The following is a 144,179-nucleotide window of genomic DNA, read 5'->3' as shown; positions in this document are numbered from 1 at the left end:
AGTTGCTGTGTAACCTTCGGTAAGTCACTGTGGTGTGTTGCCTTTGGAGTGCAGCCACTCTCTCACTGCCCCACCATAGCAGGAGAGAACACAGGATGAGAAAGATCATAAGTCAAGGTGGGGAAAAGGAGATCACTTAACTGCTGTCTTGAGCCAAATGTTTTCGACTTGCAGAAAGTTAAAGTCAGAGTAGGATGGTGAGAAACGAGAAATAGAGACAAATGTTAAAACCATATCTTCCCTTAACATCTTTACCAGGGTCAGCTTTACTCCTCTCTTTTCCCCATGATCCAGTCCAGGCAGACGAGTGGGTGTTGCTTTCCGTATATAAAAACTCCTGTCTGCCACTGCTTTGTTCTCACACCTTTCCCCTGCTCCAGCATGTGTTTTTCCCATGGAATACAGTCATTTGTGAACTGCTATAGCATGGGTTCCTCTCCATGGGATGAAGAGTGTATATCTGCCCTGCCATGGGGCACCTCCTCCTGCCTCTCCACCTCATACCTCAGTGTCCACGATCCTATTTTACATACCTTTTTGTTTTCCTCTCCCCTTCTCTCTTCTAGTGTTTTTGCCCTTTCTTAAATATCCTAACTGCACAATTTGGACACCTGCACCTGACACAGTCGTGTATCTGCTTTTACTTTGCTTCATTCTTCCTCATCCATTTATGATTCCATTCTTTTCTAAAATATATGCAAAGCCCAAGCAGCCCCAGGTCAGTGTTCTTTTATTCTATGACTGTTGCAATTGAAATTGAATGGCAGTATTAAATTCATTAATTTATTTATTTAATTTTATTGACATACACAGGTACTTCCATCTCTCTTAATGGAAATCTTCTAATTTTAGAAAGAAGTTGTTGAAAGTTGCAAAGTCTCTTTTTGTTAGAAATACATCTGGTGATTTTAAAAAACAATACTGAATGTGCTGCACATGTTATTTGTCACACATATACTTGCAGCTACAGCTTCCCCTTCACCAGAGCAAATGGTAATGGTATTTCATGAGTGACTCAAGCTGCAAAACTAATTTAGTGTAGAAATATTAACACATACAGTATTACAGCCAAGTGTACAATACTGATGGGTCATTCCCTAGACACACTACCAGTGTCTGCAACCAACTTGTAGGTATCTAATCTGGATATCTGGTGTAGCAGACACCTAATCAAAATGCAACTTCTTTAAAACTTACAACTTCTAGGAAGTATTAGGGACATTGAAATCATGTTACTGCTGGAATTTGACTCATGGATAGGACAGAGAGATCCTTAAAACTAAAACAATCGGAGACAATAGAAGTATTCAAATATCATGATTTTATCTGAACTACTAAAATTTATCCAGAATTTGTAAGTTAATATTTATTACAGCAACAACTTAGGCTTTTCTCCCAGTGGAGAGATAAAGACTTTCCCCTGTAGGGTAGAGGTGAGCTGGAAACAAATGCATTTCCTTCTATTGCAATTCTTGGCATTTTTTTACTACCTTGAAAATGTGGTAACTGGCACCAAAATGATGTGTTGGCTCACTGCTGGAAGCAAATGACTATTAAGTGCTGCAGCTGATGAAAATTAAAATTATGGTGGAGTAAAGACCTGTCATTTAAACATACTTTTAACATTATTTAGACTAAAGGATATTTCGCTTTCACCAGAGTTCTTGCTGCTGCTGGCTCAGAAAAATGCAATAGCAAAAATGCTCTAGCAAGGAAATTTCATTACTGTGTAAACAGGCACTCTTAAGAGGAATGTCAGGCCTCCAGGCACTGAATTTCATATCGTTCTTATCTCAGTGTCAAAACTTTCATTGACATCACAGAATCCCATATACCTGTGTCGAAACCTGCTGACTTTACTACAGATGTCTCTTTGGAGAAATTATTCCCTGTGCTTCTTGTCCGGGGAGTGATCTTGTTCTCTTTATTTCTAATTTGATAGCTTTCACATCTGTGTGGTGAATTTCAAATCACTTTCCATGTTCCTCCTTTGTTCTGTCTCAATCAGTCACTTATTAGTTTTCCAGGTCTCCTTTTGACAAAACATTCTTCTTCTATTGTAACCACAACTTTCTCTACTTTTTGCTGTCCTTAGCAATGGCATGGGTATGTGAAAAGCTTTCTTGTAGGCTCAGGGTGTTATTTTACCTAGTGTTGGCTAGGTAAAATAGTGTTGGCTAGCGTTGTTAGTTTACCTAGTTGGCTGAATGGAGTGGCAAATTTGGCAGAAAAGTTGAAAATGCCTATGATATTTAATCATTGAGGTGCAGGTGAAATGACGTTGGAAATGAAATGATCTGAAGAAAGTGCAGGGGAAAGTAAAAAACTTCACTGAGATACTTGGCAGATCTTTTGATTTTAGGTCTTGGCATATAGGGGGCACCACTGCCACAGATAACAAATCTCAGCCCTGATACATTTATATTATTTTACACAACCATCTTTGAAAGAAACCCAGAAAATGTATTTATTGTCACACTGGGGGACATTGCATTAAGCAATCATTAGTGAGGCTGACAAGTGCTTTTCAGAAAGTTGTATCATTAGCAATTTTCTGACCTCTCTCTCTACACAGAGAGTATTTTCAATATTCAGTTTTCAGACATTCATCTGAGCTGTATGTTGTTGGTTTCAATGTCCTCTGCAGAAGCTTCCAGAACTACAGCACTGTATACCCAGCATTTCTCATAAACTTATTTCATAAAAGTCTCAGTTGCAGAAAAGGAGGAAAGACAACATATCTCCCTCTGTCCTTAGTCTTGTAATTTTTTCTCTGAGGGAATGCCATTGGAGAACCAAGTCTCTAAGAAGTAACTTCTGAATGGCTAAACTAAAGTTAAGTCTGAAATTATTTTTGATAGTCTTCTTAATGGCACATCTGAATATAACTGGGAAGATTTATCTACTCCCTAGAGCTGTGTTCTTCAAACATCTAGTGTCAAAAATGAAATAAAGTGTTTATCCCTACACTTTTTGTTAATGTGGGTATTCAGGGGTCTTCTCTGGATGGAGAAAGGATTGTCCCTGTGGCAGCCCTAGGTGACAGCCCTAAACAGTGTGAGCCTATCATGGTAGAATCTGAGGGCATCCTGGAACCAAAATCACTTGGTATTCTTCTGGACTTGTACTGACAGATAAGATAAAGTTTCCATTGAGTTTTGTTTTGCAACTTATCTTCCTGGTTTATTATGAGGTATAAATGATGAATATGGTCCCAATCTGTGCACTGGCTTCAATTAAATGTATTGTGTCATTAGCAGAACTAGTGCTGATTAGAATCTCTCTGATTTGCTGAAGTCTGAAGAGGCATCTTTTCCCCATTCCCAGCACTTTTCATATTCCTTCCTTTAGCAGTGGCTGGGTATGTTTGTCAGTAAGATATTTTCTGTTAAAGTGCTTGCTCTCTAAATAAGAAGTCTGATTGGCATTTATACAGATGAGTTTACTTCATTCATATAGTGGGGTTTTTTGTTTGGTTTTCATTATTTGGTTGGGTTTTGAGGATTTTTGTTAGTTTTGTTTGTTGCTTGGTTGGTTTTGTTTGGTTTGGGTTTGGGTTTGTTTTGTTTTTTGTTTAAGAACAGTTCCCTTCTTGAAAAAAGGGAGATACATCCTTGAGGCAATTAAAATAACAGAAATTGGTATTTCAGGATGAACCCAAATATAAATCATTTTCATGGATGGAGTTTGCCAAAACTAAGATGATAGAATGTATGATGATCTTTAGTGTATTTTGTTCAGGAGTCTCTCTTCTGGTGTGTCAGACCTTCTCTTCCCAGTGATCATAAGCTTGCTGCCTTTCATTTTTGGTTACTAATTGATGATCCAGCTGCATCATGTGTCTTGATTAACAGCACAGGGAGCTATTTCACATGCAGCACTGGTCAAGCTGAATGCCTGACACCACAAAAGAAAAGACTGTGATAAAGGCTTGGTGGCGACCAATAAAAGATGTACTAAAAAGTAATCAACTAGAGAGAAGCAAAAGTGTGTGGAAAGTTATGCTACTTGAGGATAACAGTGAGGTTTCTGACTTCATAGGTTTGTTTGTAACTTAGGACAGGACAGCGTTGGGCCCTGCATATCCCAGGGGAACTGTACTCCCATCTCCAGAGTAGGACATTTTTAATTTTGCAATAAGGGTGAAGAAGCATGATCCTCTCATTTGTCTCTGCATTTCAAACAAGAAAATAGTGTAGGCTTTCCTTTTTGCAAAACATTATTCAGCTCTTTGAATACAGTTGGAAATTATGAATTATCAAACACCTACATCTATCTTTGTAAGGCTTCACCATCAACAGATACACAAATTTCTGCCTGCATGCACAGCACTAGAAGTGTTTTTAATTAAAATTAGTATCTTTCTATATTAAAAATGATAATCATGTAATCTTCTGTGTATACATGCTGCTAAAATAGCATGTTGCAAATCTTCCACAGAAACTAGAGAAGCTTTTAACATAAGCATCCACTGTTGTATTGCATAGTATAGTACACCTCTATCTGGGGAGCTGTCGTGGTTTTAATCTAGGCCTTCCCTGGTTACCAGTTTGTAACCAAGGAAGGGGCAGTGTTATGTATTTTTACATAAATCGAGGTATAAATAGGAAGGGAGGAGCGGCCTTCGTTCTCTTCCGCCAAAGTTTGGGAACAGTGGGTCCCTGCATTGGTCTCGCTTATCTAAGGCTGAGGCCTGCAGCATCCACTGACCTGCCACATGGAGCCTTGGAGAGTGCTGGCCGTGTCTGCCAATCCTGCTTTCTAAGGACGTGGTGGGATTTGTTTTACTAGTTATTTTACTAGTTCTTGGGTTTGATTGCACGTATCTATTCGGTGTCCCTTCTTGTTTCCTTTTGTCCCTTTTTCCCCCTTTCCCTATCCCTTCCAGGGGTGTTTGGATTCCCATTTGCTGTGTACATAGCATCTTAACTGTAATATACATAAAATATATTTTTTATATAATTAGCTTGGTTTTTGGGTTCTTCAATTTGCATAGTTTTTTTCCTTTGCCCTGGGGGAAGTAGAAAGGGGGAAGAGAGGGGCTGCTACTGGGGGGTTGGACATTTGGCAGGGAACCAAGTTCGAACCATCACAGGAACTTACTAGAAAGTAAGAGTGAAGGAGATTTACTGATCCACATAGTCTAATCTGCTGCACTCACAGAGAGGTATTTTTGATCAAGCTCCATCTCTGAACTGGCTAGAAATAATGATAACAGCAACCATTGGGATGTTTTCAACTTCCATCTCCGTTTTTAGCTGCAAGTCTTTTTCTTATTTACAGTCTAAATGTATTCACAGTCAGTTTATCCTATCCGTCCCCTCTCTGCCCTTGTGGTTTGGGCAAAACAGTAGTCTGAGTTGTTCAATGATAATGTTAATTTCCTGTAACCTTTCCATCCTTCAGTGTTACTGCTACCTGTGTAGTTGCAAGGACAATTTTCCTTCTGTAAGGAATCTCCGTTAATGAGTTGGGTTTTAAAATTTCTGAGTACTTTCAAGAGGAACAGAAAATTGCTTAAAGTCAAAGAAAACATTATCAGTGCTATAGTTATGCCATCAGAGTTGCACTTGTTTGCTGTCATGTTACACCTCAGCTGTATCTATACTAACAAGTAGTGTGACCCGTTAGAAGCTGGTAGGGTTAGTGCTATGGTACTGGTGTCACTCTGACATTTTTTGGAGGTGGAGGTGTATAATGGCCAGTCTCGTCGTGAATGAAGAACCGGGGAAGGTCTTTACACCTTCCAGCCTGCGCATTGGATTTTTTACGTGAGACACAGTGTGCGCGGAACTGAGCCCACCCTTTAATCCTGAGGTTTATCTGCCGGGGCCAAGCACGCTTGGACGGTGGCAGCGAGGTCCTCAGGACGTAGATGGATTGCCTTACAGGGCTAGCGAGCTCCATCTGCCCGGGGAGTGGCCCTGACCGGGAATCGAACCCAGATCTCAGCGTTGACAACGCTGTGGTTTAGCCACTGCACCACCAGGGACACTCATAGGTGGAGGTGTAGTTGTTTAAAGAAAGTGCTATTCTGATCTCTGACCTGAATGCCCACTAGCAGTTGGAGTGCACTAGTTAAGTTTGTAGAAAGCATTTAACTTCCCAGTGTCATCCAGAAAGAATATAACTGTTGTGGTCTGAGCCTGCTCCATGGCATGAACCAATGTGTGTGAAGGCAATTGGGAAATTCTCTACAAAAGCATACTCCCCACCTGGCCTGCAATGTTAGTATCTGTGTTCTCATTCCTTTCTATTATGGAAGACTGACAGGAGTGTTTCAAGACTGGAACTCCTCTGCTGCAGGCTTGAGGTGATGGCTCTGTATTTCTGCAAGTGAAATCTCCAGACATATAAGGCTTAAATGCAATAAATTTGGAGATATGATAGTATTTCCTTCAGCATAAAATGAAACTGTGAAATTATGTCTTGCTGGTTGCTCCCTCAGCCTCTAGTTTGTACTTGATATTTTTAATGAGACTATTGATACCTTTGTCTCTCTGAGGATTTTCCCTTTTTCATTTTGTTTTTTTTGTGTGTGGGGGGTTTTTTGTTTGTTTTTGTTTTGTTTTGTTTTGTTTTGTTTTGTTTTGTTTTGTTTTGTTTTGTTTGGGTTTTTTTTGTGGTTTTTCTTCTCAGCCTCTCAGGCTGTGTTGTAACCTACTGAGTTTATAACTGGAGGCAAACCTAAGTAGCACCACCAGACAGTGCAGCAATGATCTTATTAAAAAGTCAGCATTTGCTAATACAGAAAATCTGATGTTGAAAATGTCTTTAGGTGGAAATACTTAACACGTCTAGTTCACTTTAATGATCACTTATATACCTATTAAGGCAGAGGTTTTTTTCAAGAATTCATCAGTTTACTGTAGAAATGCTAAATGAAGATGTCATTTGTTTTCTGATATGTTATTTGGGAGTGGACTAAGGTGCCATTATCTGACATGCAAACAGAAAAACAAAGGGCTGTAAGTCCTGACTCTTTTTGATACCACAATTTAACCATCTTTTGATACCAGAGTTTAACCATCTACTGGCCACAGAAACAGAAAAATGAAAGGCTTGTAAATCCTGACATTTTTTTCATGCCACAATTAGTATTGCTGCAGATTAACTGTCTAAAAGCTATTTCATGTTTATTATTGGTCATCCTGCTTTGGATAAATGGAAAAAAAAATCAATTAAAACAGGGACAAATAACCACCTTATGAAGGTTTCGTGAAGACTTACTGTCTTCAGAGGTCCTTTCCAGCCCATCTGATTCTATGATTCTATGATTCTATTTCAAGTATTTGCAAAAAAGGAGGAAAGAGTTCTGTTTTGCTTCATATTCCACTGCAGATTTCAAGGCACCTGAAAGCTTTTAGATGAGAATGATAAGCTGTAATATCCAGCTTCATCAGGTAGTTGGTTCAAGGAACTGCTCTTAACTACCAGTCTGCAGTGAGCAGAATGGGTGATGAAATAACTTTAAAACCCACTCAGAATTTCTTATTAGGGTTATCAAAAGTTAAGAAACTCTCATAAGTTGTTTGTGGTTTCCATGAAGGATGGACACAAGTCTTCAAGGGACTCACTGCCATTGTCAGATCCAACAAGGTCTTTTAATTTAAGTGTATTATCAGTGTATACATTCATACAGACTGAACTGAACTGTGTTTATCATGCCCCAAGCTGGACATGCAAGCTGAGAACTTTGTGGGACAGAGTTTTAATGGAGCAGGGGAGAAATATTGCAAGTGATCAAGGTTACCAGGAAAAGGCAGTGAAATAAGGGGTGGAATGAAAGACCAGGAGAAGAACAGGGTTGCAGAGAAGAAATGACATTTGAGACAGCCTTGGAATAGAAGCTCTTTTGAGATAACACAGAAGGATTGGAAGTACCAGGGCTGAGGAGATATGGGTTGGAGAGTAAATGGATGTGGAATGAGATGCACAATCTCGGCTCTCACCTCTTTGAATCCTCAAGCAGAATGATCTGTGTAGGAAAGCAATATGTTGTTGTATGAATTAAATCTATCAGTAAGAAGTAATAGAGTCACAGAATGATTTGACTTTTAAAACCCATGTCATCCAAACTTCCTGCCATAGGCAGGGACATCCCTTACTAGACTGGGTTGCTCAATGCCTTATTCAACCTGACCTTGAACACTTCCAGGCACGGGGCATCCACAGTTTCTCTGTGTAATCTGTTCCAATGCTTCACCACACTCATCACAAAAAGCATACCATATATCCTATCTAAGTCTACCCTCTTTTAGTGGAAAACCATTGCCCCTTGTCCTGCCTCTACAGGCCATGATAAAAGATCTCTTTCTACCTTTCCTTTAAGCCCTCTTGAAAGGCAGCAATATAAGGTTTTCCCTGGAGCCCTGTCTTCTCCAGGATGAACAGCTTCACTCTCAGCCTAGCAAGAGTGTTTCAGCCCTCTGATCATTTTTGTGGCCCTCCTCTGGACCTGACCTGACAGGTGCAGGTTTTTCCTGTGCTGAGGATCCCAGCACTGGACAGCATTCCATGCGGGGGTGTCACTGGAGGAAAGTAGAGAGTCAGAATGTCAGAATGCCCTCCTTCGACCTGCTGGCTGCGTTTCTTTTGATACAGCCCAGGATATGGTTGGCTTTCTGGGATGTGCATGTTGCCAGCTCATGTCCAGTTTTTCATTCCAAGTCCTTCTCTGATCTCAATTCATCCATCTCCCAGGTTGTATGGACACTGGAGATGCAGGTGTTGCCTGGACACAGGTGAAGGACCTTGCACTTGGTCTAATGAAAGTAGAATACCATCATAATAAAAGGTTTTATGTAGAATTATTTTTTCTCAGTTTTAAGGTATACTATCGCATTATTTGCTTCCTTATCAGAAAATAAAGAAACAGATTGCATGAGAGTTTAAGGGGAAAGGGGATCATCTTAGCAAAGACAATCTTCTTGAGGTAGATAAAGTCTTTTTCTATATTTATAAATGATCCTCTGAAAATACATTTCTGAAATAGATTAAAAGAAAAATATTGGCTGTAATTAAGAAAAAAAAGTAACTCTGAAAAAAACAGAAAAAGGGGGAAGTATTTAACATGGAGAATTATTTCACAAAGATGGGATTTGATTTTGGTAGAACCAAATACATTTCAGACCTTGGAGCAGTAGTTTGACTGGGTGTTCAAATATGAATTTCAAAATGATAGTGAATGAAATAGTTTCCATAATGTTTTACTTGCCAAAGTCCTCCTTGCATCAGGAAGTCCAGGATTTTATTTATTGTGTTTACTTCTGTACTGATGTTTAGGCATTCAGCTACAAATAAGCAAAGAAATAACTTCTTACATTCCTTTTACTTTCCTGCTTCAGAACAGACCTTCGATATTAACACGGTTGCAGTTTTGCAGGAAGATGAAGTTATTCATCAATAGTTCAAAACTCTTAAATGGATGCCCTCTAGATATCATGGGTGAGGCAAGATTTTCCATGTAGGAAAGAGATGACCAGAACCTTCAGTTATCACTGCACCTGAGTGAGTGGAACAAAGAAAGGTTAACTTATAGAAAATAAAAACAAATTTCTGAAACAGAAATGCTGTGAAAACATCTGTCATACCACAGCAGGAGAAAGTAAGTAAAGGTAAAGCTTTTCTTTTATCCAAAATGGGTTTATTTGTTTTCTTGTGTCAAAAAATATCCATTATAATTCACTTAAGAGGAATAATAGAAATTCTTTGATAACTAACTAGTTAGCTAACTAGCTAGCTAGCTAGAAATGCTTTTCTTTCTGATTAAGAAAACATTCTTGATATAAAGGATAGATAACTTAAATATACAGGAAGACAGTCTTAGGAATATGAAAAGATAGTTTTAGATGACTGAAGAAGTGACGTAGTGGCATACAGATATGAAATATAGTTCACTTCTTAAATTAACACTTCACTCCACAGTGCCTGGTCCAGGGACCATGATCTGGGAGCCTGGTGTGGAGCTGCCTCTACTTGGACCTGTGCTCTCAATTGCTGTTAGAATGCTTCCAAACCAAATTATTTCTCTCTCTGCTATTACTCCCATTAGACCTGGCAGAATGGACTAGCTGTGGTCTGTATATCACATATAGGCTCTTCTCTCCCTTCTTCTGAAGGTGCTAAGTGGGAAAACTCGTGTCAGTTTCAGCTCCTCTGCAAAGCCCACAAGTGCTAACTTCCAGTACTGCAAACCCTTCAGCTTGGCATATAAAGGGTGCAAAATCAGAAGGTGTGGTAGGAGGACAACTCTGTTAACACTTTCTCCTTAGGTTATTAGAAAGATCCTCTCCTCCTGCTGTAATTTCTGAGATAAAATACCTCTGAAGTAGGCTGCAAGGGCTAATGGGGATGAAAGGGACATTGCACGTCTTGACATCACTGTGAATGAGTCATTGCTCTCCATCAGAGGTATCATAAGGCCCAGAGGGTGTTTGTGACAACTAGGTGTACAGAGGGCATGTGATACAGCAGAACACCTGGGCACTCTGGCTGGGGCAGTGGTATGGCCGTGGGTGGCAATGTGCTGCTTCCAACACCCCAGGGGCCTCTCCACTGCTGCCAGCAACCCTCCAGCCTGCACCGAGTCCTGATGTTACTGCCCAGTGTTACCCAGATTTGATTTTGGTGCAGTGGAATTAGAGAATTGCATTGGTGTAATTGGAAGAATAAGTTAAAATTGTCTAGGCAAAACATCAGAAAAATGCATAATCCCAAAGGCAGAACTAACATAGGTGACTGAGCAATGCATATGAACTCAATGCCAAACATAGAAAATGTTCAATAAATTAGAAATTGACACTGTCTTTTGGCTATTAGGATTTCTTCTCTTCCTATCATTGTAAGACACTTTAATAACAAAAATAGGTCACACTGGTAACATTGTATATGAAAAGGGATAATATTGCAAAGTCTGACAGTGATCTTAAAAGGATAGAGTTCCTTGCAAGGCCTTTCTTCCTTCTTTCCTCCAGTGATTCCACTTTATTTTCTCCTTATCTGAAACCCTAAAGTGCAAGCATAATCTAGAATCTCCAAAAAATTTTGCTTTAGAAACCTTGTTATAAATTTTTACAAATCAAAGTCCAAAGAAAAAGTTTTAAAAATTAGGTTTTTACTGTTTACTGAAGTCATAACTGCTGTTTCACCTACATATTCTTTCAAAGTCATTAATTTTTTGTGAATATACCAAGTAAATTGCCAATCTTAGCATCTGTTGGCATACTTGAAAGTGAAGTAAAGGAAGATAAGATCTGTTGGACATGCTGTGGCAATAAAAATTTATTTGAGAAGCTTGCATGCATCAGCATTTCAATAACTATTTCCATGACGTACCATTGCATTCTATAAATCCACTGTTCTCACTGATAATCATTTATTAGGTGATTTCCATTTCAAAGAGTTGTTGTTAAATTTTCATCTCCCTCTTATTCCACCCCTGTATCCTTCACAGAAAAAAGTTAAAGGACATTCATTTTGAAAGAAAAGATGAAACCAATCAGTGTTATCCTGTATAAGAGGTTTCCATACACAAGTAGTCAGATGGACAAAAATTTACTCCACATAATTCTTAAAATACATAGTTTCATCTTTTAAAAAAATAACTTTATTTTCCTATGTTCAGAGTTCTAGAAGCAACTGAATGTTTTGCTACAATATGTTACATAATGTGCCAAAGAGTGTCCAGTCTTCACAGCATCTCTGCTTATGGGACAGATTTTGGTCTCATTTATTTTTACATTAGTGCATTCTGCTTTTCTTTGTGGAGTTTTCACTGATTTAAGTTTTGTGCCACATACCAGAAGTAAACCCTAAAACCTCCACAGAACCTCACAATGTCCAGTAGTGATGCTTTTTTCCACAAGGAAAACCATGTTTAAAAAAAAGCTGTATGTTCTTGGCTTTTTTTAGAAGAAAATATTCAGAAGCTCTCTGCTCAGTTTCACCTTAGTCTGCAGGCTCTGAAACTTTATCAGTCTTCAGCCACCAGACTTCTGTGCAGACAACATTCATCAGTGTGGATCCCTCCTTTGCTTAAACATCTTTGGGTGCTTTTTGCATCAGTCTCCTCAAAAGTAACCAGAAAAGAAACAGGTGGACTTCTTTTCTCATCAAGCAGTTCGGTATGAATAATCTTTCTTTTACCCATGAAGTGATTTGATTCCATACCTCACACCACTTTGCTTTGCATTCTAAGTAACAGTGTACCCCCTAGTAGAACTGTTCTGGTCATTCCTATGAAGCTGTTCCTTCTAATGCCCAGTCTACAGCAGATACTCCATTTGCTGTAGAGTATCTCCAGAGTAACTGTTGCACAGCAGCTCTGTGTATGCGAGTGCACAGACATGAACTCACTAGGCTTGGACAGGGTGCTGAGAACCTTCGAAAGGGTGTGTTTAAATCTCAACTAATCCCTGGTATTACTGCTTGTACTCTGCTTAAATCATGGTAGTTTCAGTCTTTCCTGCCTGAAGCTTTATTAGTGACTTATTCCACATAATATTTACTAATTTCCACTTACCAGAGTTGTTTAGCCATAAGGTTCTTTGTTACTCTTCTTCTTGTTTTTAGACATGTCTCTGAGAAACTGAGAGTGAGGCTTTGTTATGCTGGGTCTGATCAATAAGTAATCAAAATACTCAAATCCTCCAAAGAATGGGGAAAGAGAGGCAGCTCTCAATCAGAGTTTGTGTCTTGGCTGGAGAAAACTTGGGTAGCTTTGCAGTGCTTTCTCTTGGTTAGGTTTGCCATCTGGCATCTCCCTCCTCTTCCTACATTTGTCAGGAAGTACCATCTAATCTTGGCTCCGAATGTGTGGGATACCCATGCCGATGTGCTCTGGCTTACAACAGTGATCCTTTACTTTGTTCCTCAGAGGGCAGCTGTTGCTGCTGTAGCTGCTTCTGTCATTTCTCACTCACCTTACTATTGTGCTGCCACTACGAAACTTTTCCCCTTGAACTTATTGCCCCTTAATGGGTCAATGTAACAACACTCTGCAAGGTCAGATATGTGGATGGGACAATCTCCAAGCTGCAGTGCCAGAGGACTGAAGTACTTCGTAGTCTATTCACGGTCTAGTAATGTCACAGCATGTACCTCAGCAGACACAGGATAATTCCACTTACACATTCAGCTCATTTGATCCAGAAATTTAAGAAAAGTTTATATTTTAAATAACGACAGAGACTCGGTCCTTTTCTTTATTTAGTGTGTAGAGATGGAATACCTGATCCCTACAACAGCAATTCTTCGTGATGGTGTGATGTAGTTGACACACAGACCATAGAGCAGAAAAATGAGGTTCTACAGGTTGAGGTGTCCAGTAGGAAAGCGTAGTGCAAATACTGATCACAGCTGATGTGTTGGGGTTTTTTGTTTGAGTGCTTGTTTGTTTTTAAGCAAATGAATTGCATTAAGACTAAGAAAAAGGAAGCAGCTGCTCTTTGTGTACCAATTCTTAAATTGCATTGACAAGTAACAGTAAAAGAGAGCTGAAGAATAGAGGGACATTTCAAAAAGTCATGGTTTGTTTTTTCAGAAATATTTTACTTAGGAAAAACTGTTTAATCCAGAAATTATTTGCTGATTTTTACTGTTTGGACAGAGTATTGTGGTGTTAATACCTAGTACACACTACTTGTTTTCTGTGAGTTCAGTTCTGTCAATTCAAAGACAGTCTGTTTAGTCAAGGGATGGAGTTGCCTCCAGTTAGGTGTCTGGGATGAGTTTTTCTGTTCATTTGAACCTACTTTCACATCAGTTTCACTAGAATGATAGAGAGTTCTTAGAACTATAAAGATGAGAATAGTTAGAGATGAGACTAGCATTTTCACTAGAATGATAGACATGAGGCTTAGTGGACTTCTATTATCTATTCACCTAAATAGTGAATCAGGATCAAATACTGAAATGCGTGTTTGTGGCTCCTCAGTACCACTTCCTACTACTTGCACCATTGAGAGGATTGTCAACAGTTTTCCTGGCTTTGCCCATGTCCTTTCCCCTTTTTTTTCCTCCTGAGGAAAGCTATCTTTCAGTCTATTTCTGCTGCTTCTTAGACACCTTTTTCTGAAATCCACCAAGTGAAGTGTGCTTTTTTGTCTGCTGAGTCTCTTAGCCAGGCAAAAAATACACCTCAAGTGACTGAAGACAGCAAATGGCACCAAAACCTTGTTTAGTGTTTAGCCCTAGGGGTGCAGCCATCCTATGTTGGGCAGCGTCAACACACAACATAGAAATCACCCTGGCCCACGAGAATTATTCAAGTATAACCTGAGAAAACGAGCTGATGCAACAAGTAGGAGAAAGGATATAAAAAACCAGTGTAATAAAATTGGTTGGTAAAATAAACATGGTCAAAGAACACCAGCTGCTTTTTTGCAGAGCCTATAAATCACTGAACAATGGCTGGAATGAGTTTAAAAGCATTTGAGGAAAAATAATTACTGTTGCTGTGGTTTCTGAGCATGTGTAAAAGAATGGATTCCAGTTGTATCTACATCTACTTCAGTAATTCACAGGCTATTACAGTTCATGACTATTTTATTTAAAAGTGTTATTATTTTTGAACCAAATTCCTGATGGCCAAAGCAGCTATGTTTACAATTCAGAGGCATAGCTCTGATGTCAAAGCTCCAGTAAAAGCATCTGTATTGTAAAACTTTCTGTGAGCTAATGGTGATTTCTTTTTTTTCTGAAAGAGGCATAACTCAAAACTGCTGTGACTTCTGATTTTGTCACGCTTTCTCAAAACATATGGAAAAATCACTACCTTCAAAAAGGTGGTCCTATGTTAAATGAAAAAAGTGTTCACTCAGGAGCACATCATTGGAAATTTACCCTCATGAGAATAATGGGCCTCTGCTTCTTCTGGCACCTTCACTGAGAGCGGACTTTGGATAGGATAAAGAATCAATGCTGTCCTTTGCCAATGGAATTTTTTTTTTTTTAATAGCAAGTATGATAATATAAGAGGTACTATGAAGCACCGTCTTCCACCTCAAATATGCTAATAGTTCAGGACTTGGATGCAGAATACAACTCTCTAATTCTGCATCCCATACTTCAATAAAATTGTCACTATGTTTACTGAGATCTGCCACAATATCAAGATGATGCCAAAATTTACTGTATACACCGTGTGTTTGATGTAATCAGTTCTCTCTGAACTGTGAGTCTAGGGGCAGATACAATTCCTATCCCTCACTCCATCTGGGATTTTTATACCATGAATATTAGAAAACTGTAGTCCTGCCAATTTGCTACTGTCACTAAGGACAAGACAATATTACTGGTCTTTTATTTTTAAAATAGAACTGGTTTTTATCATTGGTAAATTGCTTTTATCGTACATTACTCTTCAATTACAAACAGTAGAAACTAGAACTCAAAGTAAAAGTATGATTTCCTGCTGTTTCCCTCCTGACACTTCATGTTCAGGTACCTCTGAGCTTAAATGGCTCTGTTATCTCCACCACTTCTCTCATACCCTCCTGTAGGTGCATTTCATCAGTTATGTGGAAAAAAAACCCTCTCATTTGATTATTTTTTTTCCTAAATGAAAGATTATAATAATCAAAATACTTGAAAGCTACTATATATCCCATGGACAGAATTGTAATATAGGAAGGTAGAGGTATGTAGAAATGTTGAGGAATTACGTCTTTCAGCCTGAGGCTAAGTTTTATTAACTAATCTCTATCAAGCCTTAAATCTTCAGGCCAGATTTTAATAGATATTGCAGCTGATAATCACCAAGGGAACAGTTTAAATTCTTACCCTCCTGCTTTTGCAGCGTATGAACTAATATTTGGTTTTCAATAATCTTTTGTGGGTTTCCTTATCTTTAGTTTGGTACGTTTTACTGTCAAATTCAGTCTCAAGGGATCTCGTGCTTATCAGTTTCCAAGATGGTAGCAGGTGTAGTCTGTGGAGGATCTGCTATTATGCAGATCCTGTATTTTAAGAACCCTGCATTTTTTTGTTAGTAATGTAGTAATGTAAGGACACACAAGAGTCTTACTTTTCTGTGACAACAATTAATCATTTTTCAGAGAGTGTGAAGCTAAAACAAGTATATCTTTTCTTACACATGTATACCTCACAAGGGTCACGTTCCCACCCTTTACTAGTATGTTTTATTGCAGACCTCAGAGTATGACTTGAGACTTACGTGGGGAGTTAAAAAACATCATTTATAGGGAGGCTGTTGCAGATATTATAACAATTTTTAAGCAATAAAAGGTTAATAAAATTTCCAGTGATTCTTTTCCTCTAGGATTCCTAAAATCTATGACATACATGAAGTATAAACATAGTAGTGTTGTTGATTTTAGAATCATAGAATCATAGAATCATAGAATTATCTGGGTTGGAAGAGACCACTGAGATCATCAAGTTCATACAGGGAGTCTGAAACATTGATTTTAATATATAGCTTTGTTTATATATTTGATTAGATATTATATATAATTATATTTTAATTATATACACAGATATTTAATATATATTTATTTTTGCTAACTGTATGAGAGAGGAGAAAGGGGAATGGCTTATTGAAAAATATTGAACATTGTCAATCTCTTTGTTAGTGAATTGGAAAAAACTGAAAAAAATGCTTCCCGAGTACTGGCTCATTTTTTTCCTTCTAGAAATATATGGGACATTTTACTCTCTGAGCAATTTGGAAAAAAACCCTGAATTTGTACATAAAAGTGCACTTAGACTGGGAAGAAATCAAAGCCTTTTCATTACACCCTCCTGTTTCTACCACAGTTGTGTGGCACAGCTCAGTAGGGTAGGTAACTTGATAGAAAGAGAAACTCCTAGCAACTAAATTTAACTCTGGTTCAGGTGCAGTCTCTACCAACTGCCACCAAGTCCTGGAGATTTTCCAGTGTTGCAGACAAATGCCATAACTTCTCCAGATGAATGTATATGTGTTCTGATATAAAATTAATCCTGGATCTACATGAGTTTTTATTGTTCTCTGATGCAATTCATGAGAAGACTTTAATTTACCTTATTTTTGAAAGTAAACTGAGAGTTCTTGGTCAGTAAGAAGAGAAAAACTCCATTCTTTCCACAGGAAATAATAGCTATTGGAAATTTTCCATATCTAGGCTAATTAGGCACCAGACTAGGCACTATGGCTATTACAGCCTTGCAGGGGCTGTAATGATTTGCAAATTTAATTGCTCTGTGACTCTTTCAGGCTGTTGGAATTACAAGTCTAACCAAATTTCCTCAGAAAATACTGCAGACTGATTTAATGTGTTACTATAGAAAAAACACAAAACAAAAACCAGCCAACCAACAAACAAAAAACTCCCCCAACAAAAAAAAACCCCCAAACCCCTACAACACATTTTACTTGCTGCAGTAAGTTCATTTCTAGTAAACTGAATGCTTCTTTCCCTGAAAATCAGGTAGCCCTGAAACAAAATCACCAAAAAACTTATTTAAGTGCAAAGTGAGATAGATAAATAAAATGTGTGACTAACCAAGAAATCAGTTCCTGTAGTAATGTTAACCTCTTGACAACCTTTACACTTAGCATCCTACAGTATCTGTAAAGATGATGATAATGATGACTATTACTGTTATGTTTTTGAAGCACTAAACTATCCTAGACCAAGATAGGAGCTCCACTGTACTCATCACTTGAATATATATCTAGTTCTTCAGTAAAGATACAGCTTTCTGAACTGAAGAAAAGACAAAGCGAGTTTGATGAGCAATAGCAGGATTTCTTAGGTATTAACACGCACAATGTTATAAGCATTTATCTGAACTTTTTTTCTCTCTCTGTCAAGTCATAACTTCCTGTTCTCTCTTAGAATGTCTTTCAGCTCACACTGTGGCTGCAAGGGATCTACTTCTAAATTTTGACTCTGTCTTTCTCTCTTATGTGTTTTGCTACTGAAACTTGGTGATTTTTAAAATACAAATAAAAATCCAGACAGTTGTCTTGCAATTATCTTGGAAAAAGGCTTCTTTCCACAGGGTGCCTTCAGCCATCTTTGTGGTCTTGGTAGCTGATGTGCTGCCTGACAGGCTATGGCAGGCTTTGGGCTCTACCACAGCTTTGCCATCCTGGAAATAAAGCTCTAAGTAAAAAAACAACTCGTACAAAATGAACAAACAGAAAACCTACCAGGCCTTTTTGAATAGTCACATTTCTGCGTACTTGTTGCTAAAATAACCCCCTCAAAAAACCAAACAAACCAAAAAATCCTACCAAACAAAAAAAGCCAAATCCAGAGCTTAAACAAATATAGGCTCAAATATATCTGTAATCAGATAAAGCCAGACATCATATCAACTTGGATTCTTTCCTGTTTATAGGAAAAAAAGTCAGTAGACTTTTGCTAGCTACTGAATACACATATTGCTACTATTTTGAGTTGATTAGTTGATTAGACTGGATGGTCTTTTTTCTTATTTACTTAATTTTCACAATTAAAGAAGTCTATGTTTTAGGATCATCTTGGAATGAAAACCATAACAAAAAAATTAAAAGCCAAATATAAAGCATGTTAACCTACTACTTGAGAATGGATATATATTTAAAACTGCTCAAAAGCCGTGCAATTGCTCTCTAAGGTTTGATAATTTCCTCCTTCTTGGGTATTTCAAAAGGAAGCTTAAAGGATAACACTGGTGTCAAATTAGGAGTTGAGATTAGGGTTCCTTGTGTACAGAGTATTTTCCATAGTCCTTCAGCACTCTCTAGGGCACTATAGGAAGTGGATGTCTGTACACTGTTGTGCTGTTTCACCTAAACACCTTAATTAAAGAGGATAAAATCTCCTTATCCCCATTCTCTGCTACACTGCTGGAGAGCAGCATCTGGGAAGTGGGTTTACCTTGCTGGTTCTCCCCTTCTGTAAAATCAAGTAGTACAGAGCTACTGGTAAGAGCTCAGAGTAATGAAAAATTATAAGGGATATAAGCTGTGCACGTCACTGCCATGTGCCCCTAGAAAACATTAAACATCCTCTTATATGTAACAAGTACAGAAGGTGGTTGTATGGCTTTTTAGCTTTAGGCTGCCAAAGACTGCTGTTATTTGTTCAATTAATCTTCAGATCCAGACTTCTGGCTATTTCAAACCCATTGTTTAATGTTCACTGAAGAAAGCAGTTTGTACACTGGAAAGTTTGGTCTTGAGTCTTATTTGTAGTTAATGCAATATCTTTCAGCACTTATGTTAAGCACAACCTTGTGTGCATGTGCATGGCTTCACAACAGTCTGTGGGGAAAAAGGAAAAGCAAAGGAATTAGTCTGAAACATGTTTCACTATTATGCTGCTGAAAGTTCCTCTAGGTGTTTGTGTTTTCATGATTTGGATGGTAGAATTAAAACAGCTAAAAATTTATCAAGTCTAACTTAGATGTTCACTTCAGAAATGCAGTGGATCAAAAAACTGTTTTCCTTGGATTGTTTGCTACAGTCTCATCTCCAGAACATAAAACAAATGGATGGAAACAACCTTTCCAGTGTTCATCATTATGCTTAGGAAAATGAGAACCATATCAACATTGCCAAGTTGCTGAACTGTCTCTGAGTAGAAGGCAAAGCATGATTCCCACAGGTTCTGGATTAGGAACTGAACAATCACTTTCGGCAATATGATTTTATATCATTGCAGCAACTAACTCAGTAAGCATCTGTCTCCAGGTACCATCCTGCTTTGATAGAAGCATGAGAAAAGGCTGAAAGATTTTTCCAAGCTGTTATTCAGATATTGATTTTGATAAATTGGTAAATGGTTTTCAGGTCTACAAGCCTAATTTTCCCTCTGTATGCAATAACAGCAATCACCAAAATAAAAAAAAAATATTTTGCTTGGACTAAGAATGTCCTAGCAATCCTTTATAATTTGCATGTTTTCAGAATTTTCCCTCTGAAGCTTTTGAGGGAGCTTTCCCCTCTGTGGGAAACATCAACATTTTGTGATCTGATTTGGAGCAGATGTTAATTTGAAAATGCCAGTAAAACAGGGTGACTTCCTGCTAGCTCTGCTGAACACAGACTTATAATGAATCATAAAATGATTTGGGTTGAAAAGGACCTTAAGGAACATTTAGTTTCAACCCCCCTGCCAAGAGCAGGGAGACATTTCACGTGACCAGTTTCCCTCATCTAACCTGGCCTTAAACAACTCCAGGGATGGGAGAACCACAAGTTCTCTGGACAACCTGTTGCAGGGCCTCATCACCCTCACAGTAAAGAAATTCATCCTAATATAAAATCTTTACCCTGATGTTTCTTTCTCCATTCTTTAAACTTGTTTGAATTAGATGCAGTTGTTTGTCAGGCCAGATTTGGAATGAAAACATGAGTGATATGTAAGTAGGCTCTTGCTTGTAAGATTCAGATGTGTTGTCAATTTTAGGAATCCTCTAAACATGGAAAGAGTTAAAGTGTAGAAAGGAGACACTGGTTATTCTGCACAGGGTGCAAGGAGGAAGTTTTCCACAAATTAAGCACACTAAGGAGTAAAAAGCAAGAGAATTTACGCATTGAATTCTACACAACCACCCCAATCTAACATATAGTTACAACCTACCTATTGCATAATTGTTTAGCTTGTAATGGCCAGTCTTCATGAACAAAGAACCGGGGAAGGTCTTTACACCTTCCAGCCTGCGCATTGGATTTTTTAGGTGAGACACAGTGTGCGCGGAACTGAGCCCACCCTTTAATCCTGAGGTTCATCTGCCGGGGCCAAGCGAGCTTGGACGGTGGCAGTGAGGTCCTCAGGACGTAGATGGATTGCCTTACAGGGCTAACGAGCTCCATCTGCCCGGGGAGGGGCCCTGACCGGGAATCGAACCCGGGTCTCTGCAGTGACAGTGCAGCACCTTTTCCCCTAGACCACTGGGGGCTCCCTGTTTAGCTTGAGCAGCCTGATGTAAAACATGTCACTGCGCCCATAGGGGCCTCTTTGAGGGTCTCTGGTGGTCATCTAGGGAGGTGCTCCCTGCTCAGCTTTGAGCAAAGTTAAACTCAGGACACTCATTGCCCAGGGCTGAGTGGCAAATAGGATGTGATCTGTAGCTCTGGCTTAAACAATTGCCAAGAAGGACATAAAATTCAAAAGCTTTAGGTAAGCACTGAACAACACCTGCTCTAACACACCTGATTACACCTTTTAATATTCAAAAGAGGGGTAAAGGTCAGAAGGGACAGGGATGTTGAATTCTGCTGAAAGACTCAGAGCTTAAAGATACAGAGCATTCTGCTTAAAATGCAGAGAATTCTGCTTAAAGACATCACATGTATCAGTTATTCGTTTTACAACATGCACCGGTTCTGTTTTAAGAGCAATATCTGCAGTGCACCATGTTCAGATTGTTTTGTGACCATGACACTATATGAGGTTCGTGTTTTATATTAAGTTGTAAAGTGCTGGGGTAATACCATATGACTGTTGCCAAAAATGAAGAGATATTGCTTTATAGCAAATTGGATGGAAGGCTAATCTGGTGCTCTGACATGGATCTGCTCAGGCGTTCTCCTTACGGTGAACTCCCACTGGAAGAACAAAAGATTTTTATAATCCAAAAAACATGCTTTTCACTGAAAACACTAGAAATGTCATTCTTTTGAAAAAAAGAAAACACAAACCATAAAATTAGGGAAAAACAGAAGTAAAAAGGGTTGGTATAAGACTTACATTCTGCTATTGTCTTACCAGCCAAATGCTTTTGTTGCTGGAACATCTCCCTCCTGAGATGGCACATGAGTTTGAGCTGGGCCTGGTAGAAGACAAAGCCTTGTATTTTGCCCCCTGCTCTTGGGAGTTCTCCCTGCCTCAGTCTTCTTAAAAGAACATACAGATCTAAGGCAAGAGCACAACCAATACTCTTTGTGATATACAAAATGATCACACAGTTTTCTTGGGCTTTCCTTCTAATTTTGGGTGTGGAGAGGGCCTATGGCTGAAGGTGTTTTTTCCAGAATAGTAGTAAAAGATCAAGCACTTGGCTCTTATGAAGAAAAGCTGCAACTGCTGATTGTTTTTATATGGAATTTCTTTTATAAGATATGAAGATATACTGACATTTCAATATCTACGGTGGTTGCAGACTGATGTAGGAAATAATTAATTTAAATATTCTAATTACTGAAAAGATGGTATCATAGAATCTCAGAACGCTTTGGGTTGGAAGATACCTTAAAGATCATCTAGTTCCAACCCTCCAGCTGTGAATAGGGACACCTTTCACTAGACTGGATTGCTCAAAGCTCCATCCAACCTGGTCTTAAACATTTCCAGGGATCGGACATCTGCAACATCTCTGGGCAACCTGATTCAGAACCTCACCACCCTCACAGTAAAGAATTTCTCCCTAAAGTCTTATCTAAACCTACTCTTAGTGTGAAACCCTTCCTCCTTTTCCTGTCATTACATGCTCTTGTATAAAATCCCTCTCCATCTTGCAGGTTCTCTTCAGGTACTGGAAGGCTACTTTGGTAAAAAAGAAAAAAAAAAAGAAAAGGAAGAGAGGAATTGTAATCCAAAAGCAACTGTGCCTCCTGCTCATTACAAAGAGGAAGTATTTCCAAGGCAGCAAAAATGTCATTCAAGGACTCAAGGGTGTAGAAAACTAATGAAGAAAAGTTTTGGCAGAGAGATTTCAATTCTTGCTTTAAACTGCTCAAGTGAGACATCAGTATACAAAAAGACCAACTGTGAACAAAATTAATGCTTTGCAGCTATGCAAATTTTTACCACGCATAGGAGGATAATAATATGATAAAGTAGTTACTCTGCATTGTAATACTGCCAGTGACTGTTGGATCAAAGACAATGAAAAAATCTGATGATGTGTATCACGTTGTGATAAGAATCTATTAATTATCATACACTTTTGTGTGCCAACATGTTCATAGATTATGCAGCTTGCAGGAGTCACAAAAGGTCTGGAACACTGGCGTATATTGAGGACTTTGTGTCAAATTACTGAATAAGTGGTTACCCAGAGTGTTAACATATACTAGAATCTTTCTAAAGCAATTGTCATCCAAGCAATACCGTAGCAAACTGGATTTAGAGGTCAAGAATGTCTGGTGCAAGGAGTTTTTATCTTTTCTTCAATGCTTGTGCAGAACAACCTACCTGAGAGAAAGACCCCATAGCAGGTCTGTTTCTTTTCTCCTTCTGTGGTTATGATCAGGAGACCCCGTGGGAAGAGTGAGCTGATCTCTTCTAGATATGCAACCCATGAGTACCTCAAAGGGAAATATTTTTCTCTCTGCTTCTCACTTGCTTCACCTGTGAGCTTTGCCTCACTTCAGAAATATGCAGGGGTCTTAGAGAACTCCTGGAGAGGGTTGTGCTTCCAGAGCAAATATATCTTTGAAAATCTGCAGTGAAAACAAACTAGAGTCTCATATGGACAATTTGAAACAGATTTTGACATGTCATATGATAACTAAACTATCTCCACATTTTTATAAATTCATAGATGTATATGCTTTTCACATATGAGAGATACACCACAGTCCTGGATGGAGAAAATACATACCAGGGTTGCTACAACCAGGACCTCCTCTTTGGGCAGCTGCAGTTTCTAGTGAGCTGGAGGTATAAAGGGACAGTTATGCCATTAGTACCACCCCATCATCTTGATTTAGGGATCTGTTAAGTTTCTTTCATTTGGTAAATTAGGACAATTTGGGATGTGCATGTAAGATCATGATCCACTCAGATTTCTTGAGGTAATGTGTCCTCTGACATCTGTTACTTCAGACTTGATGAAGCATCTCCATGTTGAAGGCTGACTTCAGATGTGTGAATTTAATTTTCTTTATTTTTTAATGCTTTTCTAAAGAAGTAAGATTTTATATTCAGAAGTAACTGGAGAATTTTCTGTATCTGGTATTGCTATGAAATTCAGAGAGGACAACAAGCCTGAGATTTGAGAGAAGTTTGCCAGTAGTGAGCAGTAGCATTCCCTCAACCAAAGTATGGATCATTCTTGTAAACTGGGACCAGAACTTCCTATGGAGGAGGACAAAAAAAAAAAGTGTTAATGAAGATAATTTTGTGATGATAGAAGGGAGAGAGGAGAATTTAAGTGTTTTTTTTAATCCAATTGATTTCCTACATCATATTTAAAGTATTTGCAACTTTAAGCTTTTCTGCAGGACTAGCAGAGAAGAAAGGATGAATACACAGCTTTGTTTTCTGTGGGTAGCAGTCCAACTCTATTACCAGAACTAAGTATAGTTGAAATAAACAAAAATTACTTGTTACTTTAAATTAGAAACATCAAAAAGAAAGAACTCTATTGTTCTGAGACATTGATGCATTTGGCTCAAGGAATTATAGCCATCAGCAGACAATAGCTGAAACATGGCATTGTGCTGCACTGCACGTTGTGCTCCAATAGGCATGTGAACACAATGTTGCTCACATCTGCATCACATGGCATTGGCAAAACTCCAGTCCCAAAACACTGGGTACAGAGAACGATATGTCTTTGTGTTCCTGTAAATGGAACTTAAAACTGTGTCACATGTGCCGTTAAATGGAACTTTCAATTATGTTTCTCCCACAGGGCAGCTGATGAAAAAAACCCATGGCTGGAAGAGTACTGGATCTTTATATTTTTTGAATAAATCTTAATTAAAAGACAAACAATTATGGGTTTGCAGAAGGAATCTTCCCTCCAGTAATGTGTCAGGGAGACAAACACAAGGTAGGTTAGAAAACATAAGGGTTTTTATAGTGAAACTAGACAGGTCAGCGAGAGAGAGCAGTATTGACTATGGTAAGAATGACATGCATTATGTAGATGAGGTCCACAGCAGGAAATGAATGATCTAAGCTGACGAGCCATTATGTACGGGTGACTAAGAATATGTCATGAGCTTTTCTAAAACTAGTTCAGAGCAGGAGATGAAAGCTGAGCTCTCATAGACAGAACAACAAATAATATGGCTAGGAGGGACCTTTTGAGAATATTTAGTTCATCCCCAATCTCAGGAACTCTTCTTGAAAGGTTCCTGGGGAAAGTCTTTTATTCCAGAAGATGCTACATTCTTTCTTACATAATACATTTTAATGTTAACCATCCACATCAGCAAAGACATCTAACCTATGTGTAATTGAGGACTATTGTTTTTCTCCTAAATCCAGGAGATACAAGGAAATATCTACTAATTTTCTCATTGAAGTGTAGTCCCAAAAATAAGTATATACCCCTGTCATCTCTAACCCCCCCAACCACCCTGTAGTTTTTGTTTGCATTTGTTGTTAGTCTCCACTGAAAGGTTTCCACTAATATAATAGTTTCTAAAGTGTGGAGCTTGGAGCAGAGTATTCCCATTAGTAAGACTTTTATTCATGTGGGTTCCTTAGTCAGTTTGACTACTGATGGTCCTATTAATACCTCAGATGATACCATATTTAAAAAGTATGAGTTGTTAGAACCTCTTTGATCTATGAGTCATTTTTTCCCCAGCTCCTTTCCTGCAAAGATGCTGCATAGATGTTCTTCAAGTTGAACTTCTGCTGTTGATTATTCCCACAGAAAAGTAATATTGTGCACAGATTATTTCCTTGACTTGTCAAGATAATTTTTCGTGCTTTCTTTCTGCCAAAGTGAATGCAATCTTTTCCAGTTCCAATACATGCAAACATATTAACTCAAGGGTTCGGAATCACTCGTGAAAACACATTTGATATATTTTTACAGTTTGATGGTGAAACTAAGAACTGACTATGACTTTTCAAATCAGTTCTGTATTTGGTTCATGGCAGCTCCAACCTGAACTGCATTTCTGCAATACATTTATGGAAAGATCAGGAGATATTCAATACCTAAAGTAAGAGATTTTGCATGTACTGTATTATGCCTATCTACAAAGCATTTTAAGACTTTTTTAGCCCTCGAGGAGATTGCCTTAAGAGGGCAATGTATTTTCCCTTACTTTTAGCTTTTAGGTGAGAGAAACTGGTGTCAGGAATGCCAGAAGGGAACTGACTAAGAGAATTTACTATATAACATCTTGAAGTCTATTTCATCCTAATTTTCTGTGATAGAAAGACAGTGTTGAAGAATGTTCTTTGTCACTATGCTATATAAACCTGATGAATACAGCCTCCAGAGACTTATCGCATAAAACTCAATTAGATGTGCTCCAAGAAAGACTTGGAACAAAGAGATATACTGGGTTGTTGGAGAAAAATATATTTTGGGAAATGGAAAGAGGTTATTCAGGTATACATCTCATCCTAAAGTAAGGATTGGTCCTATAATAAAATCTCAGTGGAGTGTCTGCTTTCCTGTCTTCTTGGTAGTTGTATTACTTTATGCTTTACCAATATAAATAACTTGTCAGTATGCACTGGACTCCCTTGGTGCCTGTCTGCTCTGCTATCATTTTCCTACTTGAAAGCCACCAACAAGTTTCAACGGCTTGGACACTGAAGCTTTGAAACCAATGCAGTTCAAAGCAAACTCCATGGAGTTGCAGAAGGTACTTGCATGTCCTTGCTTCAGGCCCACCTGTCCCTTTGCAGAGCACTGTTGTGACAGAACTGCACCAGAAGGAACAATGGGCAGAACAGGAGAATTGCGAGTCAGGATTTAAAGACAAGTGCTTCAATATGCATTGAAAAGAGATGTAATAACTGCTTTTCTTTGTAGCTGTCAGGTTAAAGAAATACTAGGAAAGGAGTAGAGAGGGGATAAACAGTTTTTGTTTTCCATTTTAACTACATATGATAACTTGTGTTCTGGCTGTGTGCTAGGGCTGGAGTTTCTCTAGGAGACTGCTAACAGATAGGAGCATTGAGATATCATTGGTTAAAGAAGCACAGGAAAACAGATTTCTGAATAAATCAATTTCTTCATCTTGAGCTTGACGAGGGCATGCCAGAAAATGTAGAAGACAGAAACAATATCTGAAAGACAACAAAGTTACCTTTTCTCAGTCAAAAACATATATAGAAGAGAAATTTCACCTCACTGATATCTGTCTTAATGTCTAGCAAAATTTCTCTAGCCAAATTACTTCAATGTAACAGCCATTTTCATGCATTGTGAATGTCTGCATTTCTAGCCTTTGTTATGCAGCTTTATTAACCTGTACTGTAATTTGTTTCTTCCAAATTCTTCCTTCTTCTTTTATACGCAAAATATCTAGCTGATGTTGCAACTTTTTACATACTTCCCTCTGTTCATCAAGCTTCACTAAGTAAACATTTTCTGTGGCTTTCACATACTTATACACATCTAGCTGTAGTCGTGGCAAATCTACGACTAAACAGCAGAAGACACCAAAACTATACAGAAAAGAAAACAGGAAACAGACTTTAACAATTTGGTAATGATAATAAAAATCAACTATTACCAACAGGGAAAAAAGTGATTTCTACAGCTGATAATTTAGTGTATATGTATAGTAAGCTTCAGTAATTGTTAATATATGTATTCAAGTTGGTATTATTATTTACTGAAAATTTTAAATGCATTTTCTATAATTGTTCTATAGAAACAAACAAACTAACAAACAACATCACAAAATTCTCAACTTGTTCTGGTCCAGTGAACTTTGTTTTCCCTAGAAACTGTGGCCTAGCTATTGTGATTGGAAGACAATGCTGGACTGAAACATAAGCCTTGGAGAGCAGTGAGACCCAGGGCATTTTAGCACTAACAGGGCCAGACAGTCTTGGGCTTGCTTCTTGCACCTTGAGACCATAAGTACAAGAAACAATGCTGTAGGACATATTTGAACTCACTGGACAAGCAATTTGTACTTCCTAGGTCAAAACAATGCGCTCTCAACAATTTTGCTTATCCTATTTGTATCTATCACATTAACAGATCTAGAGCTCTCACAACTCTCATAAGGAAAAAAAAAAAGCAGTTAGAAGGATGAATATAGCCAAATACATATAAACATTTCAAATTCAGCCCTGGGGATATCACATGAACAAAGACAGATCATTGCTGCTGTTAGCCATCTCATCTGAGTCCAATAAACACATTTTTACAAAACCCTAAAGCTTTTATTAATGAATCAAAAATAAGAGACCTCAAATGAAGATTTTTATAACCCCTCTTCTCCTTGTCCATGATATTTTGCCATAAACAAAATACAAGCATTCCCAAACAGTAAGTTTCATCTGGGAGTCCTCTAGGCATCTGTTCAGTGCTAATCTACAGGCCTTAACCCACAATCAGCTTTTGCTGATTTTGCTAAACTTGCTTTAGCTTTTGCCTCTAAAACTTTCCTACACCAGAAAACATTGGTCTTGTCTTTGCCAAGCATTCAATAATCAATCACAGAATATACTGAGTTGGAAGGGACCCACAAAGATCAACAAGTCCAGCTCTTAAGTGAATGGCACATACAGGGATCAAACTCACAATTTTGTGTTATTAGCACTATGCTCTAACCAACTAAACTAATCTCAGGGTCAATTAGACACAGAAATTAGATGTTACATCAGCTTCTTTGAGACAAAGGCCTGGTAAGCTTTCATACAACACACACTGTGCAAATTCTACAGATCTGGAGTTTTCATGAAATGTAACCACAGACATTGCTTTCCTTCAGTGCATAGGTGGAAGAGAAGATGAAGATGATGTTCTGGATGGTATAGGACAAGTATAAGAGTCTTGGACAGCAGGAATCCCTGCCTCACTGAATCCTGCATAGGTTGTATAGTCATGCTCCTCATCATTTCCTTTCTCAAAGACTTTTGTCAGTGCTTTGACAGGACAGAAATATAGACAGTAAAACATTAGTTCGGGAAGGTTTCCAAAATGTAGGAGATGAATTTCTAATCCCAAAAGTATGATGTAGAAGGGAAGATGATGTTCTTGTTTCTGGCTAGCTTCTATACTGGCATGTGTTCAGGAAAGGTTTCAGGCTCTGAACTGGAGAGAGATTCTTGTCTTTGCTTACTAACTTGGGGAGTAGGATGCATATAAGGTATATTTTTACACTTGTGTTTACCTATTAGCTAATTCTTCTGGATCCTATTTGGAAAACAGGATCTACACAGGGAGCCTAAATACTTAAGACTGGTTCCCTTACCTGAAAGTTATGTTTTTGCAACCCTCAGAACTGTGGCATCAGAGTGGCATCATGGTGTAGTATTCTAAATAACAGAGGATAGTTCTTTAGAATTTTAAGTAACAGAGAGGGTAGAGTAGTGGGTATCACATTACACAGAGGTTTGATTCGGGATATATTGAAATTAGTATCTTTACTTACTCTCATGTGCATATGATTCTACTAAATATTTGATTTTCAGTAGAAATTAGGCCGACACAATTCAGAGAACTAAAAAGTAGGCTCAAACCTGATTCTGATAGGAGTATTATAGAGGAATTAATATTTCTCCTTGCATCTGCTGCAGTTAGATAGGACAGTTAGTAAGCTCAAGGCTTTTGCAAGCCTGAAATGACTTTGGAACCACTACTTTTGGTGATCACATACATTTTCAAGGCACGGTACTTGAGACTGGATTCTCAGTGTCTTCTGAAGTTCAAGAGTCTTTTTAGAGTGGTAACTATATGTGTCAAGAATTAAGACAGCCGAATTTTAAAGTCATTTCTAAAAAAAAAAAAAATAGTTACTGCTTTAAAAGTTACAGAAAAAAATTGGGTTCTTTAGCAAGGCACTTACAAGGAAGCATACTGATAAATTAAGCAAATGAACAAAAAGTATGCATATACCCCCACCATATTCTGTTATCCAGATCTAAATTCAATTTATGAAGAAGAGATCTAGAAGAATTATTCAGCTCTCTGACAACTCAGTAGTTCTCAGTTACTCTCTCCCAACTTAAAATCAAAGCTTTTGTAAGTCATTTGCAAAGTACAAATATCGTGGGAAGCAGTTTTGAAGTAGAAAGATGTCTTTTTCACAATACTGCATAGTGCAAAAGCTGTAATAAATCTAAAATAGATTTTTTTTTCCTCTTTGGCCACGTGAGGGAGTACAATAAAACAAAGGGAGTACAAAACAATGTCCTATATATTTACAGATTGATATAAATAGTCCAGCTGCAAATACTGAAGTTCAGTTTCTAGAGTTCCCCTTTATTATTCTTACATTTCCAAGGCTATAAGGTAAGCACAGCTATTTTTATGTAGATTGCTAATGCTACTCCTGTTGGATGAAAAAGAATTCAAAGGAGAAATTAATATGCAAAGAGGATTTGACTTGTCTTTCATTAAGTGAGTATCTCCACTACAGAGGTGTTTCTCCTTTCATAAGATCAGCATTTCTCAACACTGTTCCTTTTTTCTTCTCTTTCAATAATCCTTCTATATCTTCTCCTTTCATATAACTGAAATCAATATTGCCAGCTAAAACTGCTTCCTAAATTCAGTTCAATGAAGAACAGAGATAGAGTGCAATGTAATGGTAATTAAACCCTAAAATCTGAAACTATTTTTTTTCTCCTTGTGACAGAAGAATGTTAGGCACCTTGTGTAGGTTGAAGAAAAATGTTGCATGAAAATTACTGACCAGCTGTCAATTAAAAAGTGGCTCAAGGACCCTACTCACTCCACCTCCACTGCGTTGTTTTTTAATTAAGGCACTCTGTAATTGCATATAGTTATACATAAAACTCAAGCTACTATAGGCACACAGGGTGGCAGGAAAAGGACTTAAAATTACACTGTACTAAAGAAGAGGAGAAACTTTTCTGTGTATCATGCCTGATGAAATTACTACTTTCGATAAAAACCTATTTATGTTTCACTTCGAAATCTATTTGCTCTGATTATCCATCTCACTCAGTCATGTGAATATTTGGCCTCTAAAGTCAAAGCAAAAAAAGCTTTTTAAGTATTTAGTTCTCTGGAAGGTTTGCTGGGTGAGTCTCTTCTTTGCCCACTGACAGGTCAACTAGCCATCTAGCAGTGGTATTTCTGCCACATGCCTCACACCCTTACAATAGGCAAAAGAAAAATGTGTTGCATTTTATAAAGTGTGTTCATATTCAGCTACCCTTTTGCTTCATTTTATTTATTTACAGTAGGGCCTTGACTGAATAGCAGTAAGATTTGTTTCATACATGATCGTATGCATCCTCTTAGTACTTACAAATATAATCTGAAAGTGTATATGTAGAGAGAAAAAAACAACCCACTGTTATAATTAATGGGTTTGAAATACTTTGATGAAATTACTTTCTATTTTGCCTCAGTAAATGATTTAGTAAATTTTACTTTTATGCTCTTGCCATAAAAAATTCTATTTTAATGCTCAAGAAAAATTACATGGCTGGTTAAAACCCAGTAATGATTATTTACTGCACAACTAACTTTATTTCAGGGTCTTGTACATTTCTATATTCTGAAACTCCAAGTGTATTAAATGGTTCTCCCTTACTAACACCATTGTATTGACCTCTTCAAGGAAATCCATTGAATTTAGATGGGGTCCCTCTTGAAGAGGGAAAAAAAACCTCTGACTCTTTCCCAGAATCATATAAATCCAAGTGTGCATTAATTCTATCTTTTATGATAGTTCTAACTCAGTTTTGCAGACCTAATGTCAGGTTTACTGGTCTGTGGTGTCACTTATCTTCCCAGGGACCTTTGTACCAAATAGGCCATTTGCCAGCTGTCTGACATTGATGTAGTCTTAAGTAATAGGTTATGTATTCTGCAGTTAGTAATTGAGCAATTTCATCTTGAAACGCATGTATAAATATTGGTGGATGTTTCCTCCTTTAGTTGTTTTTCCCATATCCTCTTCTATTGCAATATCAATATAGAATATGTATTCAAATTGTCCATCTGGATTTCTTCGTTATGGAGGACTTGGTGAAAGATGTAAGACCAGGACTGAAAGCTTTGAGGCCCCCCCATCATATCTACTACTTGGTTATAAAGATGCTTTCCCTTTAATTAGCCAAATTCTCAAGTCACTTGGTTTTGGGGATACCCAGGACTAAAATCTTACTTGTAATGATCAGCTAAGTACCCAGCTCATATCTATGTCTGCCCAGAACCGATCTTAAGTATTTTTTCTACCTCTCTCTCACAGCCAAGTCCACTGGACATTTTTGCAACTTGTTATGCATTTCCTCTCCTTCCCTCACTGCTCTTTTCAAAACAGAAGTGTTGCTACCTGTTCCAACGAATTTGCTTATTAAATAATCTTAAGAGTTAAAAGGGTTGCCTAGCCTGTGAGAGACCGTGCTACAGATCTGCATGATAAAATTTTAAATCCCACAGAGCAGGACTCTAATTGCTAGAATATAGGGTAAGGTTTTTTCAATTACTCTTACTGTTGAACAGAATAATTAAATAGCCACTGCAAAGCTTTGCAGACTAATGGCTGAGGAAGTCATCTGGGACTTGGAAATCTGGATTCCAGACCCTGTACTAATGAGTGTTTAAAGTTTGTTCTATTAAGACTTTTATTTCAGAAAACCCTCTAGGTTAGTGACTCAAGCATTGAGCTAAGACATGCACATTAAAGCTCATCAAGCAGAGGAAGATACAATTACTAGATTATTTACTTCCATGATGGACTGGAAATAGTATTGCAATAAATGTTATTTTTACATGCAAGAGCTGCATGGAAAAAATGCAAGCAGCCAATTAATGTTTCCGCATTGTTATTAAATGCTTATTTAGAGTTAAATGTCTATTGTTGTCATAACTGTTTGAATTCATCAGTGATCTCCTTCTTTCATATTCTTTCAGTTTTCAAAATGAACAGGATTCTCTTCAGTGAAGTAGACATAAAAAGATTACTTTAGCAAAGGAAATTTCTAGAATTATACAAAACATTGTTATAAAGTAGGTCTATTCTTGGAGATTCCTAGAGGGCTGTATTGCCAGGCAACTATACAAAGCTAAATTAAAGATTTGCTTTGTGTAAGAAGTAGACATAGTCTTATGCTTTCAATCTCCTTGCTTATTTCATTCATGAACGTCATGCAATAAATGTATTTATGCAACCTCTTTACACAGAAATACAAGAGTACTACAGCAGCTAGAAAAATTCAGTATTATTAAGCAGTTCTTCAAATTTGTCCTTGAAAGTTCTTCTCCTCTAACATGTCTTGCTTGTGTTCCCTGTCATATTGTTACTGAGAAAGTACTCTCCAGTTTTCCAGTGCATCTGATTTTATAATCAAATGTCTGTTTTCATATATTTTTCTTCTTCCTGAATTAGCATTATTCCAGTAATCTACTGTTAATATATCGTTTATATTATTTTAGAAAAAGAAATGCTCTTTATACACAGAGGAATCACCTGAGTTTGCTTGCACTGCCACTATGACACTATATTCCTTAAGCCTGGAATACTTGCACCTTTCTTCTGCTTGGTATGGAAAAATAAAAGCTTGTACTAGAATTAAGAAGGAGTACAAAATATGCTAGCATAACAGTAATTGACTTAGTTTTCAGAATTGCTAAGCACTTGTTCTAATTGTCAGTTTGGCAAAGTATATCAGCCAAAAAGTTCCAAAAGATCTGTCACACCGCCTCCAAGCTTTTGACATAACTTGCTGGGTGCCTGAGTCATATTCTTCACAGGTATAGAAGAAACAGATCTGTCTCCTTGACTACATTGCTTTGTGACAAGTACATTTAGAAAAACTTGAACATTCATAAGCCTTTTGAAGAGTAAACTGGGTTAATCTTGCGCATGGTATTTGCACATGTCTTAACAGGATAAAGGATGTTGGAGTGAGTTCACCATTACTAATAATTAGATTCTTTGTATGGACTTTATAGATAAACTTGACAGCAAATAACATAAAAACTAGAAACCTTAGGAAACTTCTGCTTTAATGTAGCAATAAATGAACAAATTTTAATCTTCTTTTACAAAGTCACCTGACATAGAAATATTACGTATCACTGCAGGTATCTCAGTGAACAGCTTCAGAACGCTGTCACAAATAAAATGCATAAAAAAGTAATAGGATGACGAATAACAAGAATAATGCAGTAACTCTGAAAACACTGCAATAGCTGCCTTCTCTCAAATCCTGTGCTGGACATTCCCTTTCAAGAAGGGTGCTTCAGTTCTAAATATAGGTAAGAAAGGGATAATTTTGATTGGCCAAGCACAGAAAACACTTATGAAAAGAAAAACTACATGCACTTCTTATCTTTGCTTTTTTGAGTGGTGTTCTCTTGTAAAACACAATGTTATAAGAATAGTCCTTTTTAAATGAGAGGGCCTAAAAATAAAATACAACAGGAACAAAAGAAGCAGGACTTGTGTTTTCTTTCTCTTACCAGAAAAGTTAGCAGCAAATAAATGAAATATTGTAAATGAGATTATTCAAAATAACAGGATTCTTTTTTTCCTAAAATGTGAAGCTTTGCAGATTACTATCTTAGTAAGTCTAAGCTCTGAATAAGGGAGATAAGAAGGCAGATGAGGTATCAATTTAGATTTATAACTATTGTTTCACATAAGAGACATTGGAAGAGAGATCCAACCTATTGTATCATAGCCATCACTGCCAAAACTACTGCAGGGCACAGCTGAGACCACAAAAGCTCTGCTCAGCCTGTCAGCCTGCTGGAAAGGGGCTCCTACCAGCAGCAGAGCTATGCTGGTTCCTAGCTGGACTGATACAGCCACAATTATCAGCCTTCTGTTCCCCTCATCATTTAAAGTTAGAGTGAACGCATTTCCTTGTTTCCTACCCTTGTAAACACTTGCAGCAGGGAGGGATTATCTCTGTATCTATTGCCAAGTCCTGAGCACTCTCCATATATGAAATCTCTTATTAGCTCCCATCAGGGATGGGATAGTTGCCTAAAACTGGAGCCCGGGCACTCCTTTTCCCCCACAGATTACAGGGAGGGGAAGTCCTGATGCTTACTGGCCTTATTTGCTTTCTGTATCTGAACATGAGAGGAAGGACATGTCAACCATCTCCTCCATGTGCTGAGGACCTAGATCAAGTCTGTAAAAATTACAAGATCTTCTCACTAGTAAGACTGTTCTTAAAAGAGCAAGTAACCTTAGACCAGTAAGACTGTTTTTGTTGTTCAGGACTTAGGCCAAAATGGTATTTGTATTCCACATGGAGAAAATCTGTTCCCAGAATTTATCACTGGCATTTAATTACTGATATTCTTGCATTTTAAGAAATTCAGTGATGGTAACACATGAAACATAGACAATTTCTTTTGTATGCAAATTTTATTTCTGGTCAAAACATCACATCTTCTTGTAATTACACTTTTCAATCCCCGTGTCTCAGATATTTTTTTTTTAACATCTGCTGTCACATCTATTTTGGAATTGCAGCTTTTTTTTATCCTTGATTACCATTCTTTCCACCTTTCTGCCATAGTTCCAGTACTCCTTCACAGTGACTGCTGTCTAGTTTCCATTTCTAGCTCTGCTGTCATGAGTTGCTTTTATATTGCAGATCAGAGACCAATAAGCAATACTGATCCACTTGAGTGGCTTTTAGCTGCTTATAAACAAATCGTTTATGAGCATACTAGTGGGTATTTTCATGCAAGGTCACACTTTGCCTCTTAATAAACAAAAGTGACACTCTTCCCTCCAGTGTGCAACCACTTTCAGTGTTTTAGCACCTAACTTCCCAGTCTGCTTGCAGCCCTGATGTCACATAAGTACACATGTAGGTGCAAACATACTGACCAAGTTTGTGCCTAACAGCCAGCAGCCACCTTTCTGCAAATGTAAATCACATTTCATTAGAAAATTACATCTATAATTACGTGTCTTTTTATTCTTGCTTCCAGTACCTGATGTAGATTTATCATCCTCACCTAGAATCTGCAATTACATCTTTGACTGCCTCCTAGGACAGTTTTCAAGAGTAAACATTTGGACTATGTCTACAAAATATATGTTTACACCTGCAAAGATATACTTTTGTAGAAAGACATAAGCAAACATTTGCTGGTGTACACAATTGGTCTGTACAAATACTTGCCTGTAGAAATTACAGCATTACACTCGAAATAGTTGAACAAGGTTGCAAGGGGTAAAATGTGAGTGATTTATTTTTCAAGAGAGTAATTAGATAATTTAGGTTCATTTTAAAACAGATTTAGGAATTCTTCTTTATCTCTGATGAAACCAGAAACTGTAAATATCATGTCACTATATTTAAAAAAAAAAAAAAAAGAAGAGTGGTTTAGTTTTTGCAATAAAGGGAAAATACATAAACACAAAATTTCATAGTAAGTGCCATTATTTTCTCCCTTATTCAGTAATGGTATTGCTAGACTAAGTCACCCAGTACATTGCAAACTTTCAATCTTCTGGACCTATCTGGGAGATCTAGTTCCACAGGACAGCACAAAGTGTGTTGAGCCGTCATTCTTTTGCCACCCTTTTGGTATTTTTCTGCATTGGATAGATAGCTATTCATCAATGAAGGAGCAGAAAGGATTCACCTTCAAGGCTTGGCTGCCAGACTTCAAGGGCATAAATGCATTACGTGATTTTTTGGGGTTTTTTTGTCTGTTTAACATTAAATTTAACGACCTCAGAAGGAGATATGCAAAACCTTCTGTTCTAATCCCCTTATGCACAGAAGGGAACATGAAAAGGGTGTGAAATGGGAGCATTGATTAATAGTTGATTGTCTGAGAAAGAAGAAATGGGCTTTATTGATTTATTATCTTGAATAAACATAGCCAAACCTTTTATAATGTGGCTTTTTTTTTTTAATTAATGTCACATTTCACATATTATAAATAAAACTGTGGATATTTGCATCAAAAATAAAGTCTTTTTTCTTTTTCTGTTATGCAAAACATGCTCATGTAGCATAAATAATAAAAATCTTGGTGAAGTTGAGAGAGAAATTGCCAAAGCTGAAGTGGCTTTCCACAGTTAGTAAAGATCACATGCAGATACTTAAGATCATTTTAAACTAGCAGCCATGTAGCAGCTTCACTCCTTGGAATGACAGTCCTATCAGTTACGTAGCATGTGCATGTGAAGGGCAGCAGGACAAAAACTTATAAAAACTGACAGATGTATTTAAGCTGAATGACGAGTATGACGACACTGGCTTGTAGTGAAACCTCCTTTTCTTACATATATAACAAGAGAGATGAAATGCTGAATTTGCTAGGCAAGACTAACAGCGACTACAGATTGGTGTAAAGTATAAGCAGTTCTTGAGTGTCAGAATAAACTTGGAGATTGTCAGATATTTCTGGCAAATACTATATGAGCCTTAAGACTTCAGGGCACTTCTGAAAGTAGCTTTAGGATCTGTGGTTCAAAGTGTGCGCTCCTCTGAGTATTCAAATGTTGTTACTGCACTGAAGCAGACGTAGAAGTCTGATCATGAGAGTCTGTAGATGGCTAACTGACTCCTGTGGCTTCTCCAAAGTGGACAGCACTAGATTTTGCAGGGGTTCAGTGAGTATTTGCACACTGCTCTTGGAGATGGGACTCTTAAAGGGCCTCACTGCACCTCCTAGGAGGGTATTCTGTTCCTACGCTGATGAGAATGACTAATTTTTTGGACTAAATTTATGTATCTTGTGTACTCTCCTCCTTAACAACCCAATGAATCATCTCAAGTTGCATGGGTAGGCAATTGTAAGGGGAGGGATTGGTTGTTCCTTACCTCAGCTACAATTCAACTTTATTTTTAGGACCTGCTTTCTGAGATGGAATACATGTGTGAGTTCATCCAGGATGGCAGAAAAGAAAATCACTTTTTCTTCCTTAATGTGTTTATGTGAAGAAATAAACACCCACCCAGACACATTTAGCTTACATTTAAGAGGAGAACACAACGACTGATGGTATTCAAAGGAAAACGCTTATGCTGCTACCCCATCAGGAGAGCATTCTGAATTGGTTAAGTGTTGGGCTTCCTCAGTTCATACTCCTGACTAGCTCACGCTCTGCACACTGGGTTGCCATGTAATCCACATGCTTGAACTCTGCAGTGGGGATCAAGTGCCTAGAAATGAGGGGTATAGAGGTGCAGGTAGATGTTGCCTCTCCAACCTTCAGAAAATATGGCTTGCTGAATATTGGAATTCTGTCCTTTAAAAGAATTTTCATAGCCAAGTAGTATATGACAATTTGATGACTTTTTGCTCTCAACACTGTCACCTGTATTACTCTTTCCTGAGACAGTACAGGAAGATCTCTTACCTATGTGCCTTGATCATTCCGCAGTAATGATCATAAATGGGAAAATGTATTCCTACTATGTATTCCTACTATGTCCTGTGGGAGGCTCTCTTCTCCAGAGGATAGGCTTTTGTAGGTCAGAAAAACTAGTTTTATGCAGACCAGCTTGAAAACTGATAAATTTTCAGTATTATTAAAATTATTCTGAGAAAGAACTTTCTCAACATACTTTATAACAGTTACAGCAGAGATTTCATATTTAAAGTGAGAAGATCTTTTCAATTTCAAACTTAGTTTTGATCTTCTGAAAATGTAAAGAATCTAAAATGCTGGTCAGGGTAAAAAAAACAAAGTCCATATATTTCCCATTGTTGCTTGAGGCTACTCTAATGTAGAATATATTCTGAATGTGTGAAGATGTGGAGAATAATAATTTTTTTTTTACAGTAATTTCTCTGTTGAGAAATGGTCTGGTTATCCTAAATGTTTAAAGTAGTCTACAGTGTTATACATATTTTAGATGACACTTTGCTAAAGCAAGAGCTACAAATCTCATAAATTAGGTTGCAGAGACATCTTTTACCCATCTGGAAGGAATGAATTTTAATTATAAATAGAAAAGTTTCTGAATAGGGTAAGACTTTATGGGCTATGTGGAAAGTCTTGAGCCTTTTCTCCTTACAGAGTTTTGATAATTAAAACTGCCTAGTCTTTTCCTCCAACACACAGCTAACTTTTGGTTGAGTAGTATGGAAATATAAAGGATGATATAGAGAAGAATTACACTTCAGAGAATGAAAATTTTATAACCCCTCCCAGCACTTCCTGGAATATCACTTGAAATTGTTTGGTTTCTGAGCTGCAACCTGAAGCACAAGTTGTTGAGCAACTCCCTACTTTGATAAATTCTTCCCTGTCTTCTACCATCTGTCCCAGAGGTGGTGTCAGGTAACAGTAAGTGTATTGTTTCCTCTGCAGCAGGGAGGGGTGAGAAGGAGGGGTAACGTGAAGGGGAGAAAGAGAAGGTACTACAAACAGGCCTAGCTGGATGGGAAGGAGTGAGATGGTCTGTCAGTACTTTCCCTATTCCTCTTCCCACACTTGTTTCTTCAGTCAACCACCTCATAAACTAGAAAAATAACCATACAAATACAATTCACTGTATACTGAGTAGGAAGTGGGACAGCAGGTAACACAAAACTGAACATTGTTTTTTGTATTTTCCCTGTTTCCATTTGTTCTGCACGTGCATAAACTTTCCAGACTTCTTAGGGAGGTCCTGCAAGCAGGACCACAACATACATTGACATTTGTGTGCATTAAGAATGCATCCAAAAAGCTTTAGGTATGATGATGACAGCAACAAACAAACAAACAGACTTCTGTGACATGAGATTTGAATGTGCTGTGGAAATTGTAGTGTCTTTCTGGGCATCAGGACTGCAGAAACAAACAAAAAAGCTCCCGGTAAACAAACTAAAGAAGTAACTTTACATTTTATAACGTTTCCAATTGGGAGGGCTGCTGACTGGAAAAATCTACAAAGCATTTAAGATTTGAAAGCATGATACACACTAAATACTTGTCAACTGATAAAAGCAAAGTCTATCTTTCACATTTTGCCTAGTAAGAGACCTTGTTACTAAGTAATCAAGACTGAATTTTCCAAATACAACAATGGTAGTGCAAATCTATAGTAACTCTGTTCTCATGATAAAATGAAAGCATTGATGATAAAGTACCAATGAAAAAAAACCTTATTTTTTAAAACATGGGTAAATGAAATTTAATTATTTAGAATCAATTGGTACATAAATCACAAATGACATATTTTATTGAGAGAAAAGCACTGCTAACATCTTCAATTTGTGCACTACTAACTTTTCAAGATGTCCAAAGTAATCTTTTTTCAATGTAAGCACTGTCTCACTGAATGCAATAAGTCAAAGTTCTTCAAATACTGCATTCTGCAGTTAAAAGTACATTCTCACTCTTGATAATCCTCCACATACTCAAAGTCACTCTGTGCTCTTGTGTTGGCTGAAACAAAAAAAACTGCATGGTGTTAGCATCTCAGTAGTTGTACTGAGTTTAAGTTCTGTTGCAAAACTGCACAAATATGTGAGAATAATAAAAAGCAGTCTGATTAAACATAATGTAAGAGTCACCTGTGGAGCAGGTGTATCAGCTGGGCATAGCAGTATCAATATTGATGTAATTAGTTAGCTAAGAAATTCTTTGTAGGTGGCAATATCCCTTGACAATGACAAAAAAGCAAAGGCAAGAAAGGAAGTCATTAGGTTTGTGTGACCTCCAAGTACAATAAAAATATCCAGAAAAAATGAAAAAGTAAATTAAGTGTAGAAATACTTTTACTAGTTATTTTGTGGACTGCATTCAGTATTTTCAACGTGTATAATAATAATAATATAAATATAATAATTATTTTTAGCAAAAAAACCCACAAAACTTCTCATTCCTTAATGCCCCTTGATTGGAGGAAATGCAGGTGGCAATTCTAGATATTTCTGAAGCTGCACCTCTATGAATGAAGAGATCCTCACTTTTGAAAAGTTTGGTTACTGTTTTAGAGCTGTCATCAATCCAGTGTCCTTATGTTTCATATCCTACACATCCCAGATAATAGACGAAGGTTTTGAGTTGGAGCGAACCTGCATTTTCATAGGTGTTATTTCTGGAAAAGCTGACAAAAGTGCAGATTAGTCAAACTGTAAAAAATCAAAAGTAGAAGCAGTAAAGCATGCATCTTCCTGACATGTACCTGTACCATCTGCATGGAGTCGCAGTATTTATTCCCCTTTCCCCACTACGGCGGAACATTATCAAAAGGTCTTTGAAATGAGCACAGGTCCAGCACGGGCAGGATTCCAGTTAGAGTATATAATTACACAACACCAGAAATTGCTGGGCTGAATGTCAGAGGAATCTGGAGTGTATAAGGCCTGTTAGATGGTATGGAAAAGGTAGTTTACACGTGTGCCTCCTATGGTTAGTTTCCATCCCCAGCCTCTTGGCAGCTGTACCGCAGTCATTTGGTGTGGTCTCACTGTGCATTTTTATTGCTGCATGGATACCCTTGAATGATCTTATGTTACCCTTTTGCTGCTGGTTTTACCACTGTTTTTAATAATGCGACTCTGCTTTAACTGAATGGCATCTTTCAGTGTATACACTGAGCTGTGTACCTGATAGCTTTTTCTTGAAACAGACAAGGCTTTTTCCTTTAATGTTATCTAAAAACTCCTAGGTCTTGTGCAGCATATGCTTTGAGAATAGAATTTCCCTGGCATTTTTTCCCTATTCCTTTTTTTCCCTATCTTTCTATATTTTTTGACCTTTTTATGAGTGAAGAATTCTCAGTTATTTTAACAGGAGCCTGGCATCAGTAGGGGCAACAGGATAACAGCAAAAGTAGCTTTCTACTACCTTTTACTGCAGCCTGTAGGTCTTGTATCTCCATTACATGTTTCTATGTGAGTTTTTCAAATGACAGCCAATAGCTGTCACTTAAATATTTCATAGTGATTTTTTTACTCTCAAAAATACTGTTTTTCTTGTGTTTCTGTTGTGTTTGCTGTCCCATTGTTGGTACGGTTTTGCTCAGTACTGCTCAACAGTATTTATCTTGTTCTTGCAGTTAAAGAGTTTAGGAAAAAAAAAATCTGTTTTTCAAATATCTCCAATGAGCATAAGTATCAAGTGAGATCTGCATTAAGTGTCTCTCCCTTACTTTATATTAAGGTGTGTGAGCACATGCGTGTAGACACACAAACACTTATGTGCAAAACCAACCTTTTTGGCAAAGCAGAAGCAGGACCTATAGTAATCACTAAGGGCAGTTCCATCCAGCGGAAACAAAAGCAAAGCTCCCAACCCCAACCAGATAATGTTTCTTCCACGGGTGTTCACTGTTACCAGTTTAGCATGATTTAGCAGTTCTGAGTTGCCACGCTAATTAATTTGTGGTACAAAAGACTGTAACAATGCAGTTCACATGAAAAATAGATTTTATTTCTGAAAACACACTCATTTTTTAGAGGGAACTTCAGAATTATTTTACAAGGGAGATGTTAGAATAAATAGCATTTTTCTATTCTGTCCCATTAATCAGTGTCACAGAGAGGAAGGTTTACCTCTTTAGCTCTGAAAATGCAAACTCTCAACAATTCTTAATTTATACCTTGAAATTGTGATGAGATATCCCAGGCTGCACAATGGAACTGAAGCAAAATCCTAGCTGATCAGTTTTATAACAAGCTGTGTGATGAGTATGACCTCTTGTGTTAAACATGGGAATATTCATTTGTTTATTCACAGAATGAAACAACTAAGCAAGAAGATTAAATATCTAAAGGGTAGTAACAGCACTGTCCTTGCATTTCTACAAATAAGCAGGACAGCAGCAGTAGAGGTATTAAAATTGGGACTTGTGACTTCTACATATGAATGAGAAAAATAAATGTAATGATATCCTCATATAGAACTAAGCTATCTGATATTTTAGTGTAACAATACCTTTAATAAGATATTTTTTTCCTTCTTCACAATTCTAGTATAAGATTGAATGATCGGAATTGATGATGTTACAGGACAGAGCCTTGGTGACTTCTAAATAAAACATGGAGATTTAGAAATTTCTTAAAAAGCTTTCCACAGTAAACTAGGTCAAGAGGACTTTATCTTCTGGTAAAGAGAAAGCTTAAAGGAAAGTATTTTTAAGTAAACATTAAGGACACAGCACAAACAGAAAAGGAAAAACGAAACTTAGGCCTATCTAATCTCTATGAGTTCACAAAACTCATATTTTGAAAGCATACTTCAGCATGGCTTTTATGTAGAGTGATAAAAGCCCAGGTTCCCTGAGATTTTAATTTCCTAAAATCCATGCATTTCATGTGTGCTTGAAAACACAGGCAAAATCTAACCAATGAGATGGAATAACAGTACGGTGTTTTTTCAAACAAACAATGCAGTATCTGTAGCTGTACTAAACAGCATGGTCATTCCTAAAAATAAAAGCACTTTTTTTGCTAGGTCATTGGTACTCAGGGGAACTGAGGACAACCATGAGCATCCAAATACACTTCTTGTAATTTCAAAATGAAAGTGTTTTGTCATTCATGCAATAAAGTGTGCGCAGATTTTTATTCAAAACTTTGTTATTAGACAAATTTTGAATTATCACAAGTTTAAATTTTGGTCAGTCTCTAAATAATCTATCTGCATTGTAAAACCATGATATTCACTGCATTAGTGAGGGTGGTGTGATTGTGTAGGTGCTATGTGCGCTTGCTTTAAAAAAAAAGGTACACCTTGATTAGGAATTAAGTCATCTAAGTTTCATAATACAGCATAGTTAAAACTTTGTTAATGGCAGTTCCTCACTCATATTTCTACAAGTCACTTAAGGGCTTCAAAGGAAATTGAATATCATGGGAGAACAGAAAGATCTTAGAAAAGCTTAGTGGATTTAAACTTGAACATTACTGAGAAGTTAAAGATGTAAGGAAACCTTCCACGCTATCAAATTTTGCCGCTGATTTTCCAAGCTGCAAAAGTAGTGCTGCCCAACTGAGTGCGTCGGGAAACAAACAAAAATAACAGAAACAAAACAAACAAAACCCAAAACAAAATAACACACAAAAAAACCCCAAACACCACCCTGTTATAATCTCGCCTAGGTGACAGCTGTTAACAAGGTAAATCGCTTACCGTTATCCTCATTCTTCCCTTAAAAAAAATCCTCCCTTAAATAAATGCAGGGAAGAGACATTACCTGGTGCAGACATCGCTCTGCCAAAGGGAGTTGTAAGAATGGATTATTCAGTGAGAATCTAGGACGAAAAGGAAGGGAAGAGGCAAAATGGACTGCATCCCGGGCCTGCATGCCCAGGAACTGGAGCCGGAGGGCAACGCACACAATTCGTGACCCCGATCCCGTTCCAAGGGAGAGCTCCTACCGACCCGCCGGCGCGGCTCTACAGCCTCAAACCACCCCCGGCCCCTCCCGGGCGCTCACACTCCGGCTGCGGCTCTCCCTTCTCCCGCGAAGGGGAGAAGCAGCCGGCCGAAGCCGTGCGTCCTCTGGGACCGGCTCGGGATGTGCCGGGAAAGGTTTCTCGCTGCCCGGCGGGGCCGCGGACCGTTCCAGCCGCGACAGCGGCCGGAGCGGGGCGAGCCTGGCGCTGTGTTTTGCAGGGCGGCGGCGGCGGCGCTGCTGGACAGCTCCGGAGCGCGGAGCGGCGCCCATGTTCCGGAGGCGGCGCAGATGTGAGCGGAGAGCCGGGCAGAGCTGCGGCCGGGCCCCTTTCCCGACGGGCGGGGGCGATCCCGGCAGCGAGCGCGCTCCCCAGCCCAGGAAGCCCCGTGTTCCCGCGGCGCGGGGGGAGGCAGCCCTTACCCACGGGAAGCGGGATCCCCGCGGGCGGGGGGCGGGCAGCCCTTACCTACGGGAGGGAGGGAGGGATCCCATCGGGCGGGAAGCGGGCAGCCCTTACCCTCGGGAAGCGGGATCCCCGCGGGTGGGGGGCGCAGGCAGCCCTTACCTGTGGGAGGGAGGGAGGGAGGAAGGGAGGGAGGGAGGGAGGGATCCCATCGGGCGGGGGCGCGGGAAGCCCTCACCCTTGGGAAGCGGGATCCCCGCGGGCGGGGGGCGGGCAGCCCTTCCCCGCGGGAAGCGGGATCCCCGCGGGCAGAGGGCGGGCAGCCCTTTCCCGCGGGAATCGGGCAGCGGGAATCCCCGCGGGAAGAGGGAAGCGGGAAGCAGGCAGCGGGATCCCCGCGGGCGGGGGGTCCCCGCGCCGCTCACGCGCAGCCGGTCCCGCCCCTGCAGGTGACGTGATGCCCGTTGTTTTGGTGCGCCCGACCAATCGGACACGCCGTCTGGATTCTACGGGAGCCGGGATGGGCCCGTCGTGGCGGCAGCAGGACGCTCCCCTGCCGCCCATCACGCATTGCGCACGGTGCACCACCGCCCGGTCCTCCTGCGGCTTTAACGGCCCCGGCATGGACGCGCCGCGCCACTTCCCGGCGGGCTTCGGCCCCGACCAGCAGCAGCAGCAACAGCAGCAGCAGCAACAGCAGCAGCGCCCGCCGGCGCCGGCGCCGCCGCACTGCCAGCAGCACGGCCAAGACAAGCAGAGCCTCCTCCAGCAGCAGCAGCACCAACAGCAGCAGCAGAGCCCATGCCTCCAGTGCAACAACTGCGCCTACTACGGGGCTGCTGCGGCAGCCGCGGGGGATAACCTGCCCTTACTGCTCCGCGCCTCCTCACCCCTCTCGGGCGCCTTCCGGACGCACTCCTCGCCGCTCTCCTCCGCCGCGTCCTCCCGGCAGGGCAGCCAGCTGAACGTCAGCGAGCTCACCCCCTCCAGCCATGCCGGCGCGCTCAGGCAGCCTCACCAGTATTCCCAGTACCACCAGTGCCATAGCCTGCAGCAGCAGCAGGCAGTCAGCCCCAGCAGCAGTGTCAGCAGCGGCAGCACCCACCACCACCACCACCATCATCACCACCACCACCATCACCAGCAGCAGCGCCGGGAGAGCAACCCCTTCACCGAAATAGCCATGAGCAGCTGCAGGTACAACGGCGGCGTCATGCGGCCGCTCAGCAACCTCAGTTCGTCCCGCAGGAACCTGCACGACCTGGACTCCGAGTCGCAGCCGCTGCAGCCGCCGCTCGCCAGCCCCGCCGCCGCCGCCGCCGCCACCGGCGGCAGCCCCGCCGCCCCGGAGATCGTGGTCTCCAAGCCCGAGCACAACAACTCCAACAACCTGGCGCTCTACAGCTCCACCGGCCCCGGTCCCGGCCCGGGCAGCACCAACAACGGAGGCGGCAAGTCCAGCAAGAAGAAGAACCAGAACATCGGCTACAAGCTGGGACACCGCCGAGCGCTCTTCGAGAAGCGCAAGCGCCTCAGCGACTACGCGCTCATCTTCGGCATGTTCGGCATCGTCGTCATGGTCATCGAGACAGAGCTCTCCTGGGGCGCCTACACCAAGGTACCAGCCCGGGCGGCAGCGGGTCCCACCGCCCGACGGTGCGGACGCCGTGGGGCCGTGGGTGCCGCCGGTCCCGTCCCCGGGGCAGAGGTGGCCGTGGGGCGGAGCGGCCCCCGCGCGTGGGTCTCTGAGGGACGGCGATGTCTTTCTCTTGCAGGAGTCGCTGTATTCCCTCGCTCTGAAATGCCTTATTAGCCTGTCCACGATTATCCTTCTTGGTCTCATCATCGTGTACCATGCAAGGGAAATCCAGGTAAGGTTTCCTTGAGTGAATCAGGAAGCGTTCCTGGCTTAGATGGGTGTGCGAGGCGGTTTGTCCAGGGGTGCAGTGGTGGTAAGTACTGGGCATGTCCCACTGGTTCAGAAAGCATAAGTGGTCTGTGCATGCCTGCCGAAATTGGTGAATGGACCTTAGTCCTGGAGATAGGGCAAGATACAGCGGATACGAGCCAGGGAAGCTCTGCTTGCTTGGAAGTTCTCCCTGCTAGGGACTGTCGCCTGCAGTTATGCTATAGGATCGCTTAGCCTCGAGGTTATAACCTGCTTCCTAGGTGATGTGCCTGCTGTCTCCTGTAGCAGATGTACAGCAACAGTCTTTTATTTCCCAATGACTCAGTTTCATGCTGTGCGTTTTCTTTTGCCGGCATGGTGAATGCGTGCACGGTATGTAATCTTCACTGCGCTGTCTCAGAAATGAGGGTACTCGAAGAGATTGTTTAAGAGGAGAGGGAAGGCTGATGTTTGACTTGTTTTATTTAATGGTGCAGAACCTTTAGGAATGTGACCAAAGAAAACTGTCAGGAAGGATAGGGCTAAAGGTAAGAGGAACATAATTATTAAAGCTGTAGAACTGTACAAATACTGTTGTCACAGGTTCTCTCCAGGTGACTTAATTCTAATTTCAGTTGTGGGGGTTTTTTTTGACCAAGACATTGAAATTTGGTATTTCAGCTCAACTGAAACATACAATAGACAGATTTCAAGGTTTCGAAGGGAAAAATACCTTACTTATAGATACAGTGCTTTTGCTTTTTTAGATTAGGGATTCTTCGAGCTGAAAACTGAAATGTCAGATTTCAAGGGCAAAGAAGACTTGCTCTGGTACTAATCAGTAAAAAAAAAAAAAAAAGAAAGAAATTAAGAATTGTATAGTACCCTGCTTCTGTGCAAATGAATGCTGTAATTTCAATGTGAAATGGTACCATAGTCCCCTACTTAGGGTAATGTTAAAAAAGTATTATGTTGCCAAACTGGATCCTGTTGTGCAGTCCTTGCACATGCAAAACTTCTTTTCCTGGCTCAAAAACCAGTTTCTCTGCATTAATATCAAAGATACTGAAAGCTGTTAATGATATTTTACTCTATAAAGAAGTGTTTTAAATAGAGGGCATATTTATAAACTACAGGAGTACTCATGAAAAGGTCTCTTTATGTGTATAAAAATAAATAAGTAGCACTGCTGCAGTGTGGGAGCCTTCTCTGGTGTATCATCCCACAAGTGGTGCTTTAGGCATGAAGAGCAAAGCTGAAAACAGTCCCTCTGTAAATGTTTGAATTAGTCTATGCATTTTCCAGAAACCCTAAATTGAAAATTTTCTAGAAGATAACCAAATAGTTGTAGGTCCCTTTATGCATCAGCTTATACTATGTAGTTACTCCAAGATTCAATTCGTTGTTGTTTTTGTTCAGATAGAGAGTTACAAATTTTCATTATCTTAGGAATCAAATATCTTATGGATCAGAAAGAAACAATAATAAAAACTTAAAGTTGTCATTCCACTTTGGTTTTTTTAACTGACCATTTTAAAGAACTTCATCATGTCTGTAACTACATGAAAGGAGCTACACAATCGTGTCACTTAATCACGATTAATGTAGTTTTCAGTGCTGCCTGACTGTACACAACACAAGTATACCTGGCTGTAAAAGAGCAATACTGCGTGTTTTAGAATGAGAGACACCAAAAACTGCAGTAGTCATGACAGGACCTAGAGTGAGCTGCAGATTCAAGGGGTTCTGTCATTCAGGTCAAAAATTAAAGGAATTTCTCTGTTTCAAGGAGCTTGTTAGAAGGAAGCGCATAATACTTCCCTTTGCTGTATCTGCTCACTTTTGAATTTGCACATAGTCTGTTTTTCTGCATACACTCGACTTTTAAAAAATAAGGTGAAGTGTATGTAGAGCAAAAGCTATATCCATATCCGACAGTCATAAAATTTATGTTACATTTGAGACCTGAAAAAAAGAAGTACCTTTATAATACTTTGGCTTAGTGGCTTACATCATCTTCTCCAGGCAAAAGAAAATACTGTGTAAATCTGAAAATGTGAAGTTTGTTAAATAACCTTTAAAGCTGACTGTTTTCTGAAGGCAGACATGCCTTTAGTTCAAGCAAACACCTTGCTGTGTGCAATAGAATGAATAAGGTTTGTAGAATACAGCCCAGAGATGGTTGTGTCCAGGAGGACTATTTGCACCAGTTATTTGTCAGTCCTGTTTCAGTTCAAATAATAATTTCTGATTTTTGTCTTCTGATTATTGTCTGAAACATATTTAAACATTTTTTGTTGCATAAATAAGTAGGAATTCATTGAGGGAGGAGAATTTGTTCCATAGAAGAGGATTGCTGTATTTTGCTTGCAGTGTGGTGACTTTCATACTCTGGTGGCAGCAAACCAGCCTAAGCATAAGTAAATTTTTCTACAAAGCATGAGGCAAAAAAATGTTAGGAAAGAGCTGAATGTTTAGTAATTGTTACTGATTGCTGGATGAATATGGAGACCTAAAATGCTGGCAAGTGGAAATCAGCTTTTTGGTTCTTTTCAGTAGTCTGTGACCATGATTTATTGGTAGGGACATCAAACAGTTATGCAGCAAAGATGTCCGTGGGGCAGTGCCTAGCAGCATAGAGGTGGCTTTAGTCTTCCCATTGATACGACATGGCTTGTACGTTTTGCTTTGAAAATAATCAGCTGGTCAGTTAAACCAGACTCCAAAGTTTGCCTGTCCCAGACCTGCTACGCTTTTTAAAGGCATAGGAGGGGAAGTTTATAAAGGCTTGCTAAGATTCTTCCCAAGCCCACAGTGATATAGCGACATGAAGCAAATGAGTTTTCTTCTTCGCCCTTTCCCGCGGGTGATGTGCGGTGTAGGAGCTGGAGCGCTCCCCGTGTCCCGGCGGTTTCCGCGCCGCCCGTTCAGCACCGCGGACAGCTCCGCGCGGAGCGCCCTGCCCGGCCGGCACAGCCCTCCCTCCCTCCCTCTCTGCCTCTCCTTCGAAACCCGCTCGCTACACAGTTCTGCTTAGGGGCTCTCTGGAACTTGCACAGAGCTCTGCATCTGGCAGACCAATGTCTCCAGTGCAGTGTTTACACAACTGTAGGAAGGTTACCTAGTCTTGTGAAGTAATAAATATAAGTTAGTGTTAAGAATATGATAGAAGTCAGATGAAACCAGTTGGGTTGAAGTGCTTATTCATAGCTTACATTACCGTTCCCAGAAAAGAGGATAAAAATTACAAGCAAGTTTGCTTCACGTCCTTCCTCCTTCTAGAAACAAAATCTTAAGGAACAACAGCAATAGCGCTGGAATTCAAGATAGTGACAACCCCAAAATATGTGTTCTCTTTTCGTCTCTTTGTTGTTGTGCCTATAATGCTGTTAGAAACATCACGCTTGGGAGATAATGAAATATGCATTGTTCTCTCTCCAAGCTTGTGTGGTTGTTGATTCATTTCTTCAGAGGAAGTGCTTTGAAAGATCAGTGGGAAAAATGTAATTCATCTTTATCCCAGCCAAGAAGAGATATTTCTGTTACTCCAGTTGAAAGTTTGAAGAGGTGAAGGAGAGAAGAACTAAAAAGACAGCATGATCCAATTATCATAATAATTTTTGATGTATAAATTATCCAATTCATGCATAAACAGTTTGTTACTTAATAATAGTTTACATAATTAAAGCAGAGGAAGAATGTAACATAATTAAAATTGTAAAATCCAGAGAACTTACTGTTCCATTCCACATTTCTCTAGTGGTATATGCTATTAGATCCATAAATAAAATTGAATTTAAGAAAGTTTTGGCCGATAGTTCACATGACAAAGCTACAGTTTTTCTACTTTTATTAAAAAATGGACCTCTCTGCCTGTCTCTAGTTCTGTTGGAGGTAGAAATGCTTTTTTAACTCTGGACCCCTGATGTTTCACTGGCACTTTCTTGTATTACCCAGAGCAAAGGATTAAAATCAAAATTCTGTGACATTGCCAGTAGGAGGTCTTTAACGTCTTTTGTTGAGCGTTCCAGCTAATATTTCTTGAGAGATGGTGGTCAGTGGAAGAATATATCTGGAACACTTCTCCTTTAATGCTGGATTGCTTAGTGTATCCCTTGTGTAAGTGAACATACTGCCTGTCCTGAATAACAGTAACCTGAGTAATGCTAACCTGTACTCTCCTGGACAGTATCTGAGCCTCTTTTCCTTCTCCCTAATGCAGATGTTGTCACTTATGCAGAACCGTGGTAGTTGTTGGTATTGTTAGAAGTGAATAGAAAAAATTTTGTTTGTTTGTTTGCTTGTATGTCAGTTGAAATTTCTAACCACTTCTAAAATATACTGCTAGTTCATACTTAGGTAGAATGCCTATGGAAAGTCTTGCAAACTCCAAGGTTAAGGTTGAGCTATTGCTTTCACAGCAGAACCTCCCAGGGCTCCAGGGAGAGAGCACCTTCAATCCCTAGATGGTACTGAAGTGGTGGGAAAATGTGCTACTGATAGGCTTGGTGTGAAACACTTCCAGTCTTCATTACCTTTATAAAAAGTTATCACAGCTGAGAGCCCAAATGTCTTTCTGAAGAATCAGAGTCATCTTTTCACTGTGCCTGAAACTTGAAAAATGGAACAGGTGGTATCAGCTAACAGCTAAGAATGGTAATAAATACATATCTTGACCTGTTTGTTGTGCAAATAAATCCCATAATGCATGATGGTATTAAACACTGTTTATGGGAACTTCATTATTTTATTAGCATTAGTGGAAAGTTTTGCAGTAAAAATTTTGTACTCATGAACCAAAGTTAAGCTCTCTTACAGTTTCTTTTCGTAAGAAGTTATGGGTATTCTGAAGGCTAAATTATTTGTTTCTATCTATGTTATTGTTTTGCCTTCACTGGGGTGGTGCCCGTGCATCTCATTAGCGGTCTTGCTGGCAATCTGTTGACTCTGTGCTAAGTCCAACTTACATTTGCTTAGGTATATTGAAGCACCAGGGATTGCTCACACGGGCTATAGATCTGCTGCTGCAGAAATTAATGAGTTAGAACACAGAGAGCAAGTCTGGTGAAAAACTCATGAAAATCAAGAAATAAACTTAAAAAGATGTTTATCCTGATCTGAAGTCTCTTGAAAATTAGGACTTTTCTTTTCTATTTATTTTAATTGGCCTTGGATCAGGCAACAGCAAGACTTATTGTGTAGCAGTTGATCCAGGATACAATAACTTTATGTGCAGATTCAAAAATTCTCTTCTACCCATCAGGCCTTCATTTCTTATGGGTAATGAAATGCAGAAAATCATGTAGGAATCCAAGGACAACATGTTTGTCAAATTAACACCATATCTGTCAAATTAACACTTCAGAGTGTTTTTGTGGAAATTCTTAGTTTTGATTCTATTCAGTACATTTTTGATATGTAGATCCTGTTGATGTAGGTGAAGTCACAGCTGCCCAGTGTCTCTGAGTTGCAGCACTTTAATGCATATGGCATGGAAGACAAGCTGGAAAATCCTTTAATAGTGATCAGTCTCAGAAGGGGCATTAGTTACACTTGTATTATGCGTCCATTTCCAACAGGCTTCATTAGAATGTAGGAGGAGGTGTTACACTGAGTGATTGGCCTGGCCATACCTAGGGTTATCTATTCATATCTGGCATGATTCTGAGCATTTTTTAATGAGGGCTGATGGGAGTTTATTAAGACATAGTAGTGCATTATGGAGTGTGAGAAGTTAGAGGAGAGAGAACATTTGTAACCAGAGGTAAGATTCTGGATTTGTATAAATTGTGTAGCTTAGGTGAAATCAAAAGATATCACTGAATGCAGTCTTGGAGGCATTCTGTATGCCCATCTTACTGTGAAAGTGTTGTCCATGCCAGATCTTTCAACTGTGATTCTTCAGATTAGAAAATTCTATCAGGTATTTGACGGCAGTTTTGTTTTGCGTGAGTTTTAAGCAAAAATGTACCAAAACTGACAAGTGTAAATTAAAGCTTTTTGATTCTGGTTCTGGTTTATATGTGATCTACTAAATGAAGTATCTTGGGCTTTGAGTTTGATTTGAGACATATTTCTTGTATGTTTTGAGCAAAGATCAGAACAGGAATGGCTGCGGCTTAAGACTTGGGAGAATTAAAAAGCTGTGTGGAAGCTTTTGTGCAACTTCAATCAATTGTTTTCCCCCCTTGATGATGAAAGTTGATGTTACACTCCCTTATTAGAGGATGAAATACTGCTCTGAGCCTATGAAGCTTTTTAAATATAAATTGACTGTAAAAGAAGAGTTGGAAATTGATCTTGTAATTAGCTTTCAGGTAAGCTGGATATATTGGTCACTATAAAAAGTTTCCACAGCTCTGTTGTATGGAAAAAAGTTACACATCATGTTACACATCAATAGAATTTAATATACCTTTTTTCCATGCATGGGATTTTTTGTTTGTTTGTTTAATAACAGAAACTACGTTATATTGAAAAACATGAATGGAAAAACTTCCATTCAAAAAATGTGATGTTAGAAATACCTATGTCTCAGTGTATTTTTGATTAAATTGTATAAAATTACTTTGTCCTGTTATTTTATGAAAGTCACATTGAGAAATTTCTTCTTTTATTTGTCAAAAGGTCAGGAGAGACTCTCATGAAAGCATACTTTACAGCTAAGAAATAATTCTTTTGTAGAGGGAGTGATGAAACAAACATTTTATGCTTTAAAAGGGCTTATGTGAACCCAGGCTTTTGCAAACTGAATTGTTCAGTTAATATCATACATAAATATTTTCATAGTTGCAGGGTGTCACACATTTGTAACTTGAACAGTCTTCGCAATTGTGCTTCTCCATCTGTGCGAAAACAGTCCTTAATAAACATTGTTTTGTGTTGGCATTTTAAATGCTAAAGGATGTGAATATTAGATAGTTCATGAAGGAGTGAAGAGGAGTGAATTCAGAAAAGCAATATGTGAATCTTCTAAGGTGTTTCTTTATCTTTCATTTTGGTGGAGGCTGACAGATCTTTTGGAAGTAAATTCCTTTAAAGGAAACACTAAACCTTTTCATGACAGATGGAAACACCTCTCTTAATTCCATATAAAGTGAAGCTAAAGGGTGAGCCTCAAATAACTTTATATTTTAAAGTCACCACCCTTAGTCTTTTTAAGGGTAATATGCTCTGGCTTTTGTGTTTGTTTGGTTGGGTTTTTTAAAGAACTGTATTAAAACAAGGACATTTTGTGTCCGAATGGCAGCTTCTAAACTTCTGTGCATGCTAATACTGTGCAGCTTTCCAGATGAATAGAGGAGAGCTGGGTTCTGTGTTATATAGCTGACCAACAGCTATATATTGGATACAACTGTTTATTGAATTCTAATTGAACACAGTCACGAAGTTACTGAATGCTGCAAGAGCCATCAGGATCAGAAATAGAGAGTTAAAAGGCTGTGCATATGCTCTTCTTACAAAACCACTGTTTGTAAAAGAGCATATTTGAAATAAAAAATAATTGAAAAGTAAATATACATGGCCTCATATTCATAGATTTTATTGCCAGCTGTGGATAAAGAGCTTCCTGAGCTTTATTATCTGTATTCTACAGTAAGTACTGTTGCCAGTAGTATTTCAGAATGTAGCTGTGTATCTTCCGTAAACAGTTTCACATCAGTTCTGTGGTTTGATGGGTAGGTGTAAGATAGCCTGAAAAAAGGAAATATTTATATTCTAGTTTTCATTGTCAAAGGGAGTTACCTGGACAAGTCCTCACATTTTTTCTGTCACTTAAATGGTATTTTTACAAAAAGGAATACTGAGACCAAGAGTTGAAATGCTGTGGAAGTAATCTGGGGATGGCTTTGTAACTAGATTTGAAGCTTAGGCTTGTCTATCTTATAGTCTTATGTTCAGATCAGTCATTTGTCATGTAAATAAGACACTGTAATTGCCATCCAGCTATGCCTATAATTTTCAAGAATTATATGCCTGCTTTAGCGGATGTTCCAAAAACTGCAATGTAAAATGAATACAGTGCTCCACAAAGTGTTCTAATGAGATACTATTGGAAATCTTTATGAAGCATTTTATTCCTATTAAAATTGTTTATTCTAGCTTTCATAGCTCTGCAGCTTCTGTAGCTGCAGGTGTACAGAGACATTCACACCTGCCCTACCCCTGACCTCTCATGGTAGTGTCTTTCACTAGAAAAATATGTTATGAAGCAATTTTTCATATTCAGCCACTTAACAAAACTGAGATCCATTCTAAGCAATGAATAGTATTTCTTGTTTTGTGAAGGTTTTTATGCTTTTAAGAATATGATCTGTTGCAGCCAGAGAATGAGGCATGTCTTTAATTCATTCTGCACTGTTGCGTCCATAAAATTCACATACATAGAACTCTAATTTCAGTCTGAGAACCTGGAGAAACACTGAATGTCCAGGTGTGGCTAGACAGCACAAAATAAATTATCTCCTACTTCAAAAAATAATAAAAATTACTATAAATAACGATCCTGAGCATTCACTGATAGCATCTAAGCTTAATAAAGGATTAATCAAAATTATTCTTATGGTATTTCTGATGCAATATTAATTACCATTTTTATGCCAGATATCTTAAAAAACCCAGTAGCTTTGCAGATGGAGCATCTTTTACCTTATAGCTGCTATAAACTCAACAGATTTGATGAACTTGTAATATTCAAATAATTAATGGGCAGCAAAAAGAACTTTGTGTGCTAAGACATATGCTAAGACTTTTTTTTCCTGGGGAAGCACCTACAGTCATAATTAGTAATAATCAAGTAAAACAGTATTTACCTATAAAGAAATACAGGTAAATACCTGTAAATAAACTCATACCTATGTTTATTAACCTCATGTTGAAAGCTACCCTTCTTAAAGGTACTTTAACTTAATCTTTGAAGCAGTTTGAAGACTTTATCTGCTATATGGTTTAGCCAGAATCCCACTTTAGGCCTTCATGAATAAAAGGTATTACATCCCTGGCTGCTTTGTTGTTGCCCCCTCACAATTTTACTTGCCAGGATGAATCACAGCGGCATTTCTTGCACGAATTACAGAATCATTTAGGTTGAATAAGACTGAATATCTCAAAATACTTGGCATTAGTGTGTAACTATGTTTATCAGGATTTTTAAATACACAAGTACTTCTAAATCCATTCTGCTTTTCCTTCTGCACAATACACTTTCCCTTATTTAAATGATTATGCTCCAGGACAACAAATACTTAGATTTTTGTATTTCTGTATTGTTTTGAACATACACTTAAATGAAGTTCCTGGTTAAACTGTTTCTGACACAGTAAGAACACTCTACGGGGAGTTTATAATTCCTATGATGTTGATGTGTACTCACCCACTGTCATTCAAATAAAATTTAATCAGTTTAAAAAAAAAATCCCCCAAACACAAACAAAAACCCAAAACAAACAAACAAACCCCCCAACATTCAAACTTACTAAAATCCCTGAAGTATTTATGTCACAAGTAAACACTAGAGAAGGAACTGAGAAGACAGATTCTTGTGTATGTGATGTTTTGGTACCAGTCATTCCTTAAAAACAAATTCCTTAGTTTAGAGTCACTGTTGTACTCCTTTGGCAGAATGAATGAGGTATCTTATCTAGCCTCACATTCAGTGTTTCTTCCTTTAAATTCTGTTTCCCTTGCAAAAATATTGCCAATTCTTCAGAAAATAGATCCTTCTTTTTAATTGATTCCAGTGTTCTTAGGAGTAATGAAATTGAGCATCCCTGAAGAGAGTGAGATGTTTCTCGCAGTGGCAGATGGCAGCTGTTTTGGGACATGGTGTTTCTTTGTGCAGTGATCTGTAGAACAAATTATTTTTAGTACTGAATGAAGAAAAACAAATCCTAAATGAAGGATTGTAAAATAATTATTTAAAATTAACACTATAAATATATTGGAATGTAGATGGTTCTCCGCAGTGAATTTTGTTCCTGCAAGAATATAGTATCAGAGTTACTTTATTTCTGAGGTACTTAAAATGGAGGAAAACGTAACACAGACCACTGTGTTTCTTAGTAAATACATTCTAAAAATTAGTTCTACAAAACAGCAGTTATTTTATAGGCAGATGTGCTATATTCTTTATATATGAAGTTTTGGAACTGCTGCTTCAGTGCAAAACTAAAATCATCCCTTACTTTGAAATCAGTGTTTCCATTCTCATGCCACTACACATTCAGTGTAGTAGTTGAAGCAGACCTAAAAGACCTGAAGAAATTTTTGAACATTTTTTTTGTTGGTGGTGGTGTTAGAGATTATTGTATTAGCATGGTGTTTTGTTCAGTGTGGTCATTTGTTTATATCTGTGAAAGTGGACCTAAGAACTGCATTTACTATTTGTTTGCAACTTTCCCTTTTAGATGTAGTAAATAGTTAATGTTCTGGTGCACTCTTTTAGCAGGGAGAGTGAGCCAGATGAGGCCAGCAAATGCAGAGGGTAGTTGGGTTTGCAGCTGGTGGAAGCTGAACTCTCTGAACAAGTTGTGGTGTGGCTAGTTTAGGTTACATGCTGAAATGTTTCCCGAGGGCTGGCTACATCCCAAGAACCTGGCTCACTCCTTAGGTTCTTGGGAGGGGGAGGAGGGAGATGCTGGGGGGGGGCGGGGGTGGGGGAAAGATGAGGGAGGGGGAAGAGGGAGGTGAAAGCTGATATTGAAAACTATGTATCTTTTCCATCTCAGGGATCAGTTGTATGAAGTGCTCTTTTGGATTGCTTTGGATCACTAATTGCATTGTTCAGTAACTATATCTGTTATGTAGTAACAATACATATTCGTTTTATTTCCTTTGTTTTTCCTACCCTGCTTTTTAAATGACAGAATAATAAATAGCATGAAAAAAGTGAATGCTATTTTAGTGAACTGGTCCTGTTTTCCCAGATCGTATATTTATGCAGGAGAACTATCTCAAATCACAGAATCTGAGAATCACAGAATAGGGAGAGTTGCAAGACACCTCTGGAGATCCCCTTGCCAAGGCAGGATCACCTAGAGCATGTGACACAGGAACATGTTCAGGTGGGTTTTGAATGTCTCCAGAGAGGGAGACTCCTAGGCAGCTTGTTCCAGTGCTCTGCCACCCCCAGTGTAAAGTAGTTCTTCCTCATGTTGAGGTGGAACTTGCTGTGTTTTAGCTTATGGCTGTTACTCCTTGTCCTGTCACTGGGCACCACTGAAAAGAGTCTGGCACTATCCTCTCGACATCCACCTCTGAGATACGTATTGATGAGATTCCCTCTATTCTCCAGACTAAACAGACCCAGCTCCCACAGTCCCTCCTCATAAGGGAGATTGCCCCAGACCCCTCATCATCTCTGTGGTCTCTGCTGGACTCTCTCCAATAGATCTTTGTATTTCTTGAACTTTGAAGACCAGAATGGAACACAGTACTCCAGATGTGGCCTCACTAGGGCCAAACAGAACAGGAGGATCACCTCCCTTGACCTACTGGCCACACTGTTCCCGATGCACCCCAGGATCCCATTGGCCCTTCTGGCTGCAAGGCCACACTGCTACCTCTTGGCCAACTTGTCATCCACCAAGATTCCCATGTCCTTCGCAGAGCTGCTGTCCAGTTGGTCAGCCCTAAACCTGTATTGGTACTTGGGATTATTTCTCCTCAGGTACAGGACCCTACACTTGCCTTTATGAACATCATTAGGTTTCTCTCCACCCAGCTCTCCAGCCTATCAAGGTCCTGCTGAATGGCAGCACAGCCTTCAGGTATATCACCATTCCCACCAGTTTTGTTCCTTCTCTGTTATTCTTCTTGCACTTAAGTTATATTCAGAGCTTTATTAAGTAATCTGTGTGGAGAACATTATTGACTGTCAACCCCAGGCACAAAACGTTTGGGAACTGCTGATGCTGCATGGAGGCCTTCTACGTGTGGTAACTTAAGGAGCTTATTCTCATCATATTTTAAGCAACTGGAGTGGGTAGGATATGATATAATGAAATAGCTGTTAAATTAGGAGTATTTTTAAAATTAAGAAATACCTTTCATAGACATTGACTGAGTAGAAAATCCTGATTCAGTCAGTTTGAGTCACTTACTGGTTATTCTGTTGAATATCTCAAATGAATATAGAAACCCAGAGTGGTGGACTTTTATTTATGGAGATCTGATTTATTTAAAGGTTCCTAAAAATTCCTATAACTAAATATCTCTCTGTTGATTACAGATTTGAGGAAGCTCAGCTGTGATTATTCAAGCAAGAGTCCAAACTGAATTGCACTAGGAGATCATCTTGTGAAATACCTTTTTAATAATAAAAGTGAAAAGAAAAATTGGTTTTATATTAATTTTGTTTACAATCAACTCTTAGTAAGCTCATTATCTAATTATTTTGACTTTTTTTTTTTTTTTAATATACTTACAAGCCTGTAATGATTTCCTAGTTCAATCTATAATTATCTCAGGGAGTTCTTCTCCATAGCATTTGCAAACAAATCCTAATATGTTGGAATGTCTTTTCTTTTTCCCTCTTTGTAGTCCTTGGATTTCAGTTTATAGTACTATAACCAGCATTGAAAGTTAATGGTATCAGGAGCATCTCACCTTCTTTAGGTCCCTGGAGCACGTATATATATACGTGGACAGACCTATATGAAATGAAATTACGTATGTCCTAGCAATTGCTGATTGCTATAATGGTCATTTGACATAGTAGGCTGTCAAGGGGTTAAGCTCAAAGCCCGTAGTTGTTTGAGATGAAGAGTATAGCTGGCCAGTGCCATTTAAGAATATTGAGGGATTCTTCTGAATATCTTTAGAGAGAAAAAGCTACAGAAAAAATACTGTCAATATGTGGTTTAAACCAGAAGGGAGATATGGGTAGGCAGAATTCAACTGTGTGGGCTCATGCAGATTTTAATGCTATGTTAGTTTATTTGATCATAAATTCCTTTCTTTTTAAAAAGTCTCAATTTTTTATATATATATATTATAGTGTTCTGAGGGACAAAGACAGACAAACCTGTTAAGAGGATTATTTAACACATATCTGTTTTTTGAAATGGTTATGAGTGACTTGTCAGAGTAACCAAGATGTGTAGTTTAGATGTATTTTAATGTGAAATTTTTGGTACTACACTTCTGAATAGATGGTTCACAAAGACTATAAATGCTCTGAACCTCTTTTACATATCTCTTCTTGAGATAGTATTGTTTAAATGCAGTATTTGAGACAAGTATTTTGAACCTTTTTAGCCACCAGGATACATTAGCATGAAGTTTGCTTTACATGCATTGATGTACACAGTGTTTATAGTAAAATATTAATAATTTTGAAAAACTAATTTTGCAAAGAGATGCTAAATTTTAAAAAGTATATAATGCAAGTATACTTTTGCAATCTGCTGTTTAAATTGGCATGTTTATGACTGGGAGTATGTGTTTGTGTTGGTATATGTGTTTGTACGCCCGTGTACCTGTATAAGTAATAGAGTAGTCTAGCTTCCTCATTTGAATGAACTAAGCATATTTCATTAAACAGATAGCTGTATCCACAAGTTCTTGTTGATCAGTTTCTAGTGACCTACTAGAAAGTTTGACTTCAACTCTGGATGTGAGAAACATTCTGGAAAATACAAGGTAGCTAATCCCTCACATCATTTTGTGGAAAAAAAACAAAAAAAAAACCAACCCACAACTATTTTCCTTCTGGGTTTTGTATGTAGGGGGCATTTGATGCCTCATGACTTTACATATGTATTAAACCCACTAAGTTCTCTGGTCTGTGGCATTGTATTTAGGATGACGAATACAGCAGCTGCCAGGAACTCTTGCAAGCTCTCCATAGACAAGCACAGGCCTTTAGGTAACTTACAGACCATTGGATTACATGCCTTCTGATGATGTAAGAGGGTAATTTTCATCCTCTGGTTAAAGGCAACTGAGCTAAAGGCCTGAGATACCAATCTCCCATCACCATATGCTTTTAAATAATTTTTACTTAATGGGGTATTGTGGGACAATAACTTGGCTGTTTGGAGTAGGGAGACAAAAGCAGGATCTTCTTCCTCCCTGTGTACCACAATGGCTTTCTTTTAGTTGTGTAAATGATATTTTGGGCACTCCAAACTATAGAAAAATGACTACTCAAAAGTTTTGGTAAGTCAGCAGCCCCAGACGCTGTATTTTGCTACTCCAAATTGTAGTCCCGTCAGTTCTTTTATAAGGTTTAAGTGACTCCAGTATTGACGATTTCAAATTTTGATTCTTAAATTAAACAATTGCAACAATTTGCTTCTAAGTAAAGTTGTTTCCATTTCTCCGAGGAATGCTTCCAGGACTACAGCTGATGCTGCTGTATCACTGTTTATTGTTTCCTTTTTACTCCTGTACTAATGTATCCTCACAGTATTAGAGCAGGGTAGCAGTAGTTTTCAAACTTGTTGTTTTACCTGTAAACTCATTTTTAAAACAAACAAGTTTCCTTGTTCTTTGCATTCATTAACAAACTGTGGTAGCCTTCTATGAATGTTTTTATTTACTAATGACTTAGAAAATTAACTTCTCTCTTTTTGTTTATGTCCTTTGTGGGGTTTCTGATCTAATTTGTCATAGAGTTCAATCTGTATGCTTTGAATATGTTTCTCTTTTTTTTCCTATGGTATTACATGAAATGTGCACCTACCTGTATAAAAATCTATGATATTTATTTAATGCTTTTAATGTGTGACATTACAAATATCAAGTTTATTTGAAGTTAAAGATTGATTCTATGTCTTACAGTTACATACAATATGCATGCATTACACGCATATATGCATACATAGATTGCTTACATACATTACATGCATACATTACATAATTCCAACTGAAAATAACTTTAGAATTTTTCATACAGAGTGCAGACTTAGTAAAGGTATATGAAAGTTCTGTATTTGAAGAACCTTGCAGTACACTGATGAAGTACTTGCATTAGATTTTAATACTGAATAATTCCACGAAATTTGAAAGCTGTGAATTGGCATAACATCTTTAACCTTGACTGGAGTTTGTCATTCTCTGTGTAGAACTCAAATCTATAGGAAAAGTTGTCTCACTCTTTTATTATGTTCTCTTTTTATTGTTAACATCATACTCTATTCAAATGGGGAGTAGTATCTTGAAATTAATGCATGGTTATTAAAACAGGATTAACTGAAAGCATCTAAGACTGTGTGTAAATAACCTTTAAATTGGGCTGCTCAGCTGTCCTTTCTCTTCTCTATTCGTTTATGTTCCTCACTTTCCAAACTGGGAATGTACTTAGCCAAGCACACAGGCATGCACAAATATATCTGTATCTTCCAAATTAAAAGGGAATCTTGCATTTAGAAGATTCCATAATTGAAAGTATGTAAAATGAACATGAAATCCTGTACTAATTTCTGTGTCATTTTCTTATGTCTGAACTTAATTGTTATTCAGAGTCTGTGTTAAAGGCCCATACATGTTCTATAATGTTTGATATCCATCATAGTTTGAACTTAGACACAAAGAATTGTAAGGAAGTCTACCTCATAAATGTGGTTTTGAAATATTAAAGAAATAAAAATATGGAATAAAATGTTCCATATGTTTATGAAATAGACATCTTTGTAGTGGATCTGGGGTCCTTTGTGACTTCTGGTATTTTCTGTCTTTCATATTTTCACCTCCTAAATCTCATTATATGACAGCTGAAGATATTATCACTTTAAAATATTATTTTCCTTAAAAGAAATTGGCTCAGCTAAGGCCAAGGGAGATTGATAAAGATCTTCTGTGTCTGTAAGCATGACCCTTCCACTGAGCCCTACAGAGAAATTTCTTTCCATGTAGCATGCTGGGTTTTCTTCTGCTGACAGGTGAATTAGTTATCGAGTACATATTCCATAATGACATCTCAAAGTTTTTAAAAAACTGAGTGATAAAATAACATTTTCTTCTGTGAAAATTGTAAGATCAAATTTTAATGCCTGTGTTTTACTCAACATTCTTCTATTCTCACCTTAAACTGAACTAGTACTGAAGATGTAATTTTTCTTGAATTGACTTTTCTGCATATAGAATTCTTTTTTAAATCTATGAAGATGGTAAGTAAAAGGGGAGGAGAAAAGACCATCGCTTTTCTCAGCAGATTTTAAAACTCTTTAACTCTGCCAGTTTGACATGTATTTGATATGTGTCTTAGAACTGAAATATTTAAATCTGTTATTAATTTATTCTTTTCACTGGAAACCCACACAGCATTTCAGATATTTGATATTATCTCCCGTTTTCAGTCAAGCTGCTTTCAGTCAATCTGTATTCTGGGTGTTCTAAATACCTGGACCTCTTTGTAACTGATGTAGCACTTCTGTGATCTGACTGACAGCATTTATGGGCTAATTACAAGAATCAAATGCACTGGAGCCTTACAGTACTTTGAAAGTTTGGCCCTTCATGCCAAATACTGCATTTGGTAAGTGTAAACTAGCACTGTTTTGGAAGTAAGACAGACATAAATTGGCCTTCCAGTGTCAATTCATGTGTCTAGTATGCGAAGTTTGCAGAGAGACCACAGGTGGAAGAAAGTGTATGCGCTTGTGTTATGTCCATTGAATGTGTTTCTTTAGCTTAATTCAACACTGAGTGTCTTTGTCTTCAATAATATTGCAGTGGAGGTAGGAACTGTATGTAAGTGTGGTGGCTTGACCTTGGCTAGACCCCCACCCAGCTGCTATTTTGCTCTTCTTCCTCAACCCTCCTCAATTTCAAGGGGAGAAAATAAGATTAAAAAGTTTGTGAATTGAAATAAAAATGGGGAGATCCCTTACCAATTACTGGCACTGGAAAAACAGTCACAACTTAGGGAGAATTACTTTAATTTATTGACATTTAAAAGTAGAGTAAAATGGGGAGGAATAATGGCAAAAACTAAACCACTGTGCCCTGCCCCACTCTCTCCAAGCTGAACATCTTCATTCCCAACTCCTTTAACTTCTCTATGAGTACAGGGGTTATGGGGAACGGGAGTCTGTCCACGATAGTTTCTCCTTGCCACTCCTTTCTCCTCATGCTTTTCATGTGGTCCAGTGTGGGTCCTCCCCATGGTCTGCAGCCCTTCAGGGTAAATCTGCTCCAGCATGAATCCTCCATGGGCATTAGTTCTTGTAAGGACAATCTTCTGCAGTGTGGGCTCTGTGCAGGTGAGGTGACAGTTCCTTTGGGAAATATCCACCTTGCTATGGAGTGGGCCTCTCCATGGGCTTCAGGAAAATGCCTCCTTTATCATGGTCCTCTCCAAAGCCTGCAGGGAAGTCTCTGTTCCAGTGCCTGGAGCACCTCCTCCCTTTCTTCTCTGACCTTGGCATTTTGGGGGTTGTTTCTCACACTTTTTTTCTCTCGCTGCTCGCTGCCTGGGCAGAGTTTTGCCCTTTCTTAAATATGCTTTCTTAAATATGCTTTCACGGAAGCACCACAAGCTTCAATGGTGAACTCAGCTATGTCCTGCGTTGGGTACATTGTAGAGAAGCTCCTGACCTCTTCTTGCTGACACCACCCCTGCAGCCACCCCCAGTGCCAAAATCTTGTCACCGAAACTGACTATAGTAAGATGAAGGGAAAGAACATAAAAAAAAGGTCCACAAAGGCATACATTTATTTTGGTTTGTTGTGTTCCTTACTGTGGTTAACTTCTTTATTTGTTTTAGTATCACTTCAACTATGATAAAGTTAATATAAGGTTATCACTACTCTAAACAATTATAATAGAGCAGTTTTATGAAAGACAAATTGAACTTACTTTGAGGAGCACATAGAGTGTGTTTTTGATTGCTAAAAAACACATATGGAGGAATGAGGCTTGTATTTTTAAACTCCTGAAAGATGGAAAGGGGCAGAGAGCAGTGCAGATGAGTGTCTTTTCCACTGTGTATGTAGTGTTTAGTATGCTCAAAGTACTTTTACATTAGGGAGCACATTGTGTACTTTGCCTTTTCACCCATCATTTTGAAATAATCCAATTTTAAAAATCTTGCAAAAGTATTCTTATTTCCTATTAACTGTTTACTGAACAGCCTTGTTTAGATTCAGCCTATAGTTGAGGAGAAGGTCTTTTTCTGTCAATGAGATTGTATTCTCTTTGTACATATGGGTTATGTACCTCTCTAAAAAGTTGTGTATTTGCAGGTTCTTGCATACCTCAACTCTCTATTAGTGACAGGTATTGTTTGATCAACTATTTATTTAGTAAATCATCAGGAACATAATTTACTCAACAGGGTGAAATGTTTTAGAACCTTTATTCCTGGGTGGCAAGCTGAAGGCCTTGATTGTGCAACAACCAACATGTGCATTTAATTTTGAGCTACTAATGGACATCCCCTGGCTGCCTGGGCTGCTCTGATATTTGTGGGACATTACTTTTCATATTTTCATGATGAGATATCATTTTGAATCTTTGCACACTTCCTTATGTAGTTTTACATTTTACATTGGTCAGTATTGGTGCCTTAAAGACAAAAGCTATAATATCACCCTGGCTGAAACATGGATATGCTGTTGTGCAGGCTTAACATTGCATCTCAGGAAGTATTTTTAATTTCTATTTTAGATATCCATTCTGAAAACATTTAAATCTCAGTTTTATGAACTTAGACTATACAATTGATTTTGAATGGACAAAACTTATTTGGTCCAGAATTTTATTTTATAAAAAATTACAATTAAACAAAATATGAAGAATTCTTAGTAAATAATATATGAAAAATTAGTGTCACATGCAGTTTTAAAAATAGGTCTTGATAAAATTGTTTTTGTCTTAACCAGAGTTATCTTTCTCTTCATAATGATTTAGTAATGCCATTTTCTGAAATGGCGTACTTTTTTCCTTTTTTTAGTGGTCATTGGCAGCTCTGAAAACTGTGGTATTTTAAAGTGGAATTATAACAAGTTTTGTTAATGATATACTAAAGTTAACCTTATATTTTATTATTTCAGTTGTTCATGGTGGACAATGGAGCAGATGACTGGAGAATAGCCATGACTTATGAGCGTATTTTCTTTATCTGCTTGGAAATACTGGTGTGTGCTATACATCCCATACCTGGGAATTATACGTTCACATGGACAGCCCGGCTCGCCTTTTCTTACGCTCCATCCACAACAACAGCTGATGTGGATATTATTTTATCTATACCAATGTTCTTAAGACTATATCTTATTGCCAGAGTTATGCTTTTGCATAGCAAACTTTTCACTGATGCCTCATCTAGAAGCATTGGAGCATTAAATAAGATAAACTTCAATACCCGTTTTGTTATGAAGACTCTAATGACAATATGTCCAGGAACTGTACTGTTGGTTTTTAGTATCTCATTATGGATAATTGCTGCATGGACTGTCCGAGCTTGTGAAAGGTAAGGTTGTTTTGTTTGCTTAGTTCTTTCTATCTTGTTTTGTCTCTTAAGTTTTGAATTCGTGGGACCTAAATATTTATTAGAATGGGGCTTCCTAGTCCTTGATATTTTGAGTGATGGGTGGGTTATATTCTTTGACAGAGATTGTCAAGAGTGCTTTGCCTTTTAGTCTGAAGGACTTCTGCAGAGAGGTTTGTGCTCCACTGTTTACTGTAGCATTACTATTTGATTTCAGTGTTTTGATAAAACTTAAAACAGTAGAGATGCCATAAAATGTATTTAAGAGTAATTGTTGATATTTTGCATTGATATGATTTTTCATTTATTTTGTTTGTAATATAAATTTAGTGAGGATAGAATGGAAAATGGTTGGGGGGTGTAATTTGAGTTTTATTTTGCTGTTAAGAAAAAAGTGCAAAATACGTTTGAGAAGTTGGCAAGATCAGTAAAGGAGAACAGGCACAATACTTGCAGTAATATATCTTTTTCTTTCCCCCTCTGAAAATCAGAAAAAGTGATTTTGAGAGTCAGACTTGCATTCATTTCGTCTAGTTTTCCAACCTCCCCTTCTCACAGACTTCAGTGTAGGTGCAGAATAAATGGCTGTCAGTGTTGGCAGCTTGAAATTGAATTTCCCAAACATAGCTTTAACAAAAAAAAGAAATGAGCTTCTGATTGCCTAAGATTGCTTAGGAATATGCGATATATTAACTCTAAAATAATTAGGATGATTCTCTATGGAAGATTTAATGCCTGAGACAGCTCTTGGATCCTGGAATGGATTTTCCTTATCAAAGCTGGAAGATCATCACATGTTTAAGGCATTTCTGCTGCTGGTTGTTTACTGTTTTATTTTTCCTGTTCCTTTCTGTGTCTGCCCATTTTGGAAGCAGTTTAGGGGAGTTACTTGTGACAACGAGCTGATTTAAATCAGCAGTTAAATTGCACACCAAATGTTACACTTTTGTAGTTTACTTCTTGCATTACTTCTCAACTTGTTAAAAAGAAAAATACTTGATCTTATAAACCGAGTCATGTTATTGTAGTTTTATTGTTAAAATTGCTAGAATTGTGGAGTGTAGTTTGTTACAGGAGATGCTTTATGTCAGTGTCTTTTCATCATATTACAGCAAGACTAATAATTTAAGAGTATTCTGAAAACACCATATTAAGAATAACATAGTTTCAAGACATTCCTATAGTGCAGCAGAGGAGCACCCTTGATTTTTACTCAATCTATAGCAGCTGTGTTTTAATGAGCATGTTCTTTTTTCAGATGTAATTGAATTCTGCAAAGCTTCTCCTCTTTGTCTCATATTCTTCACTTCTGTTCCTACCAGTTTTTTTCAACAGAATTAGTGCTCAGGAATTCCTGAGTGTCTACTCAGGCATTTCTCAGACTGTCACTTTTTAAGTGATTTTGAATGATTTAAGCATCCATTGCTATCACAGTTTTACATGTAACTGGTGGTGATGGTTGTTGTTATTATTCAGCCTTAAATAATTACTGTGTTACTAACTTTTTAATACATGGTCATTCAAAATAAGCTTATAAAACTTGTCTCTCATAGGGAAAATTACTGAAAAATATCAACTTCTGTCTGATACAGATTTGTAAAATATATTTATTTATCTTATATAAAGACGGCTGGAGAAGAAGGTGTAGTATATAAGTAATACTTAAAATAAATAAAAGAAACAAAGACCACCTCACCCATTTTCCAGTCAGGGAGAATGAAGGCAACACTTTCATAAAGTTTTAATGTTGTGTGTTTATTTATATGTAGAAAGTGACACCATTCTGCATCGCTATGATCCTGGGAAGAAGTTTATTTATTTGGTTAGGTAAACTGAGCTCAGGGTTGCAGAAAGCTGAATTTTCTTCAACTCTCTGCTAAACTAGTAATGGATTTTCCATATTTTAATTTGCAGTTGCTGTTTTTGAAGTGACTGTAATGATTTGGACAGTAGGCTGGATAGCCATAGACTCCTCTAGAACTGAAACAAAAAACAACTAAAAGCAAGTTAAATATGGAAGTGAGCATCAGATTAGTATGTCCCTAGCCTTCTGTGAGTGGAATCCAGTCGAAGGTTATTTTTCTTCGTGTTTAAAAGTAATTGTTAATTTTATGTTTCAAAACCACAAAATGGCATGTATTTTGGTCTTGGGAACTAGATACTTATGTCATTCATGATAGCTGCACAGCCAATTTTGCATGTTTTGACTCAGATTTTTCCCTTAAGAGGATATGTTTGTGTTTTGCCAAATGAATGATACTGACTATGGATACCAGTTAATAATTAGCCCATCAAAAACATGTAAATCCATGGCCCATAGAGAAGTAAATTAAAAAAAAAAAGCTTTCCAAAGAAAACTCGAAAACGCCACACATTGGAATGCTCTTAACAGTTTGCCAATTGAAAGTAAACATCCCCTTTTTTTGCATAGTTGGAGACAGATGGAATAGCCATTATCATCAGAAAGGACAAATATGGCCACTCAGTCTTTTCTATGCTGTGTAGAGATCATATCCTTAGAAGATGTCTCCCAAGATCTTAATGGCTTTGATTTGCTTGGTAGTTAGATGTTTAGTTTACAAAAATAAAGTGTATTTTTTTCAACTGCTTTTAAGTTGATCTTTTGCTTAGCTTTAATTAGAAGATTTTGGGTGCTGTTTTTGCAGTAGACTATTTCATGTAAACAAAATTATCCTGAAAATAATTGTTATCATTCGAAGGAGTATTTGCTGTTCTGCTTGACACTATATAAAAAAACATAATGAATTTTGATACATTTAACAGATTTTAGGAATTTGGTTTGATGAGGGGTGATTTACATTAATGAAATTAACGGTGTTAAATGTTTCTCTACATCACTCTAGCACCAAGCTCAGCAAGTTTCTGTTCTATAGAAGCTTTACATAAAGGTTTGCCCTAGTGGTTTTAATATTTCTTTGGTGTATTAAATCATTTAGCTGACCATCCAAATTGGAACAGGATGATGGTGATAATATTTAATAGACTAAAATACTGGAATTTTTTAATTTCAATAGAAAATTGACTAGGAGAGATTTGAAAATTGGATAGGAAAGATTCTCATTCTATTCCATGTTCTCAGTGAGGGGGGAAATTGAAGTAGGCAGTGACTTGTTACTGTGAAGTTGTGTGTGCTCAGCAAAAGCTGTTGCTGCTGAATGACAGCCTGATTTTGAGATTGTTCTTCTATTCAAAGCCAGGCTTTCCTTATTGCAGGCTGTCCTGGGAATAGGAAGGGAGATTTGGAAGCACTGATTTTCATAGTGAGGAAGGTAACATGAAAGAGCATTGTTATCCATCTCTCTGAAGACAACCCCATAGAGACAGGTCATGGGTTGAGCCAGAGAAGTCGACTGCCTGAATAAAGACTTCACCGCTTTAATGGTCATCTGACTGATCACTTGATATACACTGAACTAAGACAGGACATGTGTCTTTCTCAGTGCCTTAATGTCTGTATTGTTAGCTCCCAGAATGCTAATTATAGCAAGTGACACTTTGGGTTGGTGAGCAAGGTATTTTCCAGGACCAGTATAAGGTCATCCGTGAGGGCAGAATGTGGTACAGATAATGGTGGTGGACAGTCAACTGAGTATAAACAGGTTTGTTAGGGCTGCAGAGTGATCTTACTGAGGAAATCTGTAAAGAAAAGGTAGGGAAAGCACGAAGTGTTGCATACACAAAGCCAGAAGTTCTTGCTGGTTTATTGCTCAAATTTTTATTTCTGTTTTGAGGGGAATATTAAATTGCATAGGTTTTAATATCTGTCTTCTCATTGGCAGCATCAAAATATTGTTTTCTGTCATATATGGGCTTCATAATGAAAATCTGAATTTTTTGTTAGATCTAACCACTGCAAGCATTTTACTTTTTGCAGTCTCCCACACAGATCTTGTTGCTGAAAATAGCTCCGTGCATGGTCATCAGTTGTTCATAGCAGTTAAAACAGAAAAGTTTGGTTTCTTAAGGAAAAGAAAGTTAATATGTGTAGCATTATGTAATTGAAAAATCTGACAAATTTGCTTCACTCTTCTGTAGGACTGTCTCTGCTGTGAGAAGTGTACTGCTTTTCTAGGTGGAAGGTAGTCACTCCTGTTGATCTGTTATTTTTTCTGTGCAAAGGAAGAAAGAACCTTGTTTTCTGAATACATGACAATAATGTGCCCGTGTATCAGGGCAATATGAACTACATGTTTCCACGATACACTGTTGTACATCCAGGCAGCTCATATCACATGCCCTGAGTTACTGTGGATTTGCAGCAGCAGAACTGAAAACAGAACTGGATTTTCTTCTTGTGCAGAGAGTACGTTTTTGGCACAATCTTTGGTTCTGTTTGTACCTCTCTCTAACTTCTGGCAATGAAGTCAGATCAGACTGAGTGGTTTGTTTAGTCAGCAATTTCTTCCTCTCGTTAGCTTATGCTCTGTATTCTTTCCTTCTTTTAACAAAAAACAAATTCAAACAAAAAAAACACAGAAAAAAGAAATCCATCAATATGTGAAGGTGAAATCCTTTTCTGCTTTTTTCTCATCCTTGTTTTTTACAAATAAATATCTGTCTTATTTGTTGGAAATATGATGCCATCATAAAGTTTCCAGTAAGCAGGTCAGACATGACAACTGGGAGGCAAACGTTAAGATACACTGACACTTTCAGTTGTTAATTCATGCAGGAAAAAATGTTTCTTAGCTATCTAATTTCCTCTCAATATGTATTTCAGTTCTTTGCTTGTCTTGAGGACCTTATTTGACACTGTACACTGCATGCATACTCCCAAGGCCACACTCCTGTGGGAATTGCTTTTAGCATTCTCTACAGTGCTATTGTGAAGATTCATGTTCTTAGCTGAAAAAAAACACCACCAAAATAAACAAACACCACCATCACCAAACAAAACAACCCAAGCCTCGATATTTAATTTTAAACCTATTTTTAGCTTCAGAAGGTCAGAAACAATGACACATTATTTTTATTTTTTTCAATCTCATGACTGTCAACGGATCAAATAGTGTTTGTGTATGGACAGTGCTGGCTGTTTATCATGGTTCTTTACCTTCTCTTGGCTCACTAAAACTAAATGTGCTAATTGCAATCAAGTTTCTCCAGTGGTGACAGAAGTTATCTGTTAAATGTTCAAAACAACAATGAGCAATGATAACCCATCATCATCTTGACTTGCACCTTGAATGGATGGTTCTGTGCCTACTAGTTTTCCTGGTTTTGCAAACTGATTATAGATTAACTGTAAATGTTAGGCTATTGTTGTGATGGTCTGTGATGGTTAAGACCTGGCTCCCTGCCAAATACCCAAACCCTCAGCAGCAATTAACCCCCTTCCCCCTTCCCCAGGGCAAAGAACTAGTAAAATAACTAGTAAAACAAATCTCACGTCCCTTAGAAAAGCAGGATTGGCAGACATGGCCAGCACTCCCCAAGCCTCCACGTGGCAGGTCGGTGGATGCTGCAGGCCTCAGCCTTAGATAAGCGAGACCAATGCAGGGACCCACTGTTCCCGAACTCCGGCGGAAGAGAAGAGAGTGAAGGCCTCTCCTCCCTTCTTATTTATACCCCAGTTTACATAAAAATCGTATGGAATACTGGGAATACTGCCTCTTCCTTGGTTACAACCTGGTCACCAAGGAAGGCCTCGATTAAAACCACTACAACGTCTCAAAGCAATTAATAACTAAACCCAGATGTAAGTGGTTGCACTTTTGTTCCAATTGTTATCAATAGACATAAAACCTATTGTTTTATCAAACAATGAAGGCAACAAGGGACTCTGTCACAGAAGTTGTGCTTCTGTTTGAAGACAAAATACTTTATGTACACCTGTTCTAATGCATGTAGAGTTTGACTGCTGTTCTTTTAAATTCATATTTTACTTGCCTTTGAAGTTACGCTATTATGCTATTTGTTGTTTCTCAGCAAAATGATTTTGAGATTATAAGTAAGAATGTACTCTTCAGGTTTGTTTGGGTTATTAGAATTAGCCTTATAGATATATAAAGTAGCAATAGCTGGTGCAGTGTCAGTGGATATAGTCATTCCTTCCAAAAATGTATCAATCCAAGGTAGATTGGTGGTTCTCTAGTCCAAAAATAGCAGACCTAACACTGGGAAAAGTAGTACAAAAGACAAAAAGTTAAAAAATGTGAAAAAAATCTCCTTGCTTACTGAAAAAAAAGATTTTATATCTGTTTTTCAGGGTCATCTAATTAGACTAGGAAAACTTTTTTTTAAGTTAAATTCCACCTTTTTTACAAAGGATTTATATGTACAGTAGTTATAGAGCAGAATGAAGTGGAAAAGCTCATGTATATTTCCAAGAATGGTGAGCAAAGTCAGAACTGTTTCTCTAAAAAGAAAAGTCTGAAGAGAGTGAAAATAATTACAGAGGAGTACTTTCTTGCTTTCAAAGACAAAACTTGTTTTTTTTTTTTCATTAATCTTCAATCTATAAAACATAATTCAGGGAAAAATGTTTGGTCTGGTCAGTAAGAGTGATTGTACACAGCCCAAATTCTTTCAGATAGGAAAGCAATTTATGGAATTTTTTTTAATCATTATTTCTTTACTGGATCTGAAGTTAAAATCTCTTATCCTTGTATTTTTAAACATGATAGTTATTTTTATTCCCTAATTTTAATCAAAACCTTAAAGAAGTCAGAATATTTTATTTCGGAATGTGTCAAAACTATTTCCCATAATTCTTCAAAAGCAGTCCTTAGAAAAAGCAAAAAACAACTTCTTGTCACTCAAAATATAATTTGTTGCTCCAATAGTTTAATGTGTTTGAAAAATGCACCCTGAAGTGTGGATTTAAGCTTTGCTATTGATTTTCTGTTGCTTCTTGATCTGATGAGCAGGGCACAGTGAGAAGTCTAGTCCATGGTTGTCACTTCAGTGCTGATAGCCAATATGCTGAGTGAACTCTGAGCTTAGATACTGAAGAATTGCTTATATTGGAAATTTACAATTCTGTGCTAAAAATTCAAATCTGTAAGGTAAATAACAGCATATAGATAGTGTTGTGGAATGTCACAGTTTAAGGGAATTAGTGGTTTTGTGGAGGGAAATATGAGAAGATGTTTTTTTAAATATTTTAAATGTTCTTTATTTTCCCTTTCTGTGATCCTTCCCCTCTTAACTTGTCTCAGTACATTCAGATTTTATTTTTTTTTTGCTTGGGTAGTTTTTTTCCTTGAAGAGTTCAAAATCAGCTTTAGTTTTTACTACAATTTTTACTGTTCCTGAGAAAGTAGGTGATTTGTAGAAAATTGGTAATAAATATTGCAGACACATCACACTAGTGGCCAACTTATGCTTACAACTTTTGCATATAGTTATATATGGGAAGTACAGCAGATCTTTAGCACACATAGAGCTTTAGATATTTATAGGTTATTTTAGTCTTTATCAGGTAATTTGTTACTGTTTTTTTATGCAGAGCTGACAAAGCCTTATGTTGGAACTACTTGTTTGTACGATCCCAAATAGTGTCACCTTCAGTACATTTCAACTATGTACAAAAAAACATAATCCCTACGGAAACATTTGATATTTAAGTCTGTGACAGAGTTCGACAGCAGTTACAGAGAGCCCTAGCTTTTTATCATGCTGCAGACCAATGACCAGTGAGGGAGAATGTCCCATCACTAGGGCATTATTGAGGATGTATCCCTTCTTTGGCATTATTGAGGTTATGTTGAGGTTAGAAATGGCATCTTCCTTCTCTTAGTTGTAGTAGAAAAGGGCACAGTTCTACCTGCATGACTTGATCTGTCTTGCTGACTATAAGAAATTAATGCTCCCAGAAATAGGTACTACCAAACTGGAATGATGTGTATGGCAGGGATTAGGGAATCTTACCTTGACATGATAACTCCTACAGAAGACTGTGATAGGCGTGTGCTTGTCGCATGCAGCTGTCTCTGAGTCAGGCCAAAGGTTGTGTCTATCACTTGCCTTCTGTTCCAAGAAACTCACTCTTAGTATTTCTTCTTTAAATGGTTTTATATATTAAAAAAAGATTGTTAGTCAAAGGAAGAGTGTCAGAGTGGTAGAGGGAAGCACATTTTGCCTTCTAAATTCATTGCAAGGGATGAGGCTCTTCCTTGTTTTGGCTCAAAACCCCAGGAATTCTCATATCCTGATACTAGTATTTTGGAAAAACTTCAGTGGTATTTCTGGACTTAAATCTAGACTCTTTTTCATTTCATTTATACTGATGGTCCTGGTTCAACCCCAGCTGGCAACTCAGCCTCCCAGAGACATTTACTCAATTTTCCCCCAGTGGGATACCCTGCATTCAAACATTTGTAGAGTGTTTTAGACATATGTATTTGGGCAGCTGAATCAGAAGGAGTGCATTTGGTTTTTAAAAGGCATTTGTTCTCCTTTTTCCTCCTCAGTATCGGTGGGCTCTGTCTGTGTTCCTGGGATCTCACTGTTCTCCATTGTGCAGTGCTCACTGATTTTGGAGTTAGGACCACGATACATCACTTTATTCATATTTTAAGTGTGCAAGTGTTGGTGTGTGGTATCATCTACATTTTTATTTTCAAAAACAGTGATGTTATACTAGTTCAGAGATAATAGGCTGATCAAGAACATTCCTGAATTAGAAAATAGAATATGAATCTACTTGCAGTTGTTTTTCTCTAAAACTGATTGATATCCAATATTTCTTTTTAAGCCTTATTCTGTGGTAAATGAAATCCATGAGCAGAACTCCTATGGGTTTCTGCAAGAGTGATTTACTGAAATGAAGTATGTTAATGGAAAACTGAAGCTAAGAGTCCAGTGTGAGTTGGACAAGCATCTTGGATTATTTAAGTTGCAAGCTTCTGTGTTGGGGGTTGTCTTTGAATTGTGTTTGCACACTGCTTAGCACAGTGCTATCCACGAATAGCACTTACATATGTGATACTGCAGTACTAATAAATGTAATAATTTCTAGTGAGGAAAAAAGCTAAACACTTCTGAAAACTGGTGTTGTGTAAAGGAAGATGAATGCCTTCATGTGTTGAAAGAGCAGTTTAAGAGGAACTGTTCAGTTTTGATCAGTGCTGACTGCGCTGACAGCTTGTGCCGAGAGCATTGCTCAGGCAGGAATCACGGCCTGCTAGTTGGCTTGTTTCCCCTGCCAACTCACTGCCCAAATGGAGCAGCCTGAGGTGGTAGCCTCTGAGGTTTACTTGCAGAGGGAAGATATATCAGTCATGTCAGTTTGGTAGTGGGACCTTAAAGTGGACCATCTAGTAGGATCAGTGAACTTGATCAGCTGTTAGGTGTGTGCAGGCACTGTGCATACCACTGTGCTACAATCTTACATCAGGCTAATCTGGAAAAGCCAGGCACTGAACAGAAGTCTCTGTACTGTACTTTCTTGTAGGGTGTTTGTGATGCAGGGCTTAAGTGCATCTTCTGCTGCCAAGCTGGACAGCAAAAGAGACCAATCCCTAATCACGGGGAAGGTGCAATGAAGGGAAAAAGTACTGCAAACGTTCCAGGGTAGCAGCTACCTAAATAGTATAAGAACACATGCAGTAATACAGGGTGACAGTGGCATGGGGCTACAGCCTGGTTTGAAACCTAGTGCAGAATCTGTGGAAGCCAGTGGTCTTGCATTGGCTTAAAGGCCTTTGATAATGGAGCTAAAATGGTTGCATCCTGCCTGTGTAATCATGCAAATCATGCCAAGTTGTTGGGATGAGCTTTGGGTAAAAACTTAAGTATCAGTATCAGTAATTGTATACAGCTCTGAAAATCGATTTTACAATACTAGGAAATAGGGATGCATGGCAGAAAAGAATCTGCAGCACTCTTACTGGCACGAGTGTGCATGAAAATCGATGTTATCATGACCTTGGAATGTCTATCTGAGTGTACTTCTGTGTGAGAGAAAAGAAAAAAGGGAGAAGAATATCTCAATAACTATGAATAACACAGCTGGTTTTTGGGGGGAAGGGTTGTTTGTTTTCAAAAGTTTTATTCAACCCATTAATTCACTTAATACTGGTAACTTTGACTTGCAAAAGACTACTTAAAAGGTTAAAAACAGCAGTAAAAACCAATGTATGCTGTCTTTGAAGCAATAGAACATATTATAATACATAAACATGACAGAATTATTAAATCTGTAGCCGTAGAACAGAAGATTTTTATTAATATTAATGTTCGTGTGATGTTCTATGATAAACGTGATTGCCTGGATATGTAAACAAATTATTCACTTAATATAAAGTGAATGGAATTAATATCGTGGGTATGCCAGAGCTGCAAGACTGTGTGTCCCTGCTTTAGGAGTGAAATGATGTATTGTTCACCAGTGCTTATTTTGTTACAATAGCGTAATAAAACAGGCCATGATCATGTTAAAGAATATTCTTAAAAATGATAAACTTTAGTAGATACAAATGTAGTTCCATAGTATTTGTTTTGTCTCATTCGACTGGCTGCATTAAAAATATTTTGAGTTTTAAGCAACACTGGAGTCAAAGCAGAAAGGTTTTAAAAACCTAGGAATTGAGAGTTGTGTTTAAGTCTGAATAAATGAACTTAATCTTTCAAAGATTAGGATTGTACATAAGAGTGGGATACTAAAGTCTAGCTTTTCTAGACCCGTCTCTACAGTTCAGGAGTTTTCACTTCCTACATTTATTCTTCAAATTCCTTATCTGTAATGCTGTAATCCTTTTTTTTGGGGCAGATAATTCAGGCATCTTCAAAAGGGACTCTATAAGCAGGGTGTGTGCAGCTTGAAAGAGCAAAACAGTTATTACTTACTAGTAAGTAAACCACCCAAAAGCTAAACCGGAATTTAGTGAATTACTAGACTAAACATTAGGACACTTACCATCCCAGTAAGACACCAAAAGAGACTTTGCTGGCCATGCAGGAGTGAGCTGGCAGTGAAGGTGTGGCTCCCTTTGTGCTGCTGTGTTGCCACCTCTTGCCGTGCTGCTGTGGTATTGAGAGATGGAAGATCCTCCCTGGCCCCAGTCAGACCAACCAGCCTAACTGGTCTTCTGTTCTGTTGTTGGGGGTTTTTTGTTTTGTTTTTGTTTGGTATTTGGTTTTGTTTGGTTATTTAGGGTTTTTTTTAGTGCTTTTATACCTTTCCTCATTGGGAATGACTTCCAGTCCTTGAGCTACAGACCATACCTCTCAAGAAGAAGGATAGAAGTTCCTTTTAGTTGAAGCAGAATTTAGTGAGTATTATCCAAGGCACTGCTTGTTTATGCATATCCATTTTGGAACATGGTTAAACATTTACATCTTGCTGCTTGAGCACAGTAGCTGAACCTTGCTTATATTTCACCCTGGTATCTTTGACTATGTGTTTCTTTACAGGATCAAAGGCAGACTAAGACAAAAAGGACACAGTTTCAAAGTAATGTGCTTCTGTCATTGCATAGTAGAGCAATTAGTTAAGCAGAGATGTGACTAAAAATCTGTAAAAGTTTGGGACTCAGCTGTCAAAACCTGTGCGGTTGAACTGTAACTTGGTGATCTCGTGCTCACCTAGACTAGTTAGCTTGTGCTGTGAAAGTCTATGTTCCAGACTGGGTACTGATTGAATAACTGGGTAAATTATTGAGGAGTTAACAGTTCTGTGATATGAAAGTATCATTTTTCATAAGACTTTAACCAGTGCCTAATTATTATCTTTGAAGTCTATAATCCTTCTAATAAACATGGGAGAGAGACCTAGCAGAAGTACTTTACCTTTGCTTACGGAAAGAGCTATGAGCCGGTAATGCTTTACTGCCCATAGTTTCATTTGTTTTAGCTGTCCCATATGGTCTGGATGTTTTTAAATGAAATGAAACATCAAATACTCAAAATTTATTGTTGCCTTAGCTGCTATAAAAATCTTAAACAGAAGAATTTTTTGTAGAAGGAAGAAACAATATCTTAGTCTCGTTGCAACTTAATAGTGATTGAGGAAAGAAGAGGATTTTGGCTGAGTGTGTTTTACTTTTTTGGCTTGTTTTCTACTGCTGTTGCCTCCCTCAGGTATAGGATGGATATAGGACATGAATTCTAAAGGGAAGATGCTACTCCCTTGGTCAGCTCTGGCAAAAAGTATGGCAGAGTATGGAAGGTATTTTGGTTATAATTAGTCATGTCAGAAGGATCAGTGGCTTTGTTTTGAATTCAGTAGTTGTCTCTAGTACATCTGAGGGAAAAACTAAAACATTGGTTTGTAACACACGGCACACCAACTGCTGGGCTTTCAGTGGGATAGGAGACTGTTGAGTTTATTCTGGTGCAGGTGCTGTTTGGAAAGTGCACTATCAAGCTTCAGGCTTACTTTTGGTGGGTAGAGGGATGACATTAATCTTTGTCACATGTCCTTCAGTCACTGTTTTCTTTGTTGTTATTGAATAGCCTAAATTTACCACTTTGTAGACACTCTAGTTTAGTTGCCCTGACCTGAGAATTGTCTGGAATGTTTTTCTTTCTGACCTTAGTGTCAGACCAGGGGTTGGACTACATGCATTTGGGTGGGAAAAAACTGTGCAAATTATTTATATTAAGTGATAGCTTTCTAATAAAAACAGTTTATCTTTTCACTGCATTTCAGAAAGAAGATACTGAATGTTCTAATTCCTTAAGTAAAAGGTGACCTCTTATTATTTCATAAAGAATGCAATGGATGTAACTGGCAAAGCTGCTCACAATCGGAAATTAGAGATGCAACATTGCCTGGAATTGAACAGAGATTTCAGATCAAGTATTCATGCCCAAATATCTTTTCCTTTTAACTCTGTTTTTAGTCATTCATCTTTTCAGAATATCATCATACACCTTCAGACTAATGAGCTTCTAAAATTGTAACCCCGACTGTTTAAACGTTGATGTTAAATTGCAGTCTTTCACAGTTGATTTTTTCCAACATTTTCAAAGGGAAATTATATGTTACATTTAGTTAATTGAACACCAACGATACTTGTCAGCTCTCAGTAATATCTGCAGCATTAATTTTCTTCCTTTCCTAAGCCTACAAGCATTTAACAGAGGTTGCATATGGTAATTCTCGGTAATACTGCTTTAAGAGTGGTATTTGCTCCTTGCAAGCAGATCACACCGGTGTTGCCTTCCTCGTTCTTTGTGTGCTGGGAGGCAGAAGACCTGCTGATGCAATCAGTGTACCACAGCAGGACACTGTTGTCCTTCAGTGATTGTATTTCTGATGTCAAGGAGTGTGATATTGCTTGATTTTTAGAAAATGAGTTCTAGCACAGATAGCAGGCCAAGAAGCAGATGCTGTGTTCTGATGTTCCAGTGTGTGTGCTGGAGACACAGTTACTTCCACTACACCTTCTATCAGTTCATTTTCACTTTTTCCAGAGGAAAATAAAAGTATAGACTAGAGTAATGTTAGCACAGTTTTAGTAGGAACAACCCTAACACTTTGCTGTTATTGAGGTGAGTGGATGTAGCATTCTTGATAGTATAGAACACTGAACTGTTTAGTGTACCAACAAAAGTATGCTAACTATATGCAAATAATTTATAAAATCATTAAACAATGCAAATTTTAGTGGCAAATTGCATTATTTAATGATATAGAAGATGTTTTGTTTGTTGGAAATAGAGAGCATGAAACAGAGAATCCATCCTACAGATTTCTTGTGACCTTTGACCAAAGATTCTTTATTCTTTAAGTTCTTTATGTCTATTTTATGGAGAGAGTTATGTTTACTGCTATTGTTTGGTGTGATATCTTTATTCTGAATAACAAAATGGTTTGAACTTAGGGAACAAAAGTTTTATTAAACTGTGTTCACAGATTTGATGCTTTTGTGTTGTTTCAAATTATTGTACAGGTAGAGATGCAATCTAGCTATACTCACTTTGAGGAACAAGGTGAGAGGTGTGAAAATGTTCTTATTTCTGCATACTTACATTTTCCTTTCACATGCTTTTGGGAAAGACATTCAAAAAACCTAAGCCATTCCCTGCAGAGGTCTGTGTTGCTGTACGCAGCTCCGCACATACTTCTTCACTCACAACTCCATAACCTAAAGGAGAAATTGACTGAAGCTGGATGCATGGAAAAGCAAGACTGTAGATCTCATTTTCCAGGGATTTTTAATCCACATACTTGGAATTCTCTCTCCTCTTTCCCTTTGGGGGGTTTCTGAACTGATTTCTGAAACTCAGAGGGTGAAATCTAAAGAAAAGCAAGATTTTTTTTCTTTTAAAGGTGAAAGATAATTTTACTTTTAGTCACATAATTTCTTGAGTTCTCTAAGAGGTAACACTCAAATGTAGTCAAACTCTTATAGGAAAACTTTTCAGTGTATACATATGTACATATATATATATCTCATATACTTGTTTATAAATTTTTATAATGAAAATTTTGTATCTGCAAAGATATAATTTACATATAAAGTGGCCTGTACTCCACTAGAATGAGACAAACATCTTCAGTTCAGTGTCTAGTTTTATTCTTTGTTTTCCAAACCAAACATTTTCTGCTGAGGTCTCAAACTTGTTTATTCTTTAATGTCATGGATTTTTGCTGATGGAATAAGATGTCTTTGACCTGTAAACTGGTTTCCATTACTCATTTAAAATGAGGGGAAAAATACCCAAAACAAATATTCCCTTTTTGATGTCTTCTGTGATGCTCCCAAACTGTAATTTCAGATACTGTTTATGAAGCAGAACAGCTGAAACAGTTAAGATACCAGAACAGTTGTAGCTCTCCAGTCACGTTTGGAGTTCTTAAAAATGCCTCAATTGGATTGAGTTTGTGTTGTAAATGTAAAGTCTTGCAGAAAGCCTGCTGTGCCAAATAAGTGAAAGGAGAAGGATTAATAGCTTCCTAAGGGCAACATTCTTCTTTCTAGAACTAGATCTGCTCATGCCTATTATACTTCCTGTGTTTGTCACACCTGTGAACTCATCTCAGTTCTAGGGCCAAGAGAGCACTGTAAATTAGATTTCAAGTTTGTTTAACATTTCTTCTTCCTGCCTGTACTCCTTGTTGCAATTTAGTACTAATTATGTTGACAGTCTTTATGAACCATTCCACAGTCTGAAAAAAAGAGCAGTTAGTTAAAATTAAATCTAGTTTTCATAGCAAGCTGGTATAGTTACAGACAGCGGACCCAAATTCAAATGTTCCCATTCTGCACATCCTTAGTTAAGCTTGACCCCTCATTATGTGCTTGCCTACCTAACTCTTGACCAAAGAACTGAGTTTAAGTGTGAAAGTCACATAGATAACTCACATATCCACTGTATGATTCACATAGACTTTGCCAGTAGTGTAAACAATGGGCAGTAGATAATTTCTGGTATATTAAAGGATTTTTCCAACACTTTTAACATACCGATTTCAAAACATGTTTCAAGTAGGTAGTGCAAAACATAAATTCGGTTGCCACACTATCCAGACTTCTCCTCTCCATTGCAAAATAGAGTGGCAATATGTAACTGCTCTTTCCTGATGTAAATGTCATCTGTTCAATACCTGCAGAACACAGAATTTCATTCTTTCTTCAGTGCTTCACTGAAATCAATAGATTTCAGTCAGAAAGTTTCAACCAAAGGCACAGATGTTAGGCAACTAAATGGTTTTGGTAAAAATTGGTTTTGGTAAAAATTAATTTATCAGTAGAAAGTATCCCCTTCTGTTCATGGTCTTTAGAGAAAATAAGTTCCTTTTTGTTTGGTAAATATTTTTCATTAAATCAGAATGATCCCTACTCAAGTTGCCTCTGTTCTGAAAGCAAAGAGTAAATAAATTGAAAATTATTGAAATGCAAAATTATCAAAATCAAAAAACCTGATTTTCATTTTCTTAATGAGAGAATAGGGAAGCAAGTACGAGATTCAGACTTCGTGGAATCTCACATTCACGTTATTACAGAATTTGATGATAACATGCCAAGGCCTTAAACAGAGTAAAGAAAACCGTTAATTGCATCTAGCATATTTAGGTTATTATGGTGGAGGTCTCTTAAGCATTTTCTTTTCGGGTACATTTAGCTGGGCAATACATCTGTCTTTGAATGTGCCACTGCAGAGGTCAAGCAAATGAGGATGATATTCCTCTATTATAATCACCAGAGTTAAGCATGATATGCATACTATTTTTGAAAGCCTTTCTGAAACAATGGTATTACCTCAACTGCATTTGGCTTGAGAAACTTGTGACAGAAATCCATCTCATAGTTAATCTATGTACACACTCACCCCATCGTAAGATGTTCTGCAACACAGAGTCACAAAAATGTCTTCCATGTTGCTAGCCTTTCTCAATCACTGCAAATTACATCTCTAGATTAGGCACAATAATGTACCCTGAAGTATTTTCCTAGCCTTCTGATAAGTTTGATGAAAAGAACAAAATTTAAAAAGGGAGAATCCTTTTTTTCCCCTAAATATTGACAAGCTCATGCTGAAGTTTCATACATAAAAAGTGGAAAATATTTATGTTACAAGTGATTTCCTTGTTTCATTTGCCATATGGCAATATGTAGTTATATTTTTATACTTTATGTTTCATAACTTTAAATGTACTGACTGGGCCCAGTACTTCATTAATAAACAGTTAGTGAGATTTGGTACAACTTTCAACTGACTCTCAAAAGTACACAGACTTTGGGTTTGGAATTGTCTGTATAAATAGTCAGTAAAATCTATCTAGTTTCAAGCAGTGTGACTTAAAGAAGTTAAACTCTAAATACAGTCCTTCCTTTTAATAAAGGAAATTAAAATATATTCAAGGAACAAGTTCACTTTAGCCGATTTAAGTTAAGCAGATTACTCCAGCAGTGTTCATTATTCAGAGTGTGAGGATACTCCAAATCTTAGACAGTCAGTGAAATCTTTTACACTGACCACAGGCTTCTGCTCTGATTCAAACTTAGTAAATTCTGTCTAGATTTTTAAAAATGTTTACTTAAAAGCTGCTGTGCTATATAAACCAGCTTTATTCTCCAATTTATCCAGGACTTACTTGTTATTTTATTTCCAAGGGAAAGGAAATTGGCTTAGGCTTTTTTTAAAATTATATTTTTAATTTATTTTATTTTTGTCCTCTGTTTCCAGTCCATTACATGAAAGAATATGCTTGTGTTGGTAAAATTGCTGATATCCTCATGAAAATTTGACCAAAAAAAAAAAAGAGAGGAGGTGTTATGGCCATGAACTTGTACTTCATTCCTTTTTGTACAAGGCAATACATCAGCTTCTGCTGATTTTTAAAGATATTTAAAACCAAGATATTTAAAAATAGTAATTTTCATGATGATAAATGAGATTAGTTCTATAAGAGAAAAATAACTTGAGTGTTCCGTTTGTCAGAAAGTCTTCCTGAAGAATTCAGCATAATCTTTGCTGTATAATTTCCCCTCCTCTTTTTTTCTCCACCCACTAAAAGGCTAACTTTTACCTAATTCTGATGATTTATGTAAGAAAAAAAAAAAAAAGGTGGGCTTTATTTGAATTGTATAATGATTAATTCTATTTCTAATTTCTAGAGCTTCTATTTCTGAAGTTTTCTTCAGCAAATTACTTCAGATTCTTTAAATATCGTTTGATTCTGATCATCTCCACTAAAAAAAAAACCCAAACCAAACCAAACCAAACCCCAAATCTTCTCTTTCTCCAGGGGGTTTCTGTATAAAATAGTAACAGTGTATCTCCAGATATGCAAAATGCAAGATAAGTGAAAATTTTAGAAGGGGTAGAATTACTTGCTGGTGAATATAATGAATGATTCACTGTAGAGTTCATTAAGAATCACTTTGATTTTTAATGATTCATATTTCTTTCATAACACAGCCTTAACCAGTGCTGTTGCATACTTTGAAAAATTAAAGCAAACCTTAAAAATAAAATTCCTTCTTATTGTATTGACAAATTTCAGAGATTAGGCTGTGTAAAAATTAATGGCTGCAGAAAGGAAATATACACTCATCAATATATCTTTAAAATAAGATTAAAAAGTGCTGAAAAATAGATATTTTCCCTCAAGCTTGCTTATTTCTTTCATATTAATCTATATTAAAAGTATATTAAATGTGTATTTATAGTAGCTTCTTTTGCAGAACCACTTTTGATAAAGATGATATACAGAACTACAGAAAGAGCAGCTCTTGGATATTTCATATTGTTTCGAATAGTCAATGTGTTTGTAGTCTAAGTCCTTTCTGGATTACTTCTTGAATTTTGCTTTGAAATCAGAGTTAATGTTTACTCAAAAGTGGTTTGTCAAGGACAAGTTCCCTTTTCCAGCTCCTATCCTAAACCTTTCAGACAGTATCTCTCTCCACTGGATTAAAGAGTCACACTCTCTCCATTTTGAATTTAATTTAAAGTTCAGATAGCTTCAGAAATGTATTTTGAGATACTTTGACAGCCTGTATCCTAACAGTTGGAATGGTGAGATGAAGATGCTGTTGTAATTTGGGTTTGTGCTTGAGAAGAGCCTTAAAGCAAGTTCACTCCCCATGGTCAATGCTCCTCTCATTAAGCTGCTAAAGTGACAAAAGGGTGTCAACAGTTCTTTGTCCTCGGCCTTGTGGAAAGCCTGATCGATTGCTTGTTCACTAAAAATTTTTCCTCCTTGCTTCACGTGTGGATACCGAGGCATTTTGGAGGCTATTTTGCTGCTTCAGGACGTGCTGCTGTTTTTGGCAAAATGAAGAATTTTGGTGTTATGCAATTTTTCGATGTCTAATTTAAGAGATTTATTTTTAAACCTTGCATGTTATTATAGAGGACTTTGAGTTCATTGGGTTTTAGTTGGAGCTTTGAGCATGTAGACCAATCAGACTGTGAAGTATGGAGCTGAGAGCCCAGAAGGTGAAGACCACCAAAATGATAAGCTGTAACAAAGATCCTAACTTCGTGCAGGGAGTCTGTCAGAGAGCTATAAAAAATTAAAATGTGATATTTCATTTCCAAAGAATGAGGCCAAAAATGATATGACAATAATGTATTTTGTGCTGTGAGCAACATGAACCTGGAGCAGAGTTCCCCTTTGCATTGAAAACGGTACTACTGTGGTTTTTTTGTGAAGACTAAGAAGTCATATACGATCGTGGACTTGTGGAGTACATTGTAATATGTGCGCCAAAGTTCGTGAATAAAAGTTGTTCCAGACCATACTGTTTTGGTGCTGATTGGTACTCCTGATCCAGCAACTAACAACAACCAGTAGAGTCCGAGTTTGCCCCTTAACATCTGAGCTGTATGAAGCATTGAGCTGTGTGACCATGAAGTCTGGACACGTATATAGGAGTTGGAAAAGGCTAGAGAGGTGAGTTTTTAAAATCCAAAGACAACCCTTTGAAACATGAGAACTCTTTATTGGTGACAGAATGTTATCAAATGTAAACAAATAACTGAGAAAAGCTGAGTTCCTGAGCCTGCTCTACAGCCTGAGGAAGATAGATCTATCTGAAAGATGATCTGAATTTAACACAACGTGTAGTCCAAATACTTAGAAATTAAGCAAAATTTTGCACAAAGAGTGATTAATACATGATTTTTGAAATGGGAAGAATCAGTTATGTAACCTTCATGACAGCTGCTACCGTTAGTCATAGCTTTCATCTCTAGGAGACACAAAGGTATTCCTACTGACCTTACTTTCTATTCCATTTCTCTTATGTACAGTTTATTAAAATAAGCCATGTTTGGGCACAGTGAACCTGATTGTTTTTCAAAACAGTCAAATTATGTGTTTAAAAAACCCTGCTGCAGGCAGAGCTTATGCAGGTCTCTAGGAGTTAAGGATTTGTTTAGGCCTTTTTTACAAGTTTCTGAGATCTTTAGCATTATTCGTTCTTTTACTGAGTCACAACAAGCACCTTGGTGTGTTATATAGTTATAACACCTATATGTGTTATAGTTAAGTTTTAGTTCCCAAACAAACATTTCATTATATTTCTACATGTTGAAGAGTAGAATGATAACTTTTTACTTTTTTTTTGAGTTTCATAAGCTTATAAATTTTATTAGGATGCTTCTTGAGATACATAACAATATTCATCACAGAAAAGCTTTATTGACATCTGAAATGTGAGATAAAGGCAAAGTCAAAGTAAGATTTTGAAATGAATAATCATGCAAGCACTAAATGGGAACATTTTGAAGGATCAATGGGGGGGGGGGAGGGATGGAGTGGGGGATGAAAAAACAACCCGAAACAAAACAACAAACAAACTAACAAAAACCCAAAAAAAACAAACAGTCCCTAAACCCCCAAAAGACTCTGCCAGAACTCCTGGTCCTATTGTTGTCAATTTTACTTCAGTTATGCCACTGCAGAAACAAAATAGCTTGAAACTGATGAAAAGAACACAGTAGGAAGTAAGAATATTCTGTATGCTGGGTGTGTATCTTAACTTAGGCAAGAAAAAATTCTCCTTAAACAAACTCTCTGAAAACTTCAAGAAGACATATTAGTGTTTTCATATAGTCTAAGACCTTCTGAAGCAGTAGCTCTCACTTTATTAATAGAATTACTTTTTTGTACATTTATACTGCATTATTCTATCTTTGCTGCTTTTCTTTTTAGTGGATTGCTATCTGCAACAAATGTAAAGTTTTCCAAGTTTGCCAGTACTCATAGAATTGATTCAACATATCCTCCTTAACACCCAAACTATTACTGAATGCAAGTTAAAAAAACTCCAAAAAAGTCAGGTACTTCTAAGAAGCTTCAGCAACTTTGTGCTTGTAGCTGATCGGTTTCTTTTGCAAAGATGAAGTATACTTTCAGTCTACTATGGCTGCAGACAAATATAAAGATTTAGCAGATCGTCAGCTCTCTACAGACCAGGAAGACAAAGCAAGACCTCCACCAGTGAAGGACAAAGATTAGCTTGACACCCTTTGAAAAAACAACAATTAATTCCTTATTTCACTACTGGTTACTCATTGCCCAAAGCACTGACACGTGAGTATGACAACAGCTAGGGGTTTTAGTCATTTTATGTCTTCCCCCTTATGTTTAAACTGCAATTTATATTCAAGAATAATGATAAAATTTCTTAAAACAGGCCATCTCACCCTTCTGATTTGTGAGACTTCTCTCTACTGTGTCCTCTTTTCTTTTAGATTATTTTTTCATCCATCTTAGCTAATATAGTAACTTATGCTAATGATGTAATGATGCTTCATATTCCTTGGGGTATTTTTGTCTTTCTATAAATAACCAGCAAATACTTTTAGCAGAATAATTATGAACATTTTTGACTATGGTAGAAGCAACCCAGAGAGCTTACTCTCATCCATTACTTTGGTTGAGTTCACAACTGCTTATTGGTGTGAGTTGTTCTGTTTGAAATCCAGTAATTTTTTTTTTGTGGCGTTCTGTACTTTCATGAAGCAGTTTTTGTGACAAGACCATTTTTGCTCATGTTCATAAATATTTGGGGGACGTCAACAGATGTTTTATAAAAAGACTGGGACAAGTGTGCATTTCTTCAAGCTGCCTTTCTGATCCTAAACCTGACAAGGCAGGCAAAAATTCTACCGTCATACTTAGAGTCAGCCCCACTGTTCTTTCCAAGTGCTGCTCAGGTTTTCTTTTTTTTTTTTTTTTTTCTTTTCTTTTAAACAGGAGAAAGTAAAAAGTAATAAAAAGACCCTGTCTGTTATCATCACTGTATTAACAGCTAAAAAGCTGCCAGTACCTACCATCTAACTAAAGATTAAAAAGGCATTTCATAACACAATGGCCTGATACTGTGGGGGAGCTCTAATAGCTGGTTAGATCAATCAGTGTCTCAACAGCATCTTTGTAAATTTCTGGTTTAATGGGCTGAGCCTGTTTCCAGCTGTTACTGGTCTAGAAGTTTTTAAGGTTTGACAAAGCAAAACTCAGCCTGGATTGCCATTCCAGTACAGGCCAGGAATTTCTTAATTATTATGGTAAAAGCAGTCCATTCTATTTCCTAAGAAAAGGGTCATCTTTTCAACCACTTTTTAGTTCTTTCCTTGAGTTGTTCAAGAAAGCAAAACCAAAGATGGCAGAATAATCAGAAGCTGTCCATGGAGGCAAGACAAACTGAAATGAAGCTGCTAAGTGTGGATTGATGCTAATTGACTTCTTCTTATTCATCATTTTTTAAGATGAATGTGTTTTAGATGTCAAAATGTGAATGTTTGGTCATTGTGTGCAGCTAGAAAGATGATATTCTACCAAAGTAAATGAAACATCATCACATATGAACATGGTTCTGAAGGGAAGCAGTACTGAAAATCATGATACCAGTAGTGATACCAGAAGGAAAGGACTGCTATTTGATGAAGAAATTGAAACACTTCTTTGACAACCAAAGCTACTGCAGTATTGTCAGCTGAGGAATATATTTATTTTTTCTGAGATGAGTTGTAAAACTCCCACTCAGTTTGGCATAAGAAGGAATCGAGCCATGCTATTTTTGCACAAATATAATCATTCAGCTATTTTTGGTTTAAATTACAGTAGTGTCAGAACTTACATATGATAGTTGGTGAGAACTGGATAGTGGTGTTTCACAGGATGATGATTGCCTGGTGAATAGTGTGGTCCAGCTGCAGCACCACCTGCCTGCTAGCATATTTCCTATTAGAAAAGGAATGTGATAAATAATTCTTATGCCTGTGTGACTTCAGCTAATGGTTTTTCTACTTTGGGGGAATACATTTTTTTTTTTTTTAAATGACCCTTATTTCTGCTGGCATGTAAGTCTGTAGCTGCAGTTTTAACAGTTAAATAGTAGCTCTTATCTTTAAGTGACTCACTGTATTTTTATTGCAAGCTTTTATTGTCTAAGAATAGTGGACTTTAAATATTTAAATCAATATAATTGTAGTGACTCTAGTTTTAAAAATCCAAATCTTAATGAAAATAAAAACCCTCATCAGAATAAAAATTAGTGACAACAAATCTTCTGGTTTGGAATTTGTTTGGTAATGACGGGATTTTGTTTTGTGTCACTGAAAGCAAATTTTTGTTTCTTTTTCCTTAGTTCCTGAGCTTTTGGGTTTCCGATCTGTTTATGGTACAGTGTTTTCCTGTCAAATCTCAGAACTCTCAGATACAGAATGAATGGATAGTTTAGAAAAGCTACAATTGAATTCTGAAGCATGTTACATCCAAGCTGCCTTTCACAGTCCAGCTGGAATTTGGAGATGTTTGCAGTGGCATATGATTACTGACAGTGAGTGAGACAGCTCTGCTCCAGCTGTTGGTTTGGATGGCTTTTCTCCTCATGATAGTGTCCATTGCAGTTGGCTCTACTGGGGACAGTCTCAAAAGTGAAGATACAGTGGTAGGAATGACATTTTCCAGGTCCTCCGGTGACTTCAGTGCCACACATTAGAGCTGCAATTATAGAAAAACATGGGAAAGTTTAACTTTTGCTCTGTCCATTTTACTATTCCCTGTATAAATGGAGGAGTTCAGTCTTTAGTGGTGGGATAACTTTGAAAGCAAGTAATAAAAGACAATTGGATTGATTTCTTTCCCCCTCCTCAAAACAGAGCAACTTATATGCCTCCGATGTTGATTTTTAACCATTTCCATGACTATACAAACAAGATGCTGTAATTATTACTTTTTAAAGAAATTGCTTTTCCTGCTTTTTCTACCTGCTCATGGACATAGGGTTGCAGAAGACTGCCCTGGCTTCTCTCATTCAAGCTTGAATCCCAAGTGGTAGTGGTGCCTAGTGACATAGTAGAGCACTTGGAAATATATGCTGGCACAGTTATAATCTTATGAAATTGAGAATGGTGTAAACATGTATCAGAGTTGCTAACCACAGAGATTCAAAAATCATGACTGAGGTTACAAAAAAATGCAAGACAAAAGCAAACCACCTTCCTGTAAATCTGGCAAAGAAATTATGGGATTCTCAGAATAGTGACACCCTTTTAGGTTGTCTCTATTTTGCTTACAGATTTTTAACATGAGAAGTCTCCCCTTCAACTTTCCCTGTACAGTTGCAAGAGAAAGTTTTTAGGTTTTGTTGAAAAATTAAATTAGGCAAATTAGATAATTTGCATACTTTGTCGTGCTTGAGCAGTTGAGGCAATAGGGAGTGTTTCTGAGTCATAGTAAAGTAATTCATAAGTATTGCTGATTTTTAAAATAAGCATACGACATTTGATTGCTGAACTAGAACCTTGAAGTCACAACCAGGTGAAGTACTTAGAGTAGGAAATCCATTAGGCCAGAGCTAACAAGATGAAAACATTTGAACAGGTCTTTGAAGTGTGGTACCCAATATGGATGCAGATGGCTTTAACAAACAGCTTATCTAGGGAACCTTAATTGTCCCTGTGTTTCCAAGGAAACTTTAAAAAACTTTTGATGTGCTTTTTAAAATTTAACCCTATGTCACCATTGTTAAAGAATCTTTGTGTATGTTGGCTTTTGTGTTTTCTGAAATGGGTAAAGGAGAATAACTGAATAAATACTCAATTATGTTTTCCTTGTATTGTTCAAGGCTTAAGAGAGACGTTTTGGCATTCTTTGTGTGAAACTGGTGTTTATTTCTGTAACTCAGTGAGCTCTCTTTGAATGTTTTGTTTTCAATCATATCAAGATGTCTATCATTTATTAAGATGTTATCACTGTGGAGGGCTGAAATTTTGTAATGATGTAACTGTTTGGACAAAATGTGGAAAAAATCAAAAGCATTGCATTGCATTTTCATCTTCACAGGAGAACCAGTTTTCTTATCTGAAGTATGAAAATGGCTGGGTTCAAAATCCAAAGAGAGGCATTAAAGAAATGTATGTGAGCATTTACTAGTATTTAAGTTGCTAGCTTTAGAATGTATTGTGGCTTTAGTGCCCTTCTGTGAAGCTTATCCAGACCCTATGGGTCATATCACTTGCATGATACTGTGTAGGGAGTAGCACGATTAGGTAAATAGGCTTTCTTCTTGCCTTCTGGATGGGATGACTGTGTTTCTCTCCCTGTATCCATATATTTCACAGCTGTTATTTGCTAAGTTTGTTAAGTGGAGACTAAAATCCATAGTATTGAGTGCACACTGGAAAAAGCTCAATGTCTAATTGTTTTTTGTCATAAGCTAAGTCAAAATTGCTGTTGTTTTTTTTACTTGTCTTGATGCTGTTGTAGTTGTCATTGTTTGTGTCATTGTCATCTTTAGGAGCCCAAATGTGGGCTTCTTCAACATTGTTCTAGGTTTTGTTCTAGGCAGAAAAAAAAATCTTCAGAAGCTTGTATAACGTATGTGAGAGACAACACTGAGACCAGGAGAGATAAAAGTACAGGTGAAATATGGAACAGACTTGTTTGGAGTGATTGCTGTGGTCCCTGGTAGTCAAACAGTTCTTAACGTTTTGTAATTATCAAGGCATAGGTGGGACTTTGAAAGCAGAGTTTTGCAGACTTTTACAGTAAATATCTTACAAATGAGAGAATAAGGAATTTCTTGAGAGAGCCTGTGTGCTCGTTCTGCATTCTTGCTCTGTCACAGAGACTGCGGTCCAGAAAGAAGGAAAATAAGCAATTATTTCAGTTGTGGAAAGCGGATTGTTTACGGATTTGTGAACTAATTTGTTAATGACTCTCTGTGACCCACTGTAAGACACGGATTTAAGAAATGGCTAAAGTAATACCCCTGGGGAATTTAACAGCTTGTAGTTAACCTGAAGCTTCACAGCAGCTGCAGGGGTGATTGCAACCTTGAGTCTGCAGTGGCTGCCACAGAAAGTCTCTGTGGGAGAGCTGCTCTGTCCAAGGAGCAAAATTCCACCTATCTTAGCCTGTTAGGCACTTTTCCTCCTCACAGAGTTAGTGCTGACAACAGGTTTTTGGACTTAAAATGTGTCCTTATATCTTCACAATCTATTAAGTATGTATGTCATGTGAAGACAAGATTATTAATCTGAACTTTTTTTCTTTGAAGTGACAAATGAACATATTCAACTATAATAATGAAACTAAGATGGCAAATAGCACATAATGAAATTTCATTTAATAGGTGACTTAACACAAAAGAGTGGTTTTGCTATATTTAAGGTAAAGATCTTTTGATGATGAGAAATACAATAGTATAAAAAATACAGTATTTTTCTATTTATTTTGAACATGTAGATGGAGAGGGTATGCCATAAGTTGTCTAAGTCAGCATTTACATGATACCTCATGATTAGACTTCTGATCATAGACTTGCATTTAGGCCAAGGAAATGAAGATGTGCTCTGCTGTCTGCTTATACACTCAACCTTCTCTCCCTTTTGTATTAGCCTCAAACTGCAACTGTAGTAGACTGGTGTCTTATGCTGCTGAAGAGTCTTAGCAGGACCTGTACTCCTGATGAAGACATTCTATTAAAAAGGGTTTCAGCTTTTTTAAGGAGAGTAACCAAATACAGAATTATAAACCATCACAAGTATCTCTACTACTGGTTCTATTTTTTACCTTCTGATTTTTTACTGCTGATGTAATTGCATTTGAGTTTTATTTAATTCCTTATAGCTGTTTTTAAAAAGGAGATAGAATACAAGAATGATCATATAACCAACCAGTTAATGCAGTTTTTTTCTGGCAGCACAAAAGTTTAATAATTGTTTTCATGATAAAGAAATCGATTTTTTTCTGCTTTTCAGATACCACGATCAACAGGATGTTACTAGCAACTTCCTTGGGGCAATGTGGTTGATTTCAATAACTTTTCTATCCATTGGATATGGGGATATGGTACCTAATACATACTGTGGGAAAGGAGTCTGTTTACTTACTGGAATCATGGTGAGTGAATTTATTAATTGGATATGAGATTACATTTGCTGCAATTAATCCCAAAATTTTTTTAGTCATAAAGAAACATGTATTTGCTGCCTTGCAGAGTATATATATACTTACTCAGACCATTTCCATAGTCTTTCATTCCTGGTCATGGAACGCAATTTTCTTCTTTAGGTAAAATTTAGCAGCTGTGTAATGAAATACAGAAAAACAAATTCCACCTTGACATAATGCATAGCTTCGGAAATCGCAGTAGAGCCTTTCATTAAATGTTAAGGTATCATATCATCTTGGTCATCTTTGAACATGTGTAATTGTACCAATACAAGTAAGGAATCTTCACTTATGACTTTCTTAAAATTAAGTTATTCACAAACAAAGAAACATGATGGTGGTGAAACTCCTAAAGCCTTTTGATTGAGCTTAGTTTTCTAATTTATTTCTTACAATTCTAATAACATTACTATCCATAGCATTCCAAGTAGATTTAAGTTGTGCAGTTTGCACAATAAGAGGTTTTGCTACCATTGATACCATTCAGCAGTTGTTAGGGTATGCAGACTCAATATATATTTATGATGTATTTCATGACAGGGTTTAATTTTTTAGGATTGCACCATTTTGTCAAAGTTAGGCAGAGAGTAAGCCAATGTATTATAATGTCTGGGAAATGTACACATATCTGCAGTAAATTAGAAGTAAACAAGTTCAGGACTCTGCTGCTTTTATTTGTATCAGTTTCTGTGTGAATGTTCCTGTCAGCGAGAGAGGTAGAATTATTGCCATATAACACTGTATATAACAATAAGATACATACTTGCATCTGAATTTTGTCCACTGCTTATAACTAATGCAATTCCAGTATCTACCTCTGTTAAAGCACCTATATTGGGATTATGGCTGAACACAGATGGTATCAAATAGTTGCCCCTTTTGAACAGATGTTTTGGTAAAATTTTTTTATAAGTGTGTATTTTATGTACAGAGAGTAAATTTTGCCAATGGTGGCAGATGTGTATCTCCTTAAATACAGAGTTTGCAGTGCAATTGGAAAGTACAGGCTGAAAGCAGAATAACTCAGAAGGCTTTTTTTAAGCCTGTTGGCTGAGCTCAAATCTGCCATCTTCTGGGGTATTTGGCTTTACTCCTCTTTCTTTGTTAGATTTTGATGCCAGAGAGAATCAAATGTGCTCATAAATTCATTAGGAAAAGATATGGAAAGCAATGTATATTGCCACGGGGATGCACAGAATGGGGACAGAATCCTGTTATAAAGCTTTCCTTCTTCCCGGGCATTGTTAATTAAGAAGCAAATGCTTGAAGATGCAGGTTTAAGATCATTTCCCCCCCTCAAATTATTCAAGACTTTGCAGAATTTCATTATGAATAAGTATTACAAAGAAATCTAGGACCTTCAAAGCCCTGCAGAAGTGCAATGAGGATAGTAGTATTGGTAATAATCATCTATGGTTTCAAACAAATGCATTTCTGCTAGTGCAAATGGATAGCAGCAGTTGGACTGTTATTTTAAATATCTGTGGATCAGCTTATTATTTTATTATGATGAAAATAAAGTAAAAGGAAAATCAGAAAAACATATTACATATTATTGCAAATTTTATTATTTATACCTGTGAATGAAGGACATAGAAGCTGAAATAATAAAATTAATTTGTCATTTCAGTTAGGATAGCACTACTTGGATTCAGATTATTTCTGGCAGTTGCTTCCGTGAATAACTAAAGTACAGATTTATGTTGTTTTCACACATGGCGGTGCTTTTTCACAACTGACAGATTTGTAAAATGTATGGATGATACTCACCTTTGTGTCTGTGATTGTTTTTTCTTAGTGGTCATAAATTCTGCAGCTGCTTTGGATGCACAAAGTCTCCAATATCTCATGGTAATGAGTTTTGGATAAATACCTCCAGGGACAGATAGAATTCTAAACAAAAAAAAATGAGCCAAGTAGCTAGTATGTGATGATAGGTAAAACAATTCTGAAAGCCTCACCTCTAGTTGCATTCATGCCATCTTTGACAAAAAAATTAGGGAGCAATAGGAAAAAGTCAGATGATAAAATTACTTGGGGGGAGGGAGCGTTGTTTGTTTTGGTTTGTTTTTGTGAAGGATCTGAGAGACACAAAGTATGAAACAGTGAGCATAATAATGAACTCTCTTCCAGCCTAACCTGCAAGACCAAAAAGCAATACCAAACAGACCTAGTGATTTTTATTTCAATAGGAGTGATTGATGGTCTAATTAAAAGGTACATGAGGATAATTGTTGAATGTATGTAGCAAAATGAAACTGTGTGTGATTTTAAGAAGGAAAGTGTAGTTCCCTACCATCATCATGGCTAGGCTTCGCGAACGAAGATTTGAGAGGGGCTCTACCCACGCTTGCTACAAGTGTGCTGATGGCTAAAAAGGCCAATGCGAGATAGACAGGTCCAGTTGCACAGCAGAAAGACTCCCCAGGTGATATCAACGAGACACGATTCTTTCTGCATTGTCTTTTCTCCTCGAGAGTGATCCTGTGTGTGTTCTCAAAAGCAGCAGCAGCGTTATAGATGGTGTGTCTCCAGGCCTCCCGATTGGAGGCCAGGGTAGACCAATGGTGGTGATCAATATGGCCAAGGCTGAGGGATTGTTTCAGGCAGTCCTTGTATCTCCTCTTCGGGCCTTCTCTCTTGCAGCAGCCAGTGGCAAGTTCCGCATAGAGCACAGTCTTAGGAAGGTGATGGTCCTGCATCCTGGAGACGTGCCCTGCCCAGCGCAGCTGTGTTCTCAGCAGCATGGCCTCAATGCTCGTGACCGCTGCCTGTTCAAGGACAGACGTGTTGGTCACATAGTCAGTCCAGTGGATGTTAAGGATTGGCAAAACAAACACCTGAAGAAAAGTACTAAGATCAGTGTTTACAGAGCCATCGTGCTGTCTACTCTTTTATATGGGTCTGAATCATGGGTCATTTACCACCACCACTTGCGTCTCTTAGAATGCTTCCATCAGTTCCCTACCATCTGAAGTAGCAAATGCATTGTTGGATTAGTGTGACCAATAAAAAATACCAGTGAGTGTTTGCTTTTGGGTAAGGTCCCTGTTAAAAAGAATGGAAGGCAGAATAAATAGAAATACTTGTGAATACAGTAGTAGTTACACAGACCACTGAAGAGTTAATATTGGTTTCTCGGAACTGGTGGCCCTTGGAGGCCTTGTTTGGTAAAGAAGAGCCCAGGTGCCCTGGCTGTCCTCCCACTTCAGCTTCAGGAATTGCTTTCTGTGCAGTGTAAATGGAGTGCTCAGGCTGAACCCTGCTTTGTACTTCAGCCTGGGAAGTGGACTTTGTGCCATCAGCTGATAGCACCGAGTTGTGCTGGCTGTTTGGAACTGTAACTACCTCCCTTGAGGCACTGGTTCAAGTGGCATCTTTGGAATTCTACAAATGTGCACTGCTGGTAAATAGGAAAATCTTTACACATATTTGGATTATACTGAAAGGAAAAATGCTTTGAGAACTGTAGAGAGTAAGAGAGGAAAGAAATCTGATTAATGTACTAGAAAAACGGGGGGAAAAAGTTCTGTGAACAAAGAGGGCAAATAGTGAAAAAATATGCACTATCATATTGAACAGTTTACTTTCTGATCTTGCAAAGCATTTAAGTATGTGAAATGCTCATGAAAACACTGGCACAGCACAATACAAAGTTGAGTTAATGCAAAGATACTTTACAGCCGAGCAAGAGTGAACTGGATACCTCGCCTTGATTACCAGTAAGTATTTTTCCAGTGAGACTGCACTAGGCAGCAGTAGTAGACTGCATCCCAGGTGGACTATAAATCAAACAGCACATGGGTCCTCTGCCCTCTGTATACATTAGGTGGGTCTGCAAGAGTGTGATGGATAGATAGAAATATGACTGCTGTCACTCTTATCAGAACAGGATAGAGAGGAAGTGGGGAGACCCATGGCTGCAAGTGGTGCAGCTTATTGGGGTTATGTCTGCCTACTGAAGACACTGTGCCTGGTGGTCGGGGCACACCCAGGGAGATCTCTCAGATCCCCATCAGCAGGGGTTTCTCAGCTACAGGTGGAGCACTTTGCTTGTGCAGTTGCTAAGCAGAACTGCTTGTACAGGCAGCACTTCCACCTTCTTAATGGCTTTTTGGAGTTAGGGCCTTGGAGCACTTTGCAAAGTTTTCCTTGCTTTATGAGGAATATAATGAAGTCAGCAAAAATTTAAAGATAGTTGATAGAAATTGGTGAGGGAGGGGGGATGGGCAAGTGTGAGGGGATACAGGACAATGCATAATTATGGTCTGTGAGATGGACAGTTTTATAGACTTTTGTAAGCTTTTATAGTTATGCAAGATAAAATAATGGCAGTCTATTCTTCCAATTCCTGATAAAAGGATCTGTTGCAAGGATCTGTTTGAGAAGGACATATTTCCTTTTATACATACAGCATTATGTGGTGTATTTAATATATGATGCGAAGCTTAGGATGCAGAATCTTCCTGCAGAACGACCTCTCAACAGTTAGAAGCAGACCTGTAGGTCAAACCTATGTTGCTACAAATCAAGTGGATGAGCTGCAATTGTCCTGTCACAGTGTGCAAAAGTTGTTTGGGTATAGTTTGATGAATATTACTCTAAATAAAATAGCTGTTATTTCAAAGTGTCTGCTGAAATTGCAATTTAATTGCTTCTGTTATTGAAATGAACTTCAAAGAGATTGTTATGCCTATGAAAGAAGCAAATAAATAAGGAAAGGTCCTTAAATTTGTACAATAAAGGTGGACAAGACTAGAGTTTTTTTCTTTCAAAAATTTGGGGTCTTATCTTTTAACTACAGGACTTAAACACCACTCATGGAGATGAGGAATTCTTATTAGAGCAGTTGTAATGCAGTCAATATGCACAGTCTGGATTTAGGGATACTAGTTTTTATAAATTCTAAATTTTGAATAAAAAATTAATCAGGTCTCATTTAAAATCTGTGAGTTTTATTGTCCACTGGACGTATTCATCTAGTTCTAAACAATCACAGTTTCTTTCCTATGATTCATGAAAAAGTGGTGAGGATGAACTGTTTCTTCCATGAGAACAGGGGACTCTTCATTTAATGGTAAATTGTGGTGTTTGTGTATACAGTTTTATTGCAGACAGCCTGGTCTTACCAACAAATACAGAGATTACTGAACTAGAACTTCCTCCAGAAGAGGAACATGGCACCTAGGTTAACGTAATTTTTAACTGTATGGCTTTTGTAAGTAGCAATTTCTGAACTGTATCATCTTTGAAAATTACTAGTTACTAGATTGTAAGAAAAGGAGGGGGGGAAAAGGAGGTTCTAACTGCATAGTTAACATTGTCTGCCTGTCTTCTGGGATAAGTCATGAAAAGAGAAAAAGTAAACATCAGATTTTAGCAATTAAATATTTTGAATTATTTTATGGAAACTTTCTATGGATAATGTACAAAAAAAATTCATGAATTATTTTGTATAACAATGACTAAACATTGTGCAATTTTATGAAAACTTTTATTTACATTGTTTAATTGGGTAATGCAATGGAGAAACATAGTTGTATACGAAACACAGAAATATGTTTTGAATTATGCTCTAAAAGCTGAAAAGGTATGATCAATTCTAATCAGAGCAATGTGGTGAATAGTTTTGTGGATGAGATTAATTTCAAAAATATAGAACACTGCTCAGTTTTTACTTCCCTGAAAATACAGAAAATATGAAAAGCTTTTCCTACAAATTGATAGCATCTCAGTTCCATGCCTCAGATATATGTTAAAATTAATTTCAGTTAGTTCTGATAATTCAGTAATAAATATAAGTGACATCAGGCTTTAGAACAGATTTATATAGGAATAATATATAAGGAATAAACAGTGTTTATATTATATTCTAACATAATATAACTTACGTAGACAGTGTGTTGAGCAGACATTTATTATGGAGAAGACGATTAATGATGCTTTAATTCTTAGGGAGGAAGCTCTTAAAAGTTGGACTGCTCAGAAATTCTTCAGCTCCCCTACTGTTGTTGTTCTGGCACAACAAATTGCAAAAGTAGAAACTTTTGTGAGGAAAAACATTGTTTGGAATTATTTTATGTCTATGGCTTGTTGGGATGAAATTTTTAACCAAAGTAAAGAAAAATAAAGTATTAAAATTGAGTTGAGAAGCTCAAAAAAGTGATCCCTAAAATAGTAGTGATAAGGGCAATATTCTGAAATGTGAGAGAATGGCAAAGACTCTACCTCCAAACGAAATCTCCTGAAAGTTTTAACCCCCATTTAGAGTTAAAAAAATTAAAGGATAAGAAAAACTTCCTCAGAAGGTCTTTAGTTTGTACCAGTAGAGCAGGGAAGTTTTTGAAGTGTCAGAGGGCAAGGGAGTTATTTCACTTACGTCTGTCTATGGATGCACTTCAGCAAGTTCAAAGGCAGCTAGTTCCTGGCTGGAGTGAGCAGCAGTTGTGCCATAATATCTTTGTTTATGTTGATGTGACTGGAGCTGATGACTTTTACAGCAAGACTTCTGCTTTGTTTTGGAAAAATGCAGTTTATCTGCAGTAACTTCAGATTTAATACAGCAATTTTCATATACTTTTGCACTTAGTCTTATGAAACTTTTGTACGTACAACATAGGTGTTGGACAAGAACATCACAGGTAGCCATCATCCCAAATTATTAAAGTAATATTTCCCATCAGCCTTGTAGGCTCTTAAGCCTGCTTATTTAGGGAAACTGGTCTTCACAGCCTTACTCATCAAAGAGTTTTTTTGCAGACTGGCATAAACTGTTTTGATCTCCAGGGATTTTTTTAGCTGTTATGACCACTGAAGGGTTCCCGGAAGCCCAGCCACCAGGGAACATGCAATTGTCAGGCTGCTCTGAGTTAACACTGCTATCATTTATAGGTTTCCCTGTAGAGTAGATATTGTCATTATCTTATAAATCATCATGTCCTGTGCTGAACTAGATGTCTTTCCTAGTACTCAGCTTGCATTACTCAAGAAATTTAATTCACCCCCACTTGCAACTACCCATTACTGTGTGTGAGAGTATTTAATCAATTTCACATTTATACATAACATTTAATGTTCTTCATAATTTTTATGTTTGCAACATTGCAAAAAACCTTATGTATTAAATCAGAACTAAAGAAATCTGGTCACCTAACTGATGTATAGATCAGAAGTTTAAATGTTGAAATAAAATTCTAGATGTGTTACAAACTCCACTGAAGACAATAGTAGCCACGCAACTATTGAAATATTGAAAGTATAAATAATACAAAACTACTTTACGTCACCCTTTTGGCTGAGATGGCATAGTTGTTGTCCTATTACTCATGTTACTTTGTTTCAGTTTTGTAAGGTTACACATCTCTCCCAGTAGACAATGACAAATGCAAAACAGCATTTATACCACACCATTTCCCTAGACTCTGTCTGTCTTGTGGATGGATTACTCCCTCAATTTTTGCTTTGCTTGTTTTGGAGAGGCTTTTTTTTACTTTAAAGAACTTTTTTTTTTTTTTAATTAATATTTTTCCCCTCCCCTGGTGGTCCTGTATGTCCACCTTTTAGAGAGCCAAATGAACAAAATGCCCATTTAAATTCTTACAGGATTTTCATTTTATGCAGAGCAGCAGAAGGAATGTTGTGCCTTTTCTGGTGCAGAGATAAATTTCCCACCAGAACCATATGTCTGCAAAGCGGACCTTCTCTGTCCCTCAGTGGATCCCAAGGGAAATGAGCAAGAAATGTGGCAACTGCCTTCTTTCAGCTACAGGCAAGTATAGCAGGACATTTTTGTGACACCTACACCGCTAAAGACTGCACTTCACTTCCAGTCCAGTAAACCAAAGCTGCCAGAAGACTGAACTGAGGCACTGATCCACAGTGTTGCTTCCGTTCTCACCAGTAGCACCCTTCAGGCATGTATATAATCTTCAGGTGTTTGCAGAAATGGCTCAATTCAGTGTTGTCTGGTAAAGGTATTTTGGAACCTTATCAAAGAAAGAATCAAGTGAAAATGCAAGAGGCATTTGCTTAGAGGAGTACAGCGTTTCTCTACTGACCAAGTATTGCTTTCAATACTAACTGAAAATGCAGCCAATGCTAAGCTTTATTTGTCCTAGATAAACCTTTAGCTGGAGAGTTGGAAGCACCTCTCTAATTATCACTAGAACTGGGCCTTTACCAGAATGCTAGATGTAACTGCTAGACTTCCCTTAAGTGTGAACCCTGCAGTTTTGCAATGATTGTATTGCACCAGTGTGTACCCTCAGTCTTCGCAGTTGTGAGTGGTAGTAAAGGCATGATCTTGATCAGATTTCTTAGCCTCACTCTCATCCTGTATTTTGGGAAACACCAGCTTTTTCCTTCTGGCTGCCATGGATGTGTCTGCTGTAGTTTACCATAGTGTAAAATTCTCTGTAGCAGCTCTAAGTTAGTAAGCTTTGGTGTGATGGTCCTGCTGATAGCAGCAGAAAGCTCAGGGTGGGCTGTGTGAGTGAAGAGAACAGAGGACTGAGATTGGACTGCAAGAGGCATCTCAGCTGGAATGTAGTAAGTATATTGATACGTAATTTTGACAATCCACAGCAGGATCTGAAGGAGAAAAAAACCCACAATGTCAGGTCTAGTGTGATGTGTGAACTGTAACTGGATAATACAGACCTGCCGTCTTTATTTATTGTTATATATATTCCTGTAGCACTTGAGGACTCAACTCTAGATCCTACTGATACCAGTATTGTATAAAAACAGCAGAAGTACATAGTCCAAATTCCTGAACAGTCTACTATCCCCATAGAGTGAGTAGAGTGGGGAACAAGGAGGGTTCATGTAGAGTCAGAACAAGTCATCTTGGCATACCAGAATCTGATGTACCTTCAGTGGCTGGTCAAGGCTTTGTAGTAAGTAATATGCTAGAAAAGAAGGGGAAGAATTTGAAAGAAAACTATATATTAGATTTGTTTATGTTTCTAGGAAGCTCTTCCTGAGTAAATAGATGATGGAAGGGATTTTGTCTGAAATAGCTTATTGGAGCTCAAATCCATGAGGAGTCATAAAATATTGCAACTGAGGGCAAATGCTCTGTATGTGATGCCATCAAGAAGGGAATAGAGTGCAGAGTAATGAAGTAAAAATGACAGGCAAAGGAAATAACCATTGTAGCAGTTTCTGATGTGTTTTAGAGATAATCTGCTTTGTTAAAGCAGCTGAGAGTTGTGTAATTCAGAACTAAGTGCCAAGAGGAGACACTGTGTGGATAGACAGGGAACGTTGCAGTTCATGATGCTGGAGGGTAAAGTGAAAGATAACACCAAGTAAAAGTTGTGTTTTTTTTCTGAGGACTGTGTTAAGCATTTTGTTCAGTTGCTAAATTTAAAGTATAACTTAAATACAATTAATTTCACCTTTCTTCTCTTTCCCTTAAAAAATAGCACGGGCTTGATATCAAGAAACCGATGGCTGATGACATTATTTTCTTTCCCCTCTATTTAGTCCATTCTTCCATTCATTTTTTAAAGGAATATCAGTCATAATTTAAGATTAGCCCACTACTGTTTAACAAGTACCTCAGTATGTATGTAAGTCAAGTGTCCACATAAACTTCTACTTATATTTCTGTCAGGGAAACTCACTTTGGTTTCTAGGCATTAAAGAGAATACTGAAGGATGGCTTTCACAGACTGTTGCTTACTTGCATGAGCATTTGAACTTTAGGCATCGTTTGGCCTGAACAGAAACAACATATTTAGAATTAAAGATGCAAATCATGTCCTCAAATTGTTTGCTGACACATCAAAGTGTTTTCCTAAAGGACAACAGCTGAATAGACTGACGGTCAATGGGAGCTTTACCCTGTGTGAATGGTTGTAAACCTTATGCTAGAAGATTGTACTGCTCACAAATGCAAGTTTTATGTCACCATCAGAGATCTGGTGCCACTGTGCAGTCCAGAGTTTGTTACTTTGCTCAACTGGAAAATTGAGGATGGGTCATCTTTATTTTCAGACTTCTCACGTTTTCTGTAGATTAATATGCAAAATTTCCCATCAGGCAAGAAATGCTGTGCATTCAGGGTGAGATTCATGTGCTTCATCTTCCAAACCTTGCAAATAGGAAGTAGGCATTGCTCAACTCATCAGTGGAGTCCTGATCTTGTTGTTTTAAAGAAGCCTATTTTTAGTAATTTTTAAGGGCTTCTCCTGCTTTAGTAGATAGTTGGCTGTGATTCTACATGATTTCTGAAAAATAGAAAAATTCAGGTACATCAAGTTTTAAAACTGGTGATTGCTGGCAAACACTTGAGCATAGAGTACTTGATGGTCATCAAATTAATGGATGGTCAATTCTGTTATTGCCTGTTTCCATTAAATGGACCAAATGAGCAATATAGTCAAACCTTAACCTTGGTTTGACCAATTTGCTTACACTGCATGTGTTGTAATAATTTCTGTCCTAAGTGCCCTTAAAATCGAGCAGCTTCAAAATGCATTACAATAACTCTGTAATGCAAGAGGTCGATAGGGGACTGACTAAGGACTACAAATTCCAAATAGAATTAATTGCTGCTTTGATACTCAAAAATGTACACATTCCTGCCTTTTTCAATTTCTTTGTATTATATATAATTCCCCTGAATGTTAAGCAAGAGCTTAAAGCAGTGATTTACTTACTTCAAAACAGGACAAAAGGAATGATGTTGGAAATTATAAAATGCAATAATTAAATATAAGACTCTGTAGAATTTGTAGAAAATGTCTTAAAAATGGTTCTTGTAGTTGAAATAATTATTATGGTGCTTTTACTTATACTAAGTAATTTTAATAAATAAGTAGCTGGTGCACTATATAATATTTTTATATATATACACTATATATATATACACTTCTATTTAATTACTGCAATTTTGATTCATTCTCACTTTCTTAGTATTTTTAGCAATGCTGAGCTCTTTAGGAAGAGGTATATACTGTGGAAGAGTACTAACATAAAGTATTAGTTAGCATCATGTATTTAAGTGGAATTTCCTTAATTTTTGTATGCTATTATGAGAGTAATTTCTTTTCCTTCAAGATACTGCAAAATGTAAATTTTACTACCTGTAAATATGCAGATAGTATAATACTTCCGACTTTTGCAGAAATACAGAGAGCTCGTTTTCATATCCTGAGATCCCATCATATACCACAAAACCAGGAGTTTTAAACTGAATCTAGGATGCCTTGCCATCACAATAAGCTGTTCTGGAGATGAGGAAGATAGGAGTGCATGTACCCCACAGCGGTGGTTGTCATAGCTTGTCAATGACAGTATTGTGCTGCTGCAGGCAGTAGATTTCATGTGAGACATAAAGTAACTGTTTTGAACACGGTTTGGGCCTTAACAACTGTCGCTCTGGAAAAGGAGGAGAGTTAATCACAGAGTCTGGAACACCTTCACCTCAAAGCAAACTCCTTTTGCCATTCACCATTCCTCTAGCCTTTTTGAGAAGGACTGGGAAAGGATGCTCCAGTATTTCACTCCCCCAGTTAATTTGCATAAGCAACTGTTTCGTACCGGTGTGGTTTGTACTAATAAGCTGCTCCGTTTTAGCGCTCTTACTGTAAGCATGTAGAACTCCAGTTACGTCATTAAATCAGCATCTGGCCCTGATTCTGGCATCCTGGACCAAAAGGTATCTGCTTTGGTCTTCATTTTCTTGGTATTGTATGGGATAATTTATTAATTTATTTGCACACAGAGAAATCTTCTGCCTATTAGCATTTCCTATGAAAGGAAGAAGAAGACCTAAAGAGTTCTGTCTGTTTCCCAGGGAGGTAGTGCATATGTTAGAGCATGTCCTGCCTAGTACTGTTCTCAGAAGGCTGGGTGGATTTCTGCAGTGCTTAGCCTTGAGCCACTTGGGCTGTCTTCTTCCTTTTTAACTGTTAATGGGAACCAGAGAAGCAAAGGAACTTTTAGCCCCATTTTGACTTGTCTTATGGAGCGAGCAAGACTTCAGATAACTTGCCACGAAATTCTATTTACACAGCATTAGAGAACAGAGGGAGAGAACTGCTAAGCTAGAAGGCTTAGTATTGAGGACAGGAGAGAAGCAGGAAATGCAGGAAAATTACAAGGAACTTATCTGAGGGAATGCTGAGAGCTGAAGCCTTGGTAGGTGACAACTGATTGCAGAGAATTAGGTGCTTGTGAGGGAGCAGATGGATTTCTTGGAACAATCTACCAGGGGAATGGAGAAATAATTAATTGGAGGCTTTCACAAAATTCATTGTGTACCTCAGTAAGTACACAGAGAGACAAGATTCATTTTTTTTGAGAACACTACGTGAATAAAGGTTTCCAATGAGTTAATTATTTTGCAGTCTTTATGGATTTGTTAATGGATTTTGTATTTTCGAAGCTAGATTAAGAAATTTCTTCTGTATTTTCTGGAGACAGTAAGGCAGTTATAGAGGTGAGAGACAGAGAGAAAATAGATTTTTGGGAGAAATACAGAATGAGTAGAAGAAAGCTCTGAGAATGAAAATGATGTGGTAGACCTCAATGTGCAGCGAGAGATTGCATTGTATTGGAGTGTAACTGACACAAGTGCAATGACAATTAGATTGGACTGAATCAGAAGGTTAAACACAGCCTTGTATATTCAGTGAGATTTTTATACCTTTTTAAAAACAGCTTGTAGAGATTTGTTTGTAAAAAAGTAAATACTAGGGCAGCAGAATTTATAAATAATGCAAAGTAATTATACCTCTAGATGTGTATAATATACACTGCTTCTTACTACCTGGCTCATTTTAGACTCCTTTCCTTCTCACCACTCCAGAAAAAAAAAAAAAAAGTAAATTTGTGATGCTGATAAAGACAACTGTCATTTCAAAGGGACAGGCACCTACTGGCATTGTCCTGTTGGGAACATGCCTGTCCATGTATATACATGAATGTGCATACATATAGACAGCATAAATTAGAAAATTGATGTTTTCTCCATCCAAGATTTGAATAAATGGTCTTATGTATGTGTGCTATTTTAAATGGTAATAAGATAAGCAAAAATAGTATAGGAAAAGATCCCTGAAAGACTTATGGAACAACAGGAAAATACAGTAAGGGGATTAAGTGCTAATTTTATTATTGTTTTTAGGCCCTAAAATCCTATGAAAACTTTTCTTTTTGTGTGTGTGTGCTAAATACTAATCTAATCTTATTTCTTCATTAGGAATTGCTGCAACCTTGAGAAAATTTTTAAGAACAGGATATCCTACATTTATTTACTAATATTCTGGGTTTTAAAAGCTGTTTTGATCACCCCCTTTGTTTATGCATTAGAAATGGGACATGTTCAAATTTTCAACCCCTGCAGAAAAAAAAAAAAAGGCAGAACTTCCAAATGGTGTTGCTCACTAATTATTTTGGTGCTTTGACAATTTATCAGCCTGTAATTACTGACTTTTCATATTACTCTGAAATAAAATAGCTGTAGCATGTTCACTGTATTTACCAGGGATGAATCACCTGATGCCCACCATACTTCTACAGCAAAGGAGAAACTTGCTCTCAAAAATCCGCAAAACGCAGTAGTAACACCTTGGGGATTTGTTTTATTGTTTCCAGGGTGCTGGGTGCACTGCACTGGTGGTAGCTGTGGTGGCAAGGAAGTTAGAACTTACCAAAGCTGAAAAACATGTGCATAATTTCATGATGGACACCCAGCTAACTAAAAGAGTAAGTCACACTTTATATTCACAACTGAAAAGGAAATGTGTACTAATTTATTTCTGCATTTGTTTTAAGCAGTCTCCTGCTTGGTTCTCCTGCTGAACTTCTCATGAGTGGGATTTTGAAAGTTAGAAATTGAATGCCGCAAGTTTTCCTCTGAATTGAGGTCAACTTCAAGTTCTCAGAAACTTTTGAGGATTTGAATATTCAGTAGAGATTCCTTGTAGCTGGAAGATAATTGGTGTAACCAGCAGTTAAGTGCAGTGAAATTAGACTATTATATTAAACTAAAACTTTTTGTGTGGCATATGAAAAGAATATAATTTCTTTTTAATCTAAAATAGATTAGATGTCCGATACATCTAAGAATTTCAAGCTATGAGAGATGTTCTAAGCAAACAATATATTCAGGGTTTGTGAGGAAGACAGTCTTTCCAGTTGTTTTTTGTATTCAACGCAGGGCTTATTTAGCAACCCATAGTACTAAAGGGCCCTAGAAGATATTTGTATATAATATTTTTAGAAGAGATTATTTTTTAAAAAATAAAAATCATTAGTATTTATAAAAATATTTTAAATGAAAGGAAATGCATCAAACAGGGCAGTAGAAATTCTTCTTTACTTAAATAAGACAGGTCAGTGTTGAGAGATCAAGAAAATGAGTAGTAGCTGCACAGTCCACTTAACTTGTTTAATCTTCATTATTGAGAAGAGCCAATGTGGAGACAAAGGTACCCACAAGAGTAACTCATGCAGAGTTTCTCCTTACTGTGAGTGCAGAGGGATGTCAGTGCCTGAGATGGAGACAATAGTTGTTCTCCAGGCGAGGAGGAGGGTGGCTGCCTCGACACAGCTCCCTCAGCACTGTGGAGAGCTGTGTCATGTCTCCATATGCTGTGTTTCTCAGCACACTGCTCTGGTTATGCTGGCTCTCTTATTTCTGTGCTGGTTACCACTAGCAGCCTGGATCTCCTCTGAGCAGTGACAGTGGGAAAAGACTAAGGATGAGTGGGAAGGCAGTTCTGTAGGTATAAAGGGTGTCTGACATGAGGTGTTTTTCTGATCTTGTTGAGTTACACACCTACTACAGTCAGTTAAGGTCTTGATACTAGACTGCAAAACACAATTTGTCCCTTCCTAACACAGTCACTCTTCTAGCGTAATCTGGAAGCTGAGCTCGAAATGTCTTTCAGGATAAAAAAAAAGGTTTTGTAGAGATTTGCCATATTTTGAGTCTGGTGTTCATTTGTAACTTTTAAAGTTTATTTTGTTCGTCTGTTCTTCATATAAATCTAAAGTCTAATACTTTATCCAAGTCGTGCTTTTGTAGCTTCAAACTCATCAAACTTGAAGCACATAGAAAACAAACCACCTGAACAAATCTGAGAGGCCCATACAACAAGTAGTTATGCAGGTGCTAGAGAGCTTTCCTCACAGTCTGGAGATAACCATACCTTGTGGAAGTGCAAGGGCTCAGTAGAGATTATGAGCTCTCTAAAACATGAGTGTGCTCCCACTAAAGAGAGGACCAAGGTTCTCCAACACTTGCAGGAACCAGGTGGGGACCTCTTGCTGGGAAGAGCCATTGCGTGACATTCCTGCAGTGCCTTTATTTAGATACTGACTTACCTCTGACACTGCAGTGACTGGAATGATGTAAAGCTGGAGAGAGAGAAAATAAAGACAAATGATAAAGACATTTTTCCTTTGCAAGTAACATAGTCACTAATCAACATTTCATTGAAATTATTTGTCTGTTGTTTTCAAGCATTATTGAAAATTTTGGAGGGCCTAAAAAAGAAATGTAGGTACTCTTACCTTTAACATTTTATGGAAAGACACATTTAAAAAAAAAAATGAAATCACTTAAGAAATATAACTCTGTCCGCGTTAATTGACAAGGTATTTTTTTTCATCTCCTCAGAGAATGATAAAAAAGAAACAAGATAAATGTAAAAAGAACAACCAACAAAAAAAAACAAAAACAAAAAACAAAACAAAACAAAAAAAAACAACCAACCAAAAAAAACCAAACCCAAACAAACAAAAAAAAACCCTAACCTGTTTAAACAGCTCTGGAATCTTAACAGGCTATTGTATTCCTAAAAGAATTAGGAGGTACTAATCATAGGATAAGAAAGAGAGAAATGTTATGGTCCTATTAAATACCCTTATTTACCATACAGATAATGCATTAGTATTTCTTCACTGTAATTTATATTGCCATAATCACTGAACAGTGCTTTGTCTTTGAAGAGGGAAAAATTATTCTTGGATGCAAGAAGATTTGATCCCAATATCACATCTATAAGTAATAAGGAAATCACTCAGCAGTCCCCTTAATCCAGTTGCTGCTTGCTCCCCTCACTGCTGCAGCTTCTTGATGTACCTACTTCCCACAGTTAAGGCAGCACGTTAAAAGCTTTAGAAAGAGGTTATACCAGAAAAGTGGAAACGTAACACAGTACTATTTTTGTCAGCTTGGTGTTTTTCTTTTATTAAACAGGTGAAAAATGCAGCGGCCAATGTACTCAGGGAAACATGGTTAATTTATAAAAACACAAAGCTGGTTAAAAAGATAGACCATGCAAAAGTAAGGAAACATCAGCGCAAATTCTTGCAAGCTATTCATCAGTAAGTACTATTTTGCTTTGATTTTCCTGTCAAGGTATTTTCTCTGTTAGATTCCTTTTCCCTCATAGTTACTCTAAGTCCCCATGTCCCGTCCTGCTCCTCTTTTCTCTTCCCCCACCATTCCCTTCCCTTCATAGAGTATTGTTGATTTTTCTCTTAAGAATAAGGCAAAGATAAGGTTTTACTATGTTATCTGCCTGCAATAAGTAGAAGATATGCTGGCTTTTTATCTCCATATAAACTTGTTAATGTTTTTTAAGAAGTTTCCCATGCTTCTTGAGTTTTTTTGTTCTTTACCACTAAAACTATCCTTTGTTGTTATTCATTTGGTTACAGGTAGTAAGATTCAAGCTACAATAGACAGAAGAAAATAAAAACCATTTTCTTTGTAGTAGGTGTTTTAATATTTTAAAATCAGAATGATGTGATAGAAGAGAGCCCATGAATATGTATATAGTGTTTAATGAAATGCGTATTTATCCAGCATCATTGCACAGCCAAACAGAATTTAGTTCTGTCTCTCCATCTCCCCACTATGTATTCTCAGTGCATAAGATGAAATGTTGGTATGTCAACTATGACTGCTGACATCTGTTCTGGAAAATGGGAGTATATGCCAACAGTCATGTGACCTTTCAGCACCTCTGGCATTACTGAAATGAGTTCTTCCCCTCTACCTGAGGAAGTGAAAATGAGCCTGAGACCTACAACCAGTAGTAGGATTAAACTGTACCATGGTATTGCTGGACTATAAGTATTTATCTAACATTTGTAGTACATACTTGTCATAAAGTACATCAAAATCATCAGAATTGCACAATGGTTCAATTACTCTTCTTTGAACTACATAGGAGGAAAAAACAAACAAAAAAAGAGAGACTTTTGTCTCCAGGAACCAGGATTCTTCTTGAGGAATGGTCAGGACCTAGTTTTCTGTTCTGCTGTCCCCATCCAGCTTGTGACAGCCATTTGTGCAACCTGTGAAATTATTTCCCATGAAATACAGGGGAGATGTAGGTAAATTAAGTAAATTTAATTTCAGACTCATGGTTTGATAACTTTTGAGTGTAGGTCTGTGTCTAAGCCAACTAGTGAAGAGGTAGAAGCAAGCATCCATCATGAAATGAACATCTATGTGTCATCTTGCTGGAAAAACAGGAAGGAAAGACCAGGTTAACACATTTCATATTAGTATATTTAGGCTAACTTGTTCTTTCCCTGTTTCATAGCAATCTTCTAAAGCAATGGGTAGCTAAGCTTAAGGTAGAAGTATTCTATAAACCTTGATTACTGTTATATTTAGCAAACTTGCAGGATTAAATGCTACTGTGCTATAGTGGAAATACTTCAAGAAATAAAAATTCAATGAAAGCTGAGACATTTTTATGTGGATGTAAAAAGTATGTTTTCCTAGTTTGGTCTAGCTTAAAGGACTGGGAGGTGGAGTGGAATGTCAGGGGTTCTGGGAGAGAGGGTGGCATGTCCTGTGCATCCTTTGCTGGACTTGAATCCTTGATTGCAATGGTTATTCCTTAACATTCTAACTTGGCTATTTATTTTGTCTGTGCGTGTTTCTGCCTGTGTGTCTCTGTGTGTATGCACACATATGTTCGGAGAAGAATCTAAAAAGCACAGCAGGCTCGATCTCCAGCTTTATATACTGTTCAGGAACTCTGCAGGATGTAAAGTGCTGTTCTGCATCTCCATTAAAAATTAATTGATTAGGTGGGGTGAAGAAGGTGGCAGCAGTAGTTTTTCTGTATCTGTGACAGCTAGACTTTGAACAGCTATGTTAATCGCTTCCCTCTTTCCTTTAGCACTTTGGACACTAGCCCCAAAACTGTTGTATTTAAGAAAACAAACAGATGAACAAAAGATAAAATATGCTAAAGGATGCACTGTGGATGAAACCATTGCTCTAGCAGTTTCCTTTGTTTCTGCTGTAGCTGAGTAGATGGATGCAAATTAATATTTTATCCCTTTTCATCTTTGAACATTTTGACTTACGGTTTTCTATCTTTCTGTCTGGATTTGTAAGGTTTTTTTTGTTCCCCTCCTTCACCTTTCAACCATTTGATTGTAGATAGAAATAAAAGGAGTGACACTGCAGGGCCAGTTTTATAAAGGAAACCAGAGCAGATCATGGTAACAGTCTCAAAGTCATAGTCACAACTCTAAAATGCCTTCAGCTGGTCTGGGTCTTTTTTACATCTCATGCACACTAGATAACATGAATGTCTAATCATCTAAATGGTAACATTAAAAGGCATGATACGTAATGTATGAATAAGAAAATCTTTAGATGATAGTCAGTGGGACGGTTTGAAGATATTGGAAGTTGCTTCAGCATGAATACAAGTGAGTTAGACTCTTCAGGCAGCTATGACTGAAAGAAGTAGCACCCTCTAGGACTTTCCCCCTGCTGAGTCGAGCCCACTGTGCTCATTTGGTTGTTTTAGTATATTTTACACTTTGTTTTCTTTTGTTTTGTCTTTTTTTTTTTTCAACAAAATGAAAATAGAGCTCGGAAGTAAGTTGTATAAGCTGTTCCTTTCTAAATTTGCAGAATTTACCACTGTCTGCATGCAAAAAATAGAGTTTTTATTTGTGAACTTCAGTGGTCTGATTGCTACCATGGAAACGCGATCCAGAATCATGATCTTTTTCTGTGATAAGTGATGTTCATAAAATCAAAATTTTCTCTTAATGAATTCAAGAATGAAAGTCTGATGGTTTTCTTTAAATCTGACTGCTGCAGCTAAAGACTTGCCATTACCTATAAGTTCTTACAGCCTGTGATAGGTGTTGGGTTCGTTACCGTGGTGAATTATCGTGTTGTTGTCAACTCATACTTGTATTACTACAATAACAATGGATTTCCTGGAATTTGAAAATTAAAATGTCAAACAAATGAGTCAATGAATCTTAAGAAAAGCAAAAAACATGTTTTCTGCAAATTATTTGAGAGATGCTCACCAAAACACTGGGGTTGTCATTCTCCAGTCAAATCCTTATATGCTCACCTTTGAGTAATTATTCTGTTCTGAGACTGTAATGATGCAATTCCATGCCTTGGAGACTCCTCCATAATTTTTGCCTTAGAAAAACTCTGTATTATAGCCTCTGAAAGCACCATTCCTACAGTTTCCATTTACTTTGTGCTCTGAAAGAAGCTTCCAGGGGAAGAAGAGCATATGACATTGAAGTAACAAGCCACTGGAATGAGAGTTTTATGTGAACAGTTCATTTCTACCTTAACAGAGTTATTTCCATTTATTTTAAAAATATATTTTTAAATGATATTTCTCCACAACTTTTTTCTCATGGCAGTTAGTCTAGATATGAAAGGAAATGCTTGTAAACTAAAGATATGAACAGAAACTTTCTGATTTTGGAATATCTTCAAGGCGGCTTTCTTTAAACTAGCTTTCAAAGGAATACCATCACTGAGAAATGGTCAAAGAATGCATTGGCAACTCACCTGCTGCCAAACTTACTTCCATTTGACAGCTAACCCAATTGTTATCTTGGGTGGCCTTTGACATCCTAGTAGACTGAAATGGTATCTTATCACACATTGTTTATAAAATTATGTGTTGTTTTTGAAAAATGCTATTTCCTGCTTAGAACAGCCACCAGAAAAGTCATTGAAAGTCCAAGTATTTGTCTGTTCTGAAGTGTTGAACAAATGACTCGTACTTAAGGGAGAAATTGTTTATTTGTGGAAATCACATCTACAAACCACTCCTCTGGTAGTTAATTTGGAGAATGTGGGCTTTGTATCAGGGAACACATGAGAAGGGTCATGTGTTGATATCTTTCAAAGAATATGCATAATTAATAATAATGCAGCTGGGTACTCATCAAATTAAAAAATATACCCTTGCTGCTTCTTTCATAGTTTTTCAGTGCTGTTTAAATTGTGCATTGAAAAAGAATGCCTAATGTAAATTTAAAACGTAATCATGTTTAGATTCACAGATTATCTGAGAAAATCAAATGTATTGGCAAGTATGTTGGTTATTTAGCTGCTGGTAAGATGGAAGTTCTGTTTAAAGTAAGGAGAAACTCACTTATCACTGTATTTCCATCAGGTTCAAACACCTGCTAACCCAATCCATTTCTGACAGAACAGGGCTAATACCTGTATCTGGTCTTGTAGGCATGGGAAGATTCTTGATTGCTACAATAATAATGACAAAAAAACAGTTGTTCTATGTTTCTTCCTATATCTACTTGTCACGATACTGAGGCTTTGGGGAATGTTTTGGCTTTCTTTCATGTAGTCTGGATAAACTGTTATCTCCTTTTTTTGAATTCAACTTTGACCATGGCAAATGGTATTCTCAAGGACATCACATTTCCTTGCTCTTTCCTTTTTTGCGGTGTTGAAGAAGCATGCTTCTCATTGTAGCAGGCACAATTCTGACTCTACACAAAGTAGTCAAGGCATTGTCCGTGCAATTATTTGCTCCTGTAAGTTTGTGCATGCTCTTTAGAAATCCTAGTGTGGCAACATACAAAAAATATCTGACTTAAAATTCTGCTTTTTAGATTAAGAAGTGTAAAAATGGAACAAAGGAAACTGAACGATCAAGCTAACACTTTGGTGGACCTGGCAAAGGTTAGTAGCCAGTTACTGTTGTTTTAACATTCGTCCTGTAAAAGTTTGTAAGTGAAAATGCTGTGCATTATACATACAAATATTGCTAATAAGGTTGTTATTTGTAGCAAATGAAAATATGTGTGCATTTTGTGGTAGCACCTACTGAATGAAATATCTTATTTATAGTTCTGACCAAAGTTTGAATGCACTGTATTTATTTATTTTTTTGTACATTTGAAAAAGACTTCACAATTGAGAGGCTGATCCTAAGAGCTCCTGAAGTGACTGCAGTGGTCATGGTAAATGCTGAACTGTGAGTGGGTTGTAGTGGTGTAGTGCTGTGTAGTAAAGAGATTTGTCATCTGGTGATAGTGACTGTGCTGTGATGGGACCATGGTACACAGCCCCTACCTAGACTGGAATTAGAGCTTTTCTATTCCTGTTGTCTTATGTAGCAGTGACTTTCAATAACTTTAAGTCTGTATCTATTTAAGTTTTTATAATGAATAATAGCTGCCTACTTTGCCAATACATCATAAGACATTATTAATCTTTTTAAAATCATTTGATTTGAGGTAAAAGAGGCTATTCAGTTGCAAGCTCTTGTTTATTGTTGCTGAGATTTGTCATTAATATAAAATAATAACTAGACAGGTAGAGGTATGAGCTGATAGCTTTTCAGATTTCTCATTAAACCTCAATATTTAATAGTTACTGTGAACTTAATATGAGGCTACATTAGAGGCATTAAAAGGCTCTTTCTAAGGGTTTCTTCTACACCTTTTCATTTACATCAAAATCCTCCTCAAATTAAAGTACATCAAAGCAGAGATTAAACTCTTCAGTTTCCATTACTCTCTTCCTATACGGTACCACCTGACACTTCCGTTTGTGAAAATACAATTCATTCTAATGCTTCTGGCAACTAATAAGGACTTTTAAGATACTATTTATTGTAGACTATTTCTCTTTCAAGGGTTATGCTAGAGAAGGCAGAGAAGTGTGTTTTCAACACTTATGTGATAACGAAGTGCTTTACACTTCAGGCAGTCATTCAATTAATTTTCTTCCCTTTGGATGGTTTATAAACTTCAACCAGTTTGACTACTGAATTACATTGAGTTTTAATTCTGGTTTAATTAAGCTGAAGTCTCAGTCTATAAGAGGCAGAAATTCAGTCATTATTTTTAACCAACTGCAACACTCTATTGAAATAACACATTTCAGATTATGTTTTTACTGACCACTGTGGCATTTTAAAGTACACTCTATATACTTGCTGTAACCAGTGTTTTTTAGAGGGAAGATAGATTGAGAAATGCAGAAAAAACAAAGCATATAATTGAATTTTTACTCCTTGCACTACCTTTCAAAAACAATCCACCCAGTTACTCCTGCTGCCAATTCAAGAAAACCTGTTCAGTTTAAGGAGAGAGCAAATGAATAACATTTGTGTTCTGCTTAGAAGAATGTGTTTAAAACCAGAGTCAAGAACAGTCAAAGATGAAGCATAGCTATGGAGCTATCAATCTGCTGATGGGTTACACAATTGATTGCTCAGAAAACTTAGCCTAGTGTACTGCCCAGCACCTGAATTTCAAAAAAGTGTCTGGTCTTTCCTTTAATTCATTTGGACTTTGACATTTAAAATGCTACTCAAAATATATTGCATTTCTGCTCAACAGATTTAGTGGGAAGTTTATTTTACTGTAGTTTAATCTACAAGGAAAATTATGTCATAAGACTAGACATTATTATAAAACTCATATCCTTTTTTTTGTGAAGTGCAAAACATTTGCAAAGCCTTCTAGAGTTGTGCTACTTGTTACAGTACTGTAAGGTCTCTCTAAACCTTTATTTACATCCTTCTACTTTCAGACTCAAAACATCATGTATGACATGATTTCTGACTTAAATGAAAGAAGCGAAGATTTTGAGAAGAGAATTGTTACTCTGGAAACTAAACTGGAAACTTTAATTGGTAGCATCCAAGCTCTCCCTGGGCTGATTAGCCAGACAATCAGCCAGCAACAGAGGGAATTCCTCGAGGCTCAGATGCAAAATTATGATAAGCATGTTGCCTACAGTGCTGAACGGTCACGATCTTTGTCAAGAAGAAGGAGATCATCCTCCACAGCACCACCAACTTCATCAGAGAGTAGCTAGAAGAGAATAAGTTAACTGCAAATAAAGACTTTTTGCCATCATATGGTCAATATTTTAGCTTTTATTGTAAAGCCCTATGGTTCTAGCCAGTGTTATCTGGGTTCTGATGTCAGAATCCTGGAAACCTGAATACATTTTAGGCCAAAATGAGTGAAAACTCTTCTTTTTTCCCCCCTCCTCCTCTCAGATGCACAGTGAATGCACCTATTATTGCTATATTAGATTGTTCTTCCTGTAATTTCACTAACTTTTTATTCATGCACTTCAAACAAGCTTTACTACTAAAGTACATAATATAATAAAAAGGTTAATTTCTGCACATAGTTGCTTGGTTACTTGGACTTAACAACCAAAAAAAAAAAAAAGCTCACAATCAAAAGGCTTAATTATAATCTTTTAAGAAAAAAAAGAAGTGAAGCTTAATAATTATTTCTTAGTATGAAAGCTAATTGTCTAAACTTTGCTTGCAGTGGAGGGGGAAAAAAATCAATATTAATCTAAAAGTGTGCTGTATCTGTATAGTCATTTTAAGAGATCACTGACAGCTTCAGTTTCTGAAGTGATTAATTAAAAATATACTTCATTCTAGAAAATAAATCATGAAGTGTTCTATGGGGATTTTTCAGTGATCTTAGGGCTTTTGTTTACCATGCATTGTTACGCACACACAGACATAGATTATACATATATACTTATGTATATAAAATTATTTAAGCAATGCCTGTGGCAATGATCTTTTAAACTGACTATTTGTAAAGCTACTGGCATGCAAGAAGCACAGGCAAAATTCCTTCTTATCTATTCAGAGTCTCACAATTATGCCAGGTAAGTGTGTCCAGATCAAAAGCATCACTTTCAAGCCTGAAGTCTCCTAATAATGCTCTTTGGGTTTTGAAAGTGTTAGGTTGTTAGTTTCTTCACTTTCTTCATTGTGTTTAATGTTTTTGGAGTGAATGACTGACACACAGACTTGCAGTATATGCAATTGTGTGATAGCAGCACAGTGTTCTATATACATTATGTTTGGGTGGTCCCCGCAGTTCCTGCTATGCAGTCAAGCTTAGCAAAACACTTTTAGCAATATTTCCAAAAATTCTTGTAAACAGCCAGTGGTAGATAGGAATTATGGCACTCTGGTACAGTACTACTTTACTTTCATGCACAAAAAAAAGAGGTCTCCAACTTTTATTATTAAAAAACCCCAAACAAACCAAAACACAAACAAACCACAAAGCATAGTGTAGGCACTTGTGAAAAGGCTCTGACTGGCTTTTCTCCTGGTTTATAGTCCAGAGTAGCAAAACTAGTTAAGCTTAAATGCTCAGCATATGCAACTTGCATTCACAATTCCTAGTTAGGAAATTATTTGACCTAATGAAATATTTTTTAGTACTTACTATTTGTGAAATATGCTAGTGCATTTCACTGCCCCTCCCCCGATTTACAGACAAGAGTGACACTGTACCTAAAGAAGTAGACTTGTCTGACTCTTTCCAAGGAATACTATGTCTGCCTAAATGTAACTAACTTGCACGTTGAAGGAAATGTAGATTGCTCCATGAGACCCTGTGAGTTCTGGTCGGTAAGAACAGGCAGGAAAGAGTAATGCAGGAAGTCATGGCAGAACCTTGCTGGACAGACAGAAGAGCTGTTCTCTCCAGCAACAGTAATTCCCCAAACCTAATACATAATCTGAAAAACAGCAGACATTTTATGTCCATTTAAATTAAAGGATCTCCTTTTTCTGGTGCTACAAATGTGTAACTGATGAATGTAAGTGACATCCAGAGGCACTGCATGTTTATGAAAAGGTCAAGAATTTCTCCAACACTTTTTACGTCCTTGAGAAAGATTGTGACTTTGCAGTATTTTCCCACCTAGAGCAGGACAGTTGCATGCCTTTGGTGTGCCTTATTTACAGACTGTGGTATTTTGTGACTGGAAATAACAAGCAGTATGCATAGTATTTGCAGTTCTGCTTTTGTTTTTATGAAGTTCATTTCCAAAAGAAAAGTTGGATATTATATAGTGGTAATACTTTTCTTGTCCAGTCCTTAACTAGATGAGATTGTGAATGGTCATGTGGCCACCTGCTTTACACTGCTGGCAGGTTTAGAAGTAGTGATTAATAATATTGGAATTTTTATAGTAAAGTTTTAGTATTCTTTTTTCTCTCTTTTTTTTTGTGTGTGTTTAGTTTAGAATACTTTTCCTGGCATTGAATGTGAAATACACTTGCTGTAGCTTGAATACATTCCCATTTGTCCTGTCAGCTTGAATTAGCTCTATCATTGTTTACAACATCTTTTGTAAGACGCATTTTTTTTCTCCTCTGAATTGCACAACAGGATTTTTTAAGAACTTTTTTAAGAATTTTCAAAGCTCCATTTTGAAAATTCATGTCAATCTTTCAATTCAAATTAAGTTCCAGCGATAAGTATTGAGCTGGCTATTTGTGTTGTGATGAAAAACCAGTTGTCATCTTTGACCTCTCAATTTCTTTTACACACTAGGACTCAGGAGCCTAAACTTACCAAATTCTTTCAACAGCTTTATGCAATCGTGAGATGCAGCAGGACTGTCCCCATCAGTGGTGTTCTGTAACAACCTGCAAAATTATTTTGGATTTCTTTCTTTGTTTTTAAAGCAAACAACAAATGATAACACCATGGAATACTCCAGTTTCACGTCCTAATTTACCTTAAAACTCACTACAAATATTTTATCTGTGTTTTCAGTGCAGGTGATTCTTTCCTTATAACACCTGGTTTTAGAAAATGCTTAAGTGGTACATGTGAATCCAGTACCTGAAAAAACAGGTATAAACTTCTATTCAGAAGACCACAAAGCAATTTGGTTTGATTTTCTTACTCCTGTCACAAAATTCCTTTTCATCTTTCCTTATTTGAGTTTTGTAGTACCACAAATTCCATTGCTGATTTTTTTATTTCCAAAACCTACTCCTTTACTGTTGTCAGCATATAAGCTCACCAAAAGGAAAGCATAGCATTATGACAGATCTTGGAAACTTCTGTATAGTTAAATGTAGATTCTTCTCTGAAAGATTGTTTGTAAATGGCAAGGACTCTTTTTCAAAGCATATGGCATATTTACCATGTTACAGTTGTAAAGCTTCATGCACCTCTTGCCTTAGTTTCACCAATAGGAAAATTCAGCTTTCAGTTGCTGTTAAGCTCCTCCTTTTCACTGCATTCCAGACACTGATTCCATTTATCAGTTTCTTTGGAGTCTGATAGAGACTGAGCAAAGATACCTTCCTTGTAAGGACAGAAATGCAAGGTCACAAATAGGCCTATTCACTATGTACTTAAAACTCAATGCATTGATTTAAACAGTACTTTTTAGTTACATTTAGGTTTTTTGCAGGATCAGAATAACACATTCATATGTATTATGCTTGCAAATACTCTGCAATTCTTAATTCTGCGAATCATTACCTATTGTAAGTCTGCAGATCTTTCCAGATAGACTTGTGCAACTCAGCCTTTCTTTTCTTCCTGCTGCTCCATAAGGATGGATCTGATATGGAGAGAGATTCACTATCTAAAAGTTAAGCATCCAGGTTAGGAGCTCTAAATGCCTTCTGCAAGTACGTACCTCTCCTTTTGAGCTGTTTAAAAACCATGGCTCCCAGACTGGGTCTGAATCACTGTCATCATGAGAGGTCAAAAAGAGGTGACAGGCATACTGTTTTGCAGATTGTAAAACTCTTTCCATGTCAGATCATATGTGAACATTCAAATTAATATGCCAAACACTAAAAGCCTATCGAATCATAAAAGAATAAATTGTTTAAATGTGTCTAAAATTCAGAATAAAACTTATTACCCATATCAGTACTAAAAATAAAAATTGTCTGAAATCTCTTTTCCCCTTAAAGTTACGAAAAATTTTAATAAATTTTATGAACGTAAGGAAGATTTTTCTGATTAGTGTGTTCTCTCCGTCTGCCAAACTTGTTGTTGTTCATATCCTTTTTTTAATTATTATTAAAGTCCTTGAAGTCTTTCTGCCTTTTTAACCCACAATGAGAATAACTATTAAGAGATGAGAAGCAACAAAATAAAATGGGGAAGGTAGGAAAGAGCTAACTCTGCTGTGCCTCATTTTCAGAAACCCACCTCTGCATCAGCATATCTAACTACTTTTGTAGATGAACACTAATTGTAGCCAGCATGAGCCAGTTGTAGCCTGGGAAAAGCAGTGCCATATCAGTACAGTCCTGAGGTGGGGCTTACACACATTCAGAGCCAACCATTTTTTTATGTGGAAATTTATATATAAGGAACTATATGCATGATAAAATTGACTCGCATCTGTCAATTAGGGCTTATGAATCTGGTCTTGTATCTGCTGGCTCAAATGCAGAGAAGTCTGAGCTGTAATGTGTATTGCCCTTTTTACCCTACACCTTTTAAGGAGTATCTGTAGGGATATTTTCTCTCTCCATGACTGAGAGAATAAAGAAAAAGAGATGCTTAGGAAATTCTTTGCAGTCAGGTGTGCATGGGTATGTTTCTGACCTGCCTGAGTGCCCCACTGCACATCAGCTCTGGTCTAGAAACCACAAGGTCTTACTCATTCCAGAAAGAGTTCTCTCACTCTAGTGTGAGTTAGCACAGCATTGAGCAAGTAAGTCCCATCTCTCTGAAGCAGCCTGGTGTGCAAGATGATCACAATAAATAGAAGAGTTGTGTTAATTTATGTAACTCTTCTCAAGACCTATGGCTTAGTATAGCACCAAGCCCAACACTTGACTCACCGCCAAGAATTGCTGGCAGCTGGACAGTACAGCACATGGATGGAGCAGGTGCAGCACAGTCTGGACTAGGGTATGTAGACATGCTGAACTGGAGGCAGTTCCCAGAATTAGCATCACCATACTGCCGTGTGTACTGTATCACTTTATTACAGTGATATAGTTGAGGTCAATGATATTGGGTCAATAATATTCAGGCCTTTATATGAAGAAGATTCACCTACAGAGGATTGCAAATCCTTCCTGCATACTGGAAGATATGGAACACAGCTCCAGTGGAAAAAAACAAAAAACAATTGTAAGCCACAGTCTTGAACCTGTTGCAATCTAACATGGCAAGGAACCAAATCAGATGGAGAAGTGAAGCATAAAACCCTTTAGGCTGACTTCCCTTTCATTTAAGTTCACTTAAACCCATTAGTATCTTCAAATATTGAGGAGATTCTGTACTGTTTTCAATTATAAATGAAACAAGCTACAAGCATTTAGTTATATTAAAAGGCATTATTTTAAAACTATGCCTATTCTGACCTATTGTTCCCTTTCTAACCTGAATTTCCAAGTAGCTCGAGTCTAAAGAGGACATGTACGTTCTCCTATGTGGATTACAATAAAGCAAGTCTCTGAAGGAAAGAGCATCTCCAGTCCAGTGTCTAAACACAATGTAGCACAGGCAACAATAATGAAGGTAAAAAATTTGAGTAGGTGAATTGTCCAGCTAGAGGCTTCAATGCTTAAAAGAGGTTTAAGTGAAGCCTTATTCCAGGTCTGAAATTCATGGAAATCTATGAAAGGTAAGAGACTGTGCAATTATATTTCCTGACAATGAGTAATAGGGAAACACTGTATGTGTTTAATACTATCTATCACCTTGTATGGAGAAGTTGTCAAACTATTAGAGAAATATGAGGGCTGCTCATCACACAGGTATAAAGCAAGACCTTTTTTTAACAAAGATCTCCAAACTCTTATAGAAATGTGAAGAAAACCTTACAGAGACTGTGCTGGATTATTGTCTCAAAAGACAGACACCTGGCCTCCAGATAAATTGTAAGAGATGAGGTTTCAAGTGGTCTCAAGCAAGAACCAAACAAAAAGTGTACCTCAGGAGCACTTTAGAACTTACAAAACTTCAATATGCAATGTGCTGGGAAGCACAGATCTGCACAAAATGAAGTGTGGCAGTGCTCTGTTACTGAATCCAGACTCCTGATGGAGAAGTTAAAACCGTCTAATGATATGCACTTGAACCTGGCATGTGTAGCAGAACAAGTCTATCTTAGAATCCGTCCTAAACTTATCCTGCAGTTTCAAATAGTGTGGCATCCTAGCTAACACTGTAGTAACAATCAGAGCTCCAAGATTTTGTTTTTGCAAACATCTCTTACCACACATGCATGCGCTTTGTTTAAGAGGCCTCCTGATGGTGCATTCTACTCCCCCCATTGCTCCAGCTCACCTTCGACCCCTCGCTCTATGCATTTTCCTCCAGCAGCTGCTGAGCACTGGTGACCATCTGTTGGTGTTCCTGGTACACAGCTGCCGCTGCTGATCTGAGAGGCTCTTTGCTGGAGAGAGCAGGTAGCAAGACCTAACCTGAAGGTGGTCGTAGCCCCTCAGCAGGACATCAGCATGTAACCCCTGTTCTTCCTCCCACATCACTGTACCATGACATTCTTCTATTTCTTAAATGGTGTTACAGACTGAAAAAAGGCTTTCCTATCACATCTCAAGCATGATAAGACCTCACTCATGACAGGCTGTGCTACCACTGTGAAGAAAGCTTGAGGTCTGCTGCTCCACTGTGAGTACAGAACAATGCTGTGCCACTTAGCAGGCCTCTCACAGACAATGATCTGCTTTCAAGATCAAAACCAACAGCACTCCACCAGCACTAGTTATCAGGATTCGAGGGGAATAAACATAAGAAAGCTGTTCTGGCTTGAGAATGAGATTTAGTAACTTGTCTTCTAAGTAGCTAAACATTAAATCTACTTCCAAAAAATTAAAAGGCGGGGGGAGGGGGAGGAGAAGTGAGAAATGGTGTAAGGAGGCATGTCAGTTAGCTCAGCCTGTATTGGTTGGAGTTCAGAGTTTCACTTGTGCTGCATGATGGAGAGTCAAAATAATGCAGATTCTCTTCTTACCACAAGCCACCTAAGCAAACCATTGGCTTTCTTTGCAACAGAGCTTTCAGTCAGTGTGTCTAGTAATAGTGAATCAAACATATTACAAGTTCAGTGGTTTCAACTTTTTTGAAAGCACCTCCTGCTACAGGGCTCAGTAGCCTTGGAGGAGTGCATTGGCTTCAGGCTGCTCTGCTGGCACCAACGGCTGTGCCAGAAAACATCTTTCCCCATTGAATTCACCTGGTCAGAAGGTGCTGTAACACCTTTTGCTAGCCCCCAGTCAGGACTGGAGAGAAGAAGCTTTCCAAAGATTTCCCAAGCTGCTTTGGAAGATAATGGAAAAATAGCTGCAAGAGTTTCTGCTCTTTCAGACTTTTTAGTTACATCTACACACAGAGGAAGCTGTTCAGTTAATGAAAGTGCAATGGTAGGAATTTAGGTCATATTTTTTTTCAGTTATAAGGTGCATAAGAAGGAACAAAAAAACTATACATAAGAAATAGACTGCTTTTCCAGAACTTCTATATTCAGGGTTATATTTCCTACCCTGTTTTCTGCAGCACATAAAATGTATTTAGTAATTCAGTTATACTGATTTTCAATTTGAAGCAATTGCTGTAACACAACAGCATGAAATGTGTGGATTTTCGGAATTTCAGATACTCTTTTCAGTTGAAGGGAATCAGAAGAGAAATGGGTAAGAAGCAGGTAGGCTTTCCAAATAATTTTTGCAATGAATTTCAGAGACATAAAAATAGGACTGGGAGGGTTTGATGCTCAGTGGGCAGAGCCTGTGACCACTCTCTTGGGGGTCTATGGGTACAACTGAGTTGTCCTTTGGAGGCCATGTTCACATCTGCCATGGAGAAGCAGTGGACCATATCTGCAGATGATGCAACAGTGTCTGGTAGCAGCACAAGGGCATTTGTTTGTTGCCCATGCTTCAACCATGTGAACATCTACTTCCCCTGTCATCTTTCTCCTCAAAGACCTGCATGGACTGTTACCATAGAAAATATTTGTTTTAGCTGTTTAACATTTACCTTATTCTTCCTCTGCATTAAAAAGATTGAGAAGGAAGAAATACAAAGAATAGTATTGGGTTTTTTTCAGTAGAAAGGGCTTATTTCCATGACATTTATACTTTAAGCTTTTTCTAAGTGACAAGCAGATTTGCAAAGCCTGTTTTTTTCCGAGCTGTTTACACCCTCCCCCCTTTGATCTTTGTTTAGTGGATGTTAAGAAGACCTTGTCAGATACAGTGGTCTCTTGTAACCTTCTAAGCTGGTGGAGAAAACACCTCGTGTGTGTAAACAGTGAGATACTAGCTGGTGACATCTGAACCCATGATTCAGGATATGAAGTTCTCCCTGCTACAGAATAACACACCTCACACTTCACAATTCACTTCACAGTTATTTGAACAGTTCTGGCTCAGTGCAGCTGAGTGTATGATAAACAGTCTAAATGCAAGATAAATAGGCTCAGCAGTAAGGCTAGTACAAGGCAGCTGCACAAAGGAGCCACGCAAAGAGGGTGGTGATTTGATCATGTGAATGAAGAAACATTTTCACACTACTCTAATTCACTTTAACAGAGCCAGAAGCTTTCCTGAAGCTGCATGTGTATTATTCCTTCAAGTCTTTTGCAAGGTGACTGTCAGAAAATCTTGATGGCAATGAATTAATTTATGTTTCAAGCCCTGTCATTTCTGCTACATAACTCCCATGGAAGGCAAGTCTCTGATAACACTGAAGTTATTTATCCAAAGTAATCTATAGGAAATATCACTCTTTTCACTGAGATTTTATTTCTAAACCCACAGGGATGGATGTACATCACCTGCACCTGTAAATAGACATTTCCTTTTTTTTTTTTTTTTTGGGGGGTGGGAGGGGGGAGGGGAAAGAGGCAAATGTTTGCATTAACCCCAAAGCTGGGTAGCAATGACAATCATAGGAAAAAAAGATTTTTCATTTCTGAAGGGTTCAGCTGCCTAATTTTTGCTATATGCTCAGCTGATTCAAATACAAAGGTACTTAGAGCAAGCACTGGCAAGCAGATTTCTTCTCCTGCTCCTCTCTGAGGGTTGCTGTCATGGCTACCCATTCATCTGCTTCATTCTTCCAGTGACAGTACGCTCTCCCATAGAAAGCAGGAAAACTAGGCTTATATCTCTGTAGAAAGTAGTTAAGTACATATTTCCCTACAGCCTCTTCTTGTTTTACTGGCTGGGAAGAAGCCCTGGCAACTTGATGCTTTGCTCCTTCCTCTGTGAGTCAGAGGTAGTCTGAAATTTGCATCAGGCAACACCATGCAAGTGTAACATTATTAAAAAAAAAATAAATTAAACTGTCTCTGGTGGGGTTTGAAAGCAAAAAAGATAGAGAACAGTTCAATGATGCAAGTGCCAGGAACAGTTTGAGTGCTAATGTCATTGTTAAATGCTTCATGTGAAGTTAGTCCTAGGCTTTTTCTATCCCCAACTTATTTTTTGTGGGAGAGAAGGGGGGTTGAAAAAAAAAAAAAAAGAACCTATTGCAGTTTTAAAAGAGGAAGCAAAAAGATAATTCCTTTAAAAGTTCTCCTGGAACAGAAAGAATGAATTTTCCCACAAATAGTGTAATGGTGATGCACTAAGAGAGACTAATCCAATTGGGAGCCACCACTGAAGATGGGCAGTTTCACCAGTTACCCTACCAAGTTTGGTGGTTTTACTTAATGATAGCTGCAGTGTCCCTGTTGGCATTCAGAAACACAATGTTTCCAACGCAAGAGGTTGCCAATACTTGTGTCTTTATGAGGAAAATAAACACTGACTTGGGCCAACAAACAGTTAGGTTTCTGTTTACCTGTCCAAGCACTATACTTGAGCACAGTAATATCCCACAAATCAACACTGCCAAAATGTATCCCATAACAGTGCAGATCATTGGAGCAGAAACCTCTGCATGGTGTTTGTATGGTGACTGGACACACAGTACTGATCCTTGACTGTAGCTGGCAGAGCTTGGCCATCCTCTTGGCCTGCCCACTCCTGCTTCTCACAGCAATGCTACAGCCCTGAGAGACACTAAGATGTTTCATCTTATAAGCAGTATTAGATACTGAGTGAAGATGTTAACACAAGCCAATACCTAAATTCCAGACATCAATACTGTAATTAGAAATTTTATGAAACGTTCCTACAGTAAAGAAATAGAGGCATTTACATGAATCAGAAAAGAGAATGTGCCACACTGTACATTTTTGTTGGTCTAGGAAAGCAGATTGTCTTAAAAGGTCACAGAGATGACTGCTTAAAGTTCTATTATGGAGCATTGACTTTACAATAAAGGAATTTTATTTTGGGGGGTGTTTTGGGGTTTTTGTTTTTTTTGGTTTGGTTTGGGTTGGGTTGGGTTTGTGGGGGGTTTTTTTAATGTTATATTCCACATATAGGAATTAGAAAACAGAGAAATAATATCTTTTTTTTTTTTTTTTTTAATACACTATTGATGCCACATGGGCAAAACCTAGCAAGATGGTTAAAGTTAGTTTATGTGCTATTTGGGTAATGGTTATAGGAAAGGTTAGTCTGATTAAGGTTACAATTGCTTAGAACAACTGAGTCGGTAAACTCAAGACACTAAAGACATTAAGTCCCATATTAGTGCTGGTTTCTCACAGAAGGATTTGAGTATCTGTATTACTGCTAGTGATGAACTGGGATATAAAGAGCCTCCTATTCAGCTGTGATTTAAGAGGCAGTAATGTAACAAGAAGAAGTTTAACTCCAAGAGGAGTGGAGTGATGTACTGTGATGGTTTGGACTTGGCTCCCTGCCAAATGCCCAACCTCCCAGTAGCAGCCCCTCTCTTCCCCCCTTTCTACTTCCCCCAGGGCAAAGGAAAAAAACTATGCAAATTGAAGAACCCAAAAACCAAGCTAGTTATATAAAAAATATATTTTATGTATATTACAGTTAAGATGCTATGTACACAGCAAACGGGAATCCAAACACCCCCCGAAGGGATAGGGAAAAAAGGGACAAAAGGAAACAAAAAGGGACACCGAATAGATATGTGCAATCAAACCCAAGAACTAGTAAAATAACTAGTAAAACAAATCTCACCACGTCCCTTAGAAAGCAGGATTGGCAGACACTGCAGCACTCTCCAAGGCTCCACGTGGCAGGTCAGTGGATGCTGCAGGCCTCAGCCTTAGATAAGCGAGACCAATGCAGGGACCCACTGTTCCCGAACTCCAGCGGAAGAGAAGAAGAACGAAGGCCTCTCCTCCCTTCTTATTTATACCACAATTCACATAAAAGTCGTATGGAATACTGGGAACACTGCCCCTTCCTTAGTTACAACCTGATCACCAAGGAAGGCCTGGATTAAAACCACCACATGTACCTAGTGCACCCAGAGAAGTTCTGCTTGCTAAATGCCTAAATCCTTTCCCGCCTCCCCAATTTACCTCCTCTTCTACGTATATCTGGACATTTTCTTCCAACTGTCTTTCCAACTTGGTCCCCCAGAGCACCATCTTTATACAGTGGTTTAGTTCTTTTTGTTATTTTCCAAGATGCTTTGAATACCAAATCAAGGTCTGAGTATTCCACTACATGGTTTGACTTTGACTATCTTGGGAGAAGATATAAAATCTAAAAGTTGCATGGCACACAAATGTTTTTGAGAGACCTAGTTCTAAAATGCTTTTAAAATTATTTTTTAAACCTCATTCTTCCTCAGTTAAACTGTGTCTCTCTCAACTCCCAAAGCATAACATAAGGGTATAATATAGGAATATTTTCAGTAGACACACAAACAAAATGCTAGAAGAATACTTGAATATACACTAAAACAAGGGGGAAATTATAAACCAGCGCTGTTATTGCTGTTTACATCTCTCTTAAAACACTCCAAGAGTGATTTCTTTTACAGGAAGTTCAACAATTTCAGAGGTAATTTGTAACATGTAAACTTTTGAGGCATTAACCAGTCACTTAAAATGGGATATCACATGGGAATTTGCTTCTGAAATATTTATGCAACATTATTCTTTTCAACTGTACTAAACTCTAAAAGTAGTACATGGGAGAAGTTGATATGTTATGTTTCTCTCCTTTCTTTCAGATATGCATTATTTCAATATTCTTTTGATTACTGGTGAGAGCATGGTGGCTTGAAGAAAAAGAATCCATGCTTAAAACACTTAAAAATCCTGCTTCACTGTTGAGGACCTGCTTTCTTTTGGACTTCTATACTCTTGCCAATTTTGTTTTCTTTAAGCAGTGACAAACACATGGAAGTCTAGTACCAGTACCAGAAGCACATCAGCTGATCTGGAGCCATGATCTTGTTACTCAACAGCTCACTTTTCCTCCCAATAAAGAAAACTAAAAATTCATTGGACTACAGAAAATTTACATTCATCTAACTTCAGCAGTTCCTTATCAGTTCTGTAATTAAGACAACCAAAGGAAAATATCTAGTATTCCCATAATGCAGAGTGGGTAGGGGTAGAATTAAAGAAATATTTAGAAAGTTATTAATTAAAACCAAAACCACAAAAAATCCAACAGAAATATTTTGGAATCAAAATCAGGTTAATTATAGTCTCTTAAACAAAATTCAACAAGCTTTAGGCAAAACTCTTAACGGTTTAACAGGATCAGAAAGAGAAAATACTTCATCTCACCTCTTGGTCAGCTGCTGAGACCCAGTGCTGTTTTACCTGCAGCAGCTACAACTTTTCAACTCTGAATATATTTATTGGTTTCTGTGAAATAATCCTTCCAGTTTTTAATGAACAAGAGCATCCACTCTTAGCTCTGCTGAGAGTCAGTTAACACAAATACTGTCAGCCCTCTACAACTGAATTCTTCCTTTACTCTTCTCTCGAGGGTCTCTCTAATTTCCACATGTTGGAAAGGGTTAAATTTAGCAGCAGCTGCCCACTTGCTAACTAGAAATACTCCCAGTGGATTTTCAACTGGTTGTTACTAACCTCTGAGAAAGCCAGGTAATGCCTGGAGGAGAATATTAGAACCTCAAATAACACCCTATATAAATAAGTTCAATTTTGGGCCTTATTGTATTATAAGCAAAGACAATGCAGCCTTTGCCTGACAGTAATGGAGAGAAAATTAGTAAAAATTAAACAAAAATGATGCACCCAAGCTACTATTTATATTTTATATATATATGTTAGCATATATACACGTATATGCACACTCTCATATCTAAATCAGTAAAGAATTATTACTTAAAGGAATAAATAATTTAAATTTAATATTAATCTTTCTGAAACACCTGTCATTGTTGAAAGATAACACAGCCCTGTTACTATATAAATTAACCTTCTTGGCTTGCATTAACAGTTTCATAAATCGCATAAAAATTTTGCATATTTTCACACTAGATGTTCATGACCTGTTATGTCTTCAAAAGGAATGAAGCTATTTTGCTCCATGTTGCCCAGGAGGACTCAGTGGAAGTACACTGCTGTTGCAGCTTCTGGCAAATAACAGCCACTAAGGAAAAGCAAATCAAGTCCTTGTCTGTTTTGTGGCACAGAGTTCCCAGAAGCTGCCCAGCCATCCAACTGCAGAGGTCTGGAGAGCAGGAGGAAATAGTTCAACATCACATCAGCTTTTAGCACTAGATTTCATTCTGTATGAGTAAAAAGATAAAAAAAAGAAAAAAAAAAAAAGAAAAAAAGAAAAAGTGGAGCCTTTCCAATGTATTCATGGTTCAACAGTATGCTGGTAAGGACATAGGACTGGATTGTTCCTGGAGATGCTGCCTTGTTGCATTAAGGGCATAGAAATTTGGCATAAAATAAAATTGCTTGTGTTTCAGCTGGTCCTCAGAGATCAGAGGGGCTGGTGCTGCTGGGCTTCATTTCTGATTACAGCCAACTCGGCATTATCAGCCTGGTTGAGTTAGTAAGAATTTGCAAAATCACAGGGTGACAAAAGGTAAAATAAACACTCTGGCACTTCTTCACCCACTGAGGCAGCGTTGGCAGCTCTCTGACCATCATCAGAGGATTTTTGCAGTTATACCGATCTCCTTAGCGGATCAGATTTACAATAAAGTTTCTTTTGCATGATTAAAGAGGAGTATGGCTATTGGTTGGTACAGAGGTGTGGTGCTCTTCTGTGCCTCACTGAAACGGCATCAGGCTCTGAGGCCTCCATTTCATTCCAAATGTCGTTCAGTTGTTCAGTCTTCCCAAAGGTCAGTGCAGGACAAGTGAGGAGCCAGCTCATCTTTTTGTCAGACTCATCAGCTCTTCACCAGCTTAAAGCAACTCTATTTCAAGTCTGACAATTTGCATGCGGCTCAGTCTCTGCTTTGCAGTGCAAAAAAGACTAGCATTCTACAAATCAAATAATGGTAGTTTATACCTGAGTTGGACATATTTCAGCCACATGCTCACAATTCAGCAGAAGTCTATTTCACTTTTTATAAGTCATGAAGGAGAACAAGAGTTTTTAATTAAATACTCTGTCCTCAATGAAAAAAATAATTTCCCTGAAAACATATCTGGCCAACTTCCCCGTAGAGAACATGTATCCCTTCCTGCACCAAATTTAATCAAACCATTGTGGAGCAGTATTTATTTATAGACAGACTGAGTTAGAAAGGCAGGGCACTATGGACTCCTAGCATCTGTAGACATAGTCAGACCCCTAATATAAATTTAAAATTATAACTCACTTGCTCTTAGCTATAAATAAGTTGTGACACATATTACATTTTTTTGAGAAGGAAAGAAAATGGCAGTACTACTCAAATCAGCAAATTTTGTTCATGAGGATATGAAAACACAGCTCACAGGGTACAAAGATGTTTAGCATTATTTTTCTCACCCCCTAGAACAGTTACCACCTTACTCTGTCAATTATGTTATTGTTTAAAAGCCCAGAGCCTTTTGATTGTATAAGACACCTTTTTATAGTTAAGTACAGCTTAGAGTACTTTTTTCCCTAAAGGTATTTTTTTTTTCACCTAATGGAGGTATTTATACATTATTTGGTTTTTTTTTGTTTTTTTTTTCCCCTTCAGTAACAGCAGAGTACTTCTCTGGCTGTTGTTTGAGGTGTACAAATACACACCTGTTTACACAAATCTGTTCGTCTTTGAAGTTTCCTTATTCACTCTGCTTCAAACTATTTGACATCTACCAGAACACTAATCAGAAAGCAGCATAATAAAGCAGCAGGCTCCTGAAATTAATAGGTGTGACCATCAGATGCATTCCATCTTCACTTTCCTCTGTTTTCCTTATTATTAGTGCTGTGGATGATCTGTGTTGGCAATAGGGCAAAATAAGGATCAGGGTTGTCTTGTGTTTATGGTGTAACTGAACACATGAGACAATCCCTACTCTCTCCCAAATGTGTTTCAGTCTATACACGTTTAAGTGCATGGGAGAAACTCATCCACCAACTTTGTTACATAAACCTATGGCAGAATTTCGAGGTCTCTGCTGAGACTGGACCCCTAAGCTCATAGGCCACCTGTTGCTTTACCAGTATTTCCACTAGCAATCTCTTGGCAGTTCTCTGCTAAGCACATGGAATCTGCATATCATATTTCAAAAGACATAACCTTTCAAATACATTGCCTGGAAATCCTTTACACCTAACTGTGGCTGTCAGGTTCACACAGGATAAACAAGGAAATGCAGAACTCTCACATAACGAAAGCTTTTGTCATTACAGATCCTGCCTTTTTATTTATTTTTTTTTTTAAGGGCCAATACGTTAGTGCACCAATTTTATTAATATCTTTTTTGCACTATACTGAGATAGTGTCTTTGACACAAGATATTTTTTGTCCAAAGTCACCTCTTTGACCTTAGCAAGTTATAGTGCAAATAATCTAAACACTTTTACTAAGGCTTTGGATTTTTATACCCTAGTTTATGGAATTCTCCTTTCACTTTTCATATTATGTTGGTTTCAAGTTTGAGGTCTGTCTATAAATCCACTGTAATATCCTTGGCCATGGCAACTGACCTGGAAGGATACCAAATATCATAAGAATCTGAAGACTGGTGTCTTTCTAAAATAAGAAAGGTAAATAAAAAGCTAAGAATGTAGACAACTTGTTTGCAAGACTTAAGATGAAAGACAATGTATTTCTAAAATGAATTTACCTGAATATTTCATCTTTGATATTTTTCTTCTGCTCTTTAATTTCTGTCCATTTCTGCAATTTCTCTCTTTGCTTTGGAACTCTCGCCCAAGAACTTCAGTCTTTACAGCCTTGCACAGTTAATTCTCTCTGAGGGAAGGCAACCACAGACCAAACAAACTTCAAATTTCCCTGGAGAATTCATCAGAATCTAAAACAAAAGTGCTTGTAGCAACAGATGAAGCTGGAAAAGGAAAGAGAGGAGTCCATGTTAATTAAAAGTATATTGCCAGTTAGTCAAGAATAATGTTGGAAAATCCTCTACACAATTCACAAGCACTGAAAAATAAGCATTTCCACGAGTGGAGGGATCACAAAATTGGTCGCCCAAAGAAATCTGAAGATCCAGCTCTTGCAGGGGTTTCTCCGTGCCATGGCCTTTCCACAAAAAGTATAGTAATAGATTGTCTCTTTCTCCTGCTGCTAAGGTCCTAGAAGTTTTGTTAAAATGTTTAGTTTTACTTTTGTACTATAAGATTATTTTTTCTTTGAAATTACCAAACCTTTTTAAGAGGAAAGAAGGGACTGATTAATTGTATAATCCTGCATGCCTCACTGCTTTAGGAAGCGAGGTCTAAGCACTTTATAAAGCATCCACAAAGATACTAATCTTTACTAAAACTAGGTATTACACAGGACTGTGAATCACTGCCTGAGTAACAGAATCTGGTTCCCTTACAACAGCAAAGAATTCTTAAATGGATGTCTCCACAAAGGTCCTTTTATACACAGGCATTTGTTAATCAAATCTTCTGGCTCACCTGTGACACATGCACTTATTGCCTTTCAGGCACAGGTAGGGTGTGTAGGTATAGAAGTAAAAAAAGGAATTTTTGCCTATAGATTTCTAACATATCCTTCATGCATGAACTATAGGACTACTTAGAAAGTACTGTCAGTTCCTGTAGTCCAGTCCGGAATACATCAGACTCACTAGTTTATAACACAGTTTTTCAGGCCAGAGTTATCTAAGCCAAATAAATACTAAAGCACACCCATATTTGCTCATGTATATATAAAGAACTCTACTTTTGTATGTGAACCCACATTTACCACTGATGTTTTGGTTTCTTCTCAATATAATGTGATATTAGCTATAAATTATGTTTTTTAAGGTTCAATGTTATGGTAAGACACCTCACCCAGTGCCTGCTAAAGATCACAGAATCACAGAAGACATGAAGGAGATGTAGTTATGCAGTTGTCTTTAGCCTGACAACAAAATCAAAGATTTTCATTCCTTCCTCCCTCATCTACAGTCTACCAGATCCCCCAAACATGTGCTTTCATAGGAGAAGAAAGCCCACCAAGTAGTGAATGATCTCCTTCAGTGTTTTCAATACTCATGTCTTCACCTTTGTGATGCGCTTCACTGCACACACCTAACTGGCAAAAATTTACAGGTATTACTGCTAATTCTCAACCTTTTGTGCACATCTTGGCAGTCATGTGCATGACTGACTACTTTCAGAGTAAGCCTAAAGTTCTGAAGACATTAATCATGTTACTCCAATGCAGAGATTGTACATTGCACTTCTACATGTAAGATCAAAAATAGACCAGAATGATTCTTCCTAAAACCAGTTAGCATTAGCTTTTTACTGGAAATAAAAATCTTGCAAATATTACTTTGGCACATCAGTTATCAAGTTTCCTTTTCAGGACTCTTTTTGCTTAAGAGCTTTTACTAAATAGCCCAGTTCATTAAATCTGAACACCTCTCTACCTTTTATTTGCTATGGATTGAAAGAAAAAAAATGACAGAATGATGCTATGCTGTTCTGTCTGTTTAAATTAGATATTTTATGTGTTCTGTGAACAAGTGAAACTGCTGCCTGTGCTGTAAATGAAGATACCATTGTCTAGTTTGACCAGAAAACTTCAACATACTTGACTGCACTCTCCAAACAACTAAAGTTGAACTGTATTTGAATCATCTGCTGCTGTTGTTGCAGATCCTGAGTACCTGTTCTTGTAAATAGGTTGTATGTTAGTTGAGACCCTATATCCATCTCATTCTGTAGAGATTTAGTAAAGCAAATAGGAAGGGCTAGGGGAAATGGTAGTTTGTTATTTTTTTTCTCCAAAGCAAATCCAGGACAACCAGCAAGGCAAGAGGCAGGGCTGTTTAGCACTACAGCACGTAAAGAAGACAGACATCCTCCGCATGATCTCTTGAAATGGGAGGTTTCTGCTGTCTGCTAACAAAATTAGTTGCAGAAAGAGGAAAGATCAGCTGTCCTTCCAGACACTTAAATGAATCCTGGAGTTACATGGTTGAGTGCACAGTAAGAGAAAATGAAAGGAAAAAATAATCAGATCTTCTTGAATTGATGCAGAATCAGTTTTCTTGAATAAACTAATGCTAAAAGGAAAATATGTAGTTGGTATTAAGTATGTATTAAGTAAGAGTGTTAAGTATACTATTGCAAAGCAAATTTAATTAACATACAGCAAAATAAATCTTAACTGCAGTCTCCCTTGTAGAGAGCAGCCCTTTTCTTCTCAAGTGAAGCATTACCTTGGCAGCTGGAGGATACAATGTTGGCTACAACCAGTAATCAGTGTGAAGGTCCAGTGATGGCAAACACCACGGGAAACAGCTGTGCTTGTTTTTCTTGTGGCCTCTTGTCCCCTAGTACATTACTGTCAAAGACAACCTCAGACAGTATCACATACATCCAAAGACACTCAGCTTACGCTCTTAAGTGTGTGACATCAGTATAGAATATTGTATCCCAGACAGGTTTCTTTCAGAATGTTACGAATTCAACCAAATATTTCCTTTAAATTTAGGGAAATCCCATTTAGGATAATAAGCGGCGTATTTTTAGTTTCTAAATAGTCTGCTTCAGAAGAAATAAACATGAACCAAAATCTGTATCCATGTCTTCCTTTTCCTTTATGCTCCCTATATGAGATAATGAAGAAAAATGTAACTGAGTGCTTTCAGGCATGAGACCTTTGTGAAGGGGGAGGGACAAAGAGGGCAAAACCAAAACACTGCACTTCCAAAACTGCATATCAAGAAGCGTAGGTGAGAAATACTGTATTTCTTACAAAGCTGTAGAAATCATAATTTTGAAAGATATACTTATTACTGAATGCAGTTCTGTCTTCCTAAAAGGATAATTGCCTTAGTCAGAACTTGTTTATACAATGATATTTCTGGCCATGATTACACTGGAATAAAAATCCAGTTCTGGCTACATTGGCACCAAATTCCTTTGGAGACTGTCTTCTAGCAGAAACTAGGGGTTTTTTTGTTCCCAGTACCACTAAACAGTGGAGGGTCCCTGTGAAGGGTTAAGCCTTCCATAGCTGTGTGCCCAACAATAACTGGATGAGTGGTAGGGATGGATGAAATATATAACTGGGTTTGGTTGTCTTGGAAATAGCAGTGTTTCTGTCATGATCTACATCCTCACAGGAAGGTGCAGCAGTTCTCCACAGACGTGAGAATTCAGTGGATACTCCTGCTGAGCAATACAGCTTCTGATGCTGGGCTACCTAATAAACATGGCTTCCACATGGGTTAACTGCCTTGTACTGATGCAAACATTAGACTTCACATCAACAACAAGGAAATCAACTAAATAGCAGGCCTCATGAGTGAGTAATATATCTTGATCCTCTAGCTTTGGGCATGCTATGAATCTTAGAAAAAAACCATAATTTTTGTTTTGGCTATAGCCTTCAGCACCATTTCTCTCGATACCCACCGACCTAGAATTAAGGTCTAAGAGGATGAACAGTAATGGAAAATTTCTAAAGAGCATCGTGATTTTGGTGGCTACCATTAAACCATTGATAATGCCATGTCACTCTCCTTTAAGACTGGGGAAGCACTCAAGAAGATTGAATGAAATAGCATGACTGCTGCTTTAGGACAGACAACACTGAAGAGTTGAAAGGTTGTTTTTTCAAAAAGAAAAGTCTTTTTGCATCCCAAATACTGAACAATCTGAATTGTTTTGTTTTACCACCTGAAAGTTCTTTTACAGGTTTGTGAAGAGTCCGGTTTATGATTGAGGTCATCAAATGTCAACAGGACTTACTTTTCTGAAACTAAGGTCACAGCTGGAAGGTAAAAGGTTGTTGAAAAGACAGCCTCTGACATAAGAAAGATGAAAGGCTCATTAACAAAATGCAGATGATGATACTGGAACTAGTTTCTGAACTGTCTTCAATCTATGACATGGAATCCTTTGACCAAGTATTGCTTTATCTTTTTTTTTACCTACAGGCAAGTATTTGTGTTCGGTACAATGAAAGATGTGAAAACACAAATATGGTATCTGAAATCAGCACCTACCCCAAGGAAGCCTAGCTCATTTTCAACGAGATTTGGGGAGGAGATGTGTGGACATGGGCAGTGAAGGGGATGTTTGTAATCGCGAGTTATAAAAGCTTTCCCTGAGTGAGCACACCCATGAGAAGAAAACTGTCGTTTGAGTATTACAGTACCTAAAAATCTTTTTAACTTCACAAATGTGTGAATGTAGCACACATTCATTTCTGCCAGTAGACTGACATTTCAGAGCAGTTTATCATGGGCAAACTTATTGTTGAAAGCACAAGGCTGTCTTCCAGCAGCTGCCTGGCTACCACTTAACAGCCTTCTAGACCAGAAAACATCCTGACTGGAGATGCAAGTACTTCTTTAAACTTAATATTAACAGCATATCCATTTGGGGAAGGGAAAACTTAAATTAGATTGCTATAAATACTGTGAATACTGGTGTGATAATAGGAAGTTCAATTAGCTCAGACTGGTTGCAAAATCATAATCTGAAAATGAGATAATGATGAAACACAATTTTTATTTTTTTTTTTTTTTTAATTTGCCATCTTGTCAGTAACTCTAAGGGGAAGCTCAGCAGTGACAGAATGCAGGACTCTTTTCTGGTAAAATGCAGCAGCTGTTTGTAAGGGCTTGTTGAAATAACCATGAAATTTGAACTGTATTGGAGGGAAGACTGTGAAACAAAATAGCCTGTAATGAGCAGCTGTGTCTGAGGAGTTCAGCTTCAGTGCTTTTAAGCTGCAAGCTCCTCACAGAGATCTTTTTCTGGTCTCAGGAAAGAATTCTCTCGATACCAGGGTCAGAGGAATTTTTAAAGCTTCTCTGGGCCAGAGAGCTCATTTATCTGTTTTGATTTCTTGCTAACGCACCAGACTTTCAAGCACTGATAGCCACCCTCTCATTGGTGACTGAAGCAGCCAACTCACTATCAGGGAGACGACACTTAATCTATTTTTAAAAGTCTAGGATTGCTTACAATGCAAGTTAAACCACTTTATATTCTGTCTCCTCTGCTACAGAGGGCAGAACCACGAAGTCCTTTAAATGTTGCTTTTCCGTGATGAGGTGAAAAATAGATGACTACAAACATTGCAAAGGATTGCCAAATTCTGAGCCATTTGTTTATGTGTGCTGCCACTACATATTCACACAGAATCACATTACACATTTCTTTACAGAAGTTTCCAGATGTGCAGTTAATAGAAATAGGAAGCTTTTTGACTCATGGACCATAATATTAACTTTTTAGTACTGGCAAGAAATTCACTTCTGTAAAAAAATGAACAAAATCTAACCTGGGGAACTGGGGAAAGGAGGTCAGAACTTCTTAATGAGACATCTGCAGAGACAGAATGCACCCAGATCCCAGGAAGAGCCACCCAAGAGCAGCTGTCACACTCTGAATGGTAGCTAGCTCAACTAATGTAGCTTCTCTCTTCTGTAACTGCTGGCACATATTGGGCAAGTGGAGATGCACAACCAATTTAAAAAAACCCACAAAGAGTATAAAGCCATTTAGCACAATTTGTGCAGCCAAATAATACCATATGTGTGTAAAATTTTGCAATATTTGAACAAGTGGGGTTAGTTACGCCTGGGTAGTTTTGGCCCAGCCTTGATTCAGTGTGTTCAAGAAGCACAGCACTTAAAAGGGATCTGAACAAACCTTGCAGATCTGCATAGCCCCCAAGACTATAGCATTAGTCCTCCCTCTGCCCTTTTCTTTGCCTGTTTCTGCTCTCAACTCAAATAGCAGCTCTTTTGGATTGAAGGAGCAAAGAAACGGAGTGAGGGTGCTAAGCTCTCTCCCTGTATCCGTAGCAAGCTCCCCAGCCCTCTCATCCCACCAGCTAGAAAGAGGGCACTCAGCTGAACCTGCTAAGTTCCTCAGCACTCCTCAGAGAAGAGGCTGGCCTGCTGTCTGCAGCCCTGTTGCCAGTCTCACACACTCGTCATTTACCGTATAGCAGGACAAGGGTTAGCTCATTAACATGAGGCTGCATCTGCTCCTGGGTGGATTTACAGGAAGATGTCATTTAGACAGGTCTGTCAGTACCCAGCCTGGGTTTATCACAGTACTCAAAGCTAAAAAATTCACTATCAAATAATAACAGGCAGCACACTGACAAAGGAAAAGAAGACATATTTTTTCTTAGCCAATTTAAAACAAATCTGATTTCACCCTTACAGACAGAGAGTTGTCAGTGTAATATGCTCCTAAACCTTTTCTTGGTCATTTTGGTACTACATCAGATCAAAAAGCAGAGAGGAAACTGAAAGATGGGAATTCAGTCTTGGGAACTGTCAAGATCATTTGAGTATAACATAAGAGGTGTTTTCTCCATATGTAAGATGTCCCATCTGAACAATTCACAGCCTTTCACACTCCATTCTCACAACATTGCACATATCTGCCAGTGTGGATGTCTCAAACTCACATGATACCAAACAGAGTTAACATGATAGCACAGCATTATGATCAAGGGAAAGCATTGCCTCTTTTCAAATACCCACATAAAACCTCCACCCCCATTACTGCAGCTGCTCTGTTCCATTCCTTTCTGATGTTTGTTTTGCTAGAAGAAGTAGTGCCAGAAGGAGGTATGAAAGGGATGGGTTCAGAGGAAGACTGTGTGACTGCCACTTTCATTTTTGGAACTGGAGAGCAGACTCAGCAGGAGTGGGAACAGGGAATCACAGATCTCCATTTGGAATCAAGACAGTCAGCCAAGACAAGATTTTTCCATTTCTAATACTTCCTACCCTATAATGCTTCTTTGAGAATATATTTTCATAACACATGCTTATTCTGCTTACTTCTAACTGAGCATTTGAAAGAAATCAGCTTTAATAGCCTGCCTGATAAGTTGCTATTTGCAGTATGTTTTCCAGGTCCATAATCTATATATAGTGCAATTTGTTGAAAGACGAGTCTAAAAGAGAACCCAATAATTATCATATTACCATGAGCCTGGAGCTATTTAAATTTAAAAATTGAGTGAGAGGAAGTTTTTGTAAAAATGCTTTAGGATGTCAAGGCCCTGTGTGAAGAGGGGACACTGCAATATTCCACCCTGCATCTCAGGGTTTAGCTGCCTGTGTGCAAGCTTGGGTCTGCCATAGTGCAGCCATGCAGGCTTGGATGAAGCTTCCCTGTAAATAGCTATGTTGTGACAAAGAGCTGTGTGACAACTCATGAAGTACCTCTTCCCCTTTGGCTCAGGAGATACATTAAAGCTCAGACTCTCACTCCTTGGTCATTGCTTGAGCCTCTTGCAGATATGCACTTCTCTCTGCCTGCCTCTCTGTCACCCTTGGCCCCCAGCACTTGTGGAGCAGCTGGTCCCTGACAAAGATTGTCTTAAAAAAACCCCAACTTTTGAACCATAGACATATCAAGTATCAGCAACTTAAGCTTATCTGGAGGATGCACCAGGCTACCCCTTCTGCAGTTGATTTTGCACTTATTTTCGGGGATGACCTCCCTGAAATGTTCTGAGCAGCTGCTCTTCTGCCCTCCCTTGCCTACTTTCTTTCACAAGGCTAACAAGAAGGCTGTGTGCTAGAGGCAGAAAGCAGGACAGCCTGGTGGATTCTTCCAGAATTTGTTCATGTTTAAGGGGGGGTAAAGGTGGGGAAATCCACAAAAGCAGATCTTTCTTCTCACACATCTTGTAAAACTGCATGCCAATCAACATGTGCAGTCTGCATGGGATCCCAGGGTACTCAAAAACAGAAAGCAGGATGTATTGAAGGATGTATAATTCTCAAATTATATCTGCTTCTGGGAAGGGATATTCCTTCTCACATATTTGTTCTGCCCTGCTGCACTGCAGCCCCTAGGCATCAAATTATTGTCATTTCAGTTCTGCTTCCAGAATGTGTCAGAAATCTCTAAAACACTCCTTGAGAAATGGTTGCAATTGTTCCAGTGAATTAAGTGCCCATTTGGGGATTTTAATTTCTTCAGCTTGTGAGGATTGCCTATGCAGGCGAGTTAGGCTAACATAGAGCACTTTCAAAGTGCTGTTGATTTTGATCACTTGCTACTTTGCTGTTCACTTTCACACAGCACAAGAAAAAAATCAAATGCTTTCTGGGTCACAGAATCTTTACTTGTTTTCGGGGTACTAAGAAATAATTTTTCACTGAACAGGAGGAATAGAAAACACTCTCAATCCTTTTCTCTCACCCAACAGCTGTATTTGGATACTGGGAATTGTTTCTTTAAACAATCCCCACTTAATCTTTACAAATACATAATATCACATTGACAGTTGCAGGGGAGTTTCTTGAGCAAGTTGCCATTTTCCTTTTTAGCATGTAAACTATGCAGCAAAAAGGTTTTTATAGCAAGCATGTGTTTTTTTTGCTTTTTAAAAATGTGGCACCCTATTCCATAACCACAAAAATTTCTGCAAGTTGCTGGCATATAAATACAGCTACTTTGAGCTATTTCATCTTTCAAATTAAACCTCCTTTTTTACTCTAATTTCCTCCAGGAATAGAAATTTTCATCATACAATACTAAATTTTCATGCAATGCAGTTCTTCATGTATTATATTATTTATGTATTATATTTAAGCATTGATTTGTCCACATTTGCCCACATTTGTCCACACTTGCATTCTAAAAGAAAACTGTTTCAGATGTTTAGCAGAGTAATTGTTAAAATTATGCTAGTTTAATAGTACACATCTTACAGTGCTCCTTTGTCATATATATCAACTTTTTCACAGGTTTTGGGCAAGATTCCATTTTCAAAAACTGATGTATGCAGACAGGAGCCCAGCTGGTAGCAACATCAAACTATAAGGCCTGTCACTATTGCTCCTTATCCAGAAGTCACTCAGTGTTATTAAAAGCAGTTCTTAGTTTGATAATCTCTCTATTCTTTTCCACCCCATCATATTGATTTTCATTTAACAAAATCATCTCGTCTGCTTTCATACCCTACTCTGTCCCAGCTTACTTGCATTCTCAGCAAATTACTCTGGAAAGCACCCACCACACTGCTACAAATATTAACAAAAAGTACCTTTCCACTGCCACCAAGTCTTACATGTGCTGCATTGACCACAGATTGGCTACTAGTCATTAACTTTTCTTCATTGGATTACCTAGCAGGATAAGCAAGGATAACTCTCCAGGTGTTTTTAAGTTGTCATAGTGGTTACAAAACAAGTGACTTTGGCGTTGCTCCTGTCCCAAACCTTGGCAGATGAAAAGCTAGCTTCTTGAAGTCTCTAAGTCTTCATGAGGATTTTTCAAAAGTGCACATTTGAGCCTCATGAAAATTCAGAAACACAAGATCAGATCCACCAAAAAAGAACCCACAAGTCCAAGACAGCAAAGCCAGAAAATTTTCATGTGTGTTAATATCGCTGAGAACAGTTATTACATATTCTTCCGAAACCCATTCTGAAAACCTTTGTTGCAATCTAAAGTCAGTTGAGTGTCTGCAGAACTAAACCAAATGTTACCCCTCTATTACATTAAAGCATTGCCATTTCTCACTTTAATTAGCCCCAGATCTTGCATAGTAAGGCAGGATAAATAGCATATAGAATTAAAAATACTGACCAAGTTTATTCAACATACAAATAAAATAGAGTTGAATATAGCACAAAAGATGTAAAGAGCAAGCATTTAAGGAAGGCTCTTCTCTTCCTTTTCTCAACCTATGCTTTAAAATTTAAAAAATAAAAGACAAATCAGGGCCAAGAAATTTCTTTTTTTTTAGTTTTTTTCTCAAGTGCTGAATGTAGAATGTGGTTGCAAAGCACAAACCACTGCTTGGGGCAACAGTGGGGCATTTTTTTCCAGAACTTTCTACAGCTTTCCTTGATTATACAGAACCTCAGAACCACTGAGATGTTTCTGGTCAGACACTCTGTGGGATACATGCCGAAAGAAGTCAGGTAGCTGTAAGCTTGTTGGGAATGGATTTCTGCCTGCAAAAAAGGTATATGTTTTGTTCCTTGAAGAGATATCCTTGAAGATATATCCTTTAACTTTGAAATCTGCCAGAATCAAACTTCTTTCCCAGCAGAAAGAAAAATTAAACCAAAGCAAACAAAACAAACTAAAAAAAAAAAAAAAAAAAAAAAAAAAAAAAAAAAAAAAAAAAAAAAAAAAAAAAAAAAAAAAAAAAAAAAAAAAATTTCTGGTTGTTGTTTGAGATACTCACTACTCTTTTCCTTTGTAATTATAATATACTAATAGTAATTTCTATCAGAAGCTACTATTGCCTTTTCAGAACAAAATTTCCGAGGAGACGGGGAATGGGAAAACGGGAAGAAGGGAAGACCAGTTGGCTGATATGGTGGCAAGCTTTACTACTAAGAATGGAAGACATTTTATTTTTCAGGACATGAAAAAATCTGCAACAGGAAATTACTCAGGCACTATTTGCCTCCACTATCTAATTCAAAAAGTTACTAAATACATTTTTCATGCCCTTATCATTTATTTTTTGAGAACTGAACATTTGGTTATTAAAGCTGTGGGGTGGAATGAATAAAGATAATGCATTTCTGAAAGTGCCAGAAGTTTGAGGTTCATCGGTATGATTCCACATTAATTTTCTTTTCTGGTTATGCTAATCCTCTTGCCATTACCAAAAAAGATAAGAAAGACTTACAAGAAGGAAGGTTGGAAGAGACTCAGTCAATAAAGGAGGCAAAATAATGGTTAGCTGATGATTTTCACTTGATATTTTGTGATCTGTCTGTCTGCAGTCCTCCACCAAAGTTACAAGCAAGGCATACAGCTGGATGGAAAGGTACAGTTAACATCTGTTATCACCTTATACAAGGAAGCATGCAAAATTCTGTTACTGTTTGAAGAACTTTACCCATATTTCAATCAAGGCAACTTTCTCCACAACTTTGATAGTAAGGGCCTTTTTACTTCCTTCCTACTCACCAACACACAAAGGTGGCTTTGTTTCTACTTGTGTTTACCTCCAATTATGTAGCTGTGCAAGAATAAATCTGCCTCTGTGCTTCAACGCTTGACACCAGCAGAAGAAATAGCATATGGACACTGAATTTGATACAACAGCAAATCAGTGGTAGAAAGCCACTGTAGGAGCACAAAGACCTAAGCCTGTGTATGCTTGTAGAATTCCTTTCAGTTTTTTGGGCTTCTCTGCAGAAATGCACAGGCTCATGCCTCAAAGAGGCCATTTGTCCTAACACTTGGTAAAAGCAATCCTCATTCTGAGTTTCATCAATTTAGCAGGAAACAACCCCAAGTCTTGGGTACTTATAACACACCTCTACATAAACAGCTTCATGGTATGCACTGTTTGGTACAGATTCACCCTTTGCAGAAATCAGCACTGATCATTTCCCAATTCAGTTTCTAGTCTGTGAGGAAAAATTGTTTAGAATTGCTCTTCCCCCTCCCAAATGTTAAAACTGAGGTGGCTTAATATTGAAACCTTTATCTTTTTCCCATGCTAGACTGCCTATGTCTAGAACTGGGCTTTGAAATATAAATGCCTACACAGAAGAACTAAACATTTCAGGATATTTCCTGCTCTGTACCTTCAGAGGTATGAATGTTAAAAGGTTTTCTCTGGACCTGGGCTTCTACTATGCTTGAAGGCTACTTAGATTATGAGCACAGCTTTTCTCTGAAAGATATCTTTAGTATTGCATGCTACACTGCTTTCAGCCTACATAAAATGTAAGAATAGCTCAAATACAAGGTATTTCTTACACTGAGATATAGTCGTCATTGTGGAGACCACACACTGTGTTAGATTCAGGGATTACAGCAGGAAATTGTCCCGCATCATCCTTTTAGATTAAGGGCTTCAAAGAGTTTTGAAATCATACACAATTCAGATAACATTTTAAAATAAAAATAAAGAAGGAAAGGAATGCATTCTTTAAAAACAAATTAATACTAGTGAACTAGAGGCAGACCACTATCTAACCCCATGAAAGAAAAGA

At 37.7% G+C, this 144,179-nt stretch overlaps 1 protein-coding gene across 2 annotated transcripts; it reads left to right on the top strand.

Annotated features, from left to right (window-relative positions):
• Positions 1-44,335: 44,335 nt before the first annotated feature.
• Positions 44,336-116,206, top strand: KCNN2 (potassium calcium-activated channel subfamily N member 2). Of its 2 annotated transcripts, XM_027906468.1 has the most exons (10): positions 44,336-44,416; positions 44,979-46,147; positions 46,305-46,400; positions 65,417-65,835; positions 92,494-92,635; positions 106,295-106,405; positions 108,906-109,033; positions 111,555-111,563; positions 113,588-113,657; positions 115,518-116,206. In XM_027906468.1, exons 1-10 carry the CDS (start codon positions 44,395-44,397, stop codon positions 115,803-115,805), a joined length of 2,454 nt encoding a protein of 817 aa, XP_027762269.1. In that variant the 5' UTR covers positions 44,336-44,394; the 3' UTR covers positions 115,806-116,206. The 2 variants fall into 2 exon arrangements, with proteins under 2 accessions (XP_027762269.1, XP_027762352.1); XM_027906551.1 differs by lacking the exon at positions 111,555-111,563.
• Positions 116,207-144,179: the final 27,973 nt, after the last annotated feature.

This window comes from Empidonax traillii, unplaced genomic scaffold, assembly GCF_003031625.1.
Source record: "Empidonax traillii isolate 1590-97213 ecotype Southwest subspecies unplaced genomic scaffold, ASM303162v1 scaffold3:size4013460, whole genome shotgun sequence".
In the NCBI taxonomy this organism is placed as follows: domain Eukaryota; kingdom Metazoa; phylum Chordata; class Aves; order Passeriformes; family Tyrannidae; genus Empidonax; species Empidonax traillii.
Note: the sequence above shows the minus strand (reverse complement) of the source record. Positions and strands in the feature narration are given on the sequence as shown.

What these genes read in the sequence shown, in the direction of transcription:
- KCNN2 (XM_027906468.1), top strand. Translation starts at nt 44,395, where the DNA reads ATGTTCCGGAGGCGGCGCAGAT. An exon ending in CCTGGGGCGCCTACACCAAG is followed by an intron (nt 46,148 to 46,304) that starts GTACCAGCCCGG and finishes TTTCTCTTGCAG; the next exon opens with GAGTCGCTGTATTCCCTCGC. An exon ending in GTTTACTTACTGGAATCATG is followed by an intron (nt 92,636 to 106,294) that starts GTGAGTGAATTT and finishes TATTGTTTCCAG; the next exon opens with GGTGCTGGGTGCACTGCACT.